The sequence below is a fragment of the Rhamphochromis sp. 'chilingali' genome (assembly GCF_963969265.1).
Source record: "Rhamphochromis sp. 'chilingali' genome assembly, chromosome: 14".
Taxonomy (NCBI): domain Eukaryota; kingdom Metazoa; phylum Chordata; class Actinopteri; order Cichliformes; family Cichlidae; genus Rhamphochromis; species Rhamphochromis sp. 'chilingali'.
The window spans coordinates 26,499,533-26,643,711 of record NC_137941.1 but is presented as its reverse complement, the minus strand read 5'-3'; the positions used below and the strand labels follow the sequence as shown (position 1 = coordinate 26,643,711).

Here is a 144,179-nt window from a genome sequence, read left to right as displayed (position 1 = left end):
TCACCGAAACAATAATGTGGAGCACAGTGTGACGTCAAAAAATGCGCACACCTTTGACACTGCATTTTCTCGGTTTTTCTCGTCCACACCTAAACGCAAAAACTGAGTTTTCAAAAATATCCACCCTGGCCGGAGTTTTTAAAAATCTCCATGTTCAGTGACCAAAAACGCCGTTTATGTGTGGACGAAAGGTGGTAAACGCATAGAAAAATCTGCGTTTTCAAAAATAACCGGGTACGTGTGGATGTAGCCTGTATGATTACAGCAGCTGTGTGTTATGTCGTGGCATGTTTTAAAAATGCCACCTGAAATTTATGCAACCAGTGCAAGGAGGGGGGTTCTTGAGAGTTTTGTACTTTCATCTGATAACACATACTGTTTATGTATATTTAACACAACAGGCAAGGGATTGTGTTATAATTATAATTAACACAGATTGTGTAGTCTTTAAATAGACGAGCATTTTTAAAAGCACATATTATTTGAACACTTCAGTAACTTATTTTTAGTTTTGCTGCATATAAGTTGAATGCAACTAAATCACATTACCTTAACTTATTTCTAATTCAACACGTAATATAAACACTGTATGCTTATTTTGAAAAATAATAATTAAAACACTCCTTGTAATGCGTTGAAATCAGCCCAACTTTTATTTTTTAATTTAAATAAAGCATTTCAGCCAACATATTGGACACTGTTCTGCTGAACAACACACATATTTCCAATATTGTAGCTGGTGTTACTTAATAATTGATTATTTTATTTGTCACACAATTTAAAACTTTAATAACCTTTCAATAAAACAAAGTCTCAGATTTAATTATTCTGAAACTAAGTTCAAGCTTCCCATAACCTTTTATTGCAAGTTACATTACTAATATAATAAATATAAATGTTTTTATTGTTCATCCACAAGTGTAGTCTCTGGCTCAAACAACACAGAAGCTTGGTATGTTCGTTTGTCAGTCGAGGCATTACTGCTTGAATGCCTGTCATGAATTTAGCTCATCAAAATGCAATTGTCTGAAGAAAGTCTTTAACACTGTCCCAACTTCCCTTAAGTACAGTGGCAGTAGATGTGGGCTGGAGATGCAATGACCTTGAACCTGCAGGTGACCACACCATCTGTGATCGAGAGCTCATCTCTCCTGGTGTCCTGCAAGGAAACAACAATATTCTTTAGAATACCAAGTTATATTTGGTCTACTTATTTCATTTATCTGTGGCCGGGTTGTGGGAGCAGCAGCCTAAGCAGAGAACTCCAGACCTCCTTCTCCACATCCAGCTTATCTACGGGAACTCCATCATGTCTTGGGTCTGATTCAGGGCCTCCTCTTGGTGGGAGACGGCCAGTACACCTCACCTGGGAAACGCCCAGGAGGAATCCTTGTCAGATGCCAGAACCACTTTAACTGGCTCCTTTCGATGTGGATGAGAGAAAAAAACAAAAAACAAAACATGTTCTGTCTGTATATATAGACTGTATATATAAGACATCAACAGGGCGTTTTTACCTAGAGAACTGATGATCACTGGATTCTTTTTCTCATTTTCAGATCATTGTAAGTGCAAATGATTGTGCGTGAAAATTCAAAGATCATCAGTTTGTGAAATAGTCAGAACAGCCCGTCTGTTTATGTTTTTTTAAACATAATGTGTGTGTGTGTGTGTGTGTGTGTGTGTGTGTGTGTGTGTGTGTGTGTGTGTGTGTGTGTGTGTGTGTGTGTGTGTGTTTGCAAAATATATACAATGTGCAGGGGTTCAGGGCTCCAAAGGAAGGAAATTGCACACAACCACACTCTCTTCTGTTTACACACACTGCTCTTCTGCCACTGACTCCTTCTCACTCCATGGCACTCAGCCGAACTCGGGAATCTGGGACAGGTTACAGGGGCAGGTCCAGGGAATCTATTTACAGAGACAAATAGTTAGAAAAAAGCTAGAGAATCACAAGGAAATAAGATGAGGAATTTGCCGGGGCTACACAAACTCAGGTTGTACAACGATCCAGCATTGAGACGCTCTGAGTCACAAGTAGTTGCTAGGGAAACTAGGTCAATGACCAGCAGTTGGTGATAATCAGTCCAGGTGCGTGGGCCAAGGGCAGGAGCCCATAATGAGCTCTGCCCAGACAGACAGGAGGCAGTGAGAGAGAGAGCAAGAGAGGAAACAAAAAAACAACAAACACGTCCAAGAGTGAGCTAGCTGGGGAGAAACAGGGATCCAGAACATTATCATTCCCAACGTGTAAAATACTGGGATTTGTCGCACCCCTAGGGGTCTCATACTGAAGCAAAGGGTACCTTTCCACGTCCTTATTATCTGCTCTGGGTTCTCAATTGACTCCAATATAAACCCACCGGCGGTAATTTTAGCAGCCTCAAGTAGTAGTAGGATTGCGAAATGGACATCATTCAGCCCTGGAAATGGCCATTTTGTTGAGACCAAATTTCCAACTTATTAGTTTACCTGTAACAGGTTCTATTACAGTGAGTGTATTAAAGTGTATACTAGCTTCAGAGATTGGATTAGAATCTGTGTGAAGTTGTGTAGGGGGCAGATGTGTTTACCTGTAATTTGATTTGTTGTAGAGAAGAACAGAGGGTTGAGGGAAGAGCATTATGAGGAAGACTAGGTCTTTTTTTTTTTATAACTTCTTTCTAGGGTTCTGGCTACTATGGTGTGTCAGGGTTTGTCATCACTGTACTATGACAGGGGCTTCAGGTGCAACAGGCACCAAAGGGACAGGGAAACATTTACAATGTGGATAGAAGTGCTTGGAAATAGCGACGGTGCTGATTGGATGCATTTTGAATTTCCAGCAAAGACCGATATCAAAAACACAACATGAGCACACAGCAGAGATCATTCACTTTAATTCACACATTTGTGTGGCATATTGATAAAATACTTCACGTAGTAACAGATCAGTTTGATCCAAATGGAGAAGCTAAAATGATGCCTGTGCCAAGACTGGAGCTGGAAACTTATGGATTTACGAGTGTTCCTTTCCTCTCCTCCTTTGAATCCATAACTGCAATAATGTATAACAGTAGCATATCAACGGCTATGATCCCATAATAGAAGGAAGTGTGAAATCAGATGGTAAGCAAAACAAGCAGTACTAGTATTTAAAAGTATATTTCAATGCTATGACTTTTGTTTAAAGTCAGCAATCTGCGCAGAAAACTTTACTGTGACCAGCAAACAGTGTGGAGACATGTCAAGAAAACTGAGAAATGCACCGAATATCTTTGTACTTTTTCAGAAGGAGATGTAGACCTGTTTAAGGATTTAATGAGCATATTCAAATTATTTTATTTAAGCATTAAAAAAAAAAAAAAAAAAATCACAAAGAATGAAGTGCTGAATGTCTACGTAAAAAAAACAAAAAAACAAAAAACAAATCAAAACAAAACAGGATATTTAAGTGAGATGACAAAAGGCAAAGAAACTCTGAAACTACAAAACATCACAACACAGGAATTTATCAGCCTGTAGAATATGCACATGGGAGGAAAGCATATGAACAAGGCATGAAGGCTTCAGCTGCACATGGGGAACATTGAATTACTTTATAAATGTCTCAGTCCTTTAAAACAATGTGCAGAGAAAGTTTAAATGTAAAATGCAGAGACTGCAGCTATTAAAAATCATCACTGTGCAACTGTGCTTCCCTTTCAGTGTTTCTTAAATGTATAAACCCAACCTCAAGCATAGCATGAGAGATGATGTGAAATGTGTTGCTTGCATTTATTAAAAAATCCTTCAAGCAAGAGGGAAACCGCCGCCCCCCCCCCTGAAAGGGATACTAAGTTAAAACCCTAAAATCTTCTTTGTACAATGGGCTCATTAAACCATCCTCAAATATTTGTATCTTTTGTTGCAGTCCTTGAAACCCTTCGGTGTGTGCTTCATAACAGATACAGCCGTCTGACGCTTCAGTCCTTTCAGTGTTTGCCGTCTGTCTGGCAAAGGCGAGTCTGCAGCTCAACCACGACACGTCTCATCATGCCTCCCAACTGATCGTGCATCTCAACAAGCTGCTGTGGTGAGCAGACGCTCAGTTCCTGTGGTGTCATTCTGCAGGACAGTGTCTCTATTTCTGATGACAGACTGTCTCGGGGTAGCTGGCATTCAATTGTCTCATCTCCATCTGGCACCTCTGGTGTCAGATTCCCAGAGGCGTCCTGCTCAGGTCTCTCATCTGCACAAACAGGCTCGTCCACCAGCTCTGTTGCTACAAACACAAAGGGGAATTCTGTTTACATAATTCTAAAGAGATCAACACTTACACAAGAGATTATTTGCATGGCATCACTCAGGACATTAACTTGTCACTGATGTAATACACAATTTTTACATACCCAGTGTGTCGCCTGACGGTTTATCCTCTTCTGTGTTTTGAGGGACACTTGTCTCTTCCAGTTCAGAAGTCATCATCTCTGTTTCATCAAAGCTCTTCAATTCATCCCCGCCCCGTCCTTTACGCTGGAAAATGACAGTGAGACATCAGGCACATGTGGAAAAGCTGCAGTAATGTTAGTGTTTGTGCTGGGTGGTGTTAGCCTACTGAGGTACCTGTTGTTCATAAATTTTGAGTGCTTTTTTCACATTAGAGATCTTTGGGGAGCGAATTGGCAGAGTCTTGATTTCACTGGGAGTCAGTGCACTCAGGTCACCGATCGTTTTAATGTTTCGGGCACGAACAAGCTGCCCAAAACCTCGAGACCTATGAGGAAGATTGAAGGTAAAATGAGTCTTGGTTACTTTGGTCAGAGATTAACAGAGAATAAATATTTGACCAAAATTTTCCTTTGGTGAACCCCGTGCTGTCCTCACCACATGTTAGAGGAAATCTGAGGCAGCACAGCTTCCACAGGTGTAGAGCAGCCAACCAGGGCAGGGTAGATGCAGTCTCTGGAGACAGGTCGAGGTTCCTGGCCCATTTCAGAAATCTGACAAAAAAGGTTCTATGTATCATTAGGATGAAGTCTGATACCTATGTGAAGCTGGAATAATCAACATGTTAATGCTACTGGGACTGAAATTCTGGACCTATGCCAGCGTTTTTTGGGTCATTCCTTCTCTTTCTGGTAAGAAAACAACAACAAAAATGATTCTAAAAACATGAGTGAAGCCTCATGCAGGATTCCAGATTAGGGCTGCCACGATTAGTCGACTAGTCGCAATTACGTCGACGACTAATTTAATAGTCAACGCGTCGTTTGAAGCTTTGTAAGATCCCGAAAGACGCAGGAATAAGTAGTAGGATTTAAGAGTGTAAAAGCAGACTGAAACAGAAGATGGCAGCACTGCATGTACAAGGATGCCAGCTGCCATTAAACCCCGAAGAAGAAAAAGCTGTGTCCGGTATCATAGCTGTGTCCAAATTCAGGGGCCACATCCTTCAGAGACTGTATTTGTAGGCCGATTACGTTACAGCAACGCGACAAAGGCCATGAAAATTTGAACACTCCTCCAAATGCGTCCTCCTTTTCCCCAGATTTGAAGGATGGGTGGGGTGTATACTTCGTGGCCCAACCTATCCCAGAATTCATAGCGCAGCTCAGCCAGTTCCAGTTTCCAACAATAGCGGCAGCTACGTAGTTTTAATATTACTCCTATTACTCTTTCTGGGTCACAAAATAAACTTTTAACCTATTTTCAGGCAAGAATGTAGCTGTGTAAACTTCAAATATCTTCTCGGTTTATCAAGACATCACGTATTTGCAAAAGTGATCGGACATTTTCTGAGACATCTGTTATCCACCAGCTCAATAGCTAGCCGGGGTTCAAGGCTCACTAGAGCCGGCGAGAACACCAAACTCCCAGCACATCGAATTTACTCCAGTGTCCTGTTATATTTTAGATAGCAAGGAGCAGACTGCTGAGTTTATTAAGTTCCACTGAGACAATCTGCAAATTTCATTAAAAGTTTAATAAACTATCATCCGTTTTTATTTTTAGTTAGCACATACCTTAAACACTTAAAGCTGTAAGCTAATGATAGTTATATAAGAGCAGATGCTGCTGGTGCAATAAGCTGAACGTTTTACGGCCAATGGATGCATGATCTGATTAATCGACTAATCGCAAAAACAACCGGTGACTAGTCGACTATCAAAATAATCGTTTGTGGCAGCCCTATTCAAGATACACCCCAGTTGCAAAACTAAGGACGGGTACTGAAATCCAGCTGTACTAAATGGGCTTGAGGCTACATTTTTCAGTTCAATTTATACAGTGCCAAATCCCAACAGTCGCTTGAAGGTGAAGACCCTACAATAATACATCTGCCGAGTCTGGTTGGGGATGAGGGGAGAGAGATGGGACATTAAGGAGAGATCAGCGTTATCAATAACTATTAAAGACCAGAGTATTAATAATCTCCAATGGCAACAGCACTTTCTTTCTGAACTTCTTTAAGAAGAAATCTGATTGGTACATTAAAGTTCTTTCATATTTGTACCTGACCAGCCAGCATGCTACCTGGGCAGCTAACTGGCACCATCTAATCCAAAAGAAAAGCCACATGTATTTTTCAGAAGTCTGAAACTAAGCTTTAGAAGTAAAGAACACACTGGGCTAAAATGTTGTTTGTGTGTGGCAGCTTACTGGTGAGAAATATCACATTTGTGTGCTTACCAGACATTTCTTGGAGCTCTTGTAACCTGGGCTGTGAAGATTTCTAGGATTCAGTATCACCAAGCCCTTTGTTGGAGTAGTGACATGCTAAAAGAAGCAGAAGACCGTCAGGGTTTGCATGGTTGTAAAATATCGCAATTACAAACACTGATGCTCAAACATACCTTTGGCTGTGGAATATTAGTAACCCTTGACCTTCTAGGTGAGCTGGTTCTGATGGCTGGGCTACGACGATCGATGTCGTCTGCAGTTTCCTGCTGCTGGATTGGATTAGCAAAGGACACACGCCTGGACTACAAGTCGACAACAAAAAAAAAAAAGTTACAAATATTTCAAGCCAATGTTCATTTGAAATACATTTTACCAAAATGTGTTCATCACTCACTTTAACAAGAGGTGAAGGAGTGTCCACTTCCAGTGGTCTCTTCTGGCCCTTCTTAAGAATACTGGTAGAGGGTGAAGCAGAAGGAGACCAGGTACCTCTGGTCTTGCCACTGCTGGGGCTATGTCCAATATCTGGAGCCATTACAGTCTCCAGGTCCTTCTGTTTCACTGGAGAATCAAGAAAATCGCCTTTACTTGTAGGTTCTGATTGCAATGAAGTCTTACAAACATCAGTCAAAGCATCAGTGCTGGCAGTATTCTGTTCATCCTCCACAATCTCACTTTGACCATCTTTTTCATTCTCCTGTGGTGGTGTGGTCTCTTTCTCAGCACTGGCCTCTGAATGCTGAATTGAAGCAGCATGTTGTTCCTCCTCAGAAAGGTCACCAGTAACTTTTAGACTCTCCATTTGCGTGTCCGTGTTCTCCTCAGGAGGTCCTCGGGGACCTGAATTTAAATCCAACATTTGTTTTTCTGTCACCACTTCATCAGCTTTCTCCTCTGGTGACTCCCTGACTTGCACACTGTGCGTTGCCTCATTAGGAGGTGCAAGTGTCTGTTCATTACACACTTCGACAGATTCAATCATTTCCAAGTCCCCTGTGTGATTTTGTGTGGTGGAATCATCACCATTTGTTTCAGAGTCTCTTTGCTCTGTGTCACTAGCTGGCACAGTCCTTTGCTTTGAGTCATCAGCTTGAGGTTCTGGACCTAGAACATCATCTACTTCCATCGGCAACTCTTCTTTACTTTGAGCTTCAATTTTATTTGTATGCTGGATCAACTCAGAACTAGGTGAATCTTGGGTTTTTGATTCCTCCAAATCAGTGACATCTTTTGCTTCGGTGATTTGACTATCCAACTCCTGAGAGGCATCGGTGTCAAACTTTTCCATATCTTTCTCAATAGTGTCCTTCGATTCGACTGCAAGAAGTCTCTGAAGTGATGCTCGGGGCCTCCCTCTTTTCTTTTTGGGAATGACTGAGTGTTCTCTGACCTCAGAGGATTCAGATTCTGAGGACTCCATACTTGCCATTAACGCTGGAGAGGACCTTCGTCTGGAATATCTGCCCCTGCCTTGAGAGGACTCTGAACCGGAAAGATCTAATGACTGAGAACTCTCTGGTGTAGAGCTAGGACTTGATTTTAGTTGCTCCTCTAATAACTTGCTCCTTCTAGTCCTTCCTCCAATTCGAGCGTCTGCCTGGCCGACTACAGAATTTGTTATGTGAGAATTAGACCTCATTTGCCTTCCTGATGAAATTGTATCGTCATTTTTGTCTTCAGATTCTGACACTTCAGATGATACCTTACTTCTTCTTGATCTACGTTTAGATGGGCTATCAGTAGATGAAGGTGTGATCACTTGAGAGTCTTCTCTACTTTCTAGTTCGTTGTCTTCATCCTTGAGTAGTTCTTTGCCTAAAATATTTGTCGTGCTTGAGCCAACTTGGGACTTATTAGTTGGAGAAGTAGTGACAACTTGAGAATCCTTTTTGGCGTCTCCATTAGGCTCAGACTCCTGCGACTGGCCTTTAACTTGAGGTGAAGAAATAACCATTTCAGAGCCCTTCGGTTTCTCGCCATTGTTTTCTGACTTTTGGGACTCACCGCCAGTTTGAGGAGAAAGAATGATTGCTTTGGAGTCTGTATCTGACTCCTTGTCTTTTTCAATGTGGTTTACTTGCTCATCTGTGGCAGTTTGACAAGACTCCTTTGTGTCAGGCAAAACGTTTTTTTCCAATCCATCTTCATCACTGAATGCTTTGCTCTGTTGACTAAGCCCACCCTGTGATTGGCTTTCATGATTCGACTGCTTGTCTGATCTTAAATCAGTTTGGCTGGACTCATTGGTGCTTCTCCTTTTACGTCCAGGTTTATCAAGTAACTCCTGTGAACTGGTGTTCAGTTTGATCTTCTTGCGAGCTCTACCCTGAGAATTGGTTTGGCTCGACTCACCCGAGTCCCTCTGAGCTCTTGAGCGCAATCCTTCTCTACCGGTATCCTCTGCAGCTTGCTTACTTCTTGTGTTTGGTCTGCTCTGCATCAGAGACTTTGGAGAATCACTGATAGGCTCTTCTCCAGAACGTCTCTTTTTGACATGTGAGTATTTGGCTTCCCGTTCCTCAGGGTCCTCTCCAGGGAGCTGAGGTCTGACTCTCTGGCGTCCAGATCGTCTGGGTTCACTGGGAGATGTCTGACTTGGAGATGACTGAGAATCCTCCAGAGCTGATTGAGATTCCTCTTCCTGACTTGAGGGAATTATATCCTGTGAAATAGAAGGTCTTTTTGTGCTCTCCATTTCAGTCTGTGTATCTGGGATGACATTTTCATCCTCCATTGAGTCACTAGACAGTCTCTCAGTCAGCTTTACGGGCTCAGTTTTTGTTCTACAGTCTTTGGGTCTTCGAGGGGACTCGTCGGCATTGTTAACTGAGCACTGAGAGCTAGATTTTCCTGTCTGAATGGATTGGGAATCCTGAGAGTTTGGACAAGTGACAGGAGATGAGTCCCGAGAGGCTGATGTCTTGCTGGTTTTAGAGGGTTCTTGGCTATTGGATATCTTTAAAAGAGGGCCTGTAAATGAGGACGCAGTGCTGGGGCTGGCGGGTTTTCCCTCAACATACTTCTCCAGAGTAATGAAAGACTGACGACGACTGTTGGGTTTCTGGGGAGTCCCTGAAACCAAATCGGATGAGGGAGAGATGTTAGGGCTTGTGCCTTCTTTAGACTCTTTGTCTACATCTTCACCCCTATCGTCACTCTTTGCATGCTCCTCCATCGAAACATCTGCACACTCTGGGATAGTCTCTTGCTGCTTGCCATTTTCTGTCAACTTCTCTGCATCTGTTGGGCTGGCATAGTCTTGCGTCTCTTTCGTTTGAATTTCAGCATCTTCTTTTTCAGTGTCCATCTGAGGAAGGTAAAAGAAACAAAAATATAAAAGTTATCAACTCCCTCTACAGATGTACACCAGAACTAACTGATCAATATATCTATATAGTGTTCATTTGGCAATTGCACAGTTTGGTTTCAATGTTGAGCTGCTTGGTGCCTATAGAAAAGAACAAAACAATGTCTATGTTATCTATGTATGTACTCATTGCTGTTAGCTTATGTAGTCAACTAAAAGTGGAGTTGTGTGTTTTGTTACCTTGTCAGTAGTCTTTTTGTTTACAACATCGACTTGTTCAGTTGGCAATTTGTCCCTGTGGAGGAAAATATAAATAAATTCTCTGTTAATTCTGAATATGTTTTATTGCAGGGATTTATTGTGATTCTGAGAACTTACAAAGAGTCTTCTTGACTCTGCGTGTACTGTGTGAAGGCCGTGGTATCCAGAGAGGCATCAAGGTTGTTGTACATGGCAGGAATGTCAACTCTTTAACAAAAAGCATTTGCTTTACATAAACAATCATGTGAAATCCAAATGAGCAAATGAAAACAGGCTGAAGAGGGCAAACCTGACCTTTTAGTCCTTTTCACCTCTTTCTGATGCTCTGTCAGAACTCTCTCCTTCGCCTCAGGAGGAATGAACACAAAGTCGATGGATGCCTCTTCTTCCAAGACCTCCCTGCGGGGTGGCTTGGGTGAACCAAAGTCCAGTTTTGTCTGAAGGGAAACAGATGAAATCAGTTTTGCAATTAAGGGCGACAATAAGGGATTATTAATTATAACATGTCTAATTGATGTTGTGTTTTTAATATGAGTATCTAAACAAATCAATATGGATAAGCTGGCTGGTTAATTGTGTCTTTTTTTTCCTCCCCCCCAATGTGTTTATTTCATCCAACATGTCCCTCAGGAAATTATCAAGTTTGATTCTAAAATTACAGAAACTGGCTTGTTAGTCTTCATTGAGCTCTTCTCCTTCAGCTCAGCAGTCTTTCCCAGCAGCGAGTCCCTCTTCCCCACAGATGAAACCGGCATCCCGCTGAGCTTTGTCTCCAACTGAGAATTCTCACTCTGAACACAGAGACAGAGAGAAAGTGCTGAATAAAGCTGAAATCACAAAAGTGAAAAACAAAGATAACTAGGGCAACTCACTGAATATTGTCCACTGAGCTCATCGGGATAACTGACGACCTCGAAGCCAGGAAGAATGATGGGGGTCTTCTGTTTCACCTGGCTCAGTACTGGCCTGTGTTTATTTTAAAAAATATTAGGATAATATTAGCGACATTGGAGTCTTAAAGCCATAGGAATGCCCCTGCAGGGACTAGGAGCCTCTGTAGGAGTACTTTTTCCACAGTAGTAGTTTTTAAATGCAATAAAAATTGTGAACTCATTAAAAAAAAATTAATGAAGACAATCACCTCATCTCATCAGGATACGTGAGGCTGACTGCATTGGCAAAGGTGGAGTTCCAGAACTGGGTGACTGAGGTGCGGAGGTGCTTGTTCTTGTGCGGAAACACCACACAAAGCAGAGGAGAGAGCAAAGCCAGGAGTTCATCATTGTGGGCCAGAGAGGAACGGCTTTGCAAGCAGTTGAAAACCTCACCAAGAAGCTTCTCCAACTGTAGGAAGGGAAGAGAAAAGGACAGACATTAAAACTAAACCCTAAAATGACAAATGCTAAAAACCTACTTGGTCAGCTGATGAGGAGCCCACCTTTCCCAGAAGCTGTGAGGTGAACTTGGATGGCTCACTGGCTGCATTTTTATAAAGGAGAGTGAGGGGATGAATCAGAGAGTTCAGAGCCTCCTGGACAACATTTGCCAGAACGAGGTTTGTGAAGAGAGCAGAAAGGACGGACAGCAGGGCCGAGCCTACTGCCTCAGAGGAAGTCTCAGGGTCCTCCAGATAAACCTCTAAACACTGTACCAGCAGGGACTGGAACATAGACAGGTTGCCCAGGGCTTTATTCCTCTTTCGCATCCAATTCACAGGAGTATGGGGGGCTGGAAGAAATGACAGGTTTAGAAACTAAGTGCATGTGTGTAATTTGTATAAAAGATGAAGTAAAGCTCGTTTCAGTTCTTACACTTAAGCTTCTGCTGAAACTGAGGCGTGTACGGAGAGAAGTCCACACACTCGACCATGACATGGAGGATACTGGCAACAGCATTACACGTCGAAGGAACCTGAAGGATCAGAGTCAGATTAGAGTTCTTCTAAAGGCTGCAAGCAATATTCTTACCTCTGTGGAATTTTTTTAAATCATGACAGATTGATGAATCAGCTTATTTTCCAAATATTCACATCTCTGAAAATGTTTATTTTTTGTCCATATTTGTTATGGAACATGAAATAAAGTCATGTTTATTAGGTTTGAGCTTGTTATACTCGGCTGGAAAGCTTCTATGTAAAGCTGTTTATACGTCACCATGTACTCACCCTTAGGGCTTCTCTGTCTATTGCAGCATCCATCTTTGCACAGAGCTCCTCGCAGCAGATGTTCTCCTCAGCTGTGACCACCAATGCAGAGCAGCAAGCAAATACTTTGTAGAGCTTGGACCATGAAGAAAGCATCGACTTCTGAGCCAGCTGAAGAAATTAAAGGAATGAGAATGAGGTCATTGAAGCGGACTGAATGGAAAGCATGACTTTGTTATTTCTTTATGGTTGTTCCATTTGCACCAGACCTGTGGCAGTGGTGTGCCGTGTAAGAGATGTGTAATGGGGAGCATCAGGGCAGAGTGCATAGCACTGAAGTTGTGCTCCAGAGCGTCACCTTGGTTCACTTCATTAGTCTGTCAAAATAAAAGAGTCAAAGGAAGTTAAACGCTGGTGCTACATTTGTTAAATAAGACTTTAACAGGACGTTAAGGTACAAAAAAAACAAAACAAAAAAACTTTACACTGCGTTCCAAATTTTTATGCAAATGATGTTTTTCTCTGATTTTTTTTTTCTCTGAATAGTCGATTCAAATGACAGTCAGCATAATTTTAGAGTCATCAACCATTAGAGTACAACTCAAATGTTACTCAACAAAACTGCCAATGAAAAAGTATGTTTTTCAAAAATAATAAACTCAAAATGCACTGTTCCAAATTATTGCGCACAGAGTTTCAAAACATTTTATAGATAGTAGAGAATTGAAAATGGTAATTTGTTGAATTTGCAGCATTAGATCAATTTTACTGAAATCAAAAACATCTTAACAGGTCAAAGCTACATATTAACATAGGACCCCTTATTTGATAGCAGTTTTACAATTCTTGCATCCATGGAACTTGTGAGTTTTTGGAAAGTTTCTTCTTGAATGTCTTTGCAGGATGTCAGAATAGCCTCCCAGAGGTGCTGTTTGGATGTGAACTGCCTCCCACCCTCTTATTTTTTGGTTTGAGGATGCTCCAAAGGTTCTCAATAGGATTGAGGTCAGGGAGGAATGGGGACCACACCATGAGTTTCTCTCCTTTTATGCCAATAGCAGCCAATGATGCAGAGGTGTTCGCTGTAGCATAAGATGGTGCATTGTCTTGCATGAAGATGGTTTTGTTGCAGAAGGCACAGTTCTTCTCTTTCTACCATGGAAGAAAGTGGTCAGTCAGAAACTCCACATACTTTGCAGAGGTCATTTTCACACCTTCAGGGACCCAAAAGAGGCCAACGAGCTCTCTCCCCGTGATTCCAGCTCAAAACATGACTCCACCACGTCCTTGCTGACGTTGCAGCCCTGTTGAGACATGGTGGCTGTCCACCATCCACCACTGCATCCATCTGGACCATCCAGGGTTGCATTGCACTCATCAGTGAACAGGACTGTTTGAAAATTAGTCTTCTGGGCCCACTGCAGCCGTTTCTGCTTGTGAGCATTGGTTAGGGGTGGCCAAATATAAGGTTTATGCACAACTGCAAGTCTCTGGAGGATCCTACACCTTGATGTTCGCAGGGCTCCAGAGGCACCAGCAGCTTCAAATATGTGTTTGCTGCTTTGTTAGCAGCTGCTCTCTTAGTCTGATGCATTTGTCTGGCAGAAACAGTCCTCATTGTGCCTTTATCTGCACGAACCCATTTGTGCTCTGACTCAGCCACAAATTTCTTACATTATGGTGATCATGCTTAAGTTTTCGTGAAATATCTGAGGTTTTCATTATGTGTCCAAGGCATTCAACTATTTCACGCTTTTCAGCAGCAGAGAGATCATTTTTCCTTCCTATATTGCTTGAAAATGGTGGTCTGCTTAATAATGTGGAACATCCTTCTTCAGTAGTTTTTCCTTTAATTGGGCTCACCAGGCAAACTAATGATCACAGGTGTCCAAGATTGAGTTTAGTCATCCAAAGAGCCCTGAGACACAATTTCATCCATGGGTTTAATTGAAAAACAACTTATTTAACCTTTATGACACTTAAACACAATTGGCATAATAATTTGGAACGCGGTGTATATTCTAAACTTATTTGGTCTTAAACTTGCATTTTTCTACATCCATATATTAATAAGTGGGCCACCAAGCAAGGCTTTGTTCTTCATACTCAGGGTTTCCACCATTGCAGTGCAAACCCTAAAGTTGCTTCCAGCTTTGGAGAATTATGTTGCGTTTTTCTGTCTATGTCTTTGGACTGTGGGAGGAAGCTGGAAGAAACCACACAGACACAGGTAGAAAAACTAACACTGTCATGATATTATGAAAGGATACTAAATAACCTTGACCCTATCAAAAGTAATCATTTTTAAACATGCTTTTGGCAGTTGTATCAGTATCATTAGTGTCAGAGTTTATCCTTGGCCCCATCTAGTTTATCCCCTACATTTATCTAAACAGGGCTGGCTCCAGTCCTCAAAAAAAAGTAACACGCGGTGCCTGTGTTCCACTTTATAAAGCAGGCTAATGTGTTGCTTAGAACCCCTCTGCCGATCAAACAAGCCTCTAAACTCTGCACTAAAACTTCAACATTCTGACAGGTAAAACTATTGTCTTCTCAAAGTTGACTTGTTGCAGACAAAGTGAAACAAAGATTTTTTAAATGTTCCTATTAAACAACAGCAGTGATTGTCAATAATCCCGCTCCTACTTGTGTGACGATGTCAGTGAGGGAGCTGACGACCACGCTCCACATTCTCAGCAGCTGCTCCTTGTTCTGCAGAGACGTGGCACTGCGGCTGATGGCACCCAACAGCGATTCTGCAAATGCTAGAGGGGAGGTTGGACCTGACAGTCCACAGTTGACCAGCGTTTGAAGGCAGTGATAAAACCTGCAGACAGATTCAGGAGGCAATGCATTAAGCAAAGAAGATGAGAGTGTGTGCATACATAGATATCTAATATATAAGCAACTGGATATCGGGGTGGGGTCTGTATCCAGTAAGGGTCCCTAGGCAAGATCCAGGCTATCAACACCTACGCCCTGCCCTGTGATCCCCTGCTTGGATAATAACCTGGCCAAAGGAGGAAATCGAACCCACTGACATCAAGACAAGGAAGCTCTTTACCATGCAAGGAGGGTTTCACCCCCAAGTCCAGCACCCTGAGGCTGTATGCTTAGCAGAAGGAAGGAGGCCAGGGACTAGTGAGTGCCAGTACCACGGTCCAGGATGGCCACAACCAGCTGCACGTTCAGTGAATAACTCAGGCAGCATAAACTGAAGAAAGAGGAGGAACCATCATGGAAGGACAAGCGCCTGCACGGTAAGTACCACCGGCAGATAGAGGAAGTGGCTGACAGGCTGAAAAATTATTGTACACTTCATTTGAATTTAGGTGGTTATAATTACTTGTACTGATGCCTCCACAGGAGGACACAGCAGGAAAGGAGCATCCAATGGGACATTGTGGAGGGTGCTTCAGGAGTATGGGGTGTCTGGCCCATTATGGTAATTAGATCCCTGTTCAACCATAGCGAGAGCTTGTGTTGTATTGCCACCAGTAAGTCGGACTTGTTTGTAGTGACTGTTGGGCCTCCCGAGGCTGAGACCAGAAAAGGGTGACGTGCCTACTCTGAGTCAGGGATTAGTAACTACCCCAGGTGGAGCGGTTTTAAGTATACCAGTGAGGTGAGAATGGAGCGTGAGATTGACGGACGGACTGGAGCAGTGATGCGGATGCCGCCCCAGTCAATTTAGAAGTCTAATACGTTCCTACCCTCACCTGTGGTCCCGAGTTCTGAGTGGTGAGCAAAAGAATGGAGGTCTCAGATTCAAGAGGAGGAATTTATTTTTTTTTCCCCTTCCATCGAATGTTGGCTGGGACTCAAGACTTAAAGTAGAGCCTCTTCTCCTCAACACTGAAAGGAGCCAGGTGAGCCGTTTCAGCTCTCGTGGTAGATAGAAGGCACTTAATGATAGAAAGTGCTTGTATGTATGGTCCTCAGGAAGAGTAGAAAAGCGCTATGCAAGAACCAGTTCATTTACCATTTGTAGCAGGTCTTGACTAAGTGACCAACTATCTTGTCCCCCCCCCCCCAGTTTATACAGTTTTCAGTAAAATTACTGGAAGTAATGCACAAGATGTTACCAGTATCTTTTATTGTGTTCCTGTGGAATGAGAATCAAACTAAGTAGCAGACCCACCTCTCATCCTCAACGTAGGCTGGAAGCATGCTGCTGTCGTAGAGGAGGAGGATGAGGAAGAGAGCAGGTGTTCCCTGAGGAGTTAAACAACATTTAAGCAACATTCTGTGTAAGCACTTCCATGGAGCTATGCTAATCGTTGAACCATGAAGCACTCACATTTAGCACGTCCATCTTGCCCACTTGATAAGATGCAGAACTGAGAACTCTCTGAGGAATTCCTTTCACTGTGGCTTCAAACAGAACCTAAGGTTAAGAAGAAAAACAAAAACAGTCAGTGCAGTAACAACTTCTGAGCACTGAATCAGACCCAACACCTCAAGAAGCAGCCCAGTGCCTGGTGGGACTGTCTATCGAAGACATGTACCTGTTTGGAACCATGATAACAGGGTTCTTGCTGATTGGAGCTGGCTTGGCCCTGGCTTATCGAAGATTAAAGAAAACGGAATCAGCTGTTCAAAACCCCACAAGGCTGCCCACTGTGATTGAAACGATGGGACAAGTCGTGAGTTCTCAAAATGGGCTCATCGAACGCAGCACGGATAAGATCTTGGAGATGCTTGAGGCTACCGTGAACACTCAGAATAAGACCGCTGAGCGAAAATTGGATAACATCTTGGAGAAGCCAGCTGTGGTCTCAAGGCTGTAGCCGAACAAAAACACCCTGATAACAGACTGTGCATAGACTGTTTCTTCCTATCCTACGCAAGGCCACCTGGGTTGGCTGGAAGATTGTTTACTTAGCCTGGCAGGGCGAAGGACACCGTCTCAGCTGAACTCTGGACACACAAACACACACACTCATCCCCCCTCCCTTTCCAAACGCCTTCGATGCTTGTCCCCTCCCGGGGCAGATGTCCAGCGCAGACATGCTGCAGGACCGGATGCGCTGTCTACACCGGCTCTCTCTCACCCTTACCCGCCCCTGTTGCTTGTCTTGTGTTTCTATGGTGTATTGATAGTCATGTGCTTTTTGTGCTGGGGCGTTTTTTGTTCTGTTCTCAAACTGTTCTCCCATTAGGAGCTCAATCTGAGTGGAGTTTTTTTTTCTCCTCCTCTCACCTCATGTTATGTATTTTCGTTGTTTTTTCCTATCAGCCTACCTTTCTGACATGACTTCCCAATGTGATGTTTGTGTAAAGTTTGGTCAGAAGATTCCTTTGTAAGTGCGCATGCGCCATTAGCGTGCTGCCTGCTGTAACCTATAATGTACTTCGGGATTAATAAAGTATTCTGATTCATTAAAACAGGTAAAACGCTAACAATATCAGAAACAACTCAAGGAATGATACAATCTGACATAAAAACCTATCCTTTGGTGCTGCTTCTCAAATCATTTCTATAAGTGACAGTCTGTAAAGCTCTGCGTTTCTTATGAACAGACTAATTCTAGTTAAATTTTCAGTAAGTGAGTCAGTCTTAAAGCTTTCTGCATAACCTTACCAGGACTCTGTCTGCAGGCAGAGATTCTGAGGCGATGATACTCTGCAGAGCTTGAAGCATCAGTGTCAGTACTTCGCTTCCCTGTCGCTCCTTCTTATTGCCTAACGACAGAGCACAAGTATTATTCAGCAGCGAGTCCAACATCAATATTGTCGTCTTTTCAGGCTCTGCTTGAGATGAGTCATCATTGGGGACAGATCCCCTCAGAATTGTAGTCTTGTCACAGCAGTCCAGACTGAAGACCTGAACGCTCCAACTTAAACTGATGATGAGATGTGACAGGGTCAGGCAGAAGAGGACAGTGAGGTCTCGCTCGTCCTCCCATGGAACAAAGCTCAGACCCAGTCTGAGTGCTCTATGTGGCGCTTTGAGGTCAGACCCATGACTTTAAGAGCCCACCCTGCTGAGCAGCAGCCACAACACAACTAGAAATTTAACCCATGATTAGTTATTTAACTACAACAAAAACAAAGAGCAGTGGAAACTGCTGACATTTCTGTTTCTCTGCAGATAATCACTGCCACAGTTTTGCCAGCAAAGATGAATGATTACTAAAGTCTGTGTGCATAAAGGCTCCCGCAGCTTTCTCCATGCTTTGTTACTTCTTTATCAAAAATCTAACTTACATTTGTTAACGAGACAAATAAATACATGCAAACGAATTACACATTTTAGATTATCCCACCATAAACATTACACACAAACCAGTTAGCTCCACTGTCAAATCAATCAGGTACCTTCACTACTTACCGGACTCTATGGTCAGGGAAACAAACCGGACAAGACTTGTCCATATGAGGGTCAGAAGAGATTCTGCAGGAGAAAATAGCTTATAAGCTTATGTTTATATGGACTTAGGAGAGCAGGTTTCAGGTTTAAGTAATCAGTCACCCTATTTTCCAACAAATCCTTCAACAGTCTGTGACAAAGAACTTTTAGACCTCTTATCACAGACCTACATGATTAGCAGTCTGTCGCCCTAACACTACTTCCTTTCTCCAACTCCTCATCTTAAAAAGATTTCCTCATTAACATCAAGATTCCCAGTGACAACATTAAGGGGAAAAAAGCCCTCTGACTCATTTACAAGTGGCGAGGCTCAATTTTTACAGCCAAAATGATGCATCACTTCCGCATCACGCCTGAAAGCAGCAATGGCTTTGTTTGGACCAGTGTGAATAAGCACTGGTGACAAAATGCCATTTTTCTTCTAATGCATTCAAATATATTTAGTTTTGAAAATTCATCTCCAAATCAAAGTCGAGGTGAATGTCAGTCGGTGGATGTTTCTGTGAGGTTTACCTGGAGCATCTTTTCCGATGTTGATGAAGCCATCTCTGGTATTCGAGATGAGCACAGCAGCATGTTTAGTAAAGGAGGAAGCACCAGAGAGGAGCGGGTGGTTCAGGGGCTCTACAAAGAAAAACAATAAAAGGTATAGAGGAGACACACTAAACTCAAGTACTTCTTTAAACACCAAACTGGATGAGATCTTCTTGTCTGTGTTCCTGTGAATGATTTTTTTAAATTTGCACTTGGAGACAAATTTGCAGAAACATGAGCATTTCTGGGACATTTCCGCATCTACAGTAAAACACTTTCTCTTCCCTGTGGTCCCATTGCCAGAAAAAAAGACCAAAATGGAACTGGACAGAGCAATGGAGAAAATGAAACAGAAAAAGTATTTGAAATTTAAAAGGCATATTCTTTAGAAACAGTGGGTTTATCTCTGCACCTCCTTGTGTGGAGCCTGAAGGAACAACTATAAAGCAGGCTAATGCAGAAAACATGTGACTCTGACCCACCGAGACTCAGGATGAGTTTGTGTTTTGCTGCAGTCGCAACAACCTCTGGACCTCGAAAATAGTGCAGCAGCATCTCTAGTCCGAGCAGCTGAATCGACGGTATCGAGGAGGCGAGCTGGATGCTGGAGTTCAGGCTCATCCGAGATGTGTTGGCTGGGCTGTTGAAGCCTGGAGCACTTGCTGCAGACCGAAACAAACACTACATCAGTGTCTGTGTAAGCTGGATTAGTGCATTACATGTGGAGGAGTAACCGTACCAGTCTTGGGTGTACCAGGAGCAGCAGCGCTATTTTGAGCGATAGTTCTGGAAGGAGTGCCTGGTATAGAAGAGGAAGAGTCGGAGCCGATTGTGCACTGGAGCAGAGGTACAGAAACCTGAAAGACACAGAAACACTTCACTCACACCAGAGTTTCACACTTCATCACACGTTAGGAAAAACTGACAAGCTAGTAAACTCTGTGTAGATGGAAATAAAGTTGTGTCTGCATGAATTAAGAAGTAAGAAGAATGCAGTACTGTTACATAAAATTATTAAAAAGGACCTCCGTGACTGTTCACTGTTGAAGTAAACTCTGTTACCAAGATGTCTAAATATTGACTCATGTAACCCAAAGAGTTGATTACACTATTATACAGCTATGATGCATATGAAGTATTAAAGTAGGACTAGTATCTACTGCTGAAAGAGGGCTAAGTTCCCAACTGTGGTACTACTGAAGGTTAGCTCATCTTAGACTGGTCAAAGTTAAACTGATAAAAGAATGTGGAATAAGGTGCATTTAAATAAATAAATAAGCACAGTGCAGGATGTCTGACTGTTTACTGTAATTGTCCCACACTTAAACACTTTAAAATCACTTATAACAGATCTCTAGTTATTACCGCAGTGTCAATTAGCTTAAGTCTGCAGTACCTTTTAAACATGACTAATTACTGAGAAAAACTACCCTATAGCTTCACCAGTGACTGCAATCACACACTAAAAGTCGCACAAAGTCAGAGAATTAGGGATAATGTATGACCAAGTTTACTGTGAACAGAGCAAATCAGTGTGACAAGTGTGTGGCGCTGCAGCCAGTCCACTCTGCCACAGAAGCAGAACTGCAAGGAAGAAAATTAATTCTATAAAATAATCTTTGTTTTGTTTTTGTTTTTTAGAAAAAACAAACCGGGAATCTAACCTGATCAAAGTTGGGTGACAGGTTGGGCCCCAGTTGGATCACCAGGTACCACCACACCTCCACCTTGGTGAGCAGCAGGGCTTCTGTTCTGACATTGATGGATGTGAGCGGCTGCATCAGGAGCTTCATACGTTTGGCACTGCACAAGATGTCTTCGGGAGCACCAAGGGTATAGGTTTAAGATTTCAGTTTGACCACTGAACTTCCTATTAAAGACAGGATGAGTGTAATGGGGCTCACCTGGATTCAGAGCAAAGTTATCAATGAGGCTCTTCCAGGCAAGAAAGGCGATCTTCTTAATGGTAGGAGACGAGCTGCGGAAACCAAGCTCCTCCAGGTGGAGGAGAGAGTTGATGAAGGGACCTCCTCTGTGCAGCAGCTGAGCAGGAGACACAGTTAACCTGGCTGATCAGGCCATTCTTATCATTCAAAAAGAACAAGGAATTCCAAAGTTTTAAGCAAACCCAACAGGCCTTTCTCAGAATTTCTGGACGCAATGACTACTAAGTTACACTCATTTATTTAAATATCGGAGACCAAATATACAGACTTTACCTTCCCAAGCAGTTTCACAAACAAAGGCCACAGCTTCAGGACATTGGTTTCGTTCTTGGACATGAAAAGTTTCTGCAGTTCTGGTATCAGTTTCTATGAAGACACAAAGACAGTTGAGCAGAGATTATTACAATTCCCTTTTCACAAGCAACACCAAGCATCAAACTCCATAGAGACGTTAGACTACTCACTGTGGACATCATTGTTTCAATAACAGCAGACACCTCATTCTGCTTTTCCAGTAGAAGGGGCATGCCCATCTCCATGGCTGCGGCGGCCCGCAGACGCACCTTTGATGCAGAGTGGACCACCAGAGGGATTACCAGCTTTGCCCACTGTACTGCTCCTTCGCCCATCTGGGTGGGCACCTGCTCCAGCATCCTATAAACACCAAGGAAAGAGAGCCCCATCTCATTTTCCAATATAAATATTTTAGCTATCCATGTGCAGTACTTATGACACAAAAGAGGCCACACTTTCAAACAAGACAAGCTGACCAATAAAATCTGGAATGACACAATCTAGAATTTTAGATCTGAAATGAAAGCTGCACCAATGAGAGTACCACCACTGCTGTAACATCGGACTTGGGGGAACATTCATTATCCAAAATGTGTGATTTCTCTCCCTGCTGGAGTTGGCTGAAGGTTTGTGAAGCACTTCAGCGAGAGCCGATCAGCTGCAGTCAGAGCTCTGGTCCACAGAGTCCCACTGTGAAGCTTCTTTGTGTGGCCAATGCCATATTAGCGTTTTGAAACTGGATGTGAAGAGTGAGGGGTAGCTCTGACTAAGTAAGTGAGGAACACTGCTCATATGGCAGTAACAACCTTAGCTATACTCCTCTTTTTCTGGCCTTCTGGCCATAATGAAGACCACAAGTTCCAAAATTGCCTTCATGTTGTAATCAATAATCAGAATGAGCTTTATTGACTAAGTATGTGTATTCATATAAGGAATTCAAACTAGCAACTGAATCCATAAAGTGTTCATAATGACTGTTTTGTCACACTTCTACACAGCTGGACTTTTTGCCCTCTGCTGGCCATTAGAAAGAATGTTTCTTGGTCTATGCCAAAGGCCCCTGACATGCACAGCAGGGGAACAAAATGCACAATTTACCTGCCCAACATCTGTTCACAAACAGACGCTCAGTATTCTAACTCATATTACACTAAGCAATAGCACTAAAAGCAGATGTGTTTTCTTCCACCAGAGGCTAACATGAAAGAGGTGTGACAACTAAAGAAAGGACATTGGCAACTTCTATTTATCCAGACTAAAAAGCAATGCTGGGGGTTTCAAATAAAATATGTAATGCATTTCTCATCATCATGTAAAATTACTTATTGTAGAAAGCTGCAGGGAGTGTTAATATTCCATTTTGTGTGACATTTCCCTCGACCCAAAGTGAGAATGTCCCACAGAGCATGATTAAAGGAAAACAGGGCAGAATAAAATACTCTGGTTATCCAGAAGTCTGGCTTCAAATAAATCTTACCTGATTATGACATTCAAGGCTTCATGCTCCATTACCACAGAGTGGATGTCTTCCCTTTTCCACACGCTCTCCAGTGTTCCCAGTATGGACGGCACCTGAGTGTAGAAGAAGCAACACGGATCAATACAGCAGCTTTGGAAACGCCTCTGCTCCTGAAATCACTGCTACGTTTTCAGCAGTGTTGACCTGACAACATTTTCAGTACACCATGATGCTTTCTGAAATTGTAGCACATAAGGTTCAGGTGCTGCTCACTTTTTTAGAGACTTCTTCTGCAGGAAAGCTCTGTTTGGAAATCACCCACAATGCCCTGGTGCAAGTGTTCTTATCAGTCGCCTTCGACACCAGCAAGCAAAGTGCTGACAGTATTTCCGCTGCAAAGACTTCTGCAAAAAACAAACAAAAATAACAGTTCCATCTGGCCAAGTCAGATCTGCAGTGATGATGTCAAGGTTCAAAGCATTTACGGTCAAGAAGGAAAAACATTTCTCGGTGCAAGACACAAATGCTGTCTGATGTACACATGAAGTTACCTGACACTCCAGAGACAACATGAGAATGGTATACGCAAAACCCCAAGGCTTGTAAGGCAGCTTGGCTCAGCTCAGCATTTGGACTAGTTATGTGAGCCTGGAAGTGGCATAAGAAAATAAGGCTTAAAATTTAAATATAAGCATGGAAAATGTAAGTTTCCGACAATTTTGCGCACAGAAGACTCACCAAGATGGCTTTACCCAAACGAGAAAAGTGCTTTTCAACTGCAGGGAGGAACTGGCGCCCCTCCTCTCCACTGAGCCGACTGTACAGCAACAATAGAATATTCTGTCACTTGTGGTCTAGTCCTAACTTACGTCAAAGTCTGACATACTGGGGCTCGTAACTTACTTGGCGATGGTGAGGTAGGCATCTGTCTGCTCTGACTGTCCAGCAGTGCTGTCCTCCAGAGACTCGAGGAGAGGGAGGAAGCTGGAGTTGCTCAGAGGCCCTGCCGTCGCCATCATTATTACTCACCTTCTCGCCCTTAAAGAGGAGGAGCAGAAAAGGAGGAGAAACATGAGGAAAATGGATAAAAATAAACTTTTATAGAACTGCCCTGTAATAGACTGTCCAGAGTTTATGCACCCTAGATCAGAATCTTCTTGAAAAGTGCAGCCTAGTGGCAGCTCAAGTCAGAATTCAACGGAAAAAGAAGAAATCAGACTCACAGTTGTAATAAAATCCCAAAAGTGCAGTTAATTTAAACCAAACGTCTGTTGTTCTGTTTGACTCTGGAGTTTATCAAATTCACTGTCTTTAAACCACAGCAACATCCAGTCCACTGTGTCTCTCTTCAACCACGTTTCTCATTTACCACCTGAGGGTACGTACACACTGCGTTTGCCCTCCAGCTATATGGAGATTAGTTTTTAGCTTTTGTTTTTTAATTTTTAAAACTACACACAAATACATAAAATAAACATTTCTGTTCAGAACGCACATTTAATTCCTGTTTCTTTACTAACACATCTGTAAACACATCTCTCATTCATTCAGATATTGGGTTTGGATGTGTTAATAAATATTATACAAAGTTAAATTTGTAACTGGCACAGTTGTGACACAGCACTGGCAGACGCCATATCTGGAGATATTTGTCAATACCATATATTTGCATCACTGATATTCTGACATATTTTTTTATCCCAATTATCTAATTTTCCATCGTTAGTACTAGTGATGATTTCCACTTGAATTTAGTTTGTGTGTGTCTATATGTGTGCTGGGGGGTTGAAGGGGGGGCAATTTCCTTGTCTGACTATTTCACACTGCATAAGCTAGCTGTTTATAACAGCGGGCTTCTACCCCAGAACTGTCACATTGCAAAATAATCACACAAGTAAAAAGATGCATTTACGTACCTCAGTGAGAAGTAGGTGAAGCTGCGATCACCCGCCACTGTAGATACAGCTGTAACACAGTGAAGAATGGGCTTCAAATACAGGCTTGCGACACATGTTCGTTTTAGCTGGCGATGTAAACGCCTCCCAAATCAGTCTGTCAGTGTCTCGCTACTAATGCCATTGCTGGGTTCTACACAAATAGAGCAACTATTTTGAAATGACACATCAAAACCTCTGGAGGCATTTTCTGAATCGTGACTGAACAATTAGCAGCCTGCTAACTAGCTTTAACAAATTAGCAGCACTAGCAGGCTAAACGTCGAGTCTCCGGCTAGCAAAGTTGCCTTCGCGCCGGCGCACACACAGGCAGACGACGCTGCGGCTAAAACGTCCCTGCTCATCTGCCCTTATTTAGCCTCACTAACAAGAACACAAACCTGCATGGCTAACCAAACGACTGTTTACACTTGCTTGTTTGTTTGTTTGTTTCAGCCAACACACACAGCACGTCCCCGCTGCTGACACTCACTGCTCACCTAGGTCGGAGTTATGAGAAGGGACACATACACAGCGCCGACGGCAGCAAATAAGCTTCACTTCAGCGGCCACCACGCTTCACTGTCTGGATTGTTTTCTGTGAAGTGCAGCTTTTAATGGCTCCTATTTCAGCCTCCTTTTCTGTGTCTTGTGCCGTTACCCCGCGAAATTTGCTGGCGCCAAACCACCACGCCGACGTACAAAATTACCTTTGACCCCGCTACGTCACACTCGGCCTGCCCCTTTGAACTTATAAGGAGAGCCCCAGAGCTGACAGCGTCAGCTTAAAAGGCTCTGAGAGACAACAGAGCGTACAGTTATTATTGTGAATAGCTGTTTACAGTTGTGACTCGTTTTAAAAGTGGTAGAGAGTGTTCCCAGGGGGAAGAGTGCTGAATGAAGCTGACTTCAACACATATGTAGATGGAAGGAACAGAGGTGATGGGGAGGTGTTGGTATGGTGTTAAGGAGAGATGTGCAGATACTAGTAGATTTTGCATAAAGAATGGACATGGATTTTTTTGAACACATTGCAAGAGGGAGGAGCAGGGAGATGTATAAGACCTGTGTCGACTACTGTGTGCACAAGATGCAATCTGAAAGACATGGGAGGCTGAAAGTTGATATGAGGATGGCATTGGATGGTAGTCTCTAGAATGCCTGTGGAAATCAAGAAGAGAAAACCAGTAAAGGGAAAACAAAGCAATAAATGGTGGAAGTTAAAAAAAGGAAGACTGATGCATAGGGTTCAGGAGCTCTGGGTGGTAGTGACTGTTACAAGATGACTGGGACGTACATCTGACGTGCTTTGATGCTTTGATCCCAACTCTTTCTTGAGTTTGGATCAAGAAAGATCTTTCTTGAAGAGAAAGATCTTTCTTGATCTTTCTCTTCAAGCTATGATTAAATGTTCATTCTTTGCAGATTTAGAGTATGTCTGACATAATAGGTTAGACTGAAATGACTTTTTAATTCTCAGTGTTTGCTAAGTATTATATGTCATTTGTAATATTTGCAAGTGGGCCTCTAGTGGGCCCTTCGGCTGGCTATCATGAGTCCTGCTCACAATCTGCTGCTACAGGTTATAATAATGCTTTTGGTACACCTGGTATATTCCAGACATAGAACCGAGGACAAATATTGTCATTGAACATAAAACTAGTTTAAAACCATTTATGTTACCGTGTGCTGGGGAGCAGTGTCCTGATGACATGTAGGTCAATGAAAAACATTACAATCAAGACTGCGGGTATTATGCAGTCGCTCCATCTCTGCCTCAAGCTAATGTAATCAAGTATGTTCTCTTTGGAATTTAACTTGTCCAAGAGGAATTTTTCTTTTAACAGACGCAATGGTCCACGTATAGTGTGGCCAAAAACAGTCAGTGGGACTGAACCCTAAAGGTTTCTGATTTGTCTCTCTGACAGCGAATAACAGCAGAGGCAGCCCCTCGTCACACTCCCGGTTTGCAGTACACATCATTGTGAGAACGTACTGGTTTCCTGATTTTGTTTTTAGAAGTAGTCCGAGACATTCAACAAAAACATGCTGAAATGGCTCTTCAATAACTGGGATGGGTAAGTAAGTGTAAGTAAGTCACCCTTCTTAAATCTATTCAACTTTACTTAAGTTGGATTTAAAGTGAAGTCTTCCAACTTAAGCTCCATTATGACACCCTCACAGACAAGAAAAAACTGCCAACCAGAAAAGTAGTGGGGAACAAAGGTCAATACAAGCAACTTACCCAACACAATATAAGCAACTTACTCAACATACGACGAAAAGAACAAACAACAAAAAAGAATGGACAAGCCCCCAATTCATGAAACAAATTTACAGAAGCCACAGAACCACTGAATTCTGATGTGGTGTCCCAAAGATTTACACCACCTACCTGGTGTAAAAACAAATGTCTTCGTCTGAGCTTGCAGAATGCTGTATGAAAAAATGGGATTGCAGCTGTAGCACCTCTATCTGGTGTTTGTAAGGCTTTGTTTCTAATTAGCCATCTCCTTTGCCATCGCTGCTGTTTTTGGTGGCACCCAGTAATCGTGATCAGGCCCTGCTTTTTCCATCTCTGCCTCAGAGTCGACATTCAGTTCCATTGAAGTGATCGCTGCTCCCAAACATTCACTGTGGGTATTTTGTAGTCATCCCATGAAAACAGTGAGTGATAGAGCTCCCTTTTTCAGTTTCCTCAGTCATCCAGCAGTCACAACAAAGACTCCTCACTGAAGTGCCTGCTACGTACGCAGATATTTTTTGTGGTACTAAAGTTGTCCTTGTGGATGTTGATTAGCCACTGTGTTCTAACAACAGTATCAACAGGAAATTAATGAACGCTAATCTCCAAATTATAGAGAGAGGAATTTGCCACGCCTCCTTCTATTCATGTCAAGTTACCACGTTTAAGGGTTTTCATGTTTATTTCCTCTTCATCAAGTTTTTCATGTTTAGGATGCTTCATGTTTTCTTTTAAGTTTTCCCAGTTTAGGTTTTGTTTAGCTTTGCATTGTTTCACCCTTTTATTTTGTGCTGTTCTATCAGCCTCAATAAACGGCGCGTTTTTTGTCAATATCAAGTTTAGTTTTGCGTGACTGCAATTTGGTCCTCTTCCACTCCTCACACAGTCAGCTTCGCAGCCAGACTGTGACAACAACTTTTTTTTTTAACTTGCTGAAATGCCAGTTGCCTTCCTCTAACCCTAAATCTGCTCATCCTTACATGTTTCTATAAGCAGTGCAGTAATGCTTAAACTGGAAATAGCCAACAGGAACTACTCAGGCACGCACTCGCATTCCAGAGTGTGATGCCATATTGTCCACAGAATGCACGAGGAGTTCGTTATATCCAGAAAAGCCAGAACCTTCAAAGAAGGAGAATAATAAAAAATGACCATAATAATAAATCAAATAATAAGTCTGACAAATAATTGTAGTGCACCTCAATGCAATTGCATTGGCACAATGAATTTAAAAAAAAATAGAAGCGTTACACACACAGCTTGAAAGCAAGACAGCTGCTGCAGATAAATAAGTGGTGTGAGAGGAAAAGCTCTGTACAGCAGTTTGATATTTTAAGCTCTGTGGGAATGTGTGAGTCCGTTATCAGTCCTTTACATTACTGTTATTATTTTGCCTTAGTTAACTGTTGTCACTGAAAGCATATTTCTCTTGGCTCTTACTGGAAACTGGAGCATGGCTCCATTTCACGGGCATCTCCATCTCAGTGACTGTATAAAAGTGTCCATCTCCTGTAATCAATGACTTCAGCTTATCAAGGTGAGAGGATAACAGCTCGCAGCTTTTTCCTTGTTTGAGCATGTGCATTGTAAATCAGTGTCTAACAGGAAAACGTTGGGAGATTAGCAGGCTAGGAAAGCTAAAGCTGGCTCTGTTTTCACTGTTCTGAGATCAGTTACAAACCACATTTTGTGTGGAACAAAACTAGCATTAGCAAATAGACAGTTTTTTCCTTCCTGACCAATTTGGAGTGCAGTGTGAAACTCTTAATAAGTCCTTTAGCACATTATCAAGGAAAAACGTGATAGTTTTAGCCTTTTAGTTTTGATAATTTATGTGCATTTTGCCAATAATACACCCATATGGAAAAGAAATAGTAAAAACTTATGAAAGACTGACATAAGATGAGGTCTACTTCATATAGTGAATCATATAAGACTTATATGATTTACTCATGAAAGTGGCCACTTTCTCATTACATTTTTATATATTGTTTTAGTAAGTATCCAAAAACATACAAGTTTCATTGATATGATTTTTCAAGGGATCTTGTATCTGTTTTTACTCTTGTATGCTTTTCATACAAGTTTCACACAAGACAGATACAAACTTTGTAAGATTTATATATATCTTTTCCATATGTGCAGTTTTAAGTGTAGCGTTTTATTGCTTATTCTTTTATGTTCTTTTTTTTTTTAAGGAATGGTTCTAAAAAATACATTGACAGCTAATAATAAAAATGTTTTGCTAATATGGTAGATATTTATTTAACTATCCATGCATCCATCTTCTTCTGCTTATCCGGGGTGGGTTGCTGTATTTAAGTATACAGACAAAAACAAAAAACAAAAAAACAAAACAGACAGCACAAAACATTATACTTTAAGGTAGTTCTTATATAGAGCTTTTTTATTCTTCCTGAGCACTCAAAGCACTTTATCTGTGCTTATTGGGTCTCGCCCAAGCATGCAGTCTGGAGTAGCCAAGGTTTTAAACCAGCAACCTTCTGCTCTACCACCTGAGTTACAGTCACCCTATGTAACAGCCAGTGTTGTTTTTGTTTTTTGAATAAAATTTTATGCCTGAAACTAAACTTGGAATGAATACAGAACCCATTAGTGGTTAGAACAGATGAAGAATGCTGCAAATGTAATATTTTAGCATTGTTGATTGAGTGGGTTACTGTTCCCATGTCCTGCTGGGCCCCCAATTTGGGCTCGTCAGTCGGGACAGTGGGGGCTGTTGACATGGGTCCTGGGTCTGCTTTCCTCACCTTGCGGTCTCAATCACCTCTTCACTGCAACAGCTAAATTCTGTTTGGTTGTGTACCTGTCTCAGTTTTGTCTTTTAGGTGCTGTTTGTTTATTGTGTGTTTGACACAGATCTGTTTGGTCTATCAACGACTTTTGTCTTTCTCTCTCTCTCTTTTTGTCCCTTTACTTTTTCAATTCCTCCTTCTTGTCTTTATGTTATTATCTTCTCCTGTCTTTCACCAGCTCTGACAAAAAAAAAGAATGTATCCTTATTTTTCTCAAATAATTATTCCTTTAATCAGCTACAGAGAATTTTTAATCAAGTACATAAGGTAACATCATAAATACAGCAACAGGATTATATCAGTGTATTAAACCATCAGTCAAAGGAGGGGCTTTATTTATGTGGGAGAGATGCATTAAAAGCAATATACTGTAACTGGAAGCCCCCAGCTGTAACCGAAGCATCAGAGAGGAACTTCAGTGTCATCACGTTTCCTGGAAAACATCACAAACAAATGTTTTGTATTGCTTTAAATCCAAATGTTTCTTTGTGTTCTTTTGATGTGAAAATGTGAGGGCTCTCACCTGTGCTGATTATATCATCTGGCAAATAATCACCACAGAACCTGGAAATAGATTTTATAAAGTCAGACACTTTCTTGCATTGTTTTTCTTGTAATTAAAAGATTTGGCATTTGAGGCTGTGAAAATGTTACCTTGGGTTCTTAAAACATTTAACTGACATTTTTCCTAAATTCGGACATCTTCTGTGCTAAATAACTACCCAGCTAGTTTTTCTCACCTCCCAGCAAAGCCCGATACGTCATCGTAGCTGTCGTAAACCTCCAAGTAATCTGCCAGACACTCTGTATCATCCTCTACATCAAACTCCATGAAGTGGAGGCGGATCTTCTGGCCCAGGCGGACTCGGATGTGCCAGTAGCAGATCTGTTCATCTTCATACTCCTCAGGGAACCCAGGAGACTGGATGATCTTCTGCTGCTCTGTCAGGACCCCGCCACACTCCTTGGCTATAAGAAGTGACATGAGTGGATCAAGGTTTTCAGAAAATATAATATGAGAATATATTTATATAAAGGAAATAAAATTCAGCTATTACTCTAAATTTTTTATTTCTGTTTAATCAGTCTGAGAACCAGCAGCTATAAACATCCCCAACCTTCACCATAATAGATTACTGTCTTCTTCTTTCTTTCTTTTTTGCATGAACCTTTAGAGTGCTAGCTGACTATAACTGGGACTAAACTATTAAACACTCCATGTTTGCTAGTTACAAAGTTACACTTTGCTTTCTAAAGTAATGCATAACATTAATCACATTATATTTTTCAGCATGCAGTATTTAGTACATGTATGTGTACATGTACTTAATTCAGTAATTACATTACAGTCACAAATGTCCTTACTCGCATCACAATGGTTCTTCAGTTATCTTAACCCTGGGTGGACTGAAATAAAATTCAAACAAATCAGCCTTTTTGATTTCAGTTCATTTTCAGTAGAAGGAAAATAGTGGAGTAGTCTACAGCTGTTGTGTAGGTAAGAAGCGATGTGTAATACTTTATTATACTCATTACTTTTTTGAGAATTTACTCAAACATGGTTACAGTTAGTTTAATACTTTAAGTCAACATCTGTGAAAGCTCACCGAGCTCAGCTGAATGTTCCACTGGTAAAAACTGTTCTTTGGTGGTATTCTTGTGCTGGGCACTACAGAACATAACCTCAATATAGCAATTCTGTATCACTTTAATAGCAAGGCAAGCATCTGTTATCGTAGGGTACACCAGCACTGAAGAAGGCTGGTAGGAGCTCTTGCAGTACATTGATATATGGTGGCTTTTGAAATTAAAATCAATGTTCGCTGCATATTTCCCTTCTATACTTTATTTTACACCTGTAAAAAGCAGCACATGACTATTCTAGAATATACTCATGCAATATATGATTTTACCTACTTTAAAAAAACGGATTTGACTTTACAAAAAGGTAACTGGGTAATATAACCCAATGGGGAGGAAGAATGTAGTGTCAACAATTTATTCTTTTAGTCTGTTGCTGGGACTGTGCCTCAGCATATGAAACATTTAAGTTTGGGATGTCCCTTTCATGTGAGCTCTGAATAAATTCAAAACAGAGAAAAGGAATCCTGTTGTTGAGCAAGACAAAAATCAAACACACATGTTGAGACGGTGACAATCACTGCTTTGAGCGACACAAAATTAATGTCTTACAGAATCTTTCGTTTTTTGTTCAGATTTGCAACAGTAAGCTAACATCTATCAAAGGGTGCAGTTTAGCCAAAATGTCTGATCCAGACATGGTGAGAGGGATTCCACAGCTGGCTGACCTGGTGATCTAAACTGCCAAATTTTGGGATGAGAGAACTATAACCAGTTTCATAAACTGGTTTAAATGAAATTAATATTTTCTAAAAGAAACATTAAATTCCATCAGTATGTTATTATTCTGCATATTAGTGTGTGTATTGTCATATACATTATATAAGACAACATGTTCTTAGCTAGGAGTAAGAGAGCAAGAGACAGTCCTGCAACAGTTTGTTTTCTACTAAAGTGCCACTTAAGTGTTGCTTCTTTCTAAGGTTGTCTCAATTCCAATTCTTCATTACGTATTTAGTGGTGACTTGAACAAAATTTCACCAAGGATACAAATTTTGATGTGTGTGTATATACACACACATACACAGGCATCATGACCACCAAGAGGTGAAATGAATGACGCTAATTATCCCTTGATCGTGACACCTGTAAGTAGGTGAGATATATTATGGAGCAACTGAACATTTCCTCAAATATGGAGGTTGATCAAGCCTTGAAAGCAGCTAATTCCTACAGTTTTCCTACGTTTCTGGGTTAGTTACAACCCCTTTGCCTGCATAAAAGCAGTGTTAGAACACACTATGGTACCAAACCCTTGTATCAGTTGAACAGTACTCCACTGCAGAAAGTAGTGTGTTGCTACAAAAATGGCAAGAAAAAAGGCAATTAAAAATTGAAAAGAGGCAGGCCATCATGACACTTAAAAAGGTCTTTTCTATAGAGAAATTTCAAAGAAAGTCAAGGTGTCAGTGAGTACAGTTTCCTTCACCATCAAAAGGCACTCAGAAACAAACTGTGACAGGAAGAGGTCTGACAGACCCAAAGACACCACTGAATCAGAGGACAAGTTTCTGAGAGTTAACAGCTTACATGATTGGCGGGCTCACAGGACAACAGCTTCAAGCACAGCTTAATAGTGGTCGTAGTAAGCAAGTCTCAGTTTCAGCTGTGAAGAGAAGACTTTGAGCTGCAGGTTTGACAGGACGAGTTGCAGCAAGAAAGCCATTACTAAGACGTAAGGCAAAGAGGCTTGCCCGGGCCATGAAACACCATCATTGGACTACTGCAGACTGGAAGAAGGTATTATGGACTGATGGATCAAAATTTGAAATCTTCATTTCATCATGCAGGATCTCTGTACCCCGTGAAGTAGGCGAAAGGATGGTTCCACAGTGTGCGGCGTCAACTGTCGAACATGGAGGAGGAACTGTGATGGTCTGGGACTGTTTTGCTGGATTGAGGGTCGGTGAACTTACAGATTGAGAGAAAGACTCAACCAAAACGGCTACTACAGCATTCTGCATTGGCATGCTCTCTGATATGCGTTTAGTTGGTCAGGGGTTCATCCTACAGCAAGATAATGACCCAAAACATAAGTCCAAGCCAGAACTACCTCAGGAAAAAAGAACAAGAGGGTAAGCTTGAAAACATGCTTAAACAAACAGTCACCGCAGTCTCCAGACTTAAACCTCATCGAGCTGGTTTGGGATTAACTGGACAGAAGGGTGAAAGCAAAGCAACCTACAAGTGCCACATTTATGGGAACTTCTGTTAGAGATACCGGAAAAACTTTATGAAGAATATTTGATGTCTATTGTAGAAAGAATGCCACGGGTGTGTTCAGCTGTTACATCTGCCAAAGGTGGCTACTTTGATGAGTCAAAAGTTTTAGTGTGCAAATTTATTTGGTTTTTTGGGTTTTTCCGATTGCTTATTTGTACTATCCTTTTATTTCAGAGTACAATGAGACATTAAACTGGAGAGAAACTAAACTTTCAATAGAAAATGATGCAGCATTATTCAGGGTCAACATTGAGCTGTTAGAGCTCATAAGCCAGAATGTGTTTTAGTTATCTGTTATTCATCAGCTCCACTGGCATCCACCAGGTTTATTCATTTTCTGACCATGACTGAAATTATGGTTGTGAGTCAAGACAAAAAATGGTCCCACTATGGTCTCATCTGCACTAGTTGCCTTTATGGTCCTCCATGGTTGACACAAAACTGTGCTAAATCTGAGGCACCTCAAGATGACAGCAGTAAAGATAAACAGTGGTAAAGCTGTAAAGGTTTTAATCTGTACTGACTCACTAAATAAACAATATGCAGAGCACTGACCAGACTCTATCCATGAATGTGCAGCTGTGTTTTTAAGCACCAAGTATTGTGCTGTAGTGATACAAATCCTGTTTATATATACTGACTTAGCAGGTTCCATGTTTTGAGGTTACTGGAACATGGTGCAAGTTTTACCAGTATCCAAATGGATGAGTTTAAGTAAAATTATAAACTGTGCAGTTGTTATGAAGGTTAAAATTAGCTATTGATGATAAAACTGGTTTTGGTTAAAGGCTGTAAAAATGTTTATTTCTACTGTAAACTTTTTCTATTTTAACAGGAGTCTGTCTCACTTCTGGAGCCAACCTCAAGTGATCTCCAGAGGAATTGTTTTTGGCACATTTGTATCTTTTTGGCAGCTCTGCTGCTGCTTCATAACCTGGTGATAATTCTATGCGGGACTGAGAGCCACCCTTTCCAATTATACATAGTCATTTGATTAATGAATGATGTTAAAATATTAAACAGTGCACAACAGAAAGGGAACGTCATACTCACAGTTTGGGTTGTAGCAGTAAACATCCCATTTCTCACTTTTGTTCAGCCTGTATCCGTAGTCAATTATGCCAACCTTCCCAAAACCACAGTTGGATCCGGATTTAACGATTGGGTAGCCAACGCGTCCTTTGTCAAACCATCCAGCAGCGCAGACATGAAAGCCTGAACATGAGAAGAAATATGTTTTTTTCCCCAACTATCCCCCATGAGCTGTTGATAATACTGACACAAAGAAACTACTGTATGCTACAAAGTATGAGAAGTCTTTTAACTCTGCTAAGAACCAGAGAACATCTGGTCAAAACCTGTTGGGGACCAAGATTTGGCTGTTTTTCCTATGTGTGCACACACAGAGGAATTTAAGTTAGAGTCACAATCAGCAGCCCCCCCAGAGCAGGCCAGATAAAACATGGCCTCCTGGGTAGACTCCTGTGGAGAAACTCAGCTGTAATAGCTGACAGTAAGGCTGATTGTAAGGCCAGAGGCAGAGTCCATTTCTGTGCTGTGGGAACAGTGACACTACCCACCAAAGAAGTTGCTAACAGACTTTTACAATATACAGGGAGTGTTTAAAATTAGGCGAGATGGGAGATGGGATTAAGGCAACAGGCACCCATAGAAACACTCATGGAAAGAATTGTTTCACTCACTTCTTCCTTTTGACCTTTACCATGTCAGCACATGCACCACTTTTCCTACAAGTTAAAAGCATTCCAGGCGGTTAAGATGTTACATCAGGATGTTTGATGGACTACACATTAAGGAAGCGCCTGCATGTGTTTTGAGTGAATCACTTCTGATGAATTACAGTCCACACACACTTTCTTTCTCTGGAAGGAACTCCGTGTGTGTGTTGTGTTTGCGGATGAACTGCTGCAGACCTATTTGACGAGCTGCCTCCAGTTGTTCGTAAGTGGCCAGCGTCCCTCCCTCATACTTGCAGACAGCCTTGGCCTCTTTATACGTCAACTGGTATCTTCCTTTGCGTGATTCCCGGTGGTAAACTCCAGCTGCTTGTTCTGTCAAAGACAGAGAACAGAAAAGGAAGTCTAAGCCTTGGGATTCTCTGCATACAGAGATAAAGACTAGGTCATCTACATAGCATAGTCATTTTGTGCCTGAGGCATGTTTAAAAGGACCCAGTGGTTACAGCCAATTTGGACACCATGTTTTTATTGTGAGAGAGAATGAAAAAGACTGTGTGATTCTTTCTCTCTTTCTTTTTCAAATTGGAAATTGGAAGGCCACCAACAATTTCGTCCTATCAACAGGGAGTCTTCTGCTGATCCTGTGCTTTTACGCATGCTTGACTGCAAAACTTGGCAGAAAACATTCTAAATTAGCCAACAGTTGATATTTTGATCTTTTTAATGAATGTAATATTTTGTGCATATATTTATCAGTATGTTCTGTAACAATGACTGACTTAAAAGTTCATATAAACATGTAACCAAGTAACAAATATTGTATGAATTCTTTTTCTTCAGTCTTGCTTCTGTATGAAGGACTGAAACTGCCTAAATCAAAACTAAGTAAAGTTGGAAACATAGGAAATAAATGAGTATATAAATGAATAGAATTTTATGATTTTATTTTATGAAGATATACAGACAATAAATGGCATACAAATTCATCATTCATTTATCTATCATTTATTATATTGAATCTATTTAAATTTTTTTAATTCATTAATCTATATTTTCTTTCCAAACAAATGTTCAGGTATACACACACACACACACACACACACACACACACACACACACACACACACACACACACACACACACACACACACATATATATATGTATGTATATTAAAACAGCAGTTTGTTTGATTAGCATTATTGCAGACTCCTCAAAACTCCTCAGTAACATTATTAATGTCACAATAATGGAAAGCAATCACATTCCCAGATTAGCAGAAACAGTATTGAACTTTCTTGTGATCTGGACATTTTGGAAAGCCCAGAGATGAAGTCATTTCCTCCTGTTTACTGGCCTCCTGCAGCACTCCTGCCAGGTCATAAACGTGCAGTTTGGCACAAGGGAAGCAGCTGGACTACTGTATAGCCTATTAATCCTCCTGACAACAAGCCTTTATGTGAAAATAACCTCTGCTGTGGATTAACACAGGAGAAAACTTTCTAATAATCACAGGTAGCTGGAGGTTGAACTAGTTTTTATGAATAACCAAAAACTGACTTCGCAGCTCTAAGGGGATGCAGTTATTCTTATCTGAACTGGATAACAGTTTCTGAAAAAACATTTCAATGTTTCTAGCTACCACAGCACGAAAAAAAGGAATCTTTCGGTCTTACCTAGCCAAATTGAATTATGAAAAATTCCGTTACTGTAGCTCCATGCCTCCACCTCCTTTAGCACAAACCCGAGTAACCAAAGAAGAGCCAAGACAGGCATCCTGCAGCCCTCAGTGCACAGCTGTTCTCTCCAGATGTTTCCAGTAGTTCTCTCCTATGCCCCTCTGCTGCTTCTGGCTTTATATACCAAACGCTGACTGCTGGTGCCTCCCAGGAGAGGTGGGAGGTATCAAGTAGTCTGGTGTGAGATAATTAACTGCAGCCAGTGACTACTTTTACAGTATCCAGCACAAATAAGGATAAATGCTGGAGTTAGTACTGTTTGTCTGTTCACTACAACAGACGTTTGTGTTGTCAGAAAAAGACCTTCTTAAAAATAAAGCAAGTCAATTCAGAGGTTTTGTAAAGGGTTAGACTTTGTGGAAATGTGTTTAACAACAGAGGAGCGTGTAAAGTTATATTTACACACTGCATAATAAAAAGTCAGAGAGCACTTGAACCATCTTACCTTTGATTTTTGATGTGGGTTGATTATTTTGGTTTGCAGTCACCTTTGTTATATCATTTTGTTCTAAACAAGTTTGTGTGTCAGTAAGGACTGTTTACATGAATTTTTAATCCACAAAGACCAGATTTGTGTTCCTTTTATTTTTTGAGCAGTATATTTAATGATTTAAACAAAACAGTTGTTGAGTTTTAAAAGTCATTTATAAATAAAATACTGTACATTACTGTATATAAGAATTCATTATGAGAAAGACTTACACTGCCTTAGAAAACATGTAGGAGTCATTCAAACTGATAACACTTTTAACATTGTTGCTTTAATTTTTATTAATGTGGCTGTCATGCTCCATTATACTGTATATTTCTCTGTGAGTGTCATCAGCATTAGCTAGGTGTTTGTATTCTCATTGAACAGTGAACTAAATAACTAATTATAAAGTTTTAAATTATAAAGATGAGAGTTTCGTGAAAAGTTGTGTGCTGTGTTTTTAGATTTTAGCCCAACTCTCACGTACAGGATCAATTCCAACACTTAGTGCCAAAAACTAGAGTTCCTCTAATGACCGCTGAAGGCTGGTTCAAAATTGAGTCAGTCTCCACTGAACTCTGTGTTTGTGTGTGTTGTGTTTGTGAGAGAAATACACAACTTTACAGCATGTTGAATTCAAGAACAAAAAAAATCTGTTTGGATCTTTAACGCTAATTTCCTCCTTTAAGACAACTGCACAGTGGGGGATAACTACATACGTATATAACTTAAACATTTGTGTTGTGGCAAGGCTTAATGTTAAGGTTGTGACTACTTGACTGGTAGGTGTCCCAGCCTGCAAAAACATGTAGCCACTGTGACATTAGACATTGTTTTAGGACACATTGGGCTCACATTGTGGAGCTTCAGTATTACTGCACTGGCCACAAGTACTTTATTTTGTTTTTTTAACAAAAAGTGGCCAATGGATTCAATGAAATCAGCACTCAGAGTTAAATATAGTGCTTAATTTAAGTATAATACTATGTTTAACAGTAGCACAAACCTACTGTGAAAGTTTCCAAAACATTTGTGAGTGTAACCCTTATTAAAGAAACACCAGTACCCAGGAGGTATCCATTAAATATATGCACAAATTGCAAACAATAAAAAATAAGACAGACTTGTTTTATTTATTTAATTATTTTACCCTGAAGATACTTTACTAAAGCGGAGAGTCCACAATGAAGATGATTCACAGCTGCATGGTGACCAAGTCCGCAGCAAGTCAAAGACGTGATGGAGCAGCACAACACGAAGTGGTCAAGTCCCGAGGTAAACTGTTTTTTCGAAAAGTGCGCAGTTGAGATACAACTGACAATTTAAAGTAAAGCATATGGTTGGTTGACTGATGACAGGGTAGTAAAAACGTTTATGGGTTACCTAGGCAACTGGAGCCTGTAATATTTACTAGTAACTGACGGTCAAAGTAATTCATGACGTATGAATCACTTCCTGGTTATCTGGACTAATTTTCAGAAAATTCTGAGTAAAACCACAGCTCTGTTTCTTTCTGTTGCTATGAAATGGTAAAAGTATACTTTACATTCGATGCACGTTAAAATAACTCATATACCTGTGATGCACTGATGATGAATTGCTGATGAGGCCATTCACCAGTTTTTCAAAGCGATCAGGACCCATCATATTTTAGTTAGTTTTCTGAGTGTAGCAAAACCTGCTTTTTTTCCCCCTAAAATGCTGTGTCAAGAACCAGTGGGTGGTGTCACGGGCCTGCGTGATGGTGCCTCTATCTTTTATATTCACTCATTCAACATAGAAAAAGGATTTCTTGTTCTGTTTCTCTGTCAGGAAAGTTGCTCAATAGCACATGCCACAGAGGGGAGTTTGATGTAACAGCATACAGTCCTGTGTGGGGGTTTCCAGATGTTCGTTTTGCACAGCTTCAGTCAATGGGCACTGAAGTAAAATTGGAATTGTGTTTTCACAGCAATTTAGGAATAATTCTTATACATTTCTTTAGAGCCACATCAAGGACAGCCAAGAAGTTTTAGAAACCTAGAGCATTTTGAGGATTTGAATATTTGCCTAGTAACATTTATTATTTTGACTACTATTAAAGCATAAAGCTGTAATAGTAGGCCTAATATATTTGATTTCACTTTCAGTTCTATTTTATATACATATCACCAAATCACTGCAACAGTGGTGCTTTATATTAATGGTAAAAGGACAGGTTTTTACATAGTGCTTTAAACAACATCCCTACTTCACCCACATGCACAGAAGCACTTCTTATACACCCTAGTGCTTTCTATATAACATTGACACTCCAGTTAACACATCAGAGATCAACTTGGGGTCACCTGCCACCACCCCAGATGGCTGCCCCTCCCTAAACCTGCAGGAGATTTCTTTCTGTTAAAAGGGAGTTTTTTCTTCCCCCTGTCACCAAGCGCTTGCTAATAGGAGAGTATCAGATTGTTGGGGTTTTCTTTGTATTACTCTAGGGTCTTTACTTTGTAATAATAATAATTATTGTAGGCTTAAAACCTACCAACCAGAACACGCACAATCTCGTCTGATCTCGGAAGCCAAGCTGGCTTTGAGAAGGCTTTGATGCGAGACCACCTGGGAATACTAGCTGCTGTAAACTTGGGGTGGCTGTAGCTCAGGAGGTAGACAAGGTCATCTACTAATTGGAAGGTTGGTAGTTTGATTCCTGGCTGCTCCGGTCTGCGCGCCAAAGTATCCTTGACTGAGATACTGAACCACAAGTTGCTCTCCAATACTTTCATGACTGTGCAGATGTTAGACAGAAAGCACTTGGGTGTAAAATTACAGTCTGTCACAATCTGTTGAGGCTGGCGGAGAAAGGACAAAACACACACTGTTAAAGACAGACAAAAATAATAATAACAAATGATTAAAGGTGAAGTGACATATAAACACATATAGAGTGAAAAGAGGTCAGTGAAAAAGAAAAAGTGCATGTAAGTGCATAACTAAGGAGGTTTTACAGTCCTGACTTTGAGCTTTACAAAAAAGGAAAGTTACAAATACACGATGAAACCAAATACCTGCATGCTGGCTGTGGGACCTTCTTACCACAATAAATGCCCCGAGAGACATTTTTCCTCTCTTTGATACTCACCAGCTTTAATACAGTGGAGTGAAATCCTAATGGTCCACTCTGAATGGCATTGTCAGTTCTCAATCAAATGATACACATCTTTGTAAACCACAATGCATAAATCATTTTAGGATATCCAACAGCAAAACAGTTCCTTACTTTATGACGGCAATACCTGCTTAGCAGTGTACTGGTCTTTTACCTTTTTAGTCATCTATGGAAGTAAATGCTACTCTTAGCTTGTTAATGTTGCATCATGAGACTCCGAAGAAGAAATTCGAGATTATTGTTTGCTACTAGAAAAAGAACGGGACGTTAAAGGGTTAAACAAGGTATCTGTTTAGGATTTTTTTGTGTTGAATGGCAAAGCGACAACTCACTGACTAAAATATAATAAACATAGTTAGGTATAGTTAAACATAGTCCATGGTTTACAGGAAGCACTCTACACCGAATCCAGTCACTGACACCCCCATAAGCAACATGATATCGCTTAACCTCAGAATCACACACACAATCACGCCAATGGCTTCCAGGCAAAATTGTCTGAATGGATTCCAGATCTGGGAGGAAATCATGTATAGGTCTTAATTCTCCATGTGCCCCTCCCATTCCATCCCACACATGGAAAGTCCTTCTCAGGCAACATAATTGTGTCATACTGTACATCACAGCCACGTTTAACCACGAGATTCATCATCATTTCCATGTGTTTTACAACTGCAGCAGCAAAAGTGGTTACACTGCTCAGAGTGAGTAGTCTGCGTCATGATGAAATAACAATAAAAGTGTACTAAATTATTTAGACTACTGACATCATGTCTGTCATGAGGGCGAAAAAACATGTTAAATGTAAACAGAAAAAAGGAAGGGCAACACAATGCTGACCACACAGAGTTATTTTTTTAATTTAGCATGTATCTAAACCTTAAAGCATCTTTTTTTTCATGACCAAAGCAGAAAATAATATGGCCATGGTGTTTACACATGCTACAAATGCTACAAAAACATAACCAATTTAAAAAAATTTAAAAATCTAACTCAATGCAAACTGGTCACTTAAATCTGTTTTGATTAAGCTGTAAACACAAATCACAAACGAGCTAATTCCACGTAGAATTCATTCATTTGAAAAATGAATGAATGAACTCTTTCACACAGGGCCAGGTAAGTCTGAGCAGTTTTTCTCCATTGATAAATGAGATTATTATTTAAAATCTACAATTTGTATTAGGTTAGGTTAGATAAGGGTTACTTAGGTTACCCTTATCTAACAATAAAATCTGTCTAATGATCTGAAAGATAAAAGTGTGACAGTGGTGGCAAGATGGAGCAGATTAGAAAAGAATATGTAAGAGGGACCGCTCAGGTTAAGCAAGTTGGAGACAAAGTTAGAGAAGTGAGGCTGAGTTGGTTTGGATATGTGACGAGGAGGAGAGGGGGGATATATTGGACTGAAGGTAGAGTTGCCAATCAAGAGGAAAGGATTCGTGGATACAGAGGCTTCTGTGACAGAAGAAGATGTTAGAGAGAGGGACAGAGATAGGATGATATGGAGGCAGATGATCTGCTGAAGGAGGTGTAAAAGAAGAAGCGTCCATCAGCTTGATTCCCAGTGGCTCAGAGATACTGGAAATGAAAAACCGAAGTAAGTTTATTAAAAAAAATGAAGGTTATGCATGTTGTTCACTGCTAAGTGTTCTCAGACGAGAGTTAACACTGGAGTGACATTTGGCCAGGATGCTGACGTCTTTTCGACCTTTAATACACATACAGTAGTACTAATGCTGAGCAATGATGTGTTGATCATAGTGATGATGTGTTGGTGCTGCGTTTTCAAGCTTACTGTTGTTACTAAGAACATGCTGTCACCAACATAAAACAAAAGATCAGGTCAAACGGTGTTACCTGACCTTCTGAGGAACTTCAATTTGGAAACGATCAGCAGTTCCTGGAAATTTTGTCCCTGAGGACGTGTTGAGTAATTACTCCATTATACCCTCTCCACACATGTCAGACACATTTCTGGAACAGAGGTAGTTTTATTTCTCAGAGGTCTGTATAACTGTCAACTACTTCCACATGTACATCAAATACAACAGACCCAGATTGGTAAAAGATGGAGTGATGGAGAGGCAGACGCAGGAGGACAATTAAGCTTTGTTTCTGGTTTATTCACCCTGTTTTTCTTACGACTGTGCTAACTGACTTCCATGACTTCACTTTTTGGCAAAATTTATGTCAAAATACAGCTAGTGGTGGTCAGGGTGTTCCTCTTTCTGGTGGTCTATGACACACAGCCACTTATGCATGAATACTCATACACAAGTTAGTCCACAGACAGGCAGTAGGTTGGACACAAGGAAGAACAGCAAATTGCCAGAAAGCCTGACTGTGACTATTAACAGAATAGTCTGCCACCGACAAAGGTAAAGAGGGGAGTCCTTAGAGTGGTGGAAGTGATTAACTGGTTCGACTCAAACAGCAAAAAAATGAAGGGAACCAGAAAAAACAGTGATTTTGGCAGTTAGGAAGGTTCTAACTGAGTGAAGTTCCAGAAGTATCTGCATAGCAGCCATAAAAAGAGCAAACATGCTTCAGTGTTTCCTTTACCATTTCTTTAAACAGCATATACCACAGGTGTCAAAGATATGGTCGATGTATTTTCATACATTTTACAGATTATTCTGCTAATAAAGACCTCCACAATGGCCATGCATACTACAGGACAGTAATTAAGTAATAGATTTCTCTGAATTAACAGAAAGGTTCTGTTTTATAATGACAGGGCAGTCTAGACAATGAGCTACTACACTTTTTCCGTAATTTTATTTCTTAAAATGTAAGCTCCGAAAGTTGTGCTTTCCTTTACTACAGCAGCATGTGGAAAAATTTAAGAGATACTGTTGAACTTGCACTTCTTTTTCTTATATTAAGCTATCTCCAGGATTAAATGTGTAGTTAAACCTCCACCGATCAACAAGGGAGGAGCAATGGACCTTAGTACCCAGATTCTCTGGATACTTAGGTTATCTTAGGTTAGGTTTTCCCACACGATCACAGACTTTAGAGGGAAAACCAGCACACCGCAGACCACGGCCTCTCTGTGTGAGGATCTAAACGTATTCTACGCTAGATTCGACACAGCGAACACCATGAGACCGGACAGTGTGCGCACCGCGGATGACGTCAGTGCGCACACTGTGTCTGAGGAGGATGTGCGGAAGCGCTTCAGGAAGGTGAATGCACGCAAAGCTACTGGTCCGGACGGGATTCCCGGCCGCGTCCTCAAGTCATGCGCGGCTCAGCTGGCTGGAGTGTTCACGCACATCTTCAACCTTTCCCTCTCTCTGTCTGTAGTCCCAGCCTGCTTCAAAATGGCCACCATCGTCCCTGTACCCAAATCCTCCACCATCTCCTCACTGAACGACTGGCGACCTGTAGCCCTGACCCCCATCGTAAGCAAATGCTTCGAGAAGCTGGTCAGGGACTTCATCTGCTCTGCACTACCCGACTCACTGGACCCTCTACAGTTCGCACACCGCCACAACAGGTCCACTGATGATGCCATAGCCCTGACACTACACACTGCCCTGTCACACCTGGAGAAGAGAGACACGTATGTGAGGATGCTGTTTGTAGATTACAGCTCAGCATTCAATACCATCGTTCCCTCGAAGCTGGACAGGAAACTGCAGGATCTAGGACTGAGCAGCTCCCTCTGCAGCTGGATCCTTAGCTTCCTGTCTGACAGACGCCAAGTGGTCAGACTGGGCAGCATCACCTCATCCCCCGTCACACTGAACACTGGTGCTCCACAGGGGTGTGTACTGAGCCCTCTCCTGTACTCACTCTACACCTACCACTGCACAGCCACTAACAGCTCCAACATCATTGTGAAGTTTGCGGACGACACTACAGTGGTGGGTCTTATCACCAACGGTGATGAGACGGCTTACAGGGAGGAGGTCAGCGCCCTGACCCACTGGTGTCAAGACAACCATCTCACCCTCAACGTCGCAAAGACAAAGGAGTTGATAGTGGACTTCCGGAGGTGTAGAGAAGTACACACCCCCATCACCATCAACGGCGCTGCTGTGGAGAGAGTGAGCAGCTTCCGGTTCCTTGGTGTACATCTGGCTGAGGATCTTACGTGTTCAGTACACACAAACAAAACAGTGAAGAAGGCGCAGCAGCGCCTCTTCTTTCTCAGGAGACTGAAAAGATTCGGCATGAGCCCCCGCATCCTCAGGACCTTCTATCACTGTGCCATTGAGAGCATCCTCACTGGATGCATCACCACCTGGTACGGCAACAGCACCGCCTACAACTGCAAAGCTCTCCAGCGAGTAGTGCGGTGCTCTGAACGGATAATTGGAGGTGAGCTTCCCTCCCTCCAAGACATCTACAGGAAGCGCTGCCTGAGGAAAGCGGGGAGGATCATCAAGGACTCCAGTCACCCCAGCCATAAACTGTTCAGACTGCTTCCATCAGGAAGGAGGTTCTGCAGCATCCGGTCCCGTACCAGCAGACTGAGAGACAGCTTTTTCCATCAGGCCATCAGACTGCTGAACACTTCATAGACACCTCAGCTTCACTGCTGGAACTTCAACATTATGCACTCCATACTGTACAGTAATGCCACTGTTTTGCACATGTCTCAACTCTGTATATTTTTTTATATATTTTATTTATTGTTTACTCTATTTAACTTGTAAAATATGTATACACACACACACACACACACACACACACACACACACACACACACACACACACACACACACACACACACACACACACACGTAGAAAAATATTTAGTATACACATCCAGAATTGCATATACTATTATATATTGTACATATATTTATTAGTTTCAGATGTAGCCATTCTTGTATTTTGCTTGTTTACATTATTGTATTTTGCACAACTCTGTTGCTTGTGAAGCTCGCACACAAGAATTTCACTCACATGTGCTGTACCAATGTACCTGCACATGTGATGTGACAATAAAAGTGATTTGATTTGATTTGATTTATCTTCTCCTCAGTCTGTATGAACTCTCACATCTTTCACTGACCTCGTGGCATTCACCATCTACATCAACGAAGTGATTAGGAAAACTTCACTGCTTCATCATCTGTATCAAACATTTAGAATGAACAGATGTGTGTGAAGCCAGGACCAACTGATCAGTGACTTTGAAAGAGAGTGGAGTCATTTTTATTTACGTAGAATATTTATAAGTGCTTTCCAAGTGTCCTGGGGGGTGATTGGCAGAACCTCTCAAGCCCCAAGGGTCTTTCTGAGGTTCCTGCTCGAAAATGACGTCTAAAATGAAATGCATTTCTCTGGAATTTTAAACTCTGTGTAAACAATCTTGGTTTTAAAATAAAGCTAACACTTGTGAGATTTTATCAGAGGTGTAATATTACAACAGATGTTACTGTGTCAAAGTAACTGAGGCTGGATTTTATCGGATAAAACCACTTTGAAAATATGCTTCAGAAAACAATAGGCTCCAGAAAACCAAGAGTCAGCAAATGGACAATATGCATGCAAAGATTGATGCTGCTGAAGTGAAACAGAAATGTTACAGTGGGTTTTATAAACTCATAGTCAGGTATTTTGCCATTGAGCACATTCTGGCACCATCTGTCAGTTCAAATTTCATAGGTATTGAAAAGCAGAAATGATTTAACTTTATTTACATGCCTAAAAATGCTTGTATTTTGAATATTTTTGGAGGAATTACCCAGACACGCACACATCGGCCCTTTTTACGCAAAGTTCCCTTTGTGTAATGGCAATTTGGAAATAGGCCTTTTCCCTTTAAAAAATGAAGGGCTGTAACTTCGGCTTCTATTAGCCGATTTGGAATATTTAACCCCTCTTTTTAATCATTTGAGCCCACAGAATCATAATAAAATCACCATGTTTACATCAGTTCCACCAATAAGAACTTGCAAGGTGACAAACACACCCAAAATTTATGACACTTGCCCTCGTCTAATCAAATGTCTGTAACTGGGCCGATAATTTTTGATGGGTGTGTTCAAGTTAATCTGGAGTTAATCTGAGTGAGAGACTAGCTCTCCACTCCATCACATATTCCATATGCATGGAGTGTGACACCCCCCCCCCTTGGTTGTAGCGTGCGGATACTTCTTTAAGACACTCTGGCTAGCTTGGCCACGCCCCAAAGCTTATGTATAAATCAGCTGTGCAGATGTGAAACTGGTGACAATTTGATCATAACGCGTCTCCGAGTGGCCTGAAGCTGGAGCGAGAGGCTCTTACTCAGAGAACCAATGTTACAGTGTAACCGTACATTCTCTATCAGATCAAGACTATCTCTCCACTCCGTTACATATTCCATATGTACGGGGTAACTCTTTAAGACACCCCCGCAAGGAGACAGTGCAACCGAAACCCTAGAGTGAAAGTGTACCGACAAACTATATACAAATGCAAATATATACACGCCACCGCTGTCAAGGCCCCGCCAAATGCAAAGGTGGGCAGAGGCATCAGTCTGCCACACGCAAGACTGACGTGAACGAGTCCCACAAGACACAAGGACTGCAATTAAGCAGCTGCTCATTGTAGCCTGCAAAATGCTAGGCCGACTGAGGAGACAAAGGTTACTGCTGACGGGCACCCAGCACCTGCTCCCCGAAAGAGGGGCTGGCTGCCACGTTCAAGTGGTAAAACCTAGTAAAGGCAGTAGCCAAGGACCATGTTGCCGCCGCACAAATGGCAGAGAGGGAGGGCCCCTTCACAAGGCCAGAGAACTGGCTACCCCATGGATTGAATGGGCCCGCACTCCCGAGGGGAGGGGAACTCCTGCAGAGGCATAAGCCTGCTGGATTGCCTCTACCACCCAGTGGGACAACCAGGATTTGGACTTGCTCAGGATCCTGGCATGGAAGGCAATGAACAGCTAATCCGTTGTCCGAATTGGCCGGGTACGCCTGACATACCGCGGCAAAGATCGGATAGGCCACCAGATGCTAAGCTGACTCTCAGTTCAAGCCCTCAGTGGGAGATTACTGCAGCTCGCCCTACTGGGAGAGGTGGAAGTCGGACAGGGTTTACGGCAAGAAGGCAGGGTTGTCACATTTGCATTTTCCAAATGTTTTCATAGACATTTGCATTTTCCATGCAAATGTCTATGAAAACATTTTTTACCAGACCATGACAAGTCTTAGTCTCGGAGGCAGCTGGTTTGGTCACACAAAAAACAGTCTCAGAGAGGACTGACGTATCTTTGGATTCTGCGGCTGAAAAGCACAATGGGTTCTAGAATAAGGTTCAGAACATGCAGCTTTAAAGTCCTCAGCTATCCCCCGCCAGAAGCAGTCTTTGACACAGAGGAATCAACAGGATAATAGGCACAGCCTCCACACACTCGCAAAGCGCCTAAGCAGGCCTCGTGACATCTCCTGTGTCACGGTCCTGGGTCTGGTGATCTAGTGCTCAGGTTTTTGAGTTAAGTTATAGCTTCTGAATTATGGCTTTCTGTTTGTATTGTAATTATAGTTCACAGTTCTGTTACGGTGCCTTCCCTGTGCTTTTGTATCTCATGTTTCTGTTATGTTTTCATATCTGCTATTCCTGGTCTCGTCTGTGTGTGTCTTCTCATTACTTCCTGTTTTACTTTGACAGTCTGTGCCCTATGTTAATGTTTCTAGTTTTGCGTCTCACTGGTCCCGTCTGTTAATTAGTGTCAGCTGTGTTCCCCGTCCGGTCCTCATTCCCTCGTTTTCCTCTTCTATTTATTGTCTGTGTTTTCATCTGTTTGGCGTCTCCTCGTGTCCAGAGTATTCTTAGTTTCTAGGTATCTGTTCCCCAGTTTAGGTTTTAATTCAGCATTTGAAGTTTGTTTTGTCACGTTTGTTGTAATAATGGATTGCATTTATATAGCACTTTTCGAGAACCTCAAATAATGTAATGAGTAATGAGGTTTATCCAGCAATAAAGCTGCACCCTAAATTAACTCTCTGTTTCCTTGTCCTGCATTTTGGGTCCTTCATCCTGCCTGCCGCACAGCACAGCCGTGACATCCTGAGCAGCACAGCGATTGTCTCGGGTAAGGGGCCCACAGGCGATCTGCTCCTGGCCGTGCATAGCAGCAAACCCTATGCAGGCAGGGGACCACCGGTGTTGGTGGCCGTGCACCAGGTCTTGGAAATCAGGCAACAGTGGCACCTCCATTCGAGGGCCCTGCAGCTCCATGATATCAAATAGGTCAAACCAATATAGGTCAAACCTAAAGGGAGCCAGCCAGAAGCGGGCCAAGTGGACAGACCCAGCGTCAACATCCTCCTGGTGATATTCACTCTTCACCAGCTCAAGCTCAGACGCGGGGCCAAGGGAGGGGCAAACACCTGTGAGGTAGCCACTCTCCCTGCTTTAGCCTTACGAACGTTAGTGAGTGGGGGGCCGGTGTGCTTAGAGGCAAAAAAACGGCCTCTCTAGTCCATGCTGGCAAAATAAACAGTCTAAGCAGGACTATGGAGCTTCCCTGGCTAATAAGGAATCTTCAGAACCAACGCACAAAATGCATCTATCTTGCCCGTCCTCCAACGGCATGGATATGCTGCACTCGACACCATTATGGCCCATTAGGGTGGCCATACTCTGGTGTAACAAGGGGGCAGGGCCAGCCGAATCCAGAAGGAAAAAACAAACAAAAAAACACACTCTCCTCCAGCTACCAGATAAGCAACAGCTACAAGCTACAACACTTTTTCCCTCTTGTTATTCTTTATTCGTACTGAACTGTGTGAAGTGCTTTACAGCTAGGAAGCTGGGCTCACTGAGCTACCGAACGGGTCCCTGCTGGCTGCGTAAACTGGCGAAACACAGGCAATGCGCCAGGGGAATACAGCGTGCAGAAGCAACTCTTCCCTGGAGAGAAGGGACCCAATGACTACGTGAACCTGCGAGACCACAGGCAACACGGCAGGTGAACAGCTGGCTGCAGGACCCTAGGTGAGCGCTACGTGTGCAACCCATGAGACCGTGAGACATGGCACCAGCAGCTAGAGCCACACACAAACACTCTCACACAGTACCACACAGAGGCACCACACACAAGCTGTCACACACGCTCACTCTCAAGTGGAGATCAAACGATCACTGGTTTCACGTCTGCACAGCTGATTTATACGTACCTGGAGTGTCTTAAAGTAGTAACTACATGCCATGACCAAGGATCATACCCCGCATTGGAAGTGGTGGAAAAGGTAAGTCTGATTTCACGTTAATTTTTGTCGAGCATCAAACATATTTGTGGTCTTCTTTTGCAGCTGGTTCAGTGAATTTTGGTCGGAGCGTGATGAAACTTCCAGTGTTGGAATCTGTGAGATCTCTGCTTTTAGAAAATGTATTGTTCACTTGGTTAGCCATGGTTCTGTGCACATAAGGCTCGGTTGTTTGTGTTTATGGACATTTTGTGAAGTGACATACCTGCTCTTTTAATTGTTGTTATTTTCACTGTGTTTGGTGGTCGTAGAAATGGTTTATATGAGCTTTTAGCTGAGATTCTGAGGTTTCTGTGGATATTGTACATGCCTCCCATACCGAGGGCGCTGGGGCTCAACACCTCAGGGACCAGGAGGCAAAATATGAACTTTAAAGAGCCATGATATACTGTGGGGCTGATCCACATAAATAATAATAAAACCTTTTTGGCCATTTTTAGACATCCACAGTAGAGAGCAGGCAGAGGGGTGGCTTACAGGACTGATCCAAGGCAAATGTACAACATGCAGATCACTGGCTGAACCAACTGAGCTATAGCAACTCCTTGGAGGGGTAAAAATTTTAAATTAGCCCAGTTTCACAGGTGGCCAACTGAGCTAACACAGGAGTGATACCTTAGGGGGCAATTCTCTCTGTAGTAACTTAATGGCTTCTGATTAACTTTCTTTCTTGTGTTCACTCTGTACTTTGTGGGGGTTTTCCATTTTGTCAATCTTGTCAGTCTTAATTTGAAGATTTACTTACTCTGTGCATCTCCATATATTTATTTATTTTTAATTTCAGTTTTTGTTTCCTCTGGTGCAACCCCCTCTCTCCCTCTTTAAATGGTGAAGAGTGTATATACTCCTCAGCAGGAGTACTTCCTGATCTCCCTACAGAAACTTCTAGTTCTTTGTATTTCCCTTGTTTTCTCCAGTGACCAATTTTGGCTTTCCTGTGCCATAGGCCATCTCTCTTGGATGAAAAACTCAGTTCTGAAATATCTACCAGCTCACTCCCCATTTCCCCCAACCTGACATGTTTTCTGTAATAAAACTCTCATCATTGCCTCTTTCGGAGATTTCCCTATCCCATCAGAACGCTCAGTTACAGACTGCAGATAAGTCAGCTGGCTTTACAGTCCTCTCCCATCTTCATGTGAGGGGATTCTTTTGAGTCCAAAAGGAAAACTTCTTTAGAAAGAGGATGGTCTTGTTTTGAAAGTTTTGAGCTGCACTTTTTCACTTTCAGCAAGATGAGGTCTGGAAAGCAGATGATAGGGTGCAAAGAGAGGAACTGTGCTACTGTATGAGGAAGTCAGGAGTGGCAGAGAAGCATGTTAATATGGTGCAGGACATGTATGAGGACAGTGTTGAGGTGTAGGAGTAACAGATGGTTTTATGGTGGGAGTGAGATTACATCAGAAATTGGCTTCAAGCTCCTTGTTTGCCGTGTGATGAACAGGTTGACTGATGATGTTACGCAGGAGTCTCTGAACTGTGATGTTTGCAGATGACATTGTGATCTGTAGTGTACTGTAGTGAGACCTGCTATGATGCATGGTTTAGAGACGTGGACAGGAATTTAAAAGATCTTCATTGGGAGTGACCAGGCTGGACAGGATTAGAAATGAGGACATCAAAGAGACAGTTCAGCCGGAGAAGTTTGGAGACAAAGTTAAAGACAAGGCTGAGATGTTTGGACATGTGCAGAGGAGGCTTAGTGGATATATTGGACAGAGGATGTTAAATATGGAGCAGCCAGGCAGGAGGAAAAGAGAAAAATCTCAGAGGAGGTTCATGGATGCAACGAAGGAGGCATGCAGAGGATAGGCGTAACAGAAGAGGATGCTAGAGACAAGGTGAGATAGAGGCAGACTATCCACTGTGGCAACACCTAAAGACAGCAGCCGAAAGAAGTAGAAGTTGATGAAAGGTGGTCTGGAGGCAGGCAGGGGTGGAAGATGTATTTCAGGTTCAGGTTCAGAACAAACAACAGGGTTGATCAAAGTCCTTAACAATCAGCAAAAAAACAGCAAGAGATTAAAAGTTAACAAACAAACAACAAACACACCAACAAACATCAAAGGTCACAGACATAAAACAGGCCTGATGATAGTTAAAACTAATTTGATCCAAAAGCCAAAGTATAAAAAATGAGTTTTAAAATAATGTATAGACTCAGAAGTGCGAATAGAAGCGGGGAGACTATTCCAGAGTCTAGGTGATGCAATTGCAAAGGCCCGATCACCTCTGGACTTCAGCCAGGATCTAAGTTGTTCTAAGAGCATCTGACAAAATGATCTTAGTGCCCTCCTGGGGTTATACAAGCGGAGGAGTTCAGTCAGGTAACTGCTAAATTAGTGCAAATTAGCCAATGCAAATTAGCTAGAACTGGGGTGATATGATCATACTTTCTAGTATCTGTCAGAAAGCGTGCAGCAGCATTTTGAACTAACTGCAAGCGGTAGAGGGAGGATTGTTGGAGGCCCAGGTATAGAGAGTTACAATAGTCCAGTCTAGAGGTGACAAATGCATGAATAAGTTTTTCAAGTACTTTTAAAGGAATATAGGGCTTCGCCTTTGATATTGTGGTATTATAATATTATTTTATGCCATGTTAGACCCTTAATTAAAGATTGTGAATTATTATGTAGTTTTGGTTTGCATTATTCTCCTGAATTAGAAGAAGCGGATAACTATTGCATTTGTTAAACTGATTTGCATTACATTAGACTGCTGATTTATTGTGAATGAATGATATTGTTTTATGATGCATTATACTGCTGAGTTATAAGAAATACTGTTTGCAGAAAGTCATCGCCTTATTTGTCTGATTGGAAGAGAACAGAACATACTGGAGTTTTCTGCCCCATCTCAGCAGGAGCAGATAAAGAAGGAGCCAAGGTCGTAGCTTAGGCGCCGTGTGAGAGAAAGAATGTGAATGTTTAGGTTTTTATGATAAGGTGGGGGCCACTAGAGGCTATAAGAGTTTGATCAATGCTCCACCATTTCGAGATCTGATGCTGTCTGCGTACGGTGTCCATCTCCCACGCGTGTGATCATTAAAATCATCGTTTGACTCAACCCGGCCGGACCAGTGTTGTTATTGTGGTTTTTCCTCTTGTATCCATCTCCAATATTTGAATCCGTAACAATATCAAACGCAACTGATAAAAGCTAGTTTTTACCACTGAGGACACTTGCTTCTCCAATTTAAGAGAGCTATCCAAAAACACTCCAAGGTTTCTTACCGTGCGAGAGAGATGGCTGGCAAGAGGACCAAGGGTGTCTGTTAACTGACCCAGAGGGGTATGACTATCAAAGACAATTACTTCAGTTTTATTTTCATTCAAAGTGAGAAAGTTTTGTGATAGCCAAACTTTAACATCATGAAGACAATTGAACAAAGGTTGTAGTGGGTCAGAGACATCCAAGGTCAAGGGGAAGTAAATTTGGATGTCGTCGGCATAGCAGTGGAAGGAGATGTTATATTTGTTGAAAATAGAGCCCAAAGGCAGCATATACAGGGAGAACAAAGTAGGACCAAGAACAGACCCCTGAGGCACACCACAGTGGATAGGGGCAGAAGAAGAAAATTACTGGCCCATAGCAACAGAGAAAGTCCTCTCTGAAAATATGATTTAAACCAAGCTCCAGCCTTGATAATAATATCAAGAATTATTATAGAAGAAGGGAAGAATATCATGCGGGGAGTTCGAAATTCTAAGGTGACCAATTATCTCCTTTAAGGTGGAGAAAGACACTGGCTCAAACTGCTGAAAAACAATCTGAACTTGAGAAGCAGGAACTTGGCCAGCCAATGTCGGCAAATATGGAGCCCTTAGGACTAAGATTTTATCAGTGAAATACCTAGGAAGTTATCACAGAGTGCGGGGGACGCATCTCTATGAGTAATGACATCAGGGTTAATCATAGAGTTTAAAAAGGACTCGAGGCTTGGGACTGTTTTTTGTAATTATACCTGACAGGAAGGCAGACTTGGCAGGAGGGAGGGAGAAGTTCCGAGAAGGAGAAGAACTCACCAGGACGAAGCCAGGTTTCCGCCAGGGAAAAGTAATCCAACTCCGATGAGAGAAAAAGGTCGTTTAAGACAAAAGTTTTATTTGCCAGTGATCTTGTGTTTAGCAGGGCCATCCGGAGAGGGGTCGCATTATTGCTGGCTGGAACATATCTCAGTTGACGAAGGTTGCTGTGGTTCACACCGCCTCTGGAAGACCGTACCCAACTCTGAACAGGTGGAGCCTCAGCCGGCAGGTCCACGGGAGCATGAGCTCCAACATGGCGAATCCAGCGATGACAGAACAATCTGTGGCTTGAGTGATCCCAGTGAGCATGGGAAGGTGGCAGGGTATCCATGAAAGCACTGCGAGTAGCCACATTATGAAAATTTAGAAAAGCCTTGATTAACACGGAGACCGCCTCGTTTACCCCGTCTCCTAGATCGCTTCTTGTGTGGAGGAGAAAAAGGTAAGCGGCGTAGGCAGTTAGAAAAGTCCGGCAGAAGCAGGGGAAAATTTTCTGAATTCCACTTCAGAGCAGGTGTTTGGTGATGCAAAGGCCTAAGATTCAGAAGAGTTTGATATGTGAAACCCGCGTACACATCAAGACAACACAAAAAAGAACAAATAACAAACAGCAAACAGAAGTTGAAGAGACGCTCCGCCGTGAACACTGGCGCCATCTTGGAAACACTGTGTGTTTCGTAAGTAAACTGTGTATTTGCTTAAGAAGTCCAGTCACTTTTCTTTCCAAGCTCCCTACATTACCATGACCATGACTGAGAACCTTACAGACGATGTACTTGCTTGTTTTACTTAAAGCCAAAAGCCAATTTAGAGATGTTTTCCAATTTGAAGGAAACCCTGCAGGATCACTCTGGTTTGCCTTCTGCCAATCAGCCTCTCTTCTCTGTGCTTTCCATCCCAGTGCTATTCTGTAGTGAGGTGACGTTCTGTATCGAGGCTTCGAAGCTTGTGTCGAGTAATTGAGGGGCGTTTCCGCGATGCGCATATCGAGGCTTGCTTCATTTATGGGAGCTGCCCGGCTGTACCACGTGACTGGTTCATGAAGTGGTTCGAAATTTGCCACGAGCTATGACAGCGATATAAACCCCTCAGACTTCATTCAAAATGTGGGTGTTTGATGGAGAGTTGCGGTTAGTGAGAGTTTGGAGACAGTTTGGAGGTTTATGAGAGTGAGGAGAGAAAGTCAGGAGAGAATGGAGCCAGCTAAGAAGAGGAGGATGTCCTCCCCTGTGTGGGAACATTTAGATTTTATTCCTCCCAACAAGGTATGTAAATTTCTACAGAAGATGTATTTTCATAATACTGATGGTGCAATAAAACTTATGTTAAGCAGCTTTTACTTTTGTACAAGGTGAAGTGTTTGCTGTGTGCCAGGGAGCTGGGATATAACAACAACACCTCATCCATGCTTAGGCACTACAGAGCTTTGCATGAGAATAGGGGGAACACCGATTGTGGAGCAAGACCAGGTGAGCCATCAAATGCCATGATAATATAGCATGCAGTAATGTTACTAAATGATATAACAATATTATACAACTGTAATAAGTTACGTGTGTGATATTTATATTTGTGCTTTGTTTTTGTTGTCTTTCCTCAGGAGAACAATCTCAAATAGATGAAGACCTGGTCAGCATGGTGATTGAGGACTCCCGGCCATTTAGCATTGTGGAGGACAAAGGATTTAAAAGATTTGTTAAATCCTAGCTATGTTCTCCCCACTAAAAAGGTCATAAAAGCAGTGAAAATTTGGTTTTTACAGAATAAAATGTGAACAGGCAGGACTGAGGCTCAAAGCCTCAGTGTGTAGCTATCCATACCTCAACGTTACTAAAGCACAACCACTGTCCACACCCCAACCACACCTCACCTCACAGTAAATGATCGTTTCCATTTTAAGCATTTCCAAATGATCATTGTCCATACTGCCAGTGTAAATATACACAGTATACTGCCATCACTACAATATAGATGTTTTACACACTCCTTTTGTTGTTGACATTTACAGGCTGTGTGCAAAAGGCCACACTCTTCAAATTCATGCCAACTAATATTTTTACGTCCAGTAGGTGTCCTGCTAGAGCAAATGAAGCTTCAAGACGCTTTGCGCTGGGGTGAACCAAATGGATGAAAAGCTTCAGTGCTTCATGAAGCTTCATCTGCCCATCACTACTATTCTGTCTCTCAGTCCTTCAGACATGTTTGTGGTGAACCGCTTCCTCACCATTTCCATCTCAACCTGGTCACTCACAAAGCCTCCAATCCAAGTCTCCAGCTGTCAGCTGCGTGCGTCACTACCACCAGCAGTGCCCAGAATCAGGGGCTCTTCTATTACAACCATCCATTGTTGGGACACCACACTGTTGCTACATCTGACTCTAATCGCCAAACTGATTATTTCTCAAACTTCAGTACATGTTATGTTCTTTCTTTCAAGTAATCTTTCCTTAGGGAAATGCAGCTGGAAAGTTTAATTATATTATGCTGTGATTTATTGTGGACTGCAGAGAAAAACAACCACAGCTGTAAAATAACTGTAATGAGCTCAAAAGTATTATATTTTCCTTCCTTGAAATGCAGGGAAAATATAAAGCAGCATAAAAAAAAATTACCCACGTCCTTCAAATATGTATTTTAAATGACTTGTTAAAGAAGACTTTGACTTAAATGTGAAAACTGTCAAGAACATCTCATCTGCTAACCTTGTGACAGCCACTAGGTCACCTGTGGCCATTTAGGGTTAGGATTTAACAGGTTTCTGCATGTTTTCAACACATGCATGGAAAATATTTTAATATTCAAAATCCAGAATGTAACTGACAGTATTTGAAGTGTAGTCTTCTGAAAAACGGTCTATTTAGCATGAGGACAAAACGTCTTCTTTCTTTTTTTCCCCAACTGTACTAACATGGTTCTACTCACTAGAGGGCAGCAGAAGTCTGGATATTGGGGACTGATCTGCTGTGACTGTACTATGAGCACAGATACACAGGCACTAATAATCTACATACATGTCAACAGCCCACATTTCTGCTGCTCAGTCTTCTATGTGGACCCAACTTTATTATCTTCAGACAGGAATTTCTGTTGTCCTGCTGCAAACAAGTGATTCTTATATGCTGTAGCAAATTCCTTTAGTGGAAACAAGGAGCCATGCCAAAACCACAAAAAATAAAAACAGCCACAGACCATAAACCATACAAAAACTCTTTTGAGAATGAAAGACGGCAATAGACTTAAAGTTTTAGAGAGAGATGCAACAGCACACTGGGCGTACATTCAGCCTGTAATACATTGAATAAATCATTGAGAGGAAGCACAGCTGACAGTGCAGCGTGCGCATCATACAGTAGATGAGAAGATGGTGTTACCTTTTGTTTTGCCTGTCACAAGCCTCTTGCTAGTTAAACAGTATACTGTAATGTATGAAAAATATGCAGCTTTGCATCAAAAGCTAAATCTCACCTAAGTCTCAGATTGGCTGACAATGACAGTCTTCAGGAGTGGAGGTCAGAGGTCTCTGATATTTTCCCACTTGGTTCACACAGTTTCACTGAAGCACGTGGACAACAACAAAGAAGAGTGCTGACGAGTGAGCTGCTTACTCCCACTCATACGATCTACCACCCACTGAACTGTCTCAGCATCCAGACACAGATCTAAACTAAACTCAGCAGTTTACACAAAACATTTACATTAGAGACATATTAACGCTCCAAGGAAGGCACACACAACGCACTTGTTCTTTTTTTAGTGTTAAGGGAAAGATACATTTGTGTGTGCAGAAGGAGAAACCTGTGGCATAACTTAGTCTGGGAATCTCTGACAAGGCTAGCTGTTACCAGCATTACTGAGGCATAAAAAAAAACCCCCAACTGATTCAAATATCAATGCAATAGCACTTCAGTGTGAACCGTTATTGCCAAAACATCGAGCACTCAAACATTATCAAGAGAATAAATCCAGTCTGGACCATACCTGCATGAAACATTTGGGTCATTAGCCCTTAAATGGGCCACTTTTCAAGACACGGCTGCTTAAAGGAATACTAGAATTAACTATTTGTGGAGTTGTGAGGTGCTCATGGTTGTTTAAGGATGCAGTCTAGCTGATGATGCCTCTAGTAAGATTGTGCCCAACGGATTTACTTTACCAAATTGACCATCCCAGGCTTGCCGTAATGGTCCATTTGATTCACCTTTTGTTTATTTTATTTTCACTTGCTGAATATGGGACAGACTTGGTACATTCACTTTGTATGTCCAGCTTTACTCTTTATTGTAAGTGTGGGATTTTATTCCCCCCAGTTTTTCTTTTTTAAATGACTAAGCATACAACATGAAACAAAAGCAGTTACACTTTTCCAGCTGCAGCAGATCTCCAAGCTGTAGGTGTCAGTCTGAGAAGGACAGTGAAATGATGCAGGGCGAGCACAAACACAATGTTTTGTGGCAATAAAGCAGAAGGAAGCTTGTTTTTCATACAGGAAAGATGGCAAAAAAGGAAGTGAAATATTCAACTATGACCTCGGTTAGCTGTCCATTATATCAGTGCATTAAAGCCATATTAAAGCAAACGCTTCCATAAAGGCCTGTCAGAAAATGCTGGACGGTTTAAAAACCACATGGATCCTGCTTCACAAATATAACCAGTGGGATGCGCCAGGGATCACCATACTTAAAAATGATAAAATGTCAGTTTAACAGAACTGGAGTAAATAGACCATCTATCCCCCCGAGCTGTAGTTCATCAGAACATGAAGTCAGACGTCTGTTCAGCAGTAATTAGCCTCCATTATCATCTTCCAGCTGTTAACACTTTATTTTCCCATGTTTACTCTTTTTGTTATCTACACTAAAGTTCCCCCTCCCTCCGTCCTCTGGCAGCCATGCTGAACCTAAGCTCTGTGACTCCACGAGTGTCTCACAGTGCTGGTGCTACAAACGAGGCAGGAGGGCGAGAAGAGACGAACTCAAAACCACCCAGGGTGGGTGTGGAGATTTATGAGCTCACCTTGAGCAGGGCAACACACAGGACAGAGTTTTTCCTTCCCATTCGAAGAAATCTTAACCACAGGCACGAGTGAGCCGGTCAATGTGTGCTGTGTTATCCTGAACCTTTGCAATGTAAGAAAAAAGCTTTTTGTTTGAGGGTCACTGATGGTGGAACTTTCCCCCTTTTAGAAGAACTCAGACCCCGTATCTGTGGCAAACTGGCCGGACTGGATGGAGCTGAGAAAGACTCACCTACATACAGACAACACTGTATCAACACCGACAACACTACACTGTCCTCTGTATTATCGACAAGGATATCAGCCCTTTGTAAAACTCTGTCCCAGGAGCATGGAGGTAATCGTGAAAATATGAAAAAAAAAAAACCTCAAAAGAAAAAAAGTATTTTCTTTTGTTGCATTTTAAGATTTTTTTCTGGTGTGTGTACATACAGCATATCACAGACACTTCTGGGGACGGGGATAAACTGAGGACAATGCAAAAGCAGTGGAGATTAACAGCTTTGTTAAAGGGGTTCCCCTAAAGTACAAAGTGTCTTCAATCCCTTTGTAAAATTTTTAAACACATTTCACTTTATTGTGAGAGACAAAACTGTCATTTATAAGATCTTTTATAATCATTTATCATTAACATAAAAATAACAAATCAAAAAATACTGACTGTTACATGCGAATGTTCACATCTCTGTATGGATTCTGATGTGTGGACATGTAATTAACTCTGCACAAATGTGTAGTGCAACATTTAGTGACATATTAAACAGAGAGAATGAACTAAATTAGCTGCTGTTCTTTAAAAATGAAAAAAAAAAAGTTAATTTGAAGCACATGGAATAAACCTAATTACAGAGTCATTATGATAATGTGTGGGAGGAGTTTAACCAAGTGTAAATTACAGCATCAGAGAAGCAGTCCTGTCTGAGCAATTACACATCAAACATGTAAGAGCAGAGTTAGTGGTGCAAACAGATGTTTTACCAAACTTTGAAGTGTGCACACACGCATGTGCGATGTCCTGGAATAGAACTCGGATTCACAACGTTCGTCCTAAAATAGCCTTTGAGAAAATTCAACAATGGACTGAAGCAAACACAAGAGACTGACGGAGTTTTGACAAAAGCAGATTTATTGTTTTGCTGTGTGTGCGTGCAGTGTTACAGGGAGTGCTGCGACTCCTGTTTTTCAATGTGTAAATGTTCAGGGCTGTACAAAGAGGAGGAGCTGGAAAAGGTAGTGGTGGGAGAACTTCAGTCAGCTGTGCCAAGAAGCACACCCGAGCCAAGTGAAAACTGCAAGGCACTTTTAGCCTCGCATGCCCACATGTAATATTATTAACATTCATCACTCACTCACGCCAACTCCAAGTTCCTGCCACTTACACTTAAGATTGTTACCAAAAAGCCCACAGAGCACCTTCTTCCCCCAGGCTCACCCCTCCCTACACGTCCTGCTTTCCCTCTGACGGTTCAGACAGAGCTTCTTCCTGTGGGAACGACTGCTGATTTATGACCTTGGACACTTTGCTTCCACCCACTCCCACAGCTGGCAGGGCGAATACAGAGTCATATTATAAGCCAGTCATATTATGTGCCCAAATAACATTAACACAGCACCGCACATGTCACAGTCACACTGATCTGTGTCTCCACTGCACGTGAACGTAACCGTTGAGAACGTCATTACCACAGTGCTGGCTATTTCACACAGCGCAGACCCCTAACCCTGTGTTTGGGAGCTGGTTTTAGAGAATCAGAGGCTGGTGATGTTTGAGATTTTCCTTACTGTCAATACATTTAAAAAGACACTGTTGATTATAATTAATGTTTTTTTTCTGCATATATACATTTTATTCAACTCAGCGGCATATTCATAGACTGAAAAATTAAACAAAAGTGAAAGGACCAAACTAGATAATGGATGAAAAATGTATCCTATTTAACTTATCTATTTGGATTTTGTTAAGGCTTTTCAGTAAAATTATCTCACAATATTTCCAAGAAGATTGTGCTTCATATTTGGTGAATGGAATTCTAGCACTTTATTAGTTCTGTCACTTTGTAACAGTGACATCATCATATTGCTTGTTTTGTCTAAACAGTCAAAAAGATAATTGTGTAAGAAACACTTTATCCAAATTATCTGCAGGAGGTTGGATTTGGCGGCATGGCTCTGGTACCTCCCACCCTCTCGTTGTCATACATGGAAAGCCTAAATAGAAGGACGTTGCAGAAGAAAGATACTGAACCAGGTATGTCTGTGAAGGTTCTCAGTCATCCAGGTCAGTGTAGACTAAGGAGCTTGGAAAGAAAAGCGTCTGGACTTCTTTAAGCTGCTTGAAGAGGTTTAACCTCTCATCAGAGTAGCTTCTTCAGTTCTAAGAGTCCCAGATTTAAGCCCTATGGGAGTGTCCCCCCCAAGAGGGACAATGGACCCCCTAATGATCCTCTACATGAGCCAAGGTGTGAAAACGGGTGTAGGTCACAATCAGCCAAGGTTTCGGGTGAACTCACTGTGAAACCTGGCCCCACCCTTTCATGCGATGTCCTGAGGTCAAATGGCCCAGGATGTGTGTGGGCGTTAAGGCGTCTGGGAAGGGATCTCAAAACTGGATTATAGATGGCAGACAGTTGGTGTCGTAAGCCACCGCCTCTATTCAAAGATGGCCGCTCACAGTGCACATAGATGGCTTCTTTTACTCCTCTTTCAAACCATCTGTCTTCTCTGTCCAAAATGTGACCGGGTACAAATGACATACATGATAAAGAGGAGCTGAGGTGGGTTGCAAAAACAGCTTTTGCAGTGGCAGCAGCAACTCAGATTGGCCAATAAGATACACAGATGGGTATGAACTGATCTGGACTGGCATTACCGTCAGGCGATAGCTGACTGACCTTGACCTGTGACCTCCCAATACTAAGCTTATTAATTTATTAACACTCATTTATTTTACAACATAAAATAAACTGGGCAGGCTAATGGTGACCAGGGGCCAAATCTGGCCACTCAGCCTCCCCGACACAAGATAAGGTTTAATAGTCGTGTTTAAAAATATTAACACTGGGCTTATATCAATAAACATAACCACATTAAATCCAGTCCTGCCTATATTCAAGGAAGTTAATAAATGAACCCATAATATATACTGTATATAAATATACTAAAGAGCCCATGATTGAATACTTGCTGACCCCTGCTGAATGTGTTTTAACGTATAGAATGTAATGCATGTTATTTATTTAGTTGTACATTTAAAGAAAGCTAAATGTTTGGGAATGGGTTTTTTTAGCAGTGTCTTAGAGGTGGTAAGGAGGCCAGAACAGCTCTAGAAACAGACCAAAATGTTGCCAGATTTGTTCTTTTCTTGTTACAGAGCAACACCAGACTGAAACGTCAGTGTTCAGATGCTGAAGGGTGAGTTTGTACCCTGCAACTGAGTGCAACTGGAGCGCACACACACACACACACACACACACACACACACACACACACACACACACACACACACACACTCTTAAGACATTAAAAAACACTATGTAAATCTTTCCAAGACTTGACTCAATAACTTCTGTGCAAAATGAAGGTAAGAAAAGTTGCTTAGTAAAAGTTAGTAGTACCAAACATTTTAATAGCCCCGGCCCCCTCAGAAATATGTGCTTTTTAAGAATCATGTGAATTGGAATCATCTGCAGTTCAGAGTCGTGCTGGGTGCGCAGTCTGTGCTAAAAATGCATCTTCAACACCTACAAAAATATACAAAGAGAAGCCAATATCTTGCCTGATCTGTACAGAATGAGCAGTGCTTTTATGTGGCTGGAGTTATGGTTTCCATAAGTTGGTCTATGATGAATAACTGCAGACGAGCTCACTTCTAACCCTAATCACTCTGTATCCCGATCACGACGAGGGTGGTGTTAATTTGTTCGGTGAAGCACAGACACAGGTGGTTTGAATCTCCCGGGTGAAAATAAAACAAAAAAAGGCCACAGACTTCTCTTTGAACACACTAAGTCATTTCTCTTCTGCCATCGCCGTGGGTGTGCACTGTGCAGACGGGTGAGTGTGCTCAGTCCACCATCCACCTCAGGCACGTCTCCTTGATCTACTTGTTGGACCGGTCCCGCCGCGCCCTGTACTGAGGGATCAGTGGAGCCCTCCATTGTAGGACTTACTGTACATGCTGAAATCTGTTTCCACAAAATGTGTAGAGATGGGGTGCTTGTACAGAGGGTTAGAGGCCTGAGGGGGAGAGAGATGAGACTTTTAATACCTGAAGGGCCCATTTTACTTGACTGGCTTGGTTTATCTCACCTACATAGAAGGTGCTGAGGTTTTTCAGCCTCAAACTATGAGCCTCAGTTTATTGCTAGTATACATGATGGGGCTGTAATACTCATGAGTTAGGCTCATCCTTACCATTTCATATCGGGCACGCGAGCGGGCGCTCTGGAAGCGGGCAAACTCACGCCGGTCGTGGATAGTGATGACCAGCTTCCAGGCAGCGAGCAGCAACAGTCCTACCAACAAGATGCTCCCAACCACTGCCACCAGCACCATCAGGGCATCTGGTCCCCTGACGCACTCTGAAGCAGGCACAGGAAACAACATTTAACACAAGCTCACTTAACTTAAGTCACAGCTAAGGCGGCACTGAAAACACAGCAAGAGGGCCAGGGTGTCACTCTGCCCACTTAAAAATAGACGTGTGGACTTTCTGGAGCCAGTGTGTAAATGGAGACAGCGAACTCGGGTAACATGAAACAGTTGACATCCCCCACGTTTGCAATCAAAAACAAAAGTTTGACCAGAAAATTTTTTTATGTCACTTCTTAGAATTAGTCAATGTTTTCTGCAGTCAGTCTTTTATTTTGAGTAACAGTAATGTTAACAAATGTTTGTATTGAATATGACCGTTTTAATCCACCTGTACAGCCTGAAAATTTCTAGTTATTTTTGGTCCAATTTGTAAAAACAAATTGGACCAAAAATAATAAATTCGACACCCCTGACTCTGGACATAGAATGACAGTCACTCAGTACTACACTCTTAAGCTTCCTTTGTAGTGACAGGTTCATTGTCTGTAACCACTGAGGGGGAATAATGTGAGGTAAGGTTGGGAGCAATGAACCCAGAATCTTTAAAGATGGTGGTGAAAATCAAGCAGCTGATACCTACGTACAATCCAAAAGCACCTGATCATTACCAGCTGTCAAATTTACCAACAAGTGCTGCTAAAAAACAAAACAAAAAACCCAGGAAAGACAACATTATGTATTGTTGTTTGTAGCACTGACCTGGCTCTTTAAGAGCTGAGAGTATAGATTGTCCGCTGGCGTGCTCAGAATATGTGAACTTCATGACACAATCGTCGTCTGTCTTGTACAAACAAAGCACAGCGCCGGGCTCGTCAGTTTCTAAGCACGACAGAGAGAGATGGGAGGTGGGAGAAAACACAGACACATTTTTCAATAAATGCAAGTTTCTCACTTTCTACTGCTGTTCTAACAAAGCGAGACTTTGATATTATAAAAAACTATCAAGGTTTGGCTTCAGATACTGGAACAAAAGACATCCAAGAGGAATCTCACGCTCAGGGGCAAACGGAACCACTTATGAATGTTTAACACATCGGTCAATGTCTCTGCTGTGAAGTCACAATTTAAAAACAACAACAACAAAAAAGACAGCCTTGACTGAAATGCTGACATTCTGTTTGCCATTGTTTGCATTCGATCATCATTATCTGACCAGATTCAAAACCTCACAAGGGAGGATGAGGTCACTCCGTCCTGGTCCACCCCTCCCATCAGCCCCTGCTCCTCTAGTTCATGCACAAAGTATCTGGAATGTACATGTGGAGACCATTAAGGGCAGTCAGATGGCTGAACTAGTAGAGAATGCTATGAAACACATCAGACCTGGGCCAGGGCCATGCTGGGCCAATATGGAATGCTAATATAATAGTCTCTATGGCTAAACACAGACTCAGGCCATGCAGTGTCACAGTGCCACTTAAAACATTTCACATTTCCCCCGAGTGTTCAGCACCAGGCTGTGAGGAAAAAAAAAAGATGCACTGCCAAACATTTTGGATGGTGTCCCCTGGCTTTTTACAATGAACCACGAGACAGGCAGTGCACTGCAGGTTTGGTTTGTTTAGCGGGTGGATTCTCCCTGTAGAGAAGGTAGGTGTCAGCGGAGGATTGGATTCTAAAATAGACTGAACTCTGAACCAAATGAGGGGTTGTAGACGAGATGGTGTAGCTGCCTGCTGTGTGGAGCTGCGACAGGTCCAGACCGCCGTCTTCCACATAATAACATGAACATGAGGCCAAGCCTGACCGCTGAGCACTGGGTGTACTTTCATTAGCAATCACAGAGGTGTGAAAAAAGAAAGGGTGCAAGCAGCAAAGCCTCAAACAACCACAGAGAGTGGAACAGAGGTGACAGCCATACTAGAAAAGAAACTCAGAGGCTGTAGCACCTGTAGATGCTAACAGGGGATTTATACTTCTGTGTTAAGCTACTGGAACCAGAAAGCTCCAAAACCCTGCCACATAATATGATGTAAGCTGACGTGGAAAAGTAACTACACTGTTTTTAAATGTATCAGTAAAAGAATAACGGCTATCGTCCTAGTACAGGAAGAACAATCACAGCCTCGATAAAAGAATTCCCAGTGGTCGGCATATTCCTCGAGGGAGATTGCTGAAACGATCAGAATGCACCTGAGGGAAGTACAAATGTGTCTGTCTCTGAAAATGAAAAAGAGCCAAACCAAAACAACAACAAAGAGTGGGAACCAAACATTTTATTTGTTTCTTATCGAGGCTGCACCACACATGAAACAACACGCACAAGCATGAATGCTGGTAACAAAGTTGGCTACTTTTACAGGTTATTGCATAGAGTCAGAGACTCACAGCACAAATCTAAATCAGCTGTGACATGTCACATGTCCATCCAAAGTACCTGGAACTAAAAACATTACTTTAGACAATCCCGTAAACACCTGTCAGGACTCGACATGTACTATACTTCATCTGTCCATGCCGAATGCACTCTTGGCTGAAATAAAATACTGTAGGTCCAATCAAACAGTCCAGTCCCCCCATTTGCTAAAATGGTCACTTCTGTTGCCAAAATACAAACTTGAATTTTCCTATAATTTGTTTTTAAAATAGACTGTATATAAAAGATGGCCAACTATTTCACTTTCAGCTAATCAGTTAAGCCGCTTCAAGCTCTGCTGCTTCAGTCGTTTCTGTCTGGTGTATGTATCCTGCTTCTCATGAAAGCTTAAAGGTAGAAGATCACTTCGAGCTGTTCTTCTATGTATTGATATTTAAAATATCGTTTTTCCTGGAATGGAAAAGTCCTTGCGCGTGCATTCAGGCTGTTGAGCATCTGAATGTACTTTATTACATCAGGTGTTAATAGTGCCTCATTAGTGGGAGTCAGACAATTACTTTAGCAAAGTCCCACAGTAACAACAATAAACGGTATTTAGAATGTGAAAAATGAAACTTTTGCAGATGCTACAGATGTGAATACTTTTCTCTGCCAGCAAGTTGGTCTCTGTGTTAGCGTGTGTGTGTGTGTGTGTGTGTGTGTGTGTGTGTGTGTGTGTGTGTGTGTGTGTGTGTATATTTGTGTTTACTCACTGAGAGTCTCCACAGGGATGATGTGATCCTTGCACTGTCGCTGGCAAGTCTCATTGTCCGCAAGCCTTCCAGAATTGAAAAGCCGGCACTCAATGCACTCCCTGAATCAGAGAAGGGCAAAGACACGCTAAACATATGCATACATTTTTATATCTACATTCAGGAGGCAGAGATCACTCAACCCAAAAGCCAATCATATGACATTGTTACTGTGCTTCAGTTTGTTATTTTTGCTCTGCTACATCAGCTGTCGAAAGTGCCCCACTGTGCTCTGCTAAAACACTGGAACTGTCTCTACTACAAACTGCGACTAAACAGCAAGTGAGCCGTGCAGCACACAGAACAAAGAACCTGATGAGTGCATGAACTGTTGCTGGTGCAGGTTACAGGAACCTTTCACAGATGCTTCAAGTTTGTTAAACGCTGCTTTTAAACTTGATTTGGTTCTTAAAAGAAATGGTTTTCTATTCTGAGAGCTCAAAGCGCTTTCTTACTACAAGACACCCATTCACAAAGAGATCGATACAACACTATTCTTATATGCCTCTAAGCATTATGCCCAGCAGGCTCCAGTGGATGGATTAGGCAAAACTTGTTCTATGTATCATGTCAGAAGATGCTTCGACACAGAGGTTGAAAGAAGCAGGGATTGGACCACTGATTGTCCAGTTATAGAAATGTCATCAATTCTCTGGCACAGCAAATGCACAGTGATGCCTTTGACTTCCACTATGGAAGCAAAAATCCAGTTTTTAAATCAGTTCTGACCAGCACTTGCGCTTTTGCACAATAAAAACAACATTAGTTTGTCAACTAAACTTTATCTCTCACAGGAAGCCTGTTGAGAGGAAACTGTAGTTCCATCAAAAGCTCGAGCTGCTACACGGAGTGATCCAGGTTCAAACAGCAGACAAATGGTTTCATGTCTTCAGGTCACAAATGACAAGAGAGTTAGCTTTGAAGGCATGGGAAGAGTTTTCTGATCAGTCTTCAAGTGAGAGAGGTATGTGAGGTCTTGGTTTTAGACTACTTAGAGCTTTTCCTGGAGCTTACAGTTGCAGACAGCCTGAAGGTTTCAATTTTCCACCTTATTTCTCATCTATCAGCGGATATTAGCAACCCAAACAAGCAGGTAAAGCTCCAACTTGGACTGTGTAAACCACAGGTATAAACCGCAGCACGGCACTTACCTCTTTGTGCCGCAGGCATCGGGGCAAGTGGGGCATTTTTCGCAGGTTTCTCCAAAGGCTCCGGGCTCAGTGCACTGACAGCGGCCGCACACACAGCTGCCTCGCCCGCTGCACATCTGCCCGTCATCTGAAATGCAGCCCGATGTCTCCGTCGAGCAGTTGCAGTTGTCGCCAATGTAACCGGCATGGCATTTACACTCCCCACAGTGACACTCACCATGACCTGCCGTGAGAGGAACACACAGCAGGTCAGCAGAGAAACAATGTTACAGCGAGGCAGCTCGGACACTGTATGTGATAAGAGATATTTTTAGCAGATGCTCTGAGTTTGAAACACCTAGGTCACATTCAATTTTGGGCGTCCATACCACCTGAACGCCCAGCAGGGTGATGACAACACCCCATTGGCCTCTTAGAGCTGTGGGGTAAAAGGTTTTCTGGACATAGATCCCTATAATTAGCAACCCTCATAAAAAGCAAAAATTGGAGTTTTATGCGTTTCATATCATGGCTTTGGAAATATATTGAGATGCTTTTGTTGGCAAACTTGAATATCATTGAAGAGTGGATTACTGGCTAAGTCTAAGAACTGAAGGACTTAGATTTAGCTAGAGGAACAAAAACTACACTAGAAGCCGCTGGCTAAACTTCACGTGTGACATGAGATTGAGCAACATATACAGAGTCTAGCTGACAGTTCATAGAGGTGGTTTTGCTTCTCCTTTGCAACAGTGGGAAACTGAAACATCTGGAGTATTGCAGTGTTGATCATGCTCTTCTCCTACCAGCACTGAGCAAACTGCCCTGTTTGTACTGCACTCATTGACTTATCAACACTGGAATGAGTCCGAGAACGGGCTCTAGCTCTTGCTATAACTCTGATTTGGTTTGGTTGTCTAAGAACAGCCTGTGGTAAAGAGAGAGCAGTCAGAGACAAGAAGACTCCTTGATATAAGGAGGACAGCAGCTGCAATCAAAGAAGCCTTACTGACAAGCTGATTTCACACCCGCTGTTCCAAGACCCTCCACAAAGACCAAATTCATGAATCTGCTCCCAGAGAATGATAAGAAAGAGGAAGGACATACTGTAGGCAAACTATACCAATACAGACTTTATCAACAGAAAAGGAATGGACTGGTTCTTATGTAGCACGTTAATCGAGTAGGCTGGTACATTAAACACTTGACTTTTCCAGTCCTCCTATTTCAAAGCCGTTAAAATGGAAAAAACACTGAAGACAGTTATTTGTGGAGACTAAGAAATAACTGGGTCACTAACAAATGAAATCACTGTAGGAGTGGTTCCTACTTCTGTCAAAGGGGCTCTCCTGGCAGTCAAGAAAGACAATCGCAGTATACTGCCAGTCAACATCAGACACAACTAGGAGGAAAAACTGAGCCTCTGATTGCAGCCAGATCCTGAAAGAGGTCACAGAGACTTCTCAAAACCAAGAGGAAACATTTTTTCTAATCATCAAGCAAGTGGTCAGGGTTGTGCAACACACTGTCTGGAATCACAGACATGCAGTAAATTCTTCCTATTCTTGTGTAAACACTTCCTAATTATTCAGTGCATGCTGCAGAACTGTGCATGTTTTTTTCTCTCAAGGTTGAAAACCTGAGACCAGTCAAATGAAATTTGTTTAGAGCACCACTCCTAGCCCTCAGTCACTGGAGGCTACCACGATGAGTGGCATGTGGCTGACTCACAGTACCAACACTGGGAACGTGTCCTTAGATGACTGCGCTGCTTTGTGGGCATTCAGAGGGCACGAACTGGGATCTTTTCCTGACAGTATGGGGAGGATAAAAGAAGTGTAGCTGTGTTCTCATTCAACATGTCCTGGCGAGCTGCTAATAGATCTGCTGTGTGCAAATACTCCTCTAATATTTATGTGAAATATTCATGTCTGTGCTCTTTCCCAGCGCTTATGACTGAGCTTTTGGAATTTCCTGTTGTATACAAATGTTGTTTTCTGCATCACACTGCATGGCTGCAATTTTTTTCTTTAAATAAATAAAGAAAAGAAGAAGATCAGCTATGTGGGGATCTTTTTATAAAAGTCTATGCAACAAGACAAATTCATGCTAGGAGATGTTCATGCTCAACTTAAACAAGCTTAAAATTGGCCAAACTCCAAGTTAAAGATGTCTTTGTTTCGTCATATGTTAGGCACCGCTTCTTTTCCTAGATGCTGACAGTCTTTAAACCACTGCACCAATCGTGAAATGAACTGGCGTGCCGACAGAAGAAAATACCAGCGATCAACACTTCACGAGTCTACAACAGCTAACCGTCACCATATGCCTTGAACCAGATGTTTGGAGCAAGTGCACATGCTCTTTATCCTGCCATTCCGTCTTGTGATTTAGCTGGTAAGTTGTTTCACTTCTTCTTCTCTGCTGTGAGATTAAGCAGTACTCACAATAAACACAGCTGTAGCGGAGGAGGGAACATGGAAAGTGTTCAGATCCTTCAGAGCTGTGACCTTCCCCTTTAGCTTGCAACTTTTCCATGACGTTTCTCGAGACATTCTGTCAGCCTGGAACAGCAGCCAAGATGAGTTAAAATGAGGAAGAGGAAGGAGTTGTTCTGGAGACATCCAAGACTTTTCATTTCTGACATTAGGCTGCTTTCTGTTTCGTTACCACCATCTCAGGCCGTCAAATACTTATTACTTATACTCCCTTATGTTGCTCGATTCCCATAAGAAGATTAGAGGAAATTCAAAATGGAAAGGAAAAACAAAAAATGGAAAGAATAGTGTTCTAGTCTTCACACTACTGACTATGAATACCACATGAATGAATGAAGCATGAACGCATACTACATATGTCTATATCTTGCTCACTGTAATGCACTAGCCTAAAATCTGCCATACATCTTTATTTTCACAATTTTACCCATCTTTGCAGTCAACTGCTGCAGTAAAATCAGCGAAAGCGTCTGCTTTTCAACATTTCTCAGGTCCAGCTCTAACCAGTGGTTAGTGAAGGCATATTACAAAGGATCTAAGTTTTTTTTCTCTTTTTGTGAACTGACAGGAAAGCTGGGGAAGCTGCAGATTGGCACCTGGGCCTTATTTCTGTCTACATCTAGGTGTGTTTTGTCTTCTAACATTCAGTCTCTGACGAATGTGTAGCCCAGCTAGAAAAAAAGAGCAGTGGAAAGTAGTTTTTTTTCATGTATAATGTAAACAATTTAGTCATTTCTTTTTTTCTTTTATGTTTAAAGGAAGATGTGGACCAATAAGATTATCTGTTGTCATTTAACTTGGCCAATCAGCAATGAGCTCCCAGTGACCCTTGCTGTTGACCTTGATCACATGATTTCCTGTGTTGCCATTTTCGTTCCTGTTCATATAATGCCATGTGCCAGAGAAACTAATGTTCCCGAAGTCGAATCGCTAGGAGTTAAAAGCAAGTCTGCTGCAGTTGTTTTTGGTTGTTCAGAGTTTCACCCTGTCAACGGATGACTCGACAGACGGACCCAGTCTGAAGCAAGCCCCATCGAGGAGCAGTGATTCCACAGTTCCAGTTAACTGGATGGCGAGCCAACCCGAAATTGAAAAGGATTTGCCAAGGTTTTATTGAAGCCAAAGTTTCGTTCCCATTGAAGCTTCAGATACCTGCAGGACTACGAACTTTCTTCCTTCATCGGAGTGTGGTAGGACAAACGTTAAACAAACTGAACGGGCCCCAACGATCCATCAGTTACCAGACATTGTCCATTCATACAATTGACTCAGAGAAAGCTGTATGCGCGCACTTTTATTTAGTTTGTTATTTTGGGGGAAATATTTTGTATTTTATTTTATTGTTTTTTCATTACATTGTTGCAGCTGCTGTGTGTCAAATATAATAAATTTGTGAACAGTCTATTGTGGTGTGGTCTCTCCTTATTGGTGTTTATACCTTGGGCTCCTGCCGATCCTAGATCTTCTGCTACTGGCTAGTGGAGTTCGGTCATTCTTAATGATAAGTCGTAAGTCCGGTTACAAATGCATTGGGAGCAACTCAGGCTTCATTATCTTGCCCAATGATACTTTGGTCTCCAAGCTTTGGATTAGTACAGGACGCACTCTACCTCCTGATCCACAGCAATTTAAAAAAAAAAAAAAAAAAAAAAAAAAAAAAAAGGAATGTGTTGATTTGTGTTCTATTCTGCAAGACTTGAAACTGGTGATTGAGACTATAAACTCATCAGAAAAGTGTTCACTGAGCTCAGAAATCAAGGGCTGTTCTCCAATATTTCCCATGTTTTCCTATATTTCTATACAACAGTGAGTCACCTCCTTCTGGCCTTTTGCTTCAGCCTCACCAAAGCAAACCAACAACGTAAGTTCATCTTTTATGTAAATGCAAAGTGTTTGAGGTCTGAACAGATCCGCATAGCATGGTAATAACACTGCCATCTAGTATTGTATAGATATACTTGCAGAGTGGTGCAGAGACATAAGCTAATGTAGCATGGCCTAAGACTCACTCGAATTTATACAAAAATGCTATTACAGTTCTTAGTAAAATATTAGACAGGTAAGAAAGAAAAAAAAAAAAAGCGCACCTATAATTATTCTTTAGAAATCCTCAAAAACAGGAGTATACGATCATCTCACACCACAATACGCTGCATTACATATTCTCATAACACTGGAGCATATAATATGCAGTATAAACATCAGGGGGATATCTTTGGAAGGATTACAAAGGCTGAAAACAAGCAAATAAAATAAATAATTAGTCCCTTCTGTCAGACTGGTGGCTTTTATAGGCATGACAGGATCAAGAGTAGATCCTAACATTGCATGTAGCCTGTGAGGGCCTGTCCATATTATTTTTGCTGTGAGAGAGAGACATCACATTGTAAACGAGCTTAAATAAATATTTGGAGATTATATAAACGGAAATGAGCTTCTGGGGTATTTTTAGAAGGATAATTCTTCCATCATATCATACAGACAACAGGAGCTTTGGGCTTTAAACGGGAGCTCAACTAATGTTTCTCAATAAAAGCATCACAGACAAATAAAAAGTCCACAGAGTGAATTGTTTGGCCATCTGGAGAACTGTTGTGCATGTCTGTGCAAACCAGAGTGTACAAAGAAGGATTTGACACATCAGCCTCTCCCTCCCTCTGCGTGTTTTGTGGGTGGAAAACAGGAGAGAGAGAGAAAACGATGGACTCGACACAGATGTACAATTCATGAGATGGTTGCAGTTGTAGTTCCAGTTGTTTTTGAACAGCTGGACATTATTTCTAGATCTGTGAGCTGGAATTACTCAATACTCTGACACTTTGAACATTTGGCTCAAAATGAAAGCCTTCAAATGATGCCATAAGCTCTGAAGATGAAACCAAACAGTTTATGACAGCAGCAGCAACATCAAGCAGCAATTAGCTGTCCCATTAAGTGGAAAGCATCAGCTTTACATCGAGCCAAGATTCTTTTTCTAGTCTGGAGGTCAACAAACTGAACTCAGTAACCCTCGGCAGGAATGCAGTGAATGTGTGATATGGTGTGGCAGCCTACAGCAGGAGTGGAGGAAGACTGAAACACTCCCTCTGGTTCCCACTGCAGAGAGAGAAACAGTCACTTCCTGCAGCGGTGGCCAAAGAGGAGCCTGTGTCCCAGAGGCTGTGATGTTTGGAAGGAAAACGAAGCCGGCAACCTCCAACGTCTCCAGTTGCAGTCTGAATCTATATTGTGGTCTTGTGCAAAGGCTTCACCAAATATCGGAAATGTTTGTGGTAGAAAGCTATTTTGCCTTGAAAAAGAAAAGTGGAGGTAAAAAGTGTCCTTCTGGAGAGGCTCCATTTCCTGTGGGATATCCTGCAGTACATAATTGGCATAGTTGAGTTCAAATGTTCTAAATAAAGTTGATACAAAAATATGAATGAAAGTAAAGATAGAACCAAAAAATCCACAGTGTGAAACATCTTTTCAAAGCATGTTATCCATTCATGTGCTATAAATCTGCACAGTACAGGAAGTCAAAAAAATAGCCTCCTCTGGCACTATTTCTTGACTTTAAATACAGACGTAGACACTTCCTTTTTGTTAAACAACAAAAACAGAAGAAGCATGCTGCTAAAGAGGATATGTACCAGTGAAGCGCTTATTGTTGTGAGATGAGATACTGTCCAAAAAAGACGAACACAGAAAGCCAAAGGAGACAAAAGCTAGTAAGAAATCTTTGTAAAAACAAAACTCATTCATATCCCAGCAACATCTCCACCAGGTAAAGCTGCCACAACCAGTCAACGGAGGGTAATTTGGGCCCAGTTCCCAGTGTCGGCATGCACTCCGCTCACCGCTGAGTTCAGCGCAGTGTTTTAGGATACTGCAGGGGACAGCGCAGAAGAGTTTTAAAAACTGCATGCTGGAGAGAGGAGAAGGTTAATGTTTGACATACCTATTCGTCATTTTTGGAAAAAAAATGGTGACCCACACACGTCCTTTCCTTCAAAAACATCAGTCAAATTCCAGCATTAGGTTTTCCCCATCTTCCCAAATGACCTTCAAATCACCCACGAGCCCACAATTAGATCTGATGGGTGATGATGAGTACTGCCACGAGCAGGTAGTGCCAGTCATTTTTCTTTAATTTCTCCAATCATGACTCAGCCACTCATTCTTAGGTGGAAACCCTGGCAGCGATTCACGGCTGCTCCGCACAGAACTTCCAGTGCTCCTCACTCAGGATCCCCAAAGCTGGATACCAGAATAGTACTGTCCCCAAAGATTCATCCACCTACACTATATCTAGTCGTTACCACGCAGGATCCTACCCCTTTATCCCCAACAGCACCTGATAGGTGACTGTCCAAAAAACACCTGATCCTGCTGGGAGGTGTCAGACCTTGAAGGACTGCTCTGCTAGTTATCTGCCAGTATACTGGCATTGGTATTTTTAATGGCCGATCATTGAAAAATAAAAAATAAAAAGTAAAGAAGACCCTAAAGAAACACCCTTCAAACATGTGTTGATATTGTATAGTTTGCAGACTGGACGCCACTCGAAAACAACAAAACACACATAAAATAAACTGGATATGTAGGATTTTGAATGACCAAATATCAGTCTGGGTGTAGTCCTGTCTTCCACGTTTGATCTAAAGTATTATTTATTCTAAAACCAGAGGACCCACAAAAGTAGTTCTGGGTCAATTTTTTTCGGCTTACAGTGAATACAAAGTACTAAAAGAAATACAATCTATGCATAACAACATTTAAGTTGATAACTATCTTACATGATGCCTGTGGTGGCACTTCTTTTGTTTGACATCATTTGAAGAAGCAAATGACAGAGTGCTCTGTACACTCATTTCAGAGACGAGACAAATCCATCACAGCAAGGCAGCACCTCCCTGACCCTGGGAAGGAACCTCAAAATATGAGTGTACCACTTTAAATGAGTGCTCTGACAGGAGAACAATATCTCTGTAAACCATTCATCTTAATGACACAGTAGGCTGTAGGATAAGATTACTGTTTAGTCACAGGCTCAGACTGGCCTCGGAATGTGTCTTATTTTAAACAGAAGCTGCTCGTGTTGTGAGTTCAAGGTTTCAATGTGCTGAAAGGAATATTCCCAAGGGTTCTTTGACTGTACTCTAAAACGGGCTTACAAGAACACACGGTTATTGTTTAGAGGATGGGCCTGGTAGACGTTTCTCCCCATTTATGGTTCATTGAAACCAAGCCACATCAATTACACGTCAGCAAATGTCGCCCTGCCAGACACAAAATGGCAGTAGTGATGATTTCATGACAGTAACAAAAACTGTAAAGTATCACCAGCAGACAAATCCTCTAAGAGGGTCCTGTGAAACATCTGGAGTGACTGCAGGGAGTCTGTGAGCAGCAAAAGTGCCGACGAGGCTTCAGTTTGTGTCCCCAGTGAGTAGAAATGAAAACATGTTATCACTTATCACTGCTGTCACGGTTTAAACACCCTCAGTGACATTTTTAATCCTCTGTCATGGCTAGGATCTGGGAGACACACTGTTCTCACAAGATAAGAGGAAAAGATCAAACACACCAAGTTACTTCTGTCTATATGTGGAAATTTGGAGCAGGAGGAATGAAATACTTCCAGAGACCAACAAATATTAAAGGCTGAAACTGTCAGTGGGTTCCATGAATTTAAGTCATATGCAGTGACATGAAAGAACTGTTAAACTCAAGAGTACTTGATGATTTATAAGCCTAAACAGTGACAACCTCAGCCTTGTGCAGTGTGACTGCAGCAGCAAAACACAAGAGCAGGTGGGATATGACGTTATTTTTGTGCCACTATTCTGAGCACACGTAAAAAGAATTTACAGGTGAAACTGTTGTATTCTGAGGAGAAATTTATTTTGAGCGAAGAAAAGCTAAATTTGAGTGAACAAAATTAATTTCTGCGTGCAAAATATGTATTTCAGTGTTTGCTATTATCCATACACACACACACACACACACACACACACACACACACACACTAGCAGCCCCTCTCACTCAGTTTTTGCGCTTGCCCGCAATGTGTTGCTCGCGCTCTCAACATTTGTGCCCGTGCGCGTTCTACTCTTTCTGTACACAAGTACTGCACTTTATCTGGGCAGCATGTCTGCTGCTGGCTTGTCACAATCACTGTGACAATATACAGTACAGCACACTCCAGGCAGTCACTCGTATTTTTTCTGCCAGGAAATGTTACAGCTGCAGACACGGCCTACAGCACTACTACTCACACCAGAGACTGGTATCAACACTTCCATCCATCTCCTAGAAACACAACAGAATAAGCACACGTCAAACTTTAAGTCAGCAAAATGAGCTTTACAGGTGTCACAGGCCACACTACTGTCAGAGCACAGTTATTCTCTCTCAGATTCAACCATCTGATACATCTTTACTTCAGTATGGGATCCATTTTCTAGTCAATATGCCTTCTATTTAAAAGGCAGTTTAAACAATGTTGCTAGCGTATCTTTGTGTGAGTGTTTGAGTGAGCGGGTCAAACAGCTAAAATATGTATGCTATTAAAATGTGCAGGCCAAGACTAGCTCTCTCATGTATGCTGAGCTAAGCAAAGTTCATCAACAGGAATAAACAGAGTATTTGGTCTCTATGAGATGTGGGGGAGTAAAAACCTTAGGAGACCAAACTTCCTCTTTCGTGAGGCTGTTTTAAGAGTTCCAGTAAAAGAAGAATAAAGGTAACGTAAGACATGCAGCCTGTTGCAGAGCTCGCTAAAACTATCAGAGCATGCAGCAATTACAGATAGCTGGGATTATTATGTGAATAACAGCACACAGATGACAACAATCATTATCAACCATGAAAACAGTCTTTACTTTTCTTCTCCTCAGACTGCAAGTCATAGAATGACTCTGCATCGATCAACATTACTCACACTAAGACACAACATAGACACGGAAAGAAAAAGACAGACCGACTTCTTCTTTTTCTTATTATCAGTCACGTATATGTGGCTCCAGTGTAGGAAGATCATGAGAAAAGGTATACACATCTCTCATCACACACACCTAAAAAAATGTGATGCTTTTAAACAGTGAATAAAATACTACATGAACTTTAAAAGTTGGGCCGTTATGCATGAGAAAATGCATTATTTAAAAAACAAAAACAAACCAAAAAAAACCCCATTAGCACATTTTAAATTTGATGGTAGCAACATGTCATGTTTGCCACTGTGCAGCATTTAAAAACAACAGCACCCAGGCTCTTCAAAAACTATTTCAAGATTTGAATTCAGCTGATCTTTGCACGGTAGAACTTTAAGCTGGATTTGAAGATAACACAGTAAGTGGTGTGAGTCAGTGCACTGACTTCCATGACAGAATCACGGCTGATTTCACGTATAGTGCCGTATGAGGTTCCGGAGCTCAGGGGAGATTGAGCTCTGTCCTCTCTCCAAAATCTCTGAATCTTGATATCTCATGTACTGTTGGTGATGAGATATTCAGAGTTGTATTTTTATATTGAGGAACATTATTTTGAAATTGTTCCACAACTCGTGAATGTATTTTTTGTAGAATCATTGCATTCTGTTTTTATTTACTTTCACTTGGCATACTCTAGCACTGCCTCCAGCCCTGGAGGTCCTCCTGTCATTCATTTGTCGTGTGTGAGAATACATATCAGCAACAGATCACCTTCTAATCAGCATCAGAAGGCTCCAGTTACTGGAATCTGCCGGACACAAATCTGAATTCAGAAGCTGCTCTGTGGTTATTTTCTCCTCTGCCCAGCACTGTGTGGATGGCACAGCATGCACCCAGCAACAACCAAGCTGATTTCTTGTATTCATCCCACACTCAGCTGTTTAGCTTAAGGATATTAACCCAGGGGCTGAAGCAGTGACCTCTAACTGACAAACCACCCAAGAGGCTGAGCTAGCTTTACCCCTGCCAGACTTCAGAGTGAGCCCCAAACACAGCTGGAAAATCTTCCTCTGTGTTTGTGTGTTATTTTCCCACATGATCACTCAAAATGAAAAATAACACAGATCCAGTGCTGTCATACGTAAGAAAATTTTTGCTAGTGACTTTTACTCTGGTTTTATCTGGGGTTTTTTGGACTAGTATTTAACACGTGAAGAGCATATAAATCTGAAAACTGCACTTCAATAAAAGCTTTTTTTTTTTTACCTTTTAGTTAATAACCTTTTAGTTATTGCACACAGATCATTTTGGATATCAACACTTGGTTAAAGGACTTAATCTATAAGTCCATCCTGTAGCTGTGTTCTTCCAGCTACAGCCACAGAGTGTGTGATCCTGTGCATCTGTGTTATAGTAGTTCAGAGCAGAAATCTGAGGTCTTCGTCTGCAGCGGTCAAGTTCAGTCAAGTCTCAAAGAAGAGGGAGGAGTCGTCCGGTGTTTGTTTTACCTCAGAGTGTGAGAAATGAGAGCAGGTTCCCAGGTGCAGGGTATGTAGCTTTGATCAGTCAGACACAGAACAGTTCACAGAGAATTAACTCAAATGTTGGCATAAATTCAGCGCATGATAAAAATGTTGCTCCTAGTCAATAGTCGAATGGATACTAGCATTCCGCTAACACTCAAACTGACATCAAAGTGTCAGAAATATGTACAGTAGCATTACTTTTAATCATTTCTTTGTAGCCATGAGACTGGTGTTGCTTGTGACCCTTTAACTGGTGGTATGGCTGCTGGCCCAGCTTTAATGAACACCAGGCACACTAATTGCAGCATGTTCAAGTACTGACACATAAAACATTAATGAGAAACACAGCCACTGAATTAAACTGTCTTTGCAGGACAGATATTAGTCATCCTACTGTTATTTTTTTTTTCTTCCACGTCCACATTTGCATCCTTATACTCTGCTATAGCTACAGACTAAAACCCTGATTACATGTCCAAAATAATCCTGATTTATCTGGTGGCAGAACTTCAGTTCATCTTTTGTCTGAAACAAAGTGTTTCAATTAGAATCAGCATACTTTATTAATCTCTAAGGAAATTATGTGGGTTACAGTTGCTACAGTATAAATAACAGTAACAGATTAAACTATTTAGCAACACAACATGTTACAAATTTAAGAAATTTAAGAAATAGCACAATTCACTTGTGTCCCTTTAATACCACTGTCACTGCCTATTCAGAAATCAGTTCGTTCTATGCCTTTCACAATAAAAAGGCATATGCACTGCTGTTGAAATGATGTTGAAAATATGCAAAAGGAATTACGAATTGGACTCTAAATAAAATCTTACAAAATAAAAGATAAAAAAGGGAGAAACATATCTAATATATGGCAGAAATTAAATACATGACTGAATGTATCGGTTTTTCCATTTTAGTAACAAATATAAGTTAATTATCCATGAAAAAACTTATTTAAAAGCCTTCATCATCCATTACATTATGAAGAAACAATATGATGAATGAATACAATGTACTACATATAACATTTATATTATGTTGGTTGCGTTGTTAAAGTCTCACTAAACTTGTTTTTAAGTATTTAGCATATTTAATTCTAGTGTTCCTTTTCTCTATTCTGTATTTAAGCAGAAACATGTGCACAAACAGAGCGAGTGAGAGAGAACAGAACATTTTCTAATACAAAGCTCAGGTCATCAACTTCACCATTAGCTCAGTTACATTAAAGTAAAAGCACCAACCTCTCTGCAAATTGGAAAAGTCCATCTTTTCCCAGTGATTGTGCTCATTTTTTCCCTTTTCTTTGGCAGTTGGAGACTGACTGCAAGTCGTTGCCCAGAGGCTGAGCATGAAACACCCTCAACAACACTTTGATCACAGGGTGATGGCTCAGGTTATCTGATGGCAAGCTACTGCTCTCAAAACAATAGCTGTCAGACTCAGACCGACTGTAATCACTCTCAGACAGATTGATGGAATTTTGCAAATAACTGCCATCTAATTTATGAATGATGACAGATGGCCAACACGTTACAGTCGATCTAAATGATTAGAGAAAATCCAAAATAAATTAATGTGCGTCCAGTTCTTGTGTTTGTCAGGCATTAACGACGTGTGCTGTACAATCTGTACAAAAAAACAGTTCAAAGAAATCATTAAAAGACCAAAATTACCGTGATATCCACGCCCATGATGAGTACACAAACTTCTGATCACAACTGTAGCTGACAGAAGATAAGTCCAATAGTTCGTTTTAGAGCCACAGCTGCATGCTTCTGCTCCACAGATGGTGTTTGAGACAAGCTACTGGTTTTGATGAGCTACTCTGATCCATCACTGATCAGAGGAAAAATATATCATAACAGGATCTGAGGATTTTATCTTTGACACAGCTGACCTGGGACAAGGCTTTTCTTATTACAACAACATGTAATTAGTATCAAATATTTTTGGCCACTGTGCATATTTTAGCAAGGTGTTCCAGGACTGTTAGAGCCGTTTCAACATGTATTTTCTGCAGCTGGGACAACATCAATCACACTTGCAGTCCTATTGTGTCAAACTGGTCTGTTTTCAGCGCAGCACAAAGAAAAGTCAATCTCTTGCTTTTAACCAAACGGCTCTGTGACAAAACGAATAGACCAATTAAGGCTGAAGAGAACTGTTTTCTATATTCAAGCACAGTTCCAGTAATGCTCTGCACGAGAGTGAATAAACACACATGTTTCCGTTTACTCCATAAGGAGACACAGTCCTCCGAGTGAATACACATGGTGTGTATGCACGCTTTTATTTATGAGGTAAAAGATGGCCTGTCCAAGTCTGGAAAAAAGACCCACGCTATTTCTGGCTCCTGCAGCCTGCTGAGTGCTGAGATCATTATTTAGAACCAGCTGCAGAGTCGGCAGAGGAGATGTGGGTCAGAGGGGCAGGAGGACGACCAAGTCTTCATGAATCCCTGTTACCTTGGAACAGAGGCGGAGCAGCACAGGCGCTCTAGGATGTATAATGATGTCACTGTTCCAGTGGTTTTGACTGCCTCGTGCCACCACAGCACATACACGCCCACACAACACACAATTACAGCTCAACCAAACAGCCGGTCTGCCCAGCAGGTGTGAACTCCAGCTGGATGTACAGTGCAGCCCGATTCTGTGTCCTCACGTTCAGCTGTGAGAGGATTAGCAGCAGCTTTCCAAGAGTGACCAAACCACTGGTATTAACTGAAAACTTTGTTTCACTGGAAAAAAATGGTGGTTAAAAACAGTCCAGAGCATGATTACCATTGATTGTGTCGACACTGGGTCACCAGGCCATATTTCCTATTACATTCCTAAACAAATCGTTAACAATGTTTTATCATTTCCTGGAGTAAACGTGTTCAGATTTAAACTTGGCTCATCTCAAAATCTCACACATGTCCAGCACTACTGCAGTTTTGCTTTTGCAGAGGATGTAATCCAGCTTGACACATTTCTTCTTTAACGAACTGGATTATTTTGTATAAAGATCAAGGAAACATACTGACAGTACAAAGTAACACGGAAGTGCTGACTGCAGGTCTCTGGAGAATCAGCCATCATAATACTAAAGTGGAAGCAGCTCTGTGGGTGTGACTCTTACCCAGGGACGTTTCACTGTCGAGCATGTCTGAGTGAGAGAGAGCTGCCACTTTAACCTGCTGACGAAGCCACTTGACGTGATGTTAGTGGCTTCATCAGCATGGCTGCAATGACAGCAACATTAACACACTTGTCTGGTCAATATTTCAATCCCAACATTCACATGCTGACATAGCCCAACAGCACAACTGTAAAATCAATAATAAGTGATAAAAACTTTACAGCAATATAGTGAATAAGACGCCACAAACACAATCTGGTTGCCTTTGACTGAAGTTAAATACTGATGGTAACCAAGAACACAGGCTGACTATAAGATAGACCGGTCGGGATTATAGCCTCCACACTGCAGAGCAGCAATAATCTAATAAACATCGCAAGTTATATCAACTGAAATCAAACCTCTATCACCACATTCTTCAAACTACATGTCAGATTAACTCGCTGATAGCTCCAGCTCTCTCAAATGTGGATCTAATATGCAAATTTTCTTGCAGCCTCACTTGCAGGAATAACTGTTCCAAATAAATATTTTTTTAATCTTGTACCGGGTCTCACTGAAGCCATTCAACTAATCTTCTCCGAAACAAACCGTTTCAGCTCCCTTCACCCTTCACTGGAGCCAGATTTCTTCTGAATGGCTGTCCCTTACAAACAAAGTTTGTACAGCAAGTGGATGGGTCTTCTGTGCTCACGACCAGAGCTGTGTGTCTAAGAAGACCTTGAAGACCTTCCACTTGTCAGTGACATCACACAGAGGCAAAACGTTCTGAAATTGAGTATTTAAAGCAGTCTGAAGCCTGAGCTTTAGACTCACAGAGATTACTTTTAAATAAACTGACTTCATTATTCAAAATGGTCAAAAACTTTGATATGAGCATCCACAGAAAAAATGAGCTATCAGCCTGATTTTCCCAGGTGTCAGACTGAGCAGCTCACTCTCTGTGATGAATCTCAGTGAAACAAGAGCTGAGGGGCTCAAAGCACCCCTTAGCAGTATTCCAGTGGTCACCTAATGGTGTTATATTAACATTGTTATTATTATTGTAATTCTTGTGTCTTACACAAGGTCCACAATAATTAACTGACACATTTAGAGGAGTGCAAGGAGCAAAGCATGGAGGAGGTGTCCTGTTTAGAATCATTAGGACCTCATTACAGTTTAACACAGGGAGAAAGGCAGGAGAGAGGAGGAGAGGGACAGAAGGTAGTGGACTGTTAACATTTAATGACTGCTTATGGACGATCAGTACAAACAAACAGCCATTATGCATCTGTGTATTGAGCGTGTCCAGCCTCGCCACTGACTGAACGAAAGACTTCTGTTTCTACTGACTGTAGACAAATAGAGGCAGGCATTGTGTAACAGGATCGCGCCAAAGCCGGCCCCACTGCCACAAAGCGCTCTCTGTGGTTTCACAGGAACAGCCGTTGGCTTGGGGATGAGCCAGTGGGTCTCCTTCAGCCAGGAGGTCTCACATCAGAACTCAAAGTCTTGGACCGAGTGTTTTGGGAACACAACGGCAGATACACCCTGAGCCAAACCTGGATTTTCATACCAAGTCTTGGTTCTCTCTGGGCATCAGATTACAGCTGGGACAGTCAATGAGAGGACAAGAGATCTTTCTTATATAGTCTGAATACTTAGCTAAGATTTGATTGCAACTAAATGATGTCACAGTGCATTGGTTTCTGGATACCACATTTAACTCTTTACCCCTTGGACACCTACCAGAGGACCACTGGTCCTCTTTTCTAAACTCAGATGTTTCTGTCATATTTCAGGCCTGCGGCCAGAATAAGCATCAGATGTTAGTGAGGGTGATCTCTGTCTACACAGTTTAATAGGGCTTGGAAAAAGCCTGGAACTTATTCTATTTAATGATGTATACAGAGGTTTCAAAACTTCCTATTATGGCTACAGGTGAGATGATCACCAAATGGGAGCAAGAGTAATTTTTCTGGGGTCAAAAGTAACTATATCTGGACAAAAGCATGGTTACCAAATTATCAGCTAAGGATAGCAAGGCTGGTTAGTAGGCTGTAGTCATTAACTGTTAGGTAGGTAGATATAGAAAATTCACATGGCCATCGTAACATCACCAATATCCCCCTTTTTGAATGGTTTGTACCACAAAGTGGTCACCCCAGATAATTACATTAAAAATGCTCCAAAAGGCACCAACACTGGAAATCAATGAGAGGTCCAGGTTCACTCACGTCAATAATGGTGGCCCAAGTTGGGCATTTTAACAAAGTAGTCTACGGTAGTTGACTTGGTTTCCTTTATGTGGCTACTACAGGAACTGCTGTTTTGTTGCACGCATTGGTTTCCTTTTTCCACACCAACAGAAAACATGTACTGAATCTTTTCAACAGACATGCCCCCAGAGGCAGACGGCAAAGAAAACAGGAGATGAACATTAGACCCATTACTTTTGCAGCTGCTCCTTTGATCTAGTTTGGTGAGTAAAGAGAGCAGCTCTGCAGGTGACTGTTTGAGTTTACCCAGAAAAGCTGGGTTGGTTTCAATGCAGTCAGGACAAGGTCAAATCACCAAGACACACCCAGAGCAGGCATGGGACGTGACTCACTATTGTTAATGTGGATTACCCAACCCACAACAAGCATCTCAGATCTAAAGAGTCTTGATGTGTTCCTGTTCAGTGCCCTCTGAGGTGTGGTCTCTCGCCAGCTTTAGCTCAAACTACTCCTTCATGACAAGTACAGAAACTCCACAGAATCACATACAAGAATTACCCTAACATCACCCTGCAAGCACGATCCTCGAAGGAATATGTCGGAGGTCTTCCTACCTGAGCAGAGGATGCCTTTGTGTCGAGCACAGGAGAAGTCGTCGCACTCGCAGAAGCTGCCGTAGATCTTTCCGAACTCCGATTCATAGCACAGGCACTGGTTGCAGCTGCACTCGCCTCGTCCACTGCAGATCTGTTTGCCCTCGGATTCCCGGCAGGCGCTGAGAAACATGTTGCTTGTCTCACCCTCCTGGCATTCACAGCGGGCACCCAGGTAGCCGGGCTCACATTGGCAAGTCCCACAGTTATAAGTACCTGCAAGGAAAAGGTTTCTTTAACTTCACTTTTCCTTCATTTCTGTTACACACACACACACAGTTACAGTCATGACTGCTCATATTAAACATAGTCAGATTCAAATAATGAGGTCAGCATATGTACAACCAAAAGCTAAGACGGCTCCACACACTGAGACTCCGAGTTCTTTTCTACTCTTGCTCTGTATAAGGTCAGTGAGAGCAGAAGTTTTTAATGGTGTACCCCATGGTCATCTCAGGCACACGGCTTTGGCTGTGAGAGCAGAAGCGCCACCGACCTGCTGTTGAAATGCACTGTGTGCGAGGAGCTACTGCTAATCAGAGAAAGGTTAAAATTAAAGGAAAGTTTAAAAGCTAAAACAGCTTGTTTCAGAAAAAGAATGAACAGAACAAGATATCTTAGGTATTACTTATATTAGTGAATGCAAAGCTACTAAAAATATGGAGCTGGAAATGAGCTTAAAGGGTCTACTTTTAAGTTATACTGAGGAATTATTTTGTCACATTTGAATGTTCGCTTAGATTTCCATTGATGTTCTTTGTTAGCTTACAGGCATTAGCATAAAGCAAACAATATATCAGAAACAACCAATTGGTCCCTGTGTTTTAACACCTGACATGCCTGACATCTGGGACCATCTTTACTGGTGTAACTGTCATAACAATAACCAGTTACTCCCAAACATGCTAATGACAACTCACGATGTGTATAAACCAGGCTAGCCAAATCTGGTTTGGCCAAGCTAGCCACTGTAACTGTGTTCTCCAAAATCCTCAACTCACCTTCAGTTGCAAAGATTTGAGACTTCAGGAAGAATTGCTGCATCTAATGGGGACCGTAATAATTGTTTTTAAAATTAATAACAAGCTTTTCAAAAAACTGCTTCATTCTCTGGATTTTCATAGCCCAGTTTGATTGGCTAATGACAGAAGTTAGCACATTCAAATAAACTTTATTTGCCTCATGCTTGTGATTGAAATGTTGAACATTTCTCACCTTCTCACCTATTTTTTGTGTTGTTCTGCAGATTATACGGGTTGGAGCAGGCAGTTCTGTAAGATGTATGCCAGATTAAGTTTGAGAGCCATTTGGATGAATGGCTTTAACCTCCTAACAGTGTTTCAGAAAGCAGCGCAGCAGTGGTTTCTCTGCATTTCGTGTTTTTTAATCTAACTAAAAAAAAGGCAGGACTGAATGTAAAAAGGGGTCATGTCATTTTGGACTGATTCCCACATGTTCCTTCAAGCTTTAGTTTCCTGCAGCACGAATATGTTGGCCTGTACACTTTAGTTTACAGTAAACAACACTATCAGTCAAATTTCCAAGTGGAGTAAGGGGAAGAAAAGATGAGCAGTTATTCTTCTTGGAAGTTCGGGAAAAAAAACAAAAAAAACATGAAAACTCTTACATGATCATAAATGAAGATTATAAATGAAGATTTAAAAGTAGTAAATAAATATGAATTGTTAAAGTTATACCTATGGAGCTGCAGATGACGCTATTGTTTTGTGCATTCCGGCTGCAGCCGCAGTCACACTCGTAATCCACGGCCACTTCCAGGCGGTCTTTAAAGCCCACCGGCTTGATTGTGAATCTGCGGTCAGTCCCACGGGGAGGACAGCTCCTCGCCTCCACACTGACGTTGAACGAGACCTTAAAAAACAGAGTGATGTTCTCAGAAAGGAAAGATACCAATACTGACAAACTGACCTCCTGTTCACTCGCTGGAAGTTCATGTCAGGTTCAAATGGTCAAATGTGCTTTTTTTAAAAAGTAGCAGCCTCATGAGGCCTTATTTATCTCTGATATCTCTGCTCAGCTTTTGTTTCCTTACTCCCAAATGACCTGATCCCACCCTGCATCAAACACAGTGAGTTGCCAGCCAGCCAGCACATGACCCCGTGGTGTCACATTTACATCAGTGGGCTTGTTTCACTCCAGAGACTAATTTACATAGCTCAGTTGCAGAGAAACTGGGACAGGAGATCTACACCCATTTGATTGCTCTGAGGAAGGAAGTTATGACAAGAGAAACCAAACCCCAGGCATGCCTTTATCATCAAACATAAGTCTGTTTTTCTGGCACTCTCCTGACAGTCGGCTCAGTGTAAAGTTCAATTTTCTCTGCGATTAAAATTGTCCTGTTGACAAGAGTTTTTTTGGACTTAAATGATCCAGAGACTGTACAAGTGTATGACAGAGTCTCATAAAGAGAAGCACAAAGTGGACAGTGATACGTGTTCCAGTGGTTTGGCTCTGTCCTTGAGTTCTGTGGAGCAGAAATAAAAACAAAAGTTATGAAGTTAAACAGCCAGAGGAGCTTGCAAAGAAAAGAGTCTGGACTTCTTTAAGTTACTTGAAGACGTTTCACCTCTCATCCGAGAAGCTTCTTCAGTTCTAAGGTCAAATGGTGGAGAGTCCCAGATATAAACCTACGTCTTCAAGTAACTTAAAGAAGTCCAGACGCTTTTCTTTGCAAGCTCCTTTGACTACGATGACCTGGATAACTGAGAACCTTCACAGACTTAAACAGCCAGAGTTCAACAGTAATTGGCAGGTGTTCACATCCATATCTGATAAACACACCCTGCTGACTTTTACACTGATAGGCTAAGAGATTAGTGAGTCTGAAGTGCACGCAGCTGGCAAAGAGAGAAGAGGGTTGGAAATTCTTAACTATTTTGTTTTTAAGATGAAAACTGACCAGAGGGGATGCAACATTTTCTGCTTCAAAGCTCTAACTAGAAGCACCTGAAAATTTGATGTCTCGCACAAAGAGAAATGCACCAATCCTTTGCTCTGTCAGGCATGGGGGGAGCAAAGCGGTTGGGAGACTTAGGGAGGCATTCAAGGCATGCTACACCAGCAAGTGCTGTTTGCTTGCAGCAGCTTTGAGCAAACTGTGGTCAAGTGAGATGATGTCACGCTTGATGTTGCCTCGAAAGAATGATTCCTCTTCCTCAAAAGGGACAAATCTGTATCATGATATTAGTATCATGACTCAATAAATTGGATCATCTCATCCTGAGACCTATCCTGTTGCATATGTGCTAGAGAAACTGAGACATGATGGTGGTGGTTGTTGGTGTTGTTTTGGTGTGAAGGGATGAGGCTTGGGGGGGGGTACAACCATCTTTAGCAACCACAAATCAAGCAGTCCAGGGCTATGTAAACTTGCAATCAATGTAAAGTTTCTCATCTCGTCTGTATAATAAGCTACAAGCTAATCTTTGGGTTAGCATCTTGCCCAAGGCCTAAAGCTTTAAACATCAACAAATTCCAAATGGATGTGATGAAAAAACAAAACAGACTCTTCATAGAGTTGTTATGAAGGCATAAACCATTTACAGAGGCAACCAATGTATGTGATAACCATACAGTTTTGGTTTTGTTTTGTTTTTTAAATGTACACTTTTTATTATTATTTAGTATTATGTTGCGTTTTAGCGAGCAAATAATTAGTGTAGAAAGAAACAAGTGAAAACAGCTCTTCATATTAGAGGCAGCAAACTAGATTCTGTCCAGAGTTGGCAAACGTTAGTTTTGGTAGTATCATGATGTTGAACGAAAAAGGATGACATTAGTGACATCTGCTACAGATAGCTACATAGCCAGTTCTGTGTGTTCCTTCACTTGTTTATGATGCTTGATAAAAAAGACGATATGACGCAGTACCATTGGGGAATGCACCAGAGGAACGCTTGTCACATTAGTCCAGCATACAGGAAGAGAATACGTCACATGTTGCCCAAAAAGCCCCTCTACTCTAACATTAACAAGTTAATGAGGAACACAATTAAATTTACTGTAAATGTGAGTCGCGAGGAGGCCAGTTCACCCAGTCATGTGGCTTGTTAGGAGAACTATGAAGCTGAAATGGAAATGGGCAAAAATGTGAGAGGAAGTCGTAGTAGGGCACTTTAGGAGAGATGGGTGCAGAAAGACCGAGCTCACTGAGAAAACTATGTAGTTGATCGTTTAATCCAATTCAAGGAGAGATGCAGGGAGTCAGAATGGGGAAGTGACAAAATTGTATCCAACAGTTTCACCAAGAATTTCTTCCTGGCAGAAAAACACAGCAGCGTTGCTGTGGATAGCTCTGTTTTGATGATGGAATTCTTATGACTGCCTGAATTCAGTTAAGTGGGATAAAAACAGTGGTTATGGTCAAACAAAACCACACATAACCAGGTTCAAATGCTTCTGCCTCATTTGGAAATAAATCTTTAAAGAACCCGTGGTATGTTAGCACAGACTTTCATTCATATGCATGAGCCCTTTCAGTCCTGCAGTTGTGTGAATGAAACAGTGAAAACCATGCTCCTTTAACTATACTCCAGCTAGCATTTCTCCTGCTGCCAGCTTCGCTCTTTCATGCTGTGCAGTTTCACAGGCCTCCTCATGCCTACTTTTGTGCAAAGTCATTGAGATGCGACGACAAGCTCCGTCACAGACTCACAGGGTCCCAGTGACTGACACCTGGGCACTGCAATGGCCCATTCCCTCAGTAAAGACTGGGAAACGTAGCCCCAAGCAGAATAAGCTGCTACCCTTCATCTCCTTTCACTGCAAAGGACAAAAGACATGAGCAAGCCCCATCACCCAAGAGCTCCCTTACATTCACTGTTTTGAGTTTTTTTTTTCCCTGACACAATGACCCTAAACTGCTCATTCCCATCCCAAAACTTTCCCAGGAAAATAAAGTGGCCAAGAGAAGAGCACAGGGGGTTTTCAGAGAAGCATTCTACCCTGCTGAAGTCTCGCTGTGTGACGCATGTATCAAACTACCCCTCGCTAACATTTTCAAAAGATTCAGATCTCAATTGAGGCCTGTACAGAATACAAAGTGACTGCCACGAAGAGCCCAGTGCAAAACTCAAAACAATTAAGATGTACTGTAACCACCTGTCACCTGAAAAGACCCCCCAACTGCTAAAGGCAAGGCTGTGAAAAACACATAAGTAACACAAAATGTTAAAGTGTAAGTCCATTAAAATTACTCTGTATGTTGTCACCAAACATACAAAAAAAACTCACCTTGGTTAACTCAGAATAAAAGATGGATGTAAATACTATAATGTCACAAACTGGTTTGTGGACTAACACAATGAAGTATTGAGGTTGGCATAACCAGATAGCTAAGTTTCAGCTAACCCAGAAGGACTGCTCAACAACAACAACAACAATCTTTATTTATAGAGCACATTTAAAAACCAGCGGTATACCAAAGTGCTTAACATAAGAGACAACCTCTCATAGACTATAAAAGGTTAAACATACACCAGCTAAAAAAATGCAAAAAATATAGCAATAAATTACTGGAATTTCAAGCCAGGCCTGCTCATGTCTTTTGTCCTTTGCAGTGAAAGGAGATGAAGGGTAGCAGCTTGAAGTGGATCTGACATTGTACTCTGATACTTGGTGAATAAACTCCTGTGCGACGTGAGAACGTAATCAAACTGTTTAACTGAGGGAAAGTATGATTTTTAGGACCCTTGAGCCTAACATTAGCAAGCTTAATGTAAACTTATAACCAGCTGTTATTGTTGTTTAGCTGGTTCTTGTCAGCTGTCCAGAAACCAACAGTTGCATGTTTAATCTGCAGGTAATCATGACATTGTTGGGAATATATGAGCATGTCTGAGGGCACTGAGCGCTCGAGTATAAAAGCTCTATATAAAAACCTTCCCTGCCACTGTATTTAAATATATATAATAATATAAATATATAGGGAAACTGTTTGCAGTTTCCACAAACCAGTGCTCAAAGGCATTGATTTATGAGTATGCATGAGTTTGTTGGAAGATTTAATTACACTCTATTCTTTGTATATTTATCAATATAATATCTTCTTTTTATATTAAATAATCTTAAAATTGCTGAAAGTCTTAACTTTAAGATGAGTTAAGACTGAAAATAAAACTTCTCAATCTTAACAAACTTTTCAGTCTAGTACCTGCTACAGGGCATGCTGCAGCAGGTACTACTAGCAGGTAGGAAGAAAATCCAGAAAGTCCAGTTTGAGTAAGGGACTGGTGAGCTGGGTTTTTGTTTCAGTACTACTGTTGGTCTGAACACAGGATAGAGATGGGGATGAACCATAATGTGTTTCCCACAGCTATATCCACTGTGAACTGAATCCAGTCTCAATTCCAACTCACAGGAAGTCACCCCAAGAGGGTCCCACTGTGCGTTTTCTTGTTTGCTTAGGTGTTGACAGGAATTATTAATATCACTTTGGCCAGAATAGAATACGTTTGCCATAACTTGGCATTGCTGTGTACTCAGATTTATTATTATTTCAGCAAGTAACCGTCAACAATCACCTGATATCACTAACTGAACTGCAGTGCACCTGCTGAAGTTTAAACTAAAGGCAGAGGCCGTAGGTGTTAAGACGTCTGCAGTGGAACCTGAGAAGGAACTACCAGGTAGGACGCAAAGAGTGTGCAGATGCTGCCTCTGGCTGAACGCATTCAGGCAGGAACTCAGTGCAAGTATGACCCATCAAGTATTAAATATGATGATTTTAGGGTGACTGGGTCCTCTATTTTGAAAAGAATTCGATTTTTTAATTGACAAAAAACATAAAAATACAATACTGGCACTTGAAACCTTAACATAACATCCACTATTTTGTTTCAGGCTGAGTACCAAAAACCATTAAGAACCAAAACATGCACACGATCCTAGACAGCCTCCTAGATACTATACCACACACTGGAAATGATATACTTCAACAAACAAACAAACAAATTTGCCAGCAGTGACCTTTTCCAATACATGAACCAAAATGAATGTTTTCCATTCCATCAGAGCTGCATGTTGCTGCACATAATTCGATCCCTGGCAGAAGCAGTCAGGGACTTTTTTTAGGTTGTGTTTAACTTTGTGAACTGTGTCACATTAAGCTGAAGTGTGCTGAAAAGAAGTATACTTTCGTAGATGGCATTTTTAATGTAGTTGTTTGCGGTTTGTCGATTTTATTTTGGAAAATCTTAAATTGGGCTATGACCTACTTTCAACAAAAATAACAGTACTCAGTCATTTTAAGTGGCTCGGGACAGTTAACTACATGCTGTAGCTCAGGAGCGAGAGCAGGTCATCTACTGATCGGAAGGCTGGTGGTTCAATCCCTGGCTCCACCTAGTCTGCATGCCAAATATCCTTGCATCCATTGGAGTATGACAGTGTGTGAATGGGTTAGTTAGAAAGCACTTTGAAAAAAGAAAAGAAAAGCATAGAAGATAGTGCTTGTGTGAATGTGGCGTGCTGTATAAGAATCAGTCCATTTACCTGTCCATGCAGATAAATACCAGTCAAAACTGAACAAAACAAAAAAAATAAGAAATATAAAGTTTATTAACTTTGACCCTAAAATATGTTTTGCAAGCTTTTTCCCCTCTTGAACCTCCATCTTTGCCGTTGCTGAACTCTCCCATTGATTTCAGTTCAGGACTGACTGATGTGTCTCTCTCTATAATACTCTGACACCAGCAACTTTAAATACTTTGAAAATCATTATTTTTTGTGCAATGTCTTACATTCTCAAACACGGTTTCCATCTATCCTGCCTTTTGCTACAAGCTCCACAGATTAGGAATCACGTTTGTGCACAAATATGGACATTCTTGCAGTTTTTTCATGTGGACGATATTAACCTCCCAAGACCCGAACTCTTTCATGGCATGCATTTTTAATTTCTCTTTGCTATTTGGTCTGACTGGGACCAGATGAATGTAAAAATTATCTTTTTACCTGATTTTGCTCTACAAGGGTCTGATATCTACATATGAGGACATTTGTTTAAAATTTCAATAGAACAGTGGCAGTATAATGTCCTCGTAAGAGATATCAGGCCCTTGTAGAGCAAAATTTTGTATTGTAGTCTAGACAACCCAAAATGTGATGTCCACATATGCTGACGCCAGGTCCTAGGAGGTTAAAGTTCATTTGCCATATGATATGCACAATCAATGTCAATAACATCGCTGTTTAAACTCTCCTCCTCCCTACTTTTGTCATTTGCTTTCAAGTAATTTTGGTGCTGTAAACATCACTTTCCCAGCTGAGATAGTAATCGGCACTTCCCGACTGAACTTCCAGAATAAAACAAAAATGAAAACAGGATGTGAGTCGTGAGTTTGTGCCTGTGCCTAGACTGAAAGATATAGATTAGGTGTGCCATGATATGTACACCCAATCATGTGACCGCAACTTCTAGATGTTTACGCCCAACAGCAGCAGAGATGCTTTAAAAACCAAACAAACAAACAAACAAACAAAAAACAAATTCAGATAGAGCAAAAGCAGCTCAGAGATCTAAATCAAAACCTTCATTTGTTTGACAATCCGCTATATTCAGAGCACCACTCAGTATGTACACTGATCTAAAGACCTGGCTGAATTGTGAAGGGCCGACACAACAGCAAGCAAGTGGTGAAACACTTATCTGCAACTTCACCTTCAAAATAAGACTAAGGGCTTTGCAGTTTTTTTGGTTCCCATAGATGGAAAAAATAAAAAGACTTGAAATGTCTGAATGATTTGCGTTATTGTTGTAACTGTGCAGCTCTGCCCAAGTAACATCTACACATTGGGAAATCTTCAAAAACAGGCATCCAATGGAGAAAAAGCAATCGCTTCTCTCTTTAAACTCTTAAAATCACAGACTGAATTTCATAATCCAAGAGAATAAAAGCGTGTGAGCGAGCACTCAGACGTTTTCTGGGCCAGCAGGACACATGAAACATTTATAACATGAGGTAAGCGTGGAGAAGAACTCACAGTGTCTCCTATCTTCAGGTCAGCACACTTCCTGAGGCCTGGCAGTGGGTTTCCATCCTGACAGGTGGCAGTGAAGGAAAGGCTGAGGTCCTCTGGGTGGTCCCACACTGACAGTTCTACTTTAGAACGGATGTTCTAAGGAGAACACAGCCAGGAGAGTTCAGTCATATGTGGTAATAAACCCAGGGTTTAAAACAGAAACGTTTAAGGTCAAGTAAAATACGCCATCAACAGCAGGACTTTTTGCACTTTTAACAGTAGTTGAGCATCTAAGTGGAAAACCGAGTGAAACAGGAGGAAAGCATTTCTCTGGTTAGACACTGTTTTATAGCCAATCTCACCACAACCTCAAGTGCTGTGCATGGATGCAGGTGGCTTGTGTGGGGACAAGAAATACCACAGCTGCCTGCTCAGTTTGCAGTTGTTCATTCAGCGCTGCAATGCAAAAGTGCCAGGAACAAATCAGGAGAGTTCTTTGGTGCACATGGATAAGCATGACTTCATTCGACCCTTCGCTTTCTCTCTTTCTCGCACACTTGCACTTTCATCACCCTTAACACAATCACAGCATGAAGCAGCTTTGTCCCTCAGTCAGACCTGAGGAGGAACCTCACGGTGCTTGGAAAAGCCCGTCCATCGATCAAACCTCAGAGGTGGATATAACGTGGCAGCTGGAATGTTAACAGGCCCCGAGTTAAAAGCGCTTCATTCAGCATTGCTTCTACACACTGAGCATGTCAAGTGTGCATTTGACACAACTTTCTGCCACTCAGAATGCACCGACTCAGCCAAGAGAAAAGAAAAATCTGTCTCGCCCACACATAAAAATATTTAGGGAAAGCTTCCCAGCATGAGGTGCAGTTTCCTGGTTTCAGAAAGCTGTTTGTTTAATAAGAAGCAATCAGATGGCTGTGGCTCCAGTTTAGCAGCGAGGCACAGGGAGACATGATTGGCTTTAAATAAAAAGGCCACGGAGGAAGCACGATGTGCATTTCTGTATCAGTGTAGCCCTCGCTGCCATCACAACTCCACAACGCAGTTTTTATCCAGATTCGTACGTCAGCCAAACCAAGTTTAAACTAAGTAATAGAATGATGTTATATGAATCTCGTTTTTGTTTTTTGTGGTTTTCTTTTTACTGGTCAGATCAAATTTGGCCCATGAATTAGAACAATTCTGAGAAGCCTGCATTAAGATAACTCTACCTGCGACTGAAGAGAACAAAATGATTTTTTGTACCACACTGTTAGCATGGCTTTTAATGTTGTAAACTGGGCCAATTTAAAATGGGAGTCTATGGAAACTGTCTTGGTTTTTGAGCCTGCCTCGAGTGGCTGCTAAAGGAACTACAACTTTCTGCAATTTAGGTTGGTTTCACTCGTCTGCCTCAGAGGTCGCTGCTTACTCGACACTTGATGTAGATCTAAGGCTGACTAACTTTCATTAGAGGAGAGGGGAGACTGAACTGTCACGTAATTCACACAAAATAATTCAAAGACTAGAGGAAAGTATTAAACATATAAGCAGAGATGGGCAGCAAAGGATCATCCAACTACTTTTTTCAAGTAACGAGTAAAGTAAGGGATTACTATTGCAAAAAAAGTAATTGGATTACTGTTACTTTTCCGAAACACACTGCGTTACTAAACCGTGATTTTGTTCGTGAGAGTGTCTAATGACAATGACGCAAGTGCGTGTGATGTCCATGGTAACAGATGTGTGCAGATCAACAATGGATAAGATGGAGTGGGGGAGAGAGTACGACCATGCAGCGTTTAAAGCATGGAAGTACCATAAATCCCGGAATACAGAGCACACCTGATTAAAAGCCGCATGCTCTAATTTTAGAAAGAAAATCAATTTTGTACTTGTACAGGCCGCACCGGATTTTAAGCCGTATGCGTTTCACTTGTAATATGAGATATTTACACAGAAACATTACACGTGAGGATTTTTAACGTTTAATTTAATCCGTAAGGTAACATAAACATGGTAACATAAACGTTATGGTAACATACAAAAATACATACTGCAAAAGCTTTTTCCCCCTCGAACAGCGCCTGTAACACGGCTACCTTTAAGTATACGTACGTATCGGTAACACACAAATTACGTTGCTTATGGTTTTTTTACGGTATGGTTTATGGTTTCTCACTCCCACCAGCGGGAAAGCAGATGCTCAGCTGCACAGATTTGCATTACTCACATTGTAGGCTGCGATAATCAGCTGGATGACATTCTTGGAATCCTGATCAAGGATTTCTACTGTGGTCCCTGGGATGAGTGCAGTAAAATTCTTTGGGGAAAAAAAACAGGAGGCACCACTGATGGTTTAAGATTTTAAATACTGTTAGAATGTGTGATCTTTAGCTTGTATAGACAAACATTCAGAGTACCTTGTAGATCACGTACAGCCTTTTTGTCACAGCAAAGTTGAGGAAGATGTTGTTTTCTGCCAGTTTCTCCCCGAGAAGCGCCAGAGAAGGATAGTCCTGGAATAAGAGAGAAGGATTTGGAGTGTGCAAGGCAACTCTATATGTACAGAGTATAGTTCACCATGAAACAGCATCAAAAAGTCTTAAGGGGTCAATAAACCAGAGCTACAAATAAATGATTTCCACTTTAAATGGAAGCGAATGTCTTTCACATGATTTTGATCCATGTTTACATCATTAGTCTTCTGGCATCTACAGAAATCCTTAATGAACTTGTGTCTGAAAGCCTGTCTTTGTGCAGTTTTACCGAATATAAGAAACGAATCCACTGATGTCAGAAGGATAACGCATCTCATACCAATACTGCTCTTCATCAGCTGTTATTTGAACAAGGATGCTTAAAATCCAACAAACAAAAACAACAACAACAACACACATCTCTGCATGCTCCTGTAAAACCTTCCAGGTTTGTTTGTGTATTTGGACCATTCACGGGCTCTTGTCATTAATAAGCATTTTATTGTGATTACCTGCTTACCTGAGAACTTAGTGAATTACTTATTTACTGAATTAGTTAGAAAAAAAAGAAGTACTCAAATCTAGTAATGTAGTGTGGCTAAAAGCTGGGTGGAGACAGAAGGCCATGAAAAGGGAAGCAAACTATCCTAAAAGCCTTGAAAGTATGCAGGATGTTCATCATGTCATATTTTTTTTGCCTTTCAGTGACCAAATGCTGCAAATTCCAGCATCTGTTCACGGGTGGGCTTTGCAGTGAAAAGCACCTGACGTTTACTGAACACCAGCAATATGAACCACAGTACAGAAAATTCCTGAACCCTGAATACTACTTTGTATTTTCAGTCTTCTTACCATCTTTGTGGAAGCGCTGTACTCGTTGTTGTCATTGAGGTGACACTGTCCATCGTGGGGATGGACAAGTCCACCGAGCCTGCCGTCCAGAGCGAGGTGAGGTACATCGTCTGTGGCGAACACCAGCAGGTGAAGGGCCTCTTTCCTCCAGCCTATTTTTTCCTGTAAATGGGAGGAGTAAGTTAATGGAGCTAATTCTAGCTACAAAAAACAAATACCAGCATCCAAATCGCCAACATCATTAGAACCAAGCAGCAGCTTCCAAGGCTGAAAAAGAAACCAACCCAGAAATGTTGAAAAGTGCCGTTCCACTAATGGGACTGAGTCCAATGATCCCCACAGACCCCCACGTTAAAATGTGCATCTTTACAGAGAGGTACAACATGGTTTTAGCTTTTGTGGCTATTTTCCTACTTAATAATAACTGCTTTTTGAGACTACACAGCCCTGAGGAGGCTTCAGCAGACAGTGTTTTTCCTATTTCTTAAAAACATGATTTTCAGATAGTGCTCATTTGCTCTAGATTGTTTTGACCTTCAGTCAGCTTCTTTTGCTTCTTTTTTTTTTTTAAAGGACACATTGCAAAACATGCCGAGATATACCAAGCTGCCAATTGCAGCCATAATATGGTCATTATGCCTCTAAGCTACAGCTGAAAAGGGCCTCCCTTGAGTTAGATGCCTTTTTATGCTTCAGTGATTCTTATTTAAGTGTTGGTGCAGAGAAATTAGAAAAACGTCAGAGGAGTTTTGAGCTGGATGTCAGTTTTCACTCCGCATCTTCCAACTCCATTGTCACGAAGAACAAGTGACCCACGTCTGAATCACATGATGCTGACTCTTTGATAGACTGGTAAAGCTTAGCAATGATACACAGCTCATGTGCTCCCAAGTCCACTACTGTACAACAAGCCAGACTTTTCTCTGCTTTTATCAACAGGAAACAACAGGCGGGGGCACCGAGAACGCTGACAGAGTGCTGACTGATGCGTGACAACAGCTTTTCAGCCAATGACAAAAGAGGGCTCGGCATTTTTTTGCCCTGTGCAGTGCACAATAGAACTGTGGATGCACCTATCAGAGGCCTCTCTGAAGATGAACCACAGCTGTGTCATAAGACTGATATCTACATCTAGGTGTGTGATGGGTGGCCTTTCCTGTTATTGTGGATGTACTGTAGAAGAGGAAGCATTTATGCTGCTTGTAAATAAAAACCTAAATAAAAAACTGCCTCAGTGAGTGAGACTGATAAATGACCAGTAGTGGCCTAAAACAGTGCAAATTAAGTAAATTACAACAGAGGAGCCAACTGGAAGGAGTCATGGTCCTCCTTTAGAAGTAATTAAACTGGAAGAGGAACACGGGGATATGACTGGGCCCGCAAGATACTCATCCTCATGTTTAACCAGCTGCACCAGACTGTACTTCCTGTCATCTCCACCCCCGATGTTTTTAATTAACAAGCACATAGGCAGGATGCCTGTCACAGGGGCTGCTCTCACAGGAGCTGTCCCTCAGACCTGTTACCAACTGTGAACAAATAAATCTTCAAAGGGTGCAATAGAAGACTACACAAACATACTTTATGAAACTTTTTTCTATGTATTGAACACTGAGCTGGTTGTAGTGCAACTCCGCAACATTTGACCTCCCTGACTCTCAGTAGCATCTAAACGCCTGTGGACTAATGTGTGAAGGACAACTTTTTCTTCCCCTCAGAATACAAACAATGTGATGTTTATGCTAACTCACAAGTGCATAGCCTACATGTGTTTCTTTCACTGCCAAAGTCAACAATTGCAAGACTAGCTACAGTAAAACAGAAACTGAGTTCACTAATATCACTAACATCAGGATTGACTCCCAGCCAAGCTCAGAGACTTCTCTGCGCGGAGAGAGCCCACACAGGCATGCTCTCCCCATGCCTGTGTGGGCTCTCTCCAGGTACATCAGCTTCACACAGAACAAAGACACGGTTGGATTTTGCTACTAAAAAAGGGCCCCATTCACAAACAGTACACATGCAATCTTAGCGTAAACAGTTCACACATGTGGGGTTCATTAATTATTTCATATTCTACAAACAACCTCTGAGCACATGTACAAAAGAAATGATGAAGTCCTGGATAAATCTCCTAATACTGCTCAATAATAATAATAATAATAATAATAATAATAATAATAATAATAATCCTCTCTTCCTTCAGGTTATTGCATACAGTTTACACCATAAGCCAAATGAATACAAGCAAATCATTTAACTGCATGTAAAGGAAAGCTTACGTGTAAGCTAGGCCAATAATAAAAGTATGAAGTCATAAATGAACAGAAGGGGTGGGCGAATGGAAACATCTACAAGAAAAAAAAGATCATCACCTTACAAACAGCAGCCTGAAGGATGGCGTCAAAGCCGCCCTCCGGTGCGTCTCTATTGCGAGATACCATCTGCTTCTGCACCTCCTCGTTAAAACGGTCCACTTTGTCAGTTAGCGAGAGGATGTGGCGGAAACCAAAGCTGGGGACACAGTTGGGAAACAGCTTGTACCTGTGCAGGGTGACAGACACACTGCATGTTAAGATTTTATTTACATTTTTGGAAATTAAAAAACACAATAAGTGTCTTTAAAGGCATAAATCCTGGCTCTGACGGTTTGTTTGTGTTGAAGAGAAGCTTAAATGTTAAATATGGCGTATCTTATGATTCACTTCATATACAGTACTTGTAGACTCTTTCTAATGTAGTGAATGGGATAGCTATGAAAGAAGGGAGATCTTTTAGCAGGAATCGCTTTAGTTTTTCCCTAAAGTGCCTTATTGTTTTGTGACTGATGCACAACACACACTCACAAAAATATCTAAACATGGCACACACACACAGCCCAGGCCATAACCTAAATGGGAAGTGATGCGCACAGAGTTAGCCGCACCTCCAGGGCAAACATTGTGTACCACAGCTTTCTCTACTCTTTCACTTCTGCTCCCTTTCAGTTTGCCTGCATCACCAGCCCCAGGGGACCGTGGGAGTACTAGGGCCATTTTTAAGAACTACATTATTCCATCTGCCTTCTAAATATGAAGAAAAAAGATGCAGAGTACAGGATTCAGAAAGGTGCAAAAACAGAGTGTGGCCACAGAGTAAATCTCTTTCACCTACAGCTATAGAGCTCGATTCCTTTTGCCACCACTTACCCATTGCATGGGTTCTCCTGGTACTTTGGTGCCATGTAGGAGAACGGGGACATGTTTTTGTCCACAAATGAGCCGAAGCCTAGCCTGAAATTGCTGGTGAGCTTGCCCATCTCGTGGGCTAGCTTAGTGCCCAGGTTGCGAATGGTGTCCAGATCATCTTTCATTGAAAGAGAGAGGTCCATCAGGTAGTAGAGATCCACCGGGTAGTCCTCCACCTGCCGCACCTGCAGGCTGAACCACGTCTGGTCTCCTGCATGAAAAAAATCAGTGAGCTTTGCATTATTTATAAGAGATGCTTTTATTACTTTTTTTTTTTTTAATGTTCCAAGGTTATCTCGTATCCTAAATATGAAATGTTTATGATTCTTACCGGGTCGCAGGCTGAGAGAGATCTTCTGTGGCATAATCTGGACCACATCATACTGGGTTGACCCAGACCCTTTTGAACTTAGGGGTATGTTCTGCAGGACGTTGATGCTGCTGGTTGGGTATTCAATGAAGTGTTCGTCACAGCCTCTCTTCAACAGGTTTTGACTAAAGTCACACCGTGATGTCAGACTGCGCCCCCTTCCAAAATCCTGCATATAGAAAGCAACAAATCTCAGATTCCTGATTACTCATACTGCTTCCAAAAGGTCAAAAAAAAAAAAAAAGTGCTGAATGCATCCCACACTTCACTGGACCTGTACAAGTAAATGTACATGATGAAAATAATCGATCAACTAAGCCATACCTCTTGTGCGCACCAGGCGCAACTGGGGTGAATCAGGAGGCATTCTTCACAGGAAGTAGCACTGCCACTCATGCACATGTTGAGACCTGAGGGGGGACGGGAACAGAGCAGAGGCTAGATTTCTACTTTCATCCCTATCACGGTTGCACTTCTATTTCAAATTAATGACCAAGGAAACAGACCCTCAACAGATGCTCATTTCCATCTTTTCCGTATTTATTAGAATAACTCTGAGTACAGAATTTGGAGGCTGATGCAAACATTGATTTTTGGGGATGTAACAAAAAAAACAAAAAAAAAAAAAAAAAAAAACTGATATGAAAATCTCAGCCAATATTCTTAACATGCTGCTTGTTCATATGAAATCATGGAGGCTCTGATTTAGCAGCTGAACATCAGTTGGAGTGATCATGGCCTTTGTGAGCTCTTAATTAAATTTATCAATAGTTTCAAACATTTGTCTGACTGACTGTGTGGCCATTTAAAGGTAAGCGTGACATAAGGTTGATTTCCTTGGCACTGAATGGGGAATAAATAACAAAAAATCTTATCTTGCTCCAATCTTATTTCCACAATAGCTTTGCATGATTCACAGTTAAAAATAATCCTTATCTATCCTAGGGCCTGTAGTCCTTTCATTTATCACTGTCAGAGGCTTCGAAGTGTTTTTTCGAGGAGCTCCAGCTCCGCGTGTGTGATCCAAACACAACCCAACGGCCGCTGCAAAAACAGGCAGTGATTTGTGCTGAGAAGAAGACAGTCCTGCGTCCTACCTCTGGCACTGGGCAGCACTGTTTGCAGAAGCACGCAGCACAGAGCCGCCTGCAACATCCACGTCCCGAGGCTCCACATGGTGTCCCTGTGGGTGTTTTTAAAGGCTTAGGGAAACACCGGCTTCGTATCTCTTCAGGAACCGATGGCACCGTGTTACTCTCCCATCAGCGCGCTCACCAGAATAAGTCCAGCTGATCCGTGCAAATCAAAACAGTGTGGCGTGTTTAGACCATTTCACATCCACAGACACGCGGGTTTGGGGCTCATCACAGTGAATGATCCGTGTGAGGTGAGGGACAGCAGTTCCATTGTCTTCAAGTGTGAGAGTCAGCGCTCTGCACCGTCCTGTTGATCTGCTCTCTTAACTCAGGCTTCGGTGTCTGACGCCTCTGCAGCCTTCCACGTCTACTCTACCCTCAGCTGACAACTGCTCTCACACTTCAGCTTCATAGCACCTCTCGTTTCAAATCCACTCAAAGATCGCTAAAAGAGGAAAAAATCCCGTCCCAAATTACATGAACAAAAACTGCGCTCAACTGTGATTTTCCTTTCCAGATTTGAGCGTTGCTTTCTCGGTTTGCTTCCAGCTGGAATCTCCGCCCACTTGCTTTAACCCGTTCACTGCCTTATGGAGTTGTCGGCACCACATTATGTCGACCACGTGGGGACATCTAGCGGTGAATGCACAGAAAGCCTCAGCTGGGAGGCATGGACAAGGAAAGGCTGCTCTTGTCATAATCCTCTTCTCACGTATGTGAGAATGCTGTTTGTAGATTACAGCTCAGCATTCAATACCATCGTTCCCTCGAAGCTGGACAGGAAACTGCAGGATCTAGGACTGAGCAGCTCCCTCTGCAGCTGGATCCTTAGCTTCCTGTCTGACAGACGCCAAGTGGTCAGACTGGGCAGCATCACCTCATCCCCCATCACACTGAACACTGGTGCTCCACAGGGGTGTGTACTGAGCCCTCTCCTATACTCACTCTACACCTACGACTGCACAGCCACTAACAGCTCCAACATCATTGTGAAGTTTGCGGACGACACTACAGTGGTGGGTCTTATCACCAATGGTGATGAGACGGCTTACAGGGAGGAGGTCAGCGCCCTGACCCACTGGTGTCAAGACAACCATCTCACCCTCAACGTCGCAAAGACAAAGGAGTTGATAGTGGACTTCCGGAGGTGCAGAGAAGTACACACCCCCATCACCATCAACGGCGCTGCTGTGGAGAGAGTGAGCAGCTTCCGGTTCCTTGGTGTACATCTGGCTGAGGATCTTACGTGGTCAGTACACACAAACAAAACAGTGAAGAAGGCGCAGCAGCGCCTCTTCTTTCTCAGGAGACTGAAAAGATTCGGCATGAGCCCCCGCATCCTCAGGACCTTCTATCACTGTGCCATTGAGAGCATCCTCACTGGATGCATCACCACCTGGTATGGCAACAGCACCGCCTACAACTGCAAAGCTCTCCAGCGAGTAGTGCGGTGCTCTGAACGGATAATTGGAGGTGAGCTTCCCTCCCTCCAAGACATCTACAGGAAGCGCTGCCTGAGGAAAGCGGGGAGGATCATCAAGGACTCCAGTCACCCCAGCCATAAACTGTTCAGACTGCTTCCATCAGGAAGGAGGTTCTGCAGCATCCGGTCCCGTACCAGCAGACTGAGAGACAGCTTTTTCCATCAGGCCATCAGACTGCTGAACACTTCATAGACACCTCAGCTTCACTACTGGAACTTTAACATTATGCACTCCACACTGTATATAAATGCCACTTGTTTTGCACATATTCAACTCTGTATATTTTATATATTTTATTATTATTATTATTTTTTTTTTTACTATTTAATTTGTAAAAATGTGTACACACACACACACACACACACACACACACACACACACACACACACACACACACGTAGGAAAATATTTAGTATACACATCCAGAAATGCATACACTATTATATATTGTACATATATTTATTAGTTTCAGGTTGGCCATTCTTGTATTTTGCTCGTTTGTGTTGTTGTGTTTGCACATCTCTGTTGCTTGTGGGGCTCGCACACAAGAATTTCACTCGCATGTGCTGTGCCAGTGTGCCTGCACATGTGATGTGACAATAAAAGTGATTTGATTGATTTGATTCTTCCAGGGGGTTCCCAAAGTGTGGGGCGCGCTCCCTAGGCAAACAAACAAACAAAACGCTTGGACACTGCTACCATAAAGGACAGGTTTTTGATGGGGCTCCCACACAAACTCAAAGCAGAAGATAAAGCATCGTCAAATATGTTTCCAAACCAACTTCCTTCCAAGCCAAATACTAGAAAATATGGTGAAGCATATCTTTCCTTTGGCTTCACCTGCACAAGTGCCAAGGTAGGTCTCCCCGGCAGAATTGGTTTTCCCCTGTGTCGGGAGCACGCGCTGGGCTGTCCAAATCCTGACAAACAGTATCCCACATTCTGGATTTTTTGTTCACAAACACTTTTTAGTTCTTGACTAACTACTCCTGACATTTTCAAGATGTTAGCTCTTTATGCCGTAAGGGATACAAATAATATCAGGCTGATCCTGCCACAATTTGTTCCCCGGTTCAAATCACGGACAAACAGTATCCCACAATTCTTTATGTTTTTAAACCCATTTTTCACAGAGAGGCATTTTTTGAAAAATGTATCGATAGCAATGTTGAATATTATAACACAGGAAAAAAACAACTACACGTAAAATAATTGCACCGTGACGCCTCTGCCTTTTTAAATAGAGGGACATTAATGTAGTATGTAAGCGTGTAAACCTGCAGTTAGAGACAAAATACTGTTAATCTGAATATCTGCCATTCTGCAATTCATCTCATGTAAACAATAACGTGGCGCACAGCGTGACATGGCACATACCTTTCACGTTGAGTGACCAACTCTGTATTCCTGGTCCACACGTTAACGCAAAAAAGGAGTTTTAAAAAATGTCAGTTTTCGGTGATTCGAAAAGCCGTTTACATGTGGACAAAAGGTCCAAACACATAGAAACAGCTGCGTCCGTCAGATACACACCAAAGCACATTTTTTGGTAGCGCATGCAAGCGGGCCATTGTTATTACCAAACTGATTTTATGTGGTACACGGCGCTCAAAAATCTGTCAAAAAATGTTTTAGTATGACTTTGCTAAGCTATGAAGCTGCACCGCTTGATGGATTGTCGGAGCATTACAGCTAGGGATGGGTACCAACGGTACCTGTCATAAACTGTAGTAACCAGACCGAAAAGCAGCGCACATTTGCTTTTTTTTTTTTCCTGAGCTGTGATACACTTTAGATTCTAGCCAATCATTTTACGTTTCCGAGGATAGTAGGCGGGGCCAGGTACTTGCGTTCTTTTAGAGCAGAGCTACAGATTAAAAACTCCCAAGCCGAAGCGGTCAAAAGTCTGGCTGTACTTCGCAGCAACAAGTGCTTTAAGCTGATACTGTGATACTGTCAAAGGAGGTAACACCTCAAATCCGATGAAACACCTGGCAACGCATAGCGGTTTTTTTTTTTTAAAAGCCGAGAAATGTGCCGTATTTGATAGCTTGCTGTGAGACCTCACACCGAGCGCATCTACTGCGGGTGTGGTGCCTGTTATCGGACCCGGAGTTAGCAACATCCCCCAAAAACCCGAAGAGGAGAGTCCTGGCCCCTAGCCCTGCCAGTGCAGCAGAAATGATGACGGATGATGATGGCAGCAGCAGCCGTTCTTCTCTGCGTGAGTAGCTTAATGTTGTTCGTGTGTAATTTCCGTTGAGTAGGCTAACCACGTTATTACATTAATGCATGTAAGGTGAGCTAGCAAACATCATCATAGCTACATGATGCTGTCTTCTTGTTTGATGGCAGATACTCCCTTCACCCTGGACAAAAAGGCTAAAATGACCAAAGAAAAAGTGGAAAACAGTTAAACATGAGAGGTTTTTGGACAAAGTTTGTGTTTTTTCCATTGTTTAAGCACTGCTTCCAGCCAAGAGTGATACCATATATGCCCCATAGCTGCAGAAAAGGCTAACATTGTTATCTTTTTACAAAAAAACCAGCTGAACATGAGAGGTTTTTGGACCAATTTTGTGTTCTCCATTCTTTAAGCACCGGTTTGAGCACCGTTTGAGCACCGGCACCGTTTCAAAAGTACCGGTTTGGCACCGGTATCGGATAAAACCTAAACATACCCATCCCTAATTACAGCTACTGTAGTCAGGAGCCTCGCGGAGTGATATGTACTGTGCTTCAACATAATACTACCGCATTGTGTGTATAACCTCTTTTTAAGTTCTGTGGATATTATACATGGTTATGCTCAGGATATGTCGGCCAATATCCACTGGAAATTCCAAACTGTCATCAAGGAATTTGCATTTGCACTGTTAGATTGTTATATAACTTTAATGCACATAAAAAAACAGCAGCTTGTTTGAGTGAAAATAGATTGATGGATTTTTTTCCCCCACTAATAAAGTTGTGGAGTTGTAAAGTATTTTGTCTCCCGTCAATTATATCGTTATCGCACATTTTCAAATATATATCGTGATAAATATTTTTGGCCATATTGCCCTGCCCTACCAATAAGTATAAAATCCAGAAAGCAACCCAACATGGGGCAGTTGATTTACAAACACAGGTCTAACTTAAGTTTCACTTTTTTGTTAGAAAAAAAATCAGATTGGTACATGCTTGAATTCACACAAATTTACACTGTCATGAACAAAAATGAAAACCTTATTTTTCACGATTTGTTGGGATTATATTTTGGACTCTGAGGTGCAAAATATAATTGGCCATTTTTGACTACTTTTGATTTTACATTTGTATTTCACCTTCAAATGGTTTTATTTGATTTGATTTTTTACCTTGCCTTGCTTGGTATCATTCTTTTCAGCACAACCTCATGTGTCTGAATCTACAGTAATTTTTTCATTGACATTCTGTATTAACACAACTGATCTGAAATCACACAAAAAACATGAAATCCTAGTACCGTAGTATTTTTTTTTTACTGTGAAACCCACAGACATATTTAGTAAATTACTTTCAGAACTTGAAATGGAAATATAAATAGTAATTTTTGTAAATATACATTTTGTAAACAAAGTTATATGCAACTATTTATCTAGTAATTCAGCCCACGCATCTCATGGGTTTTTTTTGTTGTTGTTGTTGTTGTTTTTTTAAATTTTGTACAACAACTGAAAAATACTACTATAACTATAACAATCAGGTGTCACAATAAGATGTCCCACAAATTATTTGTGCCAATAAAAACACAATACAGAAGAGACCACCACAGGGATAAACCCTGCAGGCCTGACAACAGGAGGTGTATCACTCTTCTGGTTTTCCACCTGGAGACAGCGTTTACATTGCAATCTGCCTTTGTGACATTCATTAGTGCCCTCACTGCTACGCAAAACAAAAAAACAACGACTACACAAGACAACACAGTGCACTAACTATACGCTAAATGTCACAAATCTCTCACATCTCAAAACTTGCTGTCTCTCTCTTTCTAGTGATGTGTCGGTCGCGAGTGAACGACGCAAGCCTGCTCCTTATTGGGAGCCATGGGTTTTTTTTTGTTTTGTTTTTTCCTTTCTCTCAGTATGGAAGAAATATAGTATCATCAGAATTCAAGTATTTTTAGACATTGAATTTATGACACTGAATTTTTATCCTCCAAATTTCCCTGCAAAAATTCACCTGCAAAAAATTCACCTGAAAAAAATTCACCTGCAAAAATTCAACTGCAAAAGTGATGAACTTTAATGACCCAAGCCAGAGCAATCAGCACCAGATCGAGTCGAGTGGCTCTCAGCCAATTAAATTACGCTGTTTGATCACATGACACCGTTAGCCAGCAGTGTGTCTCCTAAAAGAGAGCTGTTTAAAGGTGAGTGATTAAGTTTTTCTCCTAAATAGAGATCATTACAGAACGCCTAGTCCTACTTAAAATCCCATTTATTATTATTATTATTTTTTATCATCTACTCGAACTAAGGAAAACGTTTGACTAACTCAAAGACAATTTCCACACCTCCCCTGCCTGACTGCAGAGGCAGTTTTGAATTTAGGAGCGCCAAGATGGCAGCGGCAAACCCTGGCGGCTCTCCGGTGAGTATATATATTTTTTTATCTTCAAGTTTATCTTTTGAAACCTTAATTTTATTTAAATCCGTTGCTCACGTATAAAGTACACAGACGGGGTCTTTGCTCAACTCGTCTGAGGCGTGTCTCACTAAGCGCTACATGCTAGCATCCTGCTAACCGAGCTACCCTTTACATGCTGTGCTTTAGAAAATAGGATACTCGTTAAAAAAATACTCCGCAGATATTGATAGATAGACGAACACTGCAAATATAATGTTGGAAACGAGAACGGCCTTTGGTGAAGGGGTAAAATACACCATGAATAGAGCCATAGAGTGAATGGCTGCCATGGTTGCAGAACAGCCTGATTTAATGACAAGAATGGGGAAGAGTGAGGTGAAGTGAACCACAGCCACAAAACACGGTCAGACAAGGCGGCAAAAGGGCAGTGATCTGTCCGTCAGTATGAAGTTGGTGTGTGCTTTGGTGAACAAAAACTCCAGACTGGTAGCAGGAAGATGGGAGACTCGTGTTTCACTGGAATAGTGGTGAATTAAAACATCCTTTGTTGGGGACATTTCGGTGTAAATGCATCCATACAGGCAAGACAGAGGCAGACTAGACAGTGAAGAAAACAAGGCAAACATTAGAAATATAAAAACGGAAATATAGGATGAGTCGGGGATGAGTTCCTGCCCCAAGTGGAGGAGTTCAAGTATCTCGGGGTCTTGTTCGCGAGTGATGGGAGAAGGGAGCCGGAGATCGACAGACGGATTGGGGCTGCAGCTGCAGTAATGCGGACGCTGCACCGGTCCGTCGTGGTGAAGAGGGAGCTGAGTGTAAAAGCGAAGCTCTCAATTTACCGGTCGATCTACGTCCCTACCCTCACCTATGGCCACGAGCTGTGGGTAGTGACCGAAAGAACGAGATCGCGGATACAAGCGGCAGAAATGAGCTTCCTCCGAAGGGTGGCTGGCCTCTCCCTTAGAGATAGGGTGAGAAGTTCGGCCATCCGGGAGGGGCTCAGAGTAGAGCAGCTGCTGCTCCACATCGAAAGGAGCCAGCTGAGGTGGTTCGGGCATCTGACAAGGATGCCCCCTGGGCGCCTCCTGGGTGAGGTGTTCCAGGCATGTCCCACCGGGAGGAGGCCCCGGGGCAGACCCAGGACACGCTGGAGAGATTATATCTCTCGGCTGGCCTGGGAACGCCTTGGTGTTCCCCCGGATAAGCTGGAGGAGGTGGCTGGGGAGAGGGAAGTCTGGGCCTCTTTGCTTAGGCTGCTGCCCCCGCGACCCGGCCTCAGATAAAGCGGATGAAGATGGATGGATGGAAATATAGGATTAATATAACATACAATTAGAGAAAATGTAAGGAACACAATGTAAATGATATTGTAAAGTCATTAAAACAGCATACTCTGATTAAAAGAAACACATAATTGGGTAGGATAATAACAATAATAATGTTAAAAAACATGTACAAGATGGGTATGTATACTTGTAGCCAGAATACTATAAAGTTGTAGCATGCCAGACCATCTTGATTGAATGTAACTTCGCTCCACACAAGTTTTATGGTAGACATATTCATATTGGTATCTAATAAATGATTAATTCTTAGATTTTATCGAACGTTAATTTATAAATTGTTTCTGTCTTTATGTGTTTGTTTCAGATTATGCAAGATGAAATTATTCAGTCAGCAAGACACTTGCTGCAGTTGCTGACATCATCCAACTGAACTGCTGCTGTGATGAATCAGAATACAAGGTTTACTTTAGCAAGACTTATGAGTTAATGCTACATTTAACTAAATTGTTATATATTTTTTGTGTCCAATATTGTCTCCATATGATTTTATCCGAGGCCGGGTCGCGGGGGCAGCAGCCTAAGCAAAGAGGCCCAGACCTCCCTCTCCCCAGCCACCTCCTCCAGCTTATCCGGGGGAATACCAAGGCGTTCCCAGGCCAGCCGAGAGATATAATCTCTCCAGCGTGTCCTGGGTCTGCCCCGGGGCCTCCTCCCGGTGGGACATGCCTGGAACACCTCACCCAGGAGGCGCCCAGGGGGCATCCTTGTCAGATGCCCGAACCACCTCAGCTGGCTCCTTTCGATGTGGAGCAGCAGCTGCTCTACTCTGAGCCCCTCCCGGATGGCCGAACTTCTCACCCTATCTCTAAGGGAGAGGCCAGCCACCCTTCGGAGGAAGCTCATTTCTGCCGCTTGTATCCGCGATCTCGTTCTTTCGGTCACTACCCACAGCTCGTGGCCATAGGTGAGGGTAGGGACGTAGATCGACCGGTAAATTGAGAGCTTCGCTTTTACACTCAGCTCCCTCTTCACCACGACGGACCGGTGCAGCGTCCGCATTACTGCAGCTGCAGCCCCAATCCGTCTGTCGATCTCCGGCTCCCTTCTCCCATCACTCGCGAACAAGACCCCGAGATACTTGAACTCCTCCACTTGGGGCAGGAACTCATCCCCGACTCATCCTATATTTCTGTTTTTATATTTCTAATGTTTGCCTTGTTTTCTTCACTGTCTAGTCTGCCTCTGTCTTGCCTGTATGGATGCATTTACACCGAAATGTCCCCAACAAAGGATGTTTTAATTCACCACTATTCCAGTGAAACACGAGTCTCCCATCTTCCTGCTACCAGTCTGGAGTTTTTGTTCACCAAAGCACACACCAACTTCATACTGACGGACAGATCACTGCCCTTTTGCCGCCTTGTCTGACCGTGTTTTGTGGCTGTGGTTCACTTCACCTCACTCTTCCCCATTCTTGTCATTAAATCAGGCTGTTCTGCAACCATGGCAGCCATTCACTCTATGGCTCTATTCATGGTGTATTTTACCCCTTCACCAAAGGTGAGACACGCCTCAGACGAGTTGAGCAAAGACCCCATCTGTGTACTTTATACGTGAGCAACGGATTTAACTTGAAGATAAAAATATATATATACTCACCGGAGAGCCGCCAGGGTTTTCCGCTGCCATCTTGGCGCTCCTAAATTCAAAACTGCCTCTGCAGTCAGGCAGGGGAGGCGTGGAAATTGTCTTTGAGTTAGTCAAACGTTTTCCTTAGTTCGAGTAGATGATAAAAAAAATAATAATAATAAATGGGATTTTAAGTAGGACTAGGCGTTCTGTAATGATCTCTATTTAGGAGAAAAACTTAATCACTCACCTTCATCCTGCAGCATCTGGACTCCCCAGGAACCTACGCCAGGATCCTGTTTGTGGACTTCAGCTCTGCCTTCAACACCATCCTTCCAGACCATCTCCGAGACAAGCTTTCCCAGATGAATGTGCCTGATCCCATCTGCCGGTGGATCACTGACTTCCTGACGGACAGGAAGCAGCATGTGAGGCTGGGAAAGAATGTCTCGGACTCCCGGACCATCAGCACCGGCTCCCCTCAGGGCTGTGTTCTTTCTCCTCTACCCGCCACTAACACATGACCCTACGCTGTGTCACTGCATCATTCTATGTTTGGCACTGATCACCACCTGCACTCATGTATATATCTTTCTACGTAGCACTCTTAATTCTTATTCTCATGTATATATCTCATGTATATCTCATGCACATATCTTTCCACGTAGCACTTTTAATTCTTATCCCTACTTTTATTTTTTCATGTCTATTTAAGTGCTATTTATGACAGCATGTTTGCACTGAAGCACCGCAGCAATTTCCTAATGTTGTAAACCTGCTCAACATTTGGCAATAAACCCCATTCTGATTCTGATTCTTTAAACAGCTCTCTTTTAGGAGAGACACTGCTGGCTAACGGTGTCATGTCAAGTCAAGTCAAGTCAAGTCAACTTTATTTGTCAATTCTGCCACATGTACAGGACATACACAGAATAGAAATTGCGTTACTCTCAAACCCTAGTGATTAGAAAAATGCAAATAAAATAATTAAAAAGTAAAAATTTAAATAAATACAATACAATTTTACGTATAACAAAAAAAAGCTATGCAATATACAATATTCAAGTAAGAAGGCATAGTGGTGCAAAATAGGCAAATAGTGCAAATGGGGATTTAGTAGTGTACGGTAAGAGAGTGTAACAACAGAGTCTTATGAGGTCCAATGCTTAAGCAGTCCAATGCTCCACAAAGTGACTGGAGCAGGCCAGTGAGTGCGTCAGAGAGTGAGTGTGTGTGTGTGTGTGTGTGTGTGTGTGTGTGTGTGTGTGTGTGTGTGTGTGTGTGTGTGTGTGTGTGTGTGTGTGTGTGTGTGTGTGTGTGTGTGTGTGTGACAGAGTTCAGTGAGACCGTGGTGGAGAAGAGGGGAGAGGGGGGCAGAATCGGGAGGGAGTTTAGCTTCCTGACAGCCTGATGGATGAAGCTGTCCTTCAGTCTGCTGGTCCTGGCCTGGAGACTCCGCAGTCTCCTCCCTGACGGCAGCAGCTTGAAGAAGCTTTGCATTGGGTGCGTGGGATCAGCCGCTATGCAAAGGGCTTTTTTAGTGAGACGGGTGCTGTAAATGTCCTGGAGGGAGGGGAGAGAGACACCAATGATCCTCTCTGCAGCCCTCACTATGCGTTGGAGGGTTCTATGACAGGACGCATTGCAGGCTCCAAACCACACAGTGATGCAGCTCGACAGGATGCTCTCGATGGTGCCTCTGTAGAAAGTGTACATGATGGGGGCTGGAGCTCCTGCTCTTCTTAGTTTGCGGAGAAAGAAGAGACGCTGCTGTGATTTCTTGGCCAGTGCTGTGGTGTTGTACGTCCAGGAGAGATCCTCTGTGATGTGCACACCCAAGAACTTGGTGCTGCTCACTCTCTCCACAGACGCTCCGTCAATGGTCAGAGGAGCATGTTGGGTGTGCATTCTCCTGAAGTCCACAACAATCTCCTTCGTCTTCTCCACATTCAGAGAGAGATTGTTGTCAGCACACCACGTGGCCAGGCGTCTCACCTCACTTCTGTAGTCGGTCTCATCCCTGTTGCTAATGAGACCCACCACCGTTGTGTCGTCCGCAAACTTGATGAAGAGGTTGGAGCTGTGTGATGGAGTGCAGTCATGGGTCAGCAGAGTGAAGAGGAGGGGGCTCAGCACACATCCCTGCGGGGCCCCCGTGTTTAAAATGATGGTGCTGGATGTATTACTGCCGACCCGTACTGCTTGAGGTCTTCCGGTGAGGAAATCCAACAGCCAGTTGCACAGTGAGGTGTTGAGCCCCAGCTGGACCAGTTTTTGAGTGAGCTGTTGGGGGATTATAGTGTTGAATGCTGAACTGAAGTCTATGAACAGCATTCGAACATATGAATCTTTTTTGTCCAGGTGTGTGAGTGCTGAGTGGAGTGCAGTGGAGATGGCATCATCGGTTGAGCGATTGGGCCGATACGCAAACTGGAAGGGGTCCAGGGAGGGGGGCAGGACAGTCTTGATGTGCTGCATGACTAGTCGTTCGAAGCACTTCATCAGGATGGGAGTAAGTGCAACAGGACGGTAGTCATTAAAGCAGGAGGGAGATGACTTTTTTGGAACCGGAATGATTGTGGTGGCTTTAAAACATGTGGGGACGACAGCCTGGATGAGTGATATGTTGAAGATGTCTGTGAAGACATCAGTGAGTTCCACTGCACAGTCTCTCAGTGCACGACCAGGAATGTTGTCAGGACCCGGAGCTTTACGTGCATTGATCCTGCTGAGGGATCTCCTCACGCTGTCCGGGGACAGAGTCATCACCTGGTCACCAGGAGGGGGTGGGGTCTTCTGTGCAGTGGTGCTGTTTCGGACTTCAAAGCGAGCAAAGAAAGTGTTCAGCTCGTTCAGCAGGGGGATAGTACTGTCACAAGTCTGTGGTGGGGGCTTGTAATCTGTGATGGTCTGAATGCCCCGCCACAGGCTCCGTGAGTCTCTGCTGTCTTTGAAGTGATGGGATATTTTCCTGGAGTACTGTCTCTTAGCCTCTCTGATGCCACGGGAAAGGTTGGCCCTAGCTGTCCTCAGGCTTGCCTCGTCTCCATCTCTGAAGGCAACATTCCGAGCTTTCAGCAGCCTGTAGACCTCTCCTGTCATCCATGGTTTTTGATTGGCCCGGACAGTTATGGTTTTCGTGACTGTTACATCCTCAATGCACTTGTTGATGTAGGCTGTAACAGTCTCTGCGTACTCCTGGAGGTCAGTGGTGTTGTTGTAGGTGGCAGCCTGCTTAAACATGTTCCAGTCTGTGGTGTTAAAGCAGTCCTGTAAAGCCTCTGAAGACCCTTCTGGCCACACTTGTATCTGCTTACGAACCGGTTTGGTGGTTTTAACGAGCGGTCTGTAAGCAGGCATTAGCATGACAGTGATGTGGTCTGAGGCGCCGAGGTGGGGGAGGGGAAAAGCTTTGTAAGCTCCTCTCTGGGTGGTGTAAACAAAGTCCAGTGTGTTATTTCCCCTTGTTGGAAAGTCTATGTGTTGTTGTATTTTTGGAAACACGCACTTTAAGTCTGCATGATTGAAATCCCCAGCCAGGATGAGAAAAGCATCAGGATGGGCTGTCTGCTGCTCACTGATGTGCTGGTACAGTTCATTCAGTGCCTCGCTCCTGTTGTTGACATTGGAGGAGGGAGGGATATACACAGCGCACAGTAGTATGGCTGTATATTCCCTCGGTAGATAGAATGGCCGGCACTTAATAACCATAAACTCCAGCACTGGTGAGCAGTGTTTCCAGACCGCAACAGCATCGCGACACCAGGCGTCATTGATGTAAACACAAAGTCCTCCCCCGCGGGTCTTACCTCCCGCGACGATGACTCTGTCAGCACGGTAGCATGTTAGCTGGTCGAGCTGAATGGCGCGGTCCGGGACACTGTCGCTAAGCCATGTTTCCGTGAACACAAAAGCACAGCAGTCCTTTACATTCCATGTGATCAAACAGCGTAATTTAATTGGCTGAGAGCCACTCGACTCGATCTGGTGCTGATTGCTCTGGCTTGGGTCATTAAAGTTCATCACTTTTGCAGGTGAATTTTTTCAGGTGAATATTTTTGCAGGTGAATATTTTTGCAGGTGAATATTTTTGCAGGGAAATTTGGAGGATAAAAATTCAGTGTCATAAATTCAATGTCTAAAAATACTTGAATTCTGATGATACTATATTTCTTCCATATCTCAGTCGCACTTTTTTCCCGCTTCACTCCGCACGCCAGCCTTGTGCTTTGCGCTGGGAAGGGGGGGAGGGGCGGTAGTTACACTCGCAGTAGCACAGGAACAATTTTTTTTTTTTTTTTTACCATGACGATAATATTTAGAAAAAGATCATAGCTCAGATATATATATTTTTAATCATAACTGTGGACTTAGTGGTCTGTCATTAACATTTTTAAATTTGTGTATACTTTGAACTCCGAACTTTCAACATAAGCTGCAGTTTATGTCAGCTTAAATCACTCGTGATTTGGAGGTGCTGCGTGTCCGTGTACCCCAGAAGGTTAAAAACAGACACCTTCATTCCATTTCCAGAGCGTAACAACCAACCACCTGTGTGAAATGCCCAAGGTTTTGATTCAAAATGTGCTCTGACACAATCATAAGCATCGGTTGCTACTGGAAAAAAGAAAAAGAAAGCGGTCAGCGCTATGGGCGGAACCATTTGTTAATAGTGGAGGGGGGGGGGGAGGGGGGGTAACACTATGTAATATATTCAGTTTTAGAATTTATATTCACTGTTAACTTTAGCTAGGTCTTGAGGTCTGCAGTTCACTTGGCTGTCAAGGCAGCTGTTATCAGCTGATAAAAGACCTGGAGTGGAAATTTACGGGTCAACACCAGAAGACAGTCTTAGAAAAAGAACTTCCAGAATTAAAAAGCTGTTTGTTTTTTTTAGGACAGTCACCTTTTCCATTTGTTAAAAATAAATCAAATTTAAAGTTTGCATTATTTATATATATATATATATATATATATATATATATATATATATATATATATATATATATATATATATATATATATATATATATATATATATATATATATATATATATATATATATATATATATATATATATATAGATATATATATATATATGTACGCTAAGCGGAAGGAAGGGGGCCGGGGACTGGTGAGTGTCAGCACCACAGTCCAGGATGAGACAACGAACATCCAAGAATACATTGGGAAGATGGCCCCAACTGACCGAGTGCTCAGTGAATACCTCAGGCAGCAGAAACCCAAGAAAGAGGAGGGAAACGAGGAACCATCATGGAAGGACAGGCCCCTGCACGGTATGTACCACCGGCAGATAGAGGAGGTGGCTGATATCCAGAAATCCTACCAGTGGCTGGACAAAGCTGGACTGAAAGACAGCACAGAGGCACTAATCATGGCAGCACAAGAACAAGCTCTGAGCACAAGATCCATAGAGGCTGGGGTCTATCACACCAGGCAAGACCCCAAGTGCAGGCTGTGTAAAGATGCCCCAGAGACAATCCAGCACATAACAGCAGGGTGCAAGATGCTAGCAGGCAAGGCATACATGGAACGCCATAACCAAGTGGCCGGCATAGTGTACAGGAACATCTGTGCCGAGTATAACCTGGAAGTCCCGAGGTCAAAATGGGAGATGCCCCCAAGGGTGGTGGAGAATGACCGAGCTAAGATCCTGTGGGACTTCCAGATACAGACGGACAAAATGGTGGTGGCTAACCAACCGGACATAGTGGTGGTAGACAAACAGAAGAAGACGGCCGTAGTGATCGATGTAGCGGTTCCGAATGACAGCAATATCAGGAAGAAGGAACACGAGAAGCTGGAGAAATACCAAGGGCTCAGAGAAGAGCTCGAGAGGATGTGGAGGGTGAAGGTAACGGTGGTCCCCGTGGTAATCGGAGCACTAGGTGCGGTGACTCCCAAGCTAGGCGAGTGGCTCCAGCAGATCCCGGGAATAACATCGGAGATCTCTGTCCAGAAGAGCGCAGTCCTGGGAACAGCTAAGATACTGCGCAGGACCCTCAAGCTCCCAGGCCTCTGGTAGAGGACCCGAGCTTGAAGGATAAACCGCCCGCAGGGGCGTGCTGGGTGTTTTTTTTTTTTTATATTCTAGACAGTCTTTCAGTTCTGGTGACAGCGGACATTAAAGCTAGTTTAGATACTACTTCAGAATAAGTGCCTTAGTTACAGCCCTTCACATCTACTAAGACGACTGCACAGTGTTGAGCCTCGACATTAGGACTCTGCTAATACTTGGTTAAAGAAAGGCAAAACAAAGAGGATAAGACATTTTTCAAAGGATGCTTTTTTTTTTTTTTAATGACAGAAAACAAACGAATTCACGTGCCAGACAACAGAAGTAGCAGCCTGAACATGCCTCTAACTTTAAGGCAGCAACATTGAGAGATTCATAAATTCTTCTTCGATCAAAAATTATATTCTCTATAGCAGGCTGATTAATAGCTTTTCCCTCTTCTTAAAAATAATATGAAGAGACAGAATCAGAATCAAAGGTTCTGTCACAATCAAAGGTTCTGTCACATAACAAATCAGAGCTGTTGGTTTCTTTATTATGACTGCTTAGCAGTCTGCGGCCTGGTCAGAAGTTCAGATATCATCTCCCTGATGGTCCTGAGGGGCATGCCACAGAGGACGCCCTGATGCTTTGCCCTCAGCTCAAGCATAGCATCCACAATCCTCTGCCTCCCCACCTCTGGGTGGAGCTGTGTCAGCTCTGCTATCAGAGTATCAAAGCTGCTCATGGTGCCATAGTGTTGTGGCACAAAGGTTCCCTTTGCTGTAGGGGAGATGCACACCACCTTCCTGTTCCTGATGCTGGGCTTAACAGGAGGCGGGGTTATCAGCTGGAGAGAACAGAGGAGCACACATTTCCATATTAATGCACTCAAAAAACAAAAACAAACAAAACAAACAAGCATAGATCCAGTCCCGATCAAAGGTTTAAGACTTGAAAAATGGCAAACAAGCCAGCTGACAGAAAATGACAATGAATAGACATTTTTGCACAGATTTAGCCTTGCACAGGGTATGTGGTCCCAAACTTTTGCTCAGCTTTAAAACAGCCCGTTTCAGTTTAAGTGTTGTTTTCAATGAATTGCATGCTTTCAAAAAAAAAAGAAAGAAAAAAAAAAAGGAAAAAAAAAGAAAAAGAAAAGTTGTGTCCCACTCCCAGCTCTTCTTGTTGCATGCTGAAGCTCTACTTGGAACCTTGTTAAGATCCAACCATGCAAAATCAGATTTTTTCCCCCCCATTTTTCAAGTGGTCTTAAACTTTTGATCGGGACTGTATGTTCTGCTTCTAACAAAGATCTGAATGCACACTTAAAGTTTGATTGTTTTAGAATGCCTAATGCTCGTCTGCTCACCTCAGTGCTGCTGGAGTCAGTCTTGGAGGTTTGTGGTTTGGCAGCGTCCTGTGAGGAATCAGGTTCAGAGGCCGAGTTCTGGCTGTTGTTCGTGGGTCTGCTGATGTGCTCCAAATGTAAAACGCGACCTTGCATTCTGCATCCATTTAGCTCTTTCACTGCAGTCTCAGCAGACTGGGGGCCACTTAACATAACTATGGCAAATCTTCAGAACATAGCGAGTTGTTAAACTGGCATGCGTGTGCTGATTTGTGAAGCATTAGAATTCGCTGCTACAACCACACATAAGTAAACCTTCTAGAATTGTGTAGAAATGTAACATTTTACAGTTTTGTATAAAATTACAGCCCAGGACTTAATTCTAATCTCAGTGTCATTTAATGTTGGATAAACACTAGCATGACATTGCTACTGGACTTTTACATTACAAGCAATACATTAACATCTGCTTTTGACCAGGTAGATGATTTACTGTATCACTTTGCACACCACTGTGACTCCAGCGATTACATGGAGCAGGGTGAGTACTGCCAGTCTAACAAGAATAGAAATCCCACATGGCAAAACATAATTCCCTAAAGAAAACTGGTGGCCCAAGAGTAAACAGACCTGCTGCAGGTGGAGTGGACACAAGGGTAAAGTAATGTGTTGACAGCAGTACACAAAAAATATGACAGGATAATATCACAGATCACCTGGAATCAGCCAAACACATGCAGGTTTACTTTGATGCAGTTAAAGCATTCATACTCAGGATTGGAGTCACGATTTAAAGCCAAAAACACAGGGAAACTGGGCCCATAATAATGTTTTCCTTAAGGAAAGAATTGATATAAAGACCTGAATGTGTGACTACTTAATAAAACAAGCATAAGCCTGAATAGTGGGGAAAAAAGGACCTCACCTCAAATCCTTTAAAGCAGAAATGCTGACTTCAGTGGGATGGTATTTCTCAAAGAACAGCATCATGTCACTCTGACAGGGACAAAGTTTCAATTAAAGTCTACACTGCCCTCTGCTGGCAATCACACTGCAGTACAATGGTTTTACATAAAAGGATCATTATACAATTTAACTTGTCAATTAAAATTTCCAATGCGAAAAAAACAATGAATTTTAAATGACTACTCAAACAACATTGATGAGTAAATGTTCACCTCCGTCACATTGCTGGGCAGCTTGGAAACACACAGTACGGAGCTCATGGCCTCCTGACTGGCTGATTCTGGAATGAAAACAACTTAACTGCAGCTACTTAGAATTTTAATTCTCCAAACGTTCAGCCCTAATGCACTGTTTGCTCTCTCACCATCAGACACATGTGCCGTCACCGGTGTGGGGTCCTGTCTCACAGCAGTAGCTACATCATCTTCTGGAAGCTCCAGCTCTTCCTCAGCATCATACCATTTCTCACCTGTGTTCACCTCTTGACCCGCAGACCCTGTCCACAAAAAGAATTCCTCAGATAACCAGTATTCATAAATTGGTTACAGACGCTTCTGCGCATTATGGTTCGAACCTCCATCTTGAGGGATGAGGGTAGGAGCTCTCCTTGTACTGTCATTTTTATTTTTGAGCCGTTTTTCCTTTTCCTGACCAACCTGAGAAAAGAGGGGGAAAAGTTGACTTGTTCATGGTAATGAGGCCCAAATACAGGAAATAAAAAAAAAAAAAAAAAAAAAAAAAAACCCCACACACACACAAAAACAAAACACCAAGCTGAAAAAAAGGACGTGAAAAACAACAATGTGAAGAACCTTTCCGCCTTGAGCATCAGGACGTCCACCATCTCCACTTGGTGCATCCAGCTTCTCCTGGGAGCTGCTTTGGATTAGAAAACATTTGTCATTATTTTGGGGGGGGGGGGGGGGGGGGGGGGGGAGAGTCTCATCTACTCAATAGTTGAAGCAAAATAACATACAACTACACCGCGTTCCAATTATGCAAATGATATTTTCCCCTTATTTTTTGTAAATAGTCGATTCAAATGACAGTCAGCATAATTTTCGAGTCAACCATTAGAGTACAACTCAAATGTTACTCAACAAAACTGCCAATGAAAAAGTGTTTTTCAAAAATAATAAACTTAAAATGCACTGTTCCAAATTATTGCGCACAGAGTTTCAAAACATTTTATAGATAGTAGAGAATTGAAAATGGTCATTTGTTGAATTTGCAGCATTAGTAGATCAATTTTACTGAAATCAAAAACATCTTAACAGGTCAAAGCTACATATTAACATAGGACCCCTTATTTGATAGCAGTTTTACAATTCTTGCATCCATGGAACTTGTGAGTTTTTGGAAAGTTTCTTCTTGAATGTCTTTGCAGGATGTCAGAATAGCCTCCCAGAGCTGCTGTTTGGATGTGAACTGCCTCCCACCCTCTTATTTTTTGGTTTGAGGATGCTCCAAAGGTTCTCAATAGGATTGAGGTCAGGGAGGAATGGGGACCACACCATGAGTTTCTCTCCTTTTATGCCAATAGCAGCCAATGATGCAGAGGTGTTCGCTGTAGCATAAGATGGTGCATTGTCTTGCATGAAGATGGTTTTGTTGCAGAAGGCACAGTTCTTCTCTTTCTACCATGGAAGAAAGTGGTCAGTCAGAAACTCCACATACTTTGCAGAGGTCATTTTCACACCTTCAGGGACCCCAAAAGAGGCCAACGAGCTCTCTCCCCGTGATTCCAGCTCAAAACATGACTCCACCACGTCCTTGCTGACGTTGCAGCCCTGTTGAGACATGGTGGCTGTCCACCATCCACCACTGCATCCATCTGGACCATCCAGGGTTGCATTGCACTCATCAGTGAACAGGACTGTTTGAAAATTAGTCTTCATGTAGTTCTGGGCCCACTGCAGCCGTTTCTGCTTGTGAGCACTGGTTAGGGGTGGCCAAATATAAGGTTTATGCACAACTGCAAGTCTCTGGAGGATCCTACACCTTGATGTTCGCAGGGCTCCAGAGGCACCAGCAGCTTCAAATATGTGTTTGCTGCTTTGTTAGCAGCTGCTCTCTTAGTTTGATGCATTTGTCTGGCAGAAACAGTCCTCATTGTGCCTTTATCTGCACGAACCCACTCAGCCACAAATTTCTTACATTATGGTGATCATGCTCAAGTTTTCGTGAAATATCTAAGGTTTTCATTACGTGTCCAAGGCATTCAACCATTTCATGCTTTTCAGCAGCAGAGAGATCATTTTTCCTTCCTATATTGCTTGAAAATGGTGGTCTGCTTAATAATGTGGAACATCCTTCTTTAGTAGTTTTCCTTTAATTGGGCTCACCAGGCAAACTAATGATCACAGGTGTCCAAGATTGATTTCAGTCATCCAAAGAGCCCTGAGACACAATTTCATCCATGGGTTTAATTGAAAAACGATCATTATGACACTTAAACACAATTCGCATAATAATTTGGAACGCGGTGTAAGTGCGTGTACCTGTTTAGACCTCTTTGTGGGGGCCCAAAATTGACATGTTACTATACTTGTGGGAAGCCACGGTCACTTTATGAAGACAAAAGTGCCCGTCCCCACAAGTTTGAAGGCATTTTTGAGACTCAAAATGCCGTTTTAGTGTCAGGGTTACAATTAAAAAATGAATGCCAAACCATAACCTATGTTTAGGGTAAGCAGCTAGGGAAAGCATTCTGTCAATTAGATGTCCTCACTAAGATAGCAAAATGATAGCGTGTGTGCGCGTGCACATGTGTTTTAATGTACCAAGATGAGATTTCTCCCAAAACTTCACGAATGATCTAGACAGGAAGACAGAAAAAGAAGTTATTTCCAAATAAAGTCCAATTCATCACCCAGCCCCACCACAGAGCTGGCAGATGTTTACTAGGGGTGCAACAATACATGTATCGATATTGAACCGTTCGATACAGTGCTTTCGGTTCTGTACGCATATGTATCGAACACTACAACATGTTTAATTTATTTTATCAACTTTTCTTCTGACGATGTCGTCTGTGTTGAGCGCTCAGTGGATCTGCGTTCGACTACTCTGCCTAGGCTGCACTGTCGAGTGCAGATCCACTAGCACAGCGCAAGCTAGCAAGACAGAAGCTAAGCTTGTTGCAACATGGCAAATGCCTCAACGCTACCCGAAACTGAACCTCCCCCACCCTCATTCAGATCTGGCCTTTGGAACCATCTTGGTTTTCATGTGACGTATGACCCTGATGGTAAGCGTGTCATGGACTAAAGTAAAACAGTATGTCGGATGTGCCACGCAATGCTCAATTGGTGGGAACTAGTGTGTTAGCGCAGTTTGCTCGTTAACGTGTTGACGTCGTCCAGCCCCACGCACGGGGCGATCTGCGGTAACTTGTTAACGGAGATTTGCCGCGTTATGGTGTTAATGTCATTTCAACGAGATTAACTCCGACAGCACTAGTGGGAACACAACGAATATGACTGCACATTTACGCCGACATCATCCTAGTGCAAAGACAAGTGGAAGCAGACAAAACAAAAAGCATGCATACTACAAACTTTACGAGTCATTTAGACAGCCGTTAGCACATGATTCTCCTTATGGGGACCTGATATGTTTAATATGCTGCTGAGAATATAGCCCAGAAGAAGCGTATAGTATAGCTTTTATTTTGGAAAGAGCCATTTCTCTGTAATAAACTCTTTTCCAAAGATGAGCGATTTCTCGATCAGATAGATTTATTTTCTTTATTATTTTGTTGTTTCAGAAACATTAAATTTAAAAACTGTACTTTTGAGAGAAAATATTTATAATTTTAATAAATGACAAATTAAAAAAGGCATGAACATTTTTTTGTATCAAAAAAATATCGAACTGTGACACCAAAGTATCGAACCGAAACGTGAATTTTGTGTATCATTGCACCCCTAATGTTTACCTGTGCAGGGATGTAACTTGATCCTGTGAGTATCTCGCCAGAGTCAACAGATAAAGGCTTCAGTTGCTGCAGGGGAAGCCCTGCCTGGATCTTACTCTTCATCTCATTATAGTCCAACTCCAGTTTTTGGAGAGCAGATATAATGTTTGAAGGAGGATTCTTTGCCCTGCAGTGAGATTCGGGACAAAAACTCTTGTCTGAGACAGAGGCTTATAGGCTCAGACACATATTGTAACTTGGTGCATACTTACACTAGGGTGAGCTGGTTTCCCTCAGTAGAGGTGTAGTATAGTCTCCAGCAGTGCTGTCTGCATATGCTGTACTGCAGTGCCAGGAGGGCTAGCTCTGCTTGCTGAGCACGGTCCATACACTCACACTCTTTTCTCAACTTGCCGCCAACACTGGGGGGGGGGGGGGGGGGGGGGGGTTACATACACACATTATACTATACAGATCATGCATAAACAGGTCATGCGTGTGTATACTAGGGCTGCTCGATTATGGCAAAAATGATAATCACGATTATTTTCACTGAAATTGAGATCACGATTATTTGACGATATTTATTTAACCCTTTAAGACCTACCATAGAACCAAGTCCACCAGAGCTTATATTATTATTTTTTTTACATGTTGTAGTGCCATTTGTGGGAGCATTTCAAGTTGCTATACAACTGTTATAGCCCATATTTTAATAATATGTATGCATTAAGTCCATAGTAATTACATAAATTGCAAAAAAGTGCAATAAACTACAAAAAAAATTGAAAATCGCTTTTGTTTTGTTTACATATATTTCTACTTGGAGAAATTTAAGAGGTTTATCCCTCAAAACTTTAAATACAATAAAGTTGCAAAAAAATAGTTTCCCACCACAGGAAATTTATTTTGAGTGTCTTCATAGTTTTATTTTGGAGATACAGCAATTTTTATATACTGCAGGAAAAACAAAAAAACAATCCTATGATGCAAATTTGCAAAGAAAACAGCAGGTGCATCATTTCACTGTGGGAAGTGTTACGAACAGCTGATAGGAACGGCGAAGCGTGTTTCTGGAATATTATGTTTTTGTTCCTGCAAGCGCTTTTTATGCAATTTTTGCAAAGCTATATGTGGAACGAAACCGTGACCGAGGACAAGCTGATGGCATCAGATGTAAGTACAACTCCTCCGGTTTCATATGCAAAACAAATTATTGCGCTAGCTTACACGGTCCAGGTTCTACAGGGATTTAAAAATAGTTACGCAAAACGGAGCGTGCTGCTCTGACCGGCTTTAAAGGGTTAACAATGACTTTAAAAAATAATATAAAATAGTGTGCAACACCACTGAAGTTTTTTTTTTTTTTTAAACTCTCTTTTCAACCAACAGCAGTCACTCTCCTCTCCAAATAACTTCTGCTTAGCTTTCCGAGCTTCCCTCGGGTCCTCTTAATCAGCGGTCTCCAACCTTTTTTGCGCCACGGACCGGTTTATGCCCGACAATATTTTCACGGACCGGCCTTTAAGGTGTCGCGGATAAATGAGGGAGGGGCTAATAATCGGCTCAGTCATTTTTAATGATCGTTGAAAGCCCAGATCGTAATCGTGATTAAAATTCGATTAATTGAGCAGCCCTAGCGTATACTTCACCTTTTTGTTTTCTCTTTCCCTTCCTGTGTTTTCTTCAGTTTGAGAAATTCCTGAAATATTAATAGACTATTTAAAAATGTTTTGCTGGAGCTTCTATGAATGACAGCTGTTTGGGTTCCAATCTTACCTTGGCGATATAGTCCAGATCTGCCATGCGCACTTCAGTGTTAATGTGTTTGTCAGCTGTTTCCAGGTCCTCAGTTTGAGTAAAGACTGACAGGCACTGCACCACCTCAGTGCCAATCATCGCATCACAGGTGGGGACGCAGGGCATAGGGGAGGTGTGCTTATCTACACTTTTTACCTTGGTGGCAGACTCATATGACCTCAAGGTCTCAGTGCTGGCTTCTGCTGTAACATCATTATTAGTGGTGACTGGACACGAGTGACCGCTCCGGTTTTGTTCTTTCAGACTGTCATTAGCCAGACAGACAAGGATGCTCTTATCATCCTCCATGAGGCTATGAAAGGTGTCGCTTTGATCTTCAAAGGTTAAGAGAGTTGATTGCAGTATGGTCAGTACCATGCATATCCTCATCTCTGCATATATGTTTTGTGGTGTTTTCTTCAGCTTGGCACAGAGGAAACTTACCCTGTTCTGGCTCCACTGCCTGCACAATGCTTCCATCGGTGTACTCTGGATCAATCATCTGAATCCTGTCAGTACTGCTGGAGTATAGGAGAGACTCTTTGGTAGCCATTGGCCATTCTGACCTGTAACATCAAATAATGTTACTCATTACTCTCAGCCTAACAGGTAGTGCTGTTATAGAAACCAAGTTCTTGTAAATATAATTAGAGTGGTGTAAGAGTGTTTGGTCTATGGAAATTGCATTTTGTGTTTACTTGGGTTATTTTGGTCTAATATCTAATCTTTGTTTGATGATTTCAAATATTTAAGTTTGACAAACACAAATAACAGAAAATCAGGAAGGGGGCAACATATGCACGACATTGAATATGCTGCAGATTTAGGTAACTTTAAATATTTTTTACATTTCTTTCCGATGTCTAAAATAAATTCATTCACTCTGTAGTTGGGGATAATTTAAATCCACAGTTGGTTTAAAGTAGATGTCCGTAGACAGACAGGAGCACCAAAGCTGAAGTCAAAAAGCTGGACACTGTCAGCAGCAACATGGATTTTAGACATGCAACACACATCCTGTGGGCCCACCATCCGCCAGAGGCGGCGTAGGGGTCCGGTGCAAGGTGCTTCAGGTCACTGTCAAGGGCAGGTCCCTTGCAATTTGATTACTCAAGCTGGCCATGGGAAAAGGGAATGTCATCTGTCTGGTATGGAAGGAAACTGAAGTGATGAGAGTTTGACAGAAAGAAAGAGTAGATGTAGCTGGTTCACCTCAACTGACATATTAGGGTCTGAAACTAGTCTCCTCAGAGGGGCTGGGCTCTGCTCCAGTCTAGAGTTACATCAGTGAGAGCAGCAGGCAGGTATACACCAGCCTCTGTGCCTTTGGTAACAGGTATGCACTGTCATTTGCACTTATGTGGCAAAATCATGGTTCAGAATACCTTCTTGCTGGTCAGGGGTTCAAATCCAGTAAACGGTAGGCTAGGCCCTCCATGCTACCTAATGTGTATGTGCTACAGTTAACTCAAGCCATACTGGCTTGTCTGTTGCTCATATTAACAAGGTCTGTGTGAGGTGTTGAATAGCTGTTTTAATGCTACCATGCATGTAATCCCAGGGGAAGGGGTTACATGAAGAGGATGTGGAACTTATGGCTTTGGTAACACCAAACATCTAGACTAAGGGTGAGATAGTAGCTCAATGTTCCAACATCCAGAAGAAGCAACTGCTATCACAACTAGAGATTGATGAGGTACAACACAAATGCTACAGCAAAGGGAACCCAGGACATCAGCTCAAGGGTTGAGAAATCAACATCCCCACCCTCCAAGATTGGTTACCAAGCTCTAAGAACAACTGGTGGGTTGCTGTTGAATGCAAGAGCAGCTGACCTGAAGTTTATGACTAAGCTGGAAACCTGGATCCTCAGTGGCTGATTACCAAGCCTACGTAAAGTACCTGATGAAAGTCTACCAGAAGATGTGAATGCAGCATTACGGTCAACGGCCACTGTCACAATGTATTTGGCTATATGGTAATTAATACCACCCAAAAAAAAAAAAAAAAAAAAAAAAAAAAAAAAGTCACTGGCTACCCTCTGCCACCCCTGCAGGCCACCGCCAGATCCTTCTGTCTCAGGAAAAGCAGGGCCCTCACAGGTGACTCCTTGCACCCGTTCACCACTTGTGTGAACCGTCTGGTCGGCACCTCAGGTCAATCAGGTCCCACACCTCCAGACTCACTAACAGCTTCTTCACCTGGACTGTTAACAAATACTACCCCCACTCACCTCACCAATCTGAGCCACAGTCTGAGTAACGCTCATCACTCAGGCCACTCGCATACAATCTATACTCAGACGAAGTCCTTTGCACTGTTTCCAAGAACTTTGTTCAAGAAGTTTGTCTACATTTCTCCTGTTTGTCATTTATTCCTAATGTCTTATTATTTTATTCCTGCAGAGTTGGTGTGGAACACCCATAATTTCCTTTTACATGTACATTGACAATAAAGGGCTATTCTAGTCCATCCTATGATGAACAGCCACAAAGAACAGTGTCCTCAGTGGAGATGGAGCATGAAGGGAAGTAAGCTAACTGTCGGAACTGCAGGAAGGCGCAATGTAAAAAGCGGGGCCTAAGAACTGTCCACACCTGTGGCCTTAGAAACTGCTAAACCAAGCCAGCCTTGGCTACCAGCTCGAAAAGGTACACCAGAGAGACAGAAGCAGTAAGAGCCTCACCAAGGCTGAAGATTGAGCAACATTGGGAGAAGGATGCAACACATAACAACAATTCTCAGCGATTAGTAGAGCTCAGCATACCGTAGCAACATTACTGAACAGGATCCAAGAACGTCTCAAGTATGAAGAGTTTGGACAGGACCAGGTCCTGACATGACTCACACCTACTCAATAAAAACACTGCTCTAAGTCGAAGACTCAGTGAAATAAGATGCATACTTACTGTGATGGACTGAAGTCTGCACTCTGGCCTTGTAGCCCTGAAATCTGGTTCCAGGGCTCAGGCATTCTCCTCTGTCGACATACCTCGAGGTCCGTGTCCAGAGAAACGCTCACCAGGCCGGCTGGTTCCTTGCACACAGCTGCACAGCTGCCCGTTTGAAATGAGTACCTATCTTCATTCAGCTGGCACAGTGGCAGTCCCTTTCAAATAACAACAGTGATTTGTCTTTAAAAAAAAAAAAAAAAAAATATACAACTTTGACTACACAAACTAAAGCTCTTTAAACACACTTACAGGTCTATAGCAGGCCTTCTGATCATTTGTTTTTTGTGTGACGGGGCTGCTGCAAGCTGCACTGAAGCCACCAGGCATGTGAGCCTGCCCAAACAGCTTTTCTTGATGCTCGTTCCTGTTACAGCCAAGCAAAGTTAAATTCTCCCTACTGGGGAGCATCTCCAAGTCCAGGTGAGTGCTGGGTGTTTCTTGAATAAAAAGCAAACAAATGGAACTGTTACAAGATTGAAAGTATGTGAATGGAACTTGGTCTCAAGACTTGGTAATCTTCAATTAATACTCATTAAATTTGACAGTTTGAGACAAGAAATAAGCCTTGTTCTATACTAAGACGTGTTGTGAAATTTATTTTTACTACAATTTTGTTGTCATTGCCTGTCTGTGGGATATCTCCAACCGCAGGATGAGTAACCTGAACTTATACCAGGAATTATCCGAAAGTTCCAGGACTTCACTAATTAAAAAACGATTCCAGATTTAAAGATCTTCTCTTCAAAGTCATCTTTCTGTGCAACTGTGGCCCGCTTTCAGCACGATTATCGTTTTTAGATCACTTAACTAACTCCTCTTGGTCCATTTGCATGGTCTGCATGTGCCTGTGTGAGTTTCTTCTGGGTTCTTTCCACAACCCAGAGACATGCATGTTACATTTTGATTCTTGGCAATGGATTTAACACAGAAGATAAAATCCTGTCTAAATTAATAGATATTTTAATATCTATTAAGTGTTATTCGGTTGTAAAATAAAAGGAAAGAACAAGAGAGAGAGAACGAGAGCTATTGATGGCAGGCCTGAAAGAACAAAAAAAAAAAAAAAAAGAAGAAGTTTTGAGCATATCGAATAACTTCTATGGCCACAGGCGTATAACATCGAGCATCTAGGAGTGCAGACTGCTTCTGCAAAACACTTGTGAAAGAATGTGTCACTCTCAGGAGCTCGGTGAATTCCAGTGTGGCACTGTGATAGGATGCCACCTCTGCAATAAGTCAAGTCATGAAATGTCCTCAATACTAAATATTCCACAGTCAGCTGTTAGCTGTATTATAAAGAAGTGCAAGTCATTGCACTTCTCAGCAACTTGGCCACAAAGTGATAGGCCACACAAAATTACAGAGTGGGGTCAGCAGCTGAGGCGCACAGTGCACAGAGGTTGCCAATTTTCTACAGTCAGTTGCTACAGACCTCCAAATTTCATGTTGCCTTCAGATTAGCTCATGAACAGTGTGTAGAAAGCTTCGTGGAATTGGTTTCCAATTCCATGGCTGAGCAGCTGAGGAACCCAACAGAAGTTGGAATGAGAGAATAAAATGGGTAGAGGGTTGGAAATCACACCTTCGAGTTGGGCTATTATCTGTCTAAGTCAGAGACATCCAGTGAAGCCAGAAGGTGAGTGCACCGGCAGCATTAGTGACAGCTGAATGTGCTGGAATGCGTATCCATTTACTGTGCTGACGCCAACCAAACGTTGACAAAGCACAAGGTCACTAACAGGCATGTTAAATATTCATTTTGTAAATTTTTATTTAAAAAATTCAAGCAAAAAAAGTAGTTAAAAATAAAGTAAAACAGGTAGACAGCTAATGGACAGGAGCTGAAAATACCATCTATTTTGGAAGAGGTCCTGAGAATGAATATTAGTTATGTTTTTTAATTGGCAGAGTCCCAGAACTATCCACCAATAGCACAATGTCCAAACCAATCTGATTAATGCTTTTAAAGGGGTTTCTGTTTTCTGACTCAAGTGTATGAGATGATTATATTACCACATCCATCCATCTCTGTTCCTGCAGTTGTAAACCTGTAAAGAAAATGAATTTTAGTGAAGTGATAGAACTTGTCTGATATGTGTCTTCACAGTAACACATACACGTGCTGGCTGGCTGTCACAGCTGACTGGGCAGGACTGCTGCCATCTGTAAATTTAAAAATAAATTTAGTCTGAGCACACCTAGTGCAAGATTTTAGTACTATAACATACTTACCCTTCACATGAAGCCTATGTATTTCTAAGGCAGGATGTCTTTGCAAGAACTGATGAAACCCTCCTCCTTCTAGGGAAAAGAAAAACATGATAAGGTAACTACAATTCATTTTCAATGCATGAAAATGTGCCTACACCTATACACAAAAATGCTGAAACTGTTAGAACGGTTCTACCAGTTATTTAATTTGCTCATCAATGTGACAACTCTAGGTGATATTTTTTGTTACAAAGGTTACAAACCTAGAGGGAGTTTTGATGCTCTTCTCGTGTCTGTATGGTTCTCTCAGAACAACTTTGTTACGTTAACTGGCATTTGCTCTGAATGGTTGCCCTCCCCCGACTCCCCAGTTGAAGCAGGAAACATATTAGCCAATCATGTACTGACAGCAGCTATCAAAGTTCTGTATTTTCATTTGTAATTAGTGTGAATGCTTGAAAAGCATTCACAGTATTGTTCTTCTAATTAAGTGTGCCTATGCCAAAAGGCACACTTATTACTATTGCTCGGATTTATTATTATTATTATTATTATTCTTTTTCCGCCTGAAATTTTGGACCGTAACTTGCCCCACAGTTTTGAGACAAGGTTCACATATGATATATCATTGTGTGCGGCTGGAGCTGGAATGAGTTGCTATGACTTTTGGTGGTTATTACTTCTATAGTTTTTTAAATATTAATATTTTAGTGAAAATTTTCCCACGCTTATGTGCCGCACAGTTTTGACACAAGGGTTACATATTTTACATCATTTTGTGCGGCTGGGTCTGGACTACTATGCTATGACTTTTGGTGTTCATAACTTTTATAGTTTTGTAAATATTTACATTTTAGTGCAAATTTGCCTTAAAACTCAAAATCCCACAATGCAAAGCACGCCTCTACCGAGTGAAACAATGGCGGCCACCATTTCGTTTAATATATTGCTCTTATTCGTGTTTCTAGGTCACAAAGTAAACTTTTAAGATATTTTCAGGTGAGAATGTAGGTGTGTAATCGTCAAATATCTGCTCGTTTTGTCAAAACATCCCATATTAGCAAGAGATTTCTCACGATGTTGCTGCTAGCCGCGGCTAGCTAGCGAACGTAGTTTGACCGGAAGTATGGCGTCCCGCTTGCCCTTCACAATAAGAGCATTATAGCGGATTATAATGGGGGACGCTTTTATTTTGTATAACTACCGGAAGTAGTTCCTGTGTACTGACGGTTGCTTAACCTCGCACTAATGCTATTTAGTTGCATAGTGTGAGCAGTTTGAAGTGTATTATATATTTCTGATCTTTATATTTGATTATGTTAACTATGTTGTATTATGTTTATATTTGAGTATTTGACTTGTCTATTCTCTTTATTTAGTGTTATAAGAGATGCTAAGCACTAACTTTAAAATGGATATTACCAACTCACAACTGAACCGCGTCCATGCTTACTGATGTTACTGATTCATTTTAGTAATTGACTAAGATGAAGCATTAGCTTTTCAGCTGCAGTTTGCTGGTAATCCTGCTATGTTAGTTTTGTGTCATACTCATTCCTGAGACCGTGGAATTTTGTAAAAACATGATTATTTTTGCTTAATGTGTTTTTTTTATATATATGTTGTTGTATTTTACTATGTTGATAATCACGCAGTGTTTACTGTGATGTGCAAAGGGCCAGCAGCAGAGTTGGAGTGGTGTTTGCCCCAGCATCTGAATAAACGGAACAGTCCGAGCCACAAATTGAACGCCTGGTTGAATTGAACTACCTGGGGCCAGGTAGGGCATTAACAGGGAGAGGGGGACACAAAGATATACTTTTCTTTCTTACTCTCATATAAAATATTTAGCTTTTATTAAATAGTGATCTGAATCTTACAACCAAAGTTTGTATAATAATACACAAGATTGGCTGTAGACTATGTTAATCATTCAGAACACTGTGTAAAAATAACAAAAAACAAAAAGTGAATGCAAAAGTGCATAAATATTTATTTTACGTGTTTGATGTGTGTGGCAGGGCGTGGTCTGCAGTGCCGCTGCAGGGGAGGTGGACCCACCTCAGGGGCATCTGCAATCACGCCTCTCAGGTGTAAAGTCTGTGCTCTCTCTGCTTTTTGTTTTTTTGTATGTGTCGGGCTGTGAGAGGAAAAGCTACAGCCAGCTGTTTGGGTACAGCAACTATGTGTGAAAAGTGGTCCATAACGTAATGCTTCACAGCGTGTTCATGCAAACATTGTCGGGTCTGCTTATGAACCTCTGCGCACAGCATCTACAAATCGGGGCTGTACGAAGTCACCTCATCTTTACACAAAACTGTAAGCTGTCATCTGTGAGGTGCGAGCGGTGTTTGGGTTTTATCATAGTTCATGGTGGAGAATGGCTGCTCTGCTGAGTTTTGCTCTCTGTAGCCGTTTGAATGGCAAACTACACTCATTGGCGGCGGCATAGGCACACTTAAAATTTCTTCAGAAATTTTCGCTTTCTAGTCTTTATTATTATTGTGTGGATGCTTTAAGCATCCACACTATTGAGTTCCTCTTGGGACTTCCGTACACTTTTTGGCACTTAACTACTTCCACAATTTTCAGCCGATTTTCACCGTTCAAATTTTAAAATATTCTGCTATTTCTGCTAATTCCTGCTATGTCTTTTGGTATTTTTCACTATTATACTTTTTAAAATATTAAGCTTAATTTGTCCCATTGAAATGAATGGGAAACTTCTGCAATTCTGCTAAAATTTGCTTGTTTCTGAAACTTAACTACTTCCTCATATTTTCACGTAGAACAACCATTCAAACTTTAAAATGTTCTCAAATTATTGGGCTATTCAGGTATGATTCAGCTTTTTCAAATCTTTTACCGTTTTACCTTTATGCCTCTTAAAGTTTTCAGTTGCAAAATTGTGATTTTTCACAAAATACATGCGTTGTTATGGTTGCTATGCACTTGGCTTCCAGTGTGCCACTGAAGGTTTTGCAGTCTTCTCTTCATGTCCGAACAACTTCTTGCTACTTGCTCAATCTTCACTCAACTTCCACAAATTATACATCAAAACATAGGTATTTTTGCTGGGTTTCTGAAAATGTCACTATCATTGTTGTGGTATTCATAGAACTTTCGCAAATCTCCTCAGACCAACACAATGTCGGAAAACTCTCCATATAAAGTCAATGGAGAGTTTGTTCAAAATCACCGCTGCATTTCTGTAATGAGAGGCATATTCGAATCGTCATATCTCCTTAACGAAGCAAAGTTAAGACATGAGGCTTGTCCCGGTATATCTTCAGACACTCGTGACGCTCACAATTCAAGAATTTCTTTCTCACGTATTACCGTTCTGAAATGAGTTGGACTTGTTTGAGGGTAGGAAATTCGTCCGTTGCTCAGATTTCTTCAAATTTCAAACCCTGGAAATGAACCACTTTTTTCTCTCGTCATAACTTTTTGTTGGATTTCCACAGAGACCTGAAAATTTCCATGACTGTTCACCAAAGCCTGCTGTCTCTTACGGTGAAAGAATGATATCGATACTCCAAATAGATTTCGAGTTACAAAGCGTTGTTTGAGGGCAAGTCAAGCCAGTTTTTGCTTCGCTCTACTCAGTTATGGTGCATTAGAAGTCAAATATCTTTAATAATTCACATTTTAATGATAAATTGTCAACACTGGAAGATTCCCCCATCTCTTCTGAACAAAACGGTGTAAGAATGACCGCTCTAGCCCCTACGGTTAGGAAATTATGGTCATTTGTTTGAGGGGAGTCGTCATTATGAGAAATAGGCTGCAATAATCCTGTGCCTCTCTGTGCTGCGTGTGTAAATAGATGCACCTGTTTTGGCGGGAAAAAGTACACAGGCTCTCTGATTGGTGGATTCAAATTCAGCAGCTTACTTCTCTCTCCCTGTGTGAGTGTGTGTGTGAGACAGACAGAGAGAGAGAGAGAGAGAGAGAGAGAGAGAGAGAGAGAGAGAGAGAGAGAGAGAGAGAGAAGGCCTTTTAATGGGATGATCTCATTCTAAGATTCAAATTCAATATATTTAGACTGGTTGACTGAATTGGATCTTGTGTGTGTGTCTCTCTGTGCATGTGTGTTTCCTTATGTGTACATATTTCTGATTGTTATATATTTTTTGCTGATTTTTTTCATTTAACAAGTATATTTGAGGGACCCTCAGCATGTTCAGCATTTCTTCAGCTGTCCATTTTGCTTTTCCAATTTTTCTGTTTAACTTATTACTATTGTGCTAAATCATACTATTTCTGCTATTTTATAAGATTTGTGCTTAATATACTATTTCTGCTTTTTATAGGATTTGTGCTTAATATAGTATTTCTGCTTTTTATAGGATTTGTGCTTAATATAGTATTTCTGCTAAATGTAGTATTTATGCTTAATCATACTATTTCTATATATTTCTGCCAGGCAGCCAATCCTCTGTGCGGACTCAGACACATATCACATATCAGGGCCTGCACGGCTTCCCAGCCAGCCAATCATGTCTGAGGTCTTCCGTTTCCTCTCTCGTCATATCTCAGCGACGGTTGTACAAAGAGCAATGAAAATCGCAGTCAAAGTACACCAAAGTCCGCTGATTCACCCAGTACAAGAATTATGCCTCTAGTCCACCTAGTTTTTGAGTTACACAACGTTTTGAAACTCCAAAAAACGGCGTTTTTCGCCTCTCACCGGGATCTAATTCTGACTGCTCATCACCCTGTTTTTCAAAATGGCTCCTCTCTTTCCCAGTGGCGCAGTTGGTAATGACACGGGTCTGCAAGCCAAAGATCGTGGGTTCGATTCCACCTTGGTCAACATGTTTTTTTCCCTACAAATTAATACACTGTCACAGACCAGTAATTCATATTCATCATTTATTACAATTCTGCAAACTTTTATGATTTTACCAGCTTTTCTAATATGGACCTCACATTCTTAACACTCCATGGCACAAATACTCTTCCCTTTAGGCTCTGTGTATGTGTGTGTGTGTATCAATATTTCTCCCATTTTAAAGTATTACTCCTCCATAATTGTATTTCTGTTAAATCAAAGTACTTTTACTACATCTTAGTACTTCTGCTCAATCATAGTATTTCTGCTAAATCATTGTTATTATGCTATATTGTAGTATTTCTGCTCAATCATACTATTTCTACTATATTATATTTTTCTTTCTAAATATAGCATTTCTGCTATATAATTGTATTTCTGCTATGTTATAATATTTGTGCTAAACCAGAGTATTTGTGCTGTATCATAGTATTTCTGCCAAATTATAATATTTGTGCTAAAACATAGTATTGATTTAAAATTACAATATTCATAGTTCATCACAGTGTCTCTGGTAAATCACAGTATTTCTGCTATGTTGTACTATTTTTCTAAATCATAGTGTTTCTGTAATGCTTAAGTATTTTTGTCTAAATATATTCTTTCTGTTATCTTATACTATTTCTCCTAAATTCTTGTATTTTTGAGAAGTTATGTTTCTGGTAAGTTACAATATTTCTGCTAAGTTCTGCTATGCTATTGTATTTCTGCCAAGTATTATGTTTCCTCTAAGATATTGCAGTTCTGCTAAGTTATTCCATTTTAGCAAAGTTCCTTTGCTTCTGCAAAGTTTTTACAATTTCTGCAACTTTTCAGCTTTTTCAGCTACTTTTTGCATACAGCTTCAGCTTTAAAGCATCCACACTGCATTTTCGCAGGAAATGCAAATTTTTCTAGTTATATTTTATTTTTCCGTACGTTTTTTGAAAGCCTACTCCTTCAAAACCGTTCAACTTAGAAAAACCATTCAAACATCGTTAGATTCCTATTCTTTTGGACAACATTGCTTCTATTTTTCTCATTTTTAACATTTATATTTTTAATTTTATTCAACTTTATTCAACAAAAATTTATAATGTATTTCAATGGGGAGACCCTTCAAATCCTCATTCAACTTACTCATTTTTAAACTCTTACTACTTCCACATACATTGACATAGAGCCACCATTCAAACTTTAAAACGAAGACAAGACATTCAACTATTCAACTTGTATTTATCTTTTCAATATCTATTATACTTTTTCTTCAGTTCCAGTTTAAGTTTCATGATGTTTTTTCACCCGTTTCAGAGTTTATAATGGGTGTGTATGGGACGGAATGTTGGGGCTAGAGTGAGACAGCTCAACTGCTAGAGTGAGAGGAGCAAAAAAATTAATCTTAAAATCTTTTTTAAAACTGCTGCTGTGTCCGCAGCGTTTGCTCTACAGGTATGATTTTACCCTCAAAACGTAGCCATGGCTGTCCTCTTTCATCCAATGTGTTTACTATTGTACTAGGTGTTATGGTTCTTTCATAAATGTCACCAATGCACAGCCTCCTCCCTCCAACTCTTCCATAGACTCTAATGTTAAAATGGCTCAGAAGGTTCGTTTGAAAATCAGAAGAGCATGGTGTCTTTACACTGTCACCACGTCCATATAATAAACTCCACAGGCATGAAAACTGAGAATTTGGTAGACTAGACATTGCTGTCGCTCACGGTGAAAGAATTTTGTCAATACGACTTTTACTTTTCATTTGGGAACGATTTGTTTCGGCCTGACTTTTCTGTTCATTTTAAGCAGCAAAAGTGAGGTGCATGTCTGTGTGCGTGTGTATGGAGCCATTGGGTGCGGTCACTATAGCAACCAGGCTCACACCTGCCTGCTTAACGAGCTCTGCCTGCCACTCTGCCAAGATTCATCTTAAACACTTCTCTTTCAACTGCTGCTGTGTCCACAGTGTTAAAGCCATCATTTTACCCTCAAAACGTCGCCATCGTTGTTCTTTTTCCAACATCTTGTCTTTCAAAGCTCAGAGATGTAAACTTTTTAAACTGTGTGGGTCCAAGTGGAGGGATCACATTTTAGTCATTCAGTGATTCAAAGAATATGACCTTTTAATATTCATTCAGATGTTTTCTGACTCTAAATGTTCTTTTCTCATTTCTTAGGGTTTTCTAATTTACATTTAAAACATTTTCAGTTTTTTTCCAACTCCTCCTTCTGTGTAACCTTCAGCTTTTAGCAGTTCAGCACCTTTGTTTTCAGGTTAAATTCGTTTTTTTTTTGTTTTTTTTAATCTCATTCAATATTTTTAACTCAAAATTCAGCAATTAATTCATTTCAGTGCATACATTCAGATTCAAGCATTCACACTGCAGTTTCTTCAGAAAATGCACTTTCTAGTTTGATTAGTTATTTCCAGATTAAGTTTGCTTGTTTTGGCTAAGTGTCATTATTTAAACATTGTTTTTTTGTTTTTTTTTTTAGTTTCAACTATTAAAGAAAGAAAAAAAAATTCAAAACCTCCCCACAGATATATCATTAAGTACAGTAACTGGAGTAGCTGCTTATATTTAGTTTAACAGTTTCTCTCTGATCTTTCCGAGTTAACTTTGTGAGGACTAGAAAAGTTTGCTTTACAAAACCTGTGCTGGCAAATTATATGGGGACTGCAATTAATTTTAGATCACTTTAATGGTTAATTGCATACTGAGCACTCCAAATAAAAATAAGAAGAAAAGTTATAGATTCCCATGATCAAGGGTTGTTTGTGTAGCCTTTGTGGAAGGCTCTGTGCAGGAATGCAGTAGTGAACCGGAGCAAGGTCCAGAAACAGTAGCGCTCACAGTAAGATGGTACCTTAGGCGCATGAAACTGGGTAACAGGTCAGGGAAAAGTCGGTGTGTGTCCATCCCTAGGTGAAGCTGCACCCAATGGAGGAGAACAATGGGCTAAAGCAGGGGTGGGCAACTCCAGACCTCGAGGGCCGGTGTCCCTGCAGGTTTTAGATGTGTCCTTGAACCAACACAGCTGATTTAAATGGCTAAATTAGCTCCTCAACATGTCCTGAAGTTCTCCAGAGGCCTGGTAACGAACTAATCATGTGATTCAGGTGCATTGACCCAGGGTGAGATCTAAAACCCGCAGGACACCGGCCCTTGAGGCCTGGAATTGCCCATCCCTGGGCTAAAGTCTAAACCACCGCACTTCTCAACAGGTTTTGACCAATCAGAAGCACATTCTCTTTTACAAATACCACTAGTACTGCTGGTTAGCATCATCTCTCTGGATTGAGAAAAACATGGATTGGGACCGAAACCCTCTTTTACCTTAGATAAAAAGAACATGCAACAACTTCATTAATTCATTTTTTCCTAAACCACTGTGTCTTTTAGACTCCATTCCAACACAACTCTTCAGTTCTACTATTAATCAATTATTAAATATGATCAGTTTCTATTAACAGGATGTGTATCACGGGTTTTCACTTTAGCTGCAATGAAACCACTAATTAAAAAGCTTTTAATCAATTCAGCTTTTTTAGCCAACTACAGACCAATTTCTAACCTCCATTTTTATCTTAAAAAGTCTTGAAAGAATTACTGCTGTTGCGGCTCCTCCAACCTATGGCCGCGGCAGGCTAAACATGAGGACACAGATGACGCGCAACAATAAACACATAAAATACACTTCTGTACCATTTGCTCCTTTTATTTCCACATGCAACTGTCCAATATATAAATCAGCACATGGGATTAACTATTAAACAAATGCACAGATTGCACAAACAAATAACTGCAACTTACCAATAACTGCACTAATTACAATGCCAACTTACAATTAAGGCTATGGCATCAATTAGTGCACAAATATACAAAAACCCATCAAGTTCCAGTTAAAATACATCAAGCTGCGGTCAACAGAAAGTTTTGCCTCATGCTCACCCTACCTTTCTGCTCATCAACATCAGGCACAGTGAACAGGTGAGTGCAACCACATTTATCATCTACCACTAAGGAATGGTTTTATTTGAATGGTTTCGTTCTGGATTCACAGTGCATCATAGCACAGAAACAACACTAGCAAAGTTAACAAATGATCTTTTTATGGCCCGTCATAGTGGACTGCCTCGCCTGTTAGACTTCAGTGTAGCATTCAATAGCACCAACCACAGTATTTTACTGCAGTGATTAGAACACACCACTGATATATAAAGGAAATAGTCTGAATTACATCTGATTCCAATGCTTTATGTAAATGGAGAGCCGTCTTCACATATGAAAGTTAATCGTAGAGTTCCACAGGGTTCGGTGTTGGGACCAGTACTATTAGCATAACATATACGTCCCTTAAGTAACATTATTAAAAAACAGAATACATTTTCATTGCTATGCAGATGATTTGCAGCTTTATTTATCTATGAAGCCTGACGAGGGCATAAAGATGTCCTTCAACATGCATTAAAAAAAAAATAAATAAAATGTAGGAATGTTTTCTTTCATCTGCATAATCTCTTAACATTGGAAGCATCCGGTCTCAGAGTGATGTTGAAAAACTAGTTTGTATGTTCATTACAGCTAGGCTGGGCTATTGTAATTCATTATCAGGTCAAATGCTCCCAAAAAGCCTTCACCTAATCCAAAAATGCTGCAGCAAGAGTACTGGGACTAGAAACAGAGAGTACATTTCCCCTATATTAGCATCTTTTCATGGCAACCTCTTAAATCCAGAATTGCATTTAAAATCCACCTCACATACCAGATCTTGAATATTCAGGCCCCATCTTATCTGAAAGACCTCATAGGGGCATTTTACCCCATCACAGCGCTTTGCTTTCAACCTGCATAGCCTTCAGTTTTCAGGCTCCTCTTCTCTGGAACCAGTTCCCAGTTTGAATCCTGACAGACACACTCCCTACTTTCAAGACTGGCTTAAAACTTTTCTTTTATCAAAAGAAAAGTTTATTTTATCAAAAGAAAAGTTTATTCCCCCAACTATAAGCTTTATCAAAGCTTATAGTTGGGGGAATAAAACATTTTCAAAAAGACAGTCATTCAAAAAGCCTGGAAGTCTGCTGCCCAAAAATCACATTGGCAATTACAAGAAACTGGCGCATTGAAAGCAAAATATGGTGTGGTGTGGCAAAGACATGCATAGTACTATAAGCCCTAATACATTCTCTTTCACATCTTTCTTGACCTCTTTATGTCTTTTACTCTTATGCTGTTTTGTGGATCACAAGGTTTAAAATTACTTATAAACACACACACACAGTAACTCCACCAGAGTGCCTATTTTGGGTCACTTTTGCCGGTGTTCCAGATCTACTGGCGTTTAGATCAACTGGCGTTGGTCGAACAGATGTGTGGCAGTCTTGCGTTTCAGGAGCTGCTACCGACAAACCAGCAAAAAAAAAAAAAAAAAAAAAAAAAACGGCAAATGTGTCACCTGTGACACTTGTGAGGTTGTCTCAAACACACTCCGTCAGTCTTGATGCTGTTGAACAACAAAATGTTTAAAAATGTGGCGAGTTTACCTGGTGATATCCTCATGCGCGACGCGATCGCGAAAACAGCAAACAAGTAATACCACGCCGATGTTGTTCACAGGACAGCAAGAGTAAACAATCGGGAGACTCTAGTCGTCGTTATCGTTCCGCTCGCACGGTTTATTTCTCCGGTTTCAGCGTTTTTGCTTCACAACTAAAGCGAGCAGTTTACTTTGTGCACTAACATGGACTCGAGTCAACCAGCGCCACCTCTGGCCAAGTGCCACAGCCTACAGCCAGATCAACTTGTGACACACATCTGCACCACGTTTGAATTCGTGTCATGCACATTTGTACCTTTCAATTGTGTCTGTTTGTGCGTCATGCAAATAAACCTTTGAAAAGAATGAAATGATATCATATATTCCTTATTGGCCTACATTTGTACAAAATTCCAAATTATATACACAAAGTCATAGAAATCACCACTCCAATTGGTCATCATGATTTTGATATTCTCTTTTTCCATAACAATGAAATACGCCTTGGACAAATATGACACATCAATATTTCATTAGTGTTGTCACATCACATCCTGTAAGCATCGTCTGTCTGTGTCCTTTCTCTGGAAATTAATATTTCCAGCCAATATAGGCAATCCATCAACATGGCTGGAGAGTTGGTAGTTATATACAGTCTGTATAAGTGTGGTTAATCCAATGAAGATTTGTAAGGAGACGGCAGTTACTTTGAATTCACAGCAGTTACACAGTGATTAGTAATAAACAGAGCCGGTGAGAGTGAATGGATTTAAGAAAGTCAGTGACTCAGGTGTGTCGCTTGGTTTGTCATCTGTTTGTGAGACTGGAGGAGACGTAGAAATCTTTTGTTTTAAATCTTAGTTAGGAAGATTCCTGTTTGAAAACAAGCACTTTTTGTGAGAAATGCAAGAAGTACATCTGCAGAAAGCACACAGTTACATTCTGTCCATCATGTGGACAAAATAGAAAATGTTGAGCATTGGAAAACTGAGAACGTTGGGCAAGTTCAAAATACGTGTTTGTAAGAACGAAAAACCAAATTGTTCCTAAAATAGTTATGGAAAGTCACTGTTGTATGTCTGTGTTCTACATGTTTATCTGATGGGAAATAAAGTTGCTATTGTTTTATTGCAGTTTCTTGACAATTCTGAGTGGATTTACACAGTACGGGTCAAATGACCCGCAACAAAATCAATGTCACTTTTGTTTTTCAACATAATACAAGGGTTAATTTCCAAAACTTCCATATGATCTTCAATTTGTAGCAGATCCACTATCACACAGCAGCTGTAGTTGTGAAGCAAAAACGCTGAATTCGGAGAAATAAACCGTGCGAGGGGAACGATAACGACGACAAGAGTCTCCCGATCGTTTACTCTTGCTGTCCTGTGAACAACATCGCCGTGGTATTACTTGTTTGCTGTTTTCGCGATCGCGCATGAGGATATCACCAGGTAAACTCGCCACATTTTTAAACATTTTGTTGTTCAACAGCATCAAGACTGACGGAGTGTGTTTGAGATAACCTCACAAGTGTCACAGATGACACATTTGCCGTTTTTTTGCTGGTTTGTCGGTAGCAGCTCCTGAAACGCAAGACTGCCACACATCTGTCAGTGCGCCCCAGGGCAGCTGTGGCTACAATGTAGCTTGCCATTGCCAGTGTGTGAATGTGTGTGTGAATGGGTGAATGACTGAATGTAGTGTAAAGCGCTTTGGGGTCCTTAGGGACTAGTAAAGCGCTATACAAATGCAGGCCATTTACCATTTACCATCTGTTCGACCAACGCCAGTTGATCTAAACGCCAGTAGATCTGGAACACCGGTCCAAGCCCGGGTAAAGGAGCAGGGTTGGAATTGTGACATTTAAAAAAAAAAAAAAAAAAAAAAAAAAAAAAAAAAAAAAAAAAAAAAAACCCAATAATTGCTAAAAGAAATTTAATTTGTAGTTCTAAATAAACTCTAAATGCATTTAGGACGTTTTTTACTCACTTTGTCTCTTCCACGATGTTATTTCTCTCTCCAACAACATAAGTTACAATTAGATTAGCATGACCAATTATGCAAATTAGGCGATGACGTCATTTAGCGAGTTCTAGCGACTTTTAGGACAACCAATAGCGATTTTCCTTACTGAGAAGTTGGCAACACTGTTGTGGACTGCTGTAGTGGGAGTACCGACACATACCCTGTATGAGCTTTCTGTCCTCGGGTGACAAACGCAGATACCAGCCCAGCAGCTTGGAGTCAGTTAAGGCCAGTTGCGGATAAGCAGCCACCAAATCATACACAGACCTGAAAGCAGAACCACGTCTCTTTTTTTTTTTGGTTCAGGTTATTTAGCTGGACACAAAACTGTCGTGGTTACATACCTGTCCAGAAAGAACTTCCTGCGCCCCTCTGTTGATGCAGAAACCGACGCTAAGACAAACAAATGACAAACTAGTAAAATGTAGTTACTGGTCAAGTTTGCGGTACAGAACACAAAGCCTGGACACAGAATAATATCATTGCGCTAGGACATAAATTGGGATTACTTTTACCCATGATTTTATACTTACGTGGACTGGGTCTTTTAATATAAGGATTGTAAAAACTGCTTTCTGCCCACACATCCGCAGAGTAATGAGGTGCCTCGTGAAAGCCACGCCACGATGTTTGATAAGAAGTCATGGGTTGGGTGTCTATTGCAGTCGACCAAACGTGAACAGGCCACCACGTCCGCCACGGGTCATGCGTGTAGCACGGCTCCATTATAACCGCGAAATGGCGTCAGCTAAACACGTGAACGTAATGACGGCTAATGTTAGCATTAAGCAAAGCTAATGTTTATCTGTTAGCATTTGAATTTTCGGTTTCTCGTTTAATATTTCTGAAAATAAAAAGGCACATACGCTTCTCCTTTTAGTTTTCGGAGTTAGCTTGCTAACTTGTTAGTTATGCTACATCCAAACCCCGCGTTACTCTCGAGGCCTTCAGTTGTCTCATAACTACAATAATGGAAGATATATTTTCTCACTCCACTTCATTTTAGCCATGCCGGGGAAAGATTGGTTCGTCAAAGTACAGGAATAGTCCACTCTCTAATTTTACCTTTAGTTAATCTTCGCTATTGCCATTTGTGAGCTTTAACATTCTCCTCCTACGACACTCTTACACATGCAGCGAGTTCTGTAGGCGAAGGACAGTCAGTTTACCCTGTTGTCACTTACCTCAGTCTGGTAGTTGAGAATAGCACTCAGCAGATAACTTTTTTTGAGGGGCGGGATTACATGTATTTATACACAGTACAATTTTATTTGAACATTGAGAAAAACTAATACAATTCAAGTACAGTTTTCATGGATCGATCGATACTAGCGTGATTGGATCGATACTTTGATTTTAACTGTGTTAATTATTTCTTTGGAAAAAGTAAACCTCAAACATGCACTATATGAAAAATGTCCGAATCTTTTTTTTGTGTGTGTGCTTTAGAGACAGAAAATTTTAAATTCCAGGTCTCCAAAAGCTCAGTTAAAAACACATGAAAAGGTGTGTTTTTTGTGTTAACTAATTATTGTGGAAAGTAACGATCACAGTGATGATTAAAACGTGTTCAGAATTTGGAAATTGAGAATTCATCTCATAAGTCGTGGCACATACTCTCCCCCAATTAGCTGCCCGAAT

General features: G+C 41.7%; 4 protein-coding genes and 1 long non-coding RNA gene across 14 annotated transcripts; 1 reads left to right on the top strand and 4 right to left on the bottom strand.

The window, feature by feature from the left end:
* Nucleotides 1-2,859: 2,859 nt before the first annotated feature.
* Nucleotides 2,860-25,610, bottom strand: rif1 (replication timing regulatory factor 1). Of its 5 annotated transcripts, XM_080902538.1 has the most exons (37): nucleotides 25,394-25,610; nucleotides 24,876-24,924; nucleotides 23,863-23,997; nucleotides 23,698-23,776; nucleotides 23,511-23,607; nucleotides 23,233-23,363; nucleotides 22,978-23,072; nucleotides 21,671-21,860; nucleotides 21,480-21,572; nucleotides 21,165-21,303; nucleotides 20,925-21,076; nucleotides 20,000-20,117; nucleotides 19,743-19,922; nucleotides 19,240-19,350; nucleotides 18,688-18,750; nucleotides 17,938-18,038; nucleotides 16,654-16,740; nucleotides 16,495-16,568; nucleotides 15,000-15,180; nucleotides 12,623-12,730; nucleotides 12,375-12,524; nucleotides 12,022-12,121; nucleotides 11,649-11,938; nucleotides 11,352-11,554; nucleotides 11,083-11,176; nucleotides 10,870-11,001; nucleotides 10,505-10,647; nucleotides 10,328-10,417; nucleotides 10,190-10,244; nucleotides 7,318-9,949; nucleotides 7,037-7,203; nucleotides 6,816-6,944; nucleotides 6,652-6,738; nucleotides 4,846-4,976; nucleotides 4,585-4,735; nucleotides 4,371-4,494; nucleotides 2,860-4,243 (listed from the first exon to the last, which is right to left on the bottom strand). In XM_080902538.1, exons 3-37 carry the CDS (start codon nucleotides 23,976-23,978, stop codon nucleotides 3,954-3,956), a joined length of 7,083 nt encoding a protein of 2,360 aa, XP_080758664.1. In that variant the 5' UTR covers nucleotides 23,979-23,997; nucleotides 24,876-24,924; nucleotides 25,394-25,610; the 3' UTR covers nucleotides 2,860-3,953. The 5 variants fall into 5 exon arrangements, with proteins under 5 accessions (XP_080758664.1, XP_080758660.1, XP_080758663.1 ...); XM_080902534.1 differs by having other exon boundaries at nucleotides 7,037-9,949; XM_080902537.1 differs by having other exon boundaries at nucleotides 4,846-4,961; nucleotides 7,037-9,949.
* Nucleotides 25,611-30,147: 4,537 nt separating this feature from the next.
* tnfaip6 (tumor necrosis factor, alpha-induced protein 6) lies at nucleotides 30,148-54,979 on the bottom strand. Of its 2 annotated transcripts, none has more exons than XM_080903968.1 (6): nucleotides 54,116-54,979; nucleotides 35,753-35,890; nucleotides 34,872-35,033; nucleotides 30,695-30,923; nucleotides 30,478-30,518; nucleotides 30,148-30,387 (listed from the first exon to the last, which is right to left on the bottom strand). In XM_080903968.1, exons 1-6 carry the CDS (start codon nucleotides 54,447-54,449, stop codon nucleotides 30,287-30,289), a joined length of 1,005 nt encoding a protein of 334 aa, XP_080760094.1. In that variant the 5' UTR covers nucleotides 54,450-54,979; the 3' UTR covers nucleotides 30,148-30,286. The 2 variants fall into 2 exon arrangements, with proteins under 2 accessions (XP_080760094.1, XP_080760095.1); XM_080903969.1 differs by lacking the exon at nucleotides 54,116-54,979 and adding an exon at nucleotides 37,193-37,376 and having other exon boundaries at nucleotides 30,154-30,387.
* A 5,258-nt stretch (nucleotides 54,980-60,237) lies between these two features.
* Nucleotides 60,238-102,463, bottom strand: itgb5 (integrin, beta 5). The gene is made up of 16 exons (XM_080902709.1): nucleotides 101,887-102,463; nucleotides 101,114-101,199; nucleotides 100,751-100,958; nucleotides 100,381-100,630; nucleotides 99,568-99,736; nucleotides 97,193-97,354; nucleotides 96,284-96,379; nucleotides 96,094-96,183; nucleotides 93,888-94,022; nucleotides 86,579-86,753; nucleotides 84,843-85,097; nucleotides 67,985-68,207; nucleotides 66,795-66,895; nucleotides 64,425-64,544; nucleotides 63,546-63,712; nucleotides 60,238-63,368 (listed from the first exon to the last, which is right to left on the bottom strand). The coding sequence occupies exons 1-16, from the start codon at nucleotides 101,963-101,965 to the stop codon at nucleotides 63,273-63,275; spliced, it is 2,412 nt and encodes an 803-aa protein (XP_080758835.1). The 5' UTR covers nucleotides 101,966-102,463; the 3' UTR covers nucleotides 60,238-63,272.
* Nucleotides 102,464-107,643: 5,180 nt separating this feature from the next.
* LOC308410079 lies at nucleotides 107,644-109,771 on the top strand. Its single transcript, XR_013974121.1, has 3 exons — nucleotides 107,644-107,805; nucleotides 107,969-108,026; nucleotides 109,677-109,771. It is a non-coding gene; the product is annotated as an uncharacterized lncRNA (long non-coding RNA).
* Nucleotides 109,772-117,252: 7,481 nt separating this feature from the next.
* Nucleotides 117,253-143,718, bottom strand: rbm44 (RNA binding motif protein 44). Of its 5 annotated transcripts, none has more exons than XM_080903439.1 (22): nucleotides 143,604-143,718; nucleotides 143,072-143,286; nucleotides 142,883-142,931; nucleotides 142,699-142,805; nucleotides 130,181-130,249; nucleotides 130,066-130,111; nucleotides 129,962-129,996; nucleotides 128,198-128,385; nucleotides 127,904-128,103; nucleotides 125,439-125,560; nucleotides 124,974-125,329; nucleotides 124,847-124,896; nucleotides 123,467-123,616; nucleotides 123,216-123,381; nucleotides 122,059-122,093; nucleotides 120,088-120,154; nucleotides 119,850-119,931; nucleotides 119,640-119,771; nucleotides 119,488-119,555; nucleotides 119,235-119,305; nucleotides 118,331-118,535; nucleotides 117,253-117,808 (listed from the first exon to the last, which is right to left on the bottom strand). In XM_080903439.1, the coding sequence occupies exons 2-22, from the start codon at nucleotides 143,262-143,264 to the stop codon at nucleotides 117,515-117,517; spliced, it is 2,685 nt and encodes an 894-aa protein (XP_080759565.1). In that variant the 5' UTR covers nucleotides 143,265-143,286; nucleotides 143,604-143,718; the 3' UTR covers nucleotides 117,253-117,514. The 5 variants fall into 5 exon arrangements, with proteins under 5 accessions (XP_080759565.1, XP_080759564.1, XP_080759563.1 ...); XM_080903438.1 differs by having other exon boundaries at nucleotides 143,405-143,711; XM_080903437.1 differs by having other exon boundaries at nucleotides 143,072-143,711.
* Between the last annotated feature and the right edge of the window lie 461 nt (nucleotides 143,719-144,179).

Excerpts from the sequence above, each read along its gene's own strand:
- rif1 (XM_080902534.1), bottom strand. The coding sequence starts at position 23,978 with ATGATGGCGACGGCAGGGCCTCTGAGCAACTCCAGCTTCCTCCCTCTC. Across the intron at positions 21,861-22,977 it reads GCCTTGAATGTCATAATCAG|GATGCTGGAGCAGGTGCCCA; the intron begins GTAAGATTTATT and ends TGGTGTTTATAG. Across the intron at positions 19,351-19,742 it reads CAAACTCATCCTGAGTCTCG|AGCCCCTGAACCACCCGCTC; the intron begins GTGGGTCAGAGT and ends TTTTCTTTGTAG.
- tnfaip6 (XM_080903968.1), bottom strand. The coding sequence starts at position 54,449 with ATGGATACCCTGCCACCTTCCCATGCTCACTGGGATCACTCAAGCCAC. Across the intron at positions 30,924-34,871 it reads TTACTGCTACAACCCAAACT|CCAAGGAGTGTGGCGGGGTC; the intron begins GTGAGTATGACG and ends CACTTCTTATAG. Across the intron at positions 30,519-30,694 it reads GTATCGGGCTTTGCTGGGAG|GTTCTGTGGTGATTATTTGC; the intron begins GTGAGAAAAACT and ends ATCTATTTCCAG.
- itgb5 (XM_080902709.1), bottom strand. The coding sequence starts at position 101,965 with ATGTGGAGCCTCGGGACGTGGATGTTGCAGGCGGCTCTGTGCTGCGTG. Across the intron at positions 99,737-100,380 it reads CAGGAGAACCCATGCAATGG|GTACAAGCTGTTTCCCAACT; the intron begins GTAAGTGGTGGC and ends CACCCTGCACAG. Across the intron at positions 63,713-64,424 it reads CTCAGCTCTTAAAGAGCCAG|AGTGCGTCAGGGGACCAGAT; the intron begins GTCAGTGCTACA and ends TGCCTGCTTCAG.
- rbm44 (XM_080903439.1), bottom strand. The coding sequence starts at position 143,264 with ATGGAGCCGTGCTACACGCATGACCCGTGGCGGACGTGGTGGCCTGTT. Across the intron at positions 130,112-130,180 it reads ACATAGGCTTCATGTGAAGG|ATGGCAGCAGTCCTGCCCAG; the intron begins GTAAGTATGTTA and ends TTAAATTTACAG. Across the intron at positions 122,094-123,215 it reads CAAGTTACATCCCTGCACAG|ATCATTCGTGAAGTTTTGGG; the intron begins GTAAACATTAGG and ends CTTCCTGTCTAG.